Source organism: Solanum stenotomum, chromosome 12 (assembly GCF_019186545.1).
Source record: "Solanum stenotomum isolate F172 chromosome 12, ASM1918654v1, whole genome shotgun sequence".
NCBI classification, from domain to species: domain Eukaryota; kingdom Viridiplantae; phylum Streptophyta; class Magnoliopsida; order Solanales; family Solanaceae; genus Solanum; species Solanum stenotomum.
This window is the reverse complement of record NC_064293.1, coordinates 36,508,870-36,628,634: the sequence shown is the minus strand read 5'-3', so window position 1 is coordinate 36,628,634 and position 119,765 is coordinate 36,508,870. Positions and strand designations below refer to the sequence as shown.

The 119,765-nt window shown below is 33.2% G+C and overlaps 16 protein-coding genes and 1 non-coding gene across 20 annotated transcripts in view; 8 read left to right on the top strand and 9 right to left on the bottom strand.

Annotated features, from left to right (window-relative positions):
* Window positions 1-3,986: 3,986 nt before the first annotated feature.
* On the bottom strand, window positions 3,987-6,429 carry LOC125846267 (uncharacterized). Of its 2 annotated transcripts, none has more exons than XM_049525646.1 (5): window positions 6,124-6,429; window positions 5,639-5,879; window positions 5,138-5,258; window positions 4,852-4,982; window positions 3,987-4,330 (listed from the first exon to the last, which is right to left on the bottom strand). In XM_049525646.1, the coding sequence occupies exons 1-5, from the start codon at window positions 6,333-6,335 to the stop codon at window positions 4,118-4,120; spliced, it is 918 nt and encodes a 305-aa protein (XP_049381603.1). In that variant the 5' UTR covers window positions 6,336-6,429; the 3' UTR covers window positions 3,987-4,117. The 2 variants fall into 2 exon arrangements, 1 of the variants encoding a protein (XP_049381603.1); XR_007444348.1 differs by having other exon boundaries at window positions 4,090-4,330; window positions 4,736-4,982; window positions 6,124-6,427.
* A 1,225-nt stretch (window positions 6,430-7,654) lies between these two features.
* Window positions 7,655-21,312, bottom strand: LOC125846257 (splicing factor U2af large subunit B-like). 2 transcript variants are annotated; one of them, XM_049525635.1, is made up of 17 exons: window positions 20,880-21,312; window positions 19,662-19,778; window positions 18,616-18,677; window positions 17,883-17,962; window positions 17,714-17,767; window positions 17,575-17,634; window positions 16,627-16,687; window positions 16,432-16,544; window positions 15,380-15,495; window positions 12,377-12,475; window positions 12,215-12,290; window positions 10,896-10,984; window positions 9,992-10,058; window positions 9,559-9,657; window positions 9,377-9,458; window positions 8,649-8,716; window positions 7,655-8,047 (listed from the first exon to the last, which is right to left on the bottom strand). In XM_049525635.1, the coding sequence occupies exons 1-17, from the start codon at window positions 21,128-21,130 to the stop codon at window positions 7,910-7,912; spliced, it is 1,632 nt and encodes a 543-aa protein (XP_049381592.1). In that variant the 5' UTR covers window positions 21,131-21,312; the 3' UTR covers window positions 7,655-7,909. The 2 variants fall into 2 exon arrangements, with proteins under 2 accessions (XP_049381592.1, XP_049381593.1); XM_049525636.1 differs by having other exon boundaries at window positions 9,992-10,055.
* A 5,393-nt stretch (window positions 21,313-26,705) lies between these two features.
* Window positions 26,706-26,777, top strand: TRNAQ-UUG (transfer RNA glutamine (anticodon UUG)). The gene has a single exon. It is a non-coding gene; the product is annotated as a tRNA-Gln (tRNA).
* Window positions 26,778-33,320: 6,543 nt separating this feature from the next.
* LOC125846263 (CBS domain-containing protein CBSX5-like) lies at window positions 33,321-35,521 on the top strand. Its single transcript, XM_049525641.1, has 2 exons — window positions 33,321-33,807; window positions 34,582-35,521. Exons 1-2 carry the CDS (start codon window positions 33,458-33,460, stop codon window positions 35,441-35,443), a joined length of 1,212 nt encoding a protein of 403 aa, XP_049381598.1. The 5' UTR covers window positions 33,321-33,457; the 3' UTR covers window positions 35,444-35,521.
* A 1,359-nt stretch (window positions 35,522-36,880) lies between these two features.
* Window positions 36,881-40,275, bottom strand: LOC125846256 (uncharacterized). The gene is made up of 3 exons (XM_049525634.1): window positions 38,261-40,275; window positions 37,963-38,053; window positions 36,881-37,286 (listed from the first exon to the last, which is right to left on the bottom strand). Exons 1-3 carry the CDS (start codon window positions 40,199-40,201, stop codon window positions 37,096-37,098), a joined length of 2,223 nt encoding a protein of 740 aa, XP_049381591.1. The 5' UTR covers window positions 40,202-40,275; the 3' UTR covers window positions 36,881-37,095.
* Window positions 40,276-48,645: 8,370 nt separating this feature from the next.
* LOC125846269 (E3 ubiquitin-protein ligase AIRP2-like) lies at window positions 48,646-53,238 on the top strand. The gene is made up of 5 exons (XM_049525648.1): window positions 48,646-48,991; window positions 50,102-50,252; window positions 50,355-50,421; window positions 50,523-50,757; window positions 52,660-53,238. Exons 1-5 carry the CDS (start codon window positions 48,894-48,896, stop codon window positions 52,868-52,870), a joined length of 762 nt encoding a protein of 253 aa, XP_049381605.1. The 5' UTR covers window positions 48,646-48,893; the 3' UTR covers window positions 52,871-53,238.
* Window positions 53,239-54,469: 1,231 nt separating this feature from the next.
* LOC125846270 (tetraspanin-19-like) lies at window positions 54,470-56,298 on the bottom strand. Of its 2 annotated transcripts, none has more exons than XM_049525650.1 (6): window positions 56,064-56,298; window positions 55,860-55,959; window positions 55,663-55,743; window positions 55,117-55,221; window positions 54,802-55,016; window positions 54,470-54,723 (listed from the first exon to the last, which is right to left on the bottom strand). In XM_049525650.1, the coding sequence occupies exons 1-5, from the start codon at window positions 56,228-56,230 to the stop codon at window positions 54,819-54,821; spliced, it is 651 nt and encodes a 216-aa protein (XP_049381607.1). In that variant the 5' UTR covers window positions 56,231-56,298; the 3' UTR covers window positions 54,470-54,723; window positions 54,802-54,818. The 2 variants fall into 2 exon arrangements, with proteins under 2 accessions (XP_049381607.1, XP_049381606.1); XM_049525649.1 differs by having other exon boundaries at window positions 54,470-54,714.
* A 439-nt stretch (window positions 56,299-56,737) lies between these two features.
* On the bottom strand, window positions 56,738-64,191 carry LOC125846261 (general transcription and DNA repair factor IIH subunit TFB2). Its single transcript, XM_049525640.1, has 15 exons — window positions 63,954-64,191; window positions 63,308-63,475; window positions 62,544-62,612; window positions 61,596-61,689; window positions 61,327-61,427; window positions 61,146-61,194; window positions 61,011-61,070; window positions 60,262-60,330; window positions 59,876-59,959; window positions 59,696-59,779; window positions 59,372-59,457; window positions 58,307-58,401; window positions 57,525-57,601; window positions 57,204-57,278; window positions 56,738-57,104 (listed from the first exon to the last, which is right to left on the bottom strand). Exons 1-15 carry the CDS (start codon window positions 64,064-64,066, stop codon window positions 56,967-56,969), a joined length of 1,362 nt encoding a protein of 453 aa, XP_049381597.1. The 5' UTR covers window positions 64,067-64,191; the 3' UTR covers window positions 56,738-56,966.
* An 823-nt stretch (window positions 64,192-65,014) lies between these two features.
* Window positions 65,015-66,512, bottom strand: LOC125846273 (uncharacterized). The gene is made up of 5 exons (XM_049525652.1): window positions 66,362-66,512; window positions 65,868-65,921; window positions 65,588-65,691; window positions 65,454-65,492; window positions 65,015-65,136 (listed from the first exon to the last, which is right to left on the bottom strand). The coding sequence occupies exons 1-5, from the start codon at window positions 66,435-66,437 to the stop codon at window positions 65,035-65,037; spliced, it is 375 nt and encodes a 124-aa protein (XP_049381609.1). The 5' UTR covers window positions 66,438-66,512; the 3' UTR covers window positions 65,015-65,034.
* Window positions 66,513-70,558: 4,046 nt separating this feature from the next.
* On the top strand, window positions 70,559-71,618 carry LOC125846271 (1,4-dihydroxy-2-naphthoyl-CoA thioesterase 1). Its single transcript, XM_049525651.1, has one exon. The coding sequence runs from the start codon at window positions 71,002-71,004 to the stop codon at window positions 71,491-71,493; it is 492 nt and encodes a 163-aa protein (XP_049381608.1). The 5' UTR covers window positions 70,559-71,001; the 3' UTR covers window positions 71,494-71,618.
* Window positions 71,619-79,951: 8,333 nt separating this feature from the next.
* On the top strand, window positions 79,952-87,096 carry LOC125846258 (allantoinase). The gene is made up of 16 exons (XM_049525637.1): window positions 79,952-80,165; window positions 80,998-81,091; window positions 81,196-81,316; window positions 82,522-82,595; window positions 82,822-82,898; window positions 83,173-83,209; window positions 83,282-83,367; window positions 83,656-83,715; window positions 83,885-84,033; window positions 84,341-84,467; window positions 84,827-84,982; window positions 85,075-85,185; window positions 85,812-85,922; window positions 86,142-86,240; window positions 86,531-86,679; window positions 86,778-87,096. Exons 1-15 carry the CDS (start codon window positions 80,085-80,087, stop codon window positions 86,657-86,659), a joined length of 1,512 nt encoding a protein of 503 aa, XP_049381594.1. The 5' UTR covers window positions 79,952-80,084; the 3' UTR covers window positions 86,660-86,679; window positions 86,778-87,096.
* A 1,188-nt stretch (window positions 87,097-88,284) lies between these two features.
* Window positions 88,285-93,470, top strand: LOC125846255 (uncharacterized). The gene is made up of 5 exons (XM_049525632.1): window positions 88,285-88,894; window positions 89,690-90,623; window positions 90,788-91,312; window positions 91,995-92,444; window positions 93,119-93,470. Exons 1-5 carry the CDS (start codon window positions 88,407-88,409, stop codon window positions 93,437-93,439), a joined length of 2,718 nt encoding a protein of 905 aa, XP_049381589.1. The 5' UTR covers window positions 88,285-88,406; the 3' UTR covers window positions 93,440-93,470.
* Window positions 93,471-94,564: 1,094 nt separating this feature from the next.
* Window positions 94,565-95,984, top strand: LOC125846268 (stem-specific protein TSJT1). The gene is made up of 4 exons (XM_049525647.1): window positions 94,565-94,830; window positions 95,040-95,280; window positions 95,457-95,577; window positions 95,661-95,984. The coding sequence occupies exons 1-4, from the start codon at window positions 94,625-94,627 to the stop codon at window positions 95,852-95,854; spliced, it is 762 nt and encodes a 253-aa protein (XP_049381604.1). The 5' UTR covers window positions 94,565-94,624; the 3' UTR covers window positions 95,855-95,984.
* Window positions 95,985-96,634: 650 nt separating this feature from the next.
* On the bottom strand, window positions 96,635-99,522 carry LOC125847403 (anther-specific protein TA-29-like). Its single transcript, XM_049527027.1, has 2 exons — window positions 99,450-99,522; window positions 96,635-97,614 (listed from the first exon to the last, which is right to left on the bottom strand). The coding sequence occupies exons 1-2, from the start codon at window positions 99,520-99,522 to the stop codon at window positions 96,635-96,637; spliced, it is 1,053 nt and encodes a 350-aa protein (XP_049382984.1).
* A 1,698-nt stretch (window positions 99,523-101,220) lies between these two features.
* On the top strand, window positions 101,221-106,926 carry LOC125846260 (monothiol glutaredoxin-S17). Its single transcript, XM_049525639.1, has 3 exons — window positions 101,221-101,507; window positions 103,963-104,037; window positions 105,694-106,926. Exons 1-3 carry the CDS (start codon window positions 101,331-101,333, stop codon window positions 106,915-106,917), a joined length of 1,476 nt encoding a protein of 491 aa, XP_049381596.1. The 5' UTR covers window positions 101,221-101,330; the 3' UTR covers window positions 106,918-106,926.
* Window positions 106,927-108,584: 1,658 nt separating this feature from the next.
* On the bottom strand, window positions 108,585-110,904 carry LOC125846259 (pentatricopeptide repeat-containing protein At4g21705, mitochondrial). The gene is made up of 2 exons (XM_049525638.1): window positions 110,637-110,904; window positions 108,585-110,152 (listed from the first exon to the last, which is right to left on the bottom strand). Exons 1-2 carry the CDS (start codon window positions 110,874-110,876, stop codon window positions 108,899-108,901), a joined length of 1,494 nt encoding a protein of 497 aa, XP_049381595.1. The 5' UTR covers window positions 110,877-110,904; the 3' UTR covers window positions 108,585-108,898.
* An 8,232-nt stretch (window positions 110,905-119,136) lies between these two features.
* The window catches only part of LOC125848613 (heat stress transcription factor B-2a-like), a 2,112-nt gene continuing 1,483 nt past the window's right edge, over window positions 119,137-119,765 (bottom strand). Inside the window, exon 2 of the mRNA XM_049528504.1 lies at window positions 119,137-119,606. Coding sequence (XP_049384461.1) covers window positions 119,268-119,606 — 339 coding nt within the window. The 3' untranslated portion in view covers window positions 119,137-119,267. The remainder of the gene's footprint in view (window positions 119,607-119,765) is intronic.

Below are 119,765 nucleotides of genomic sequence, written 5' to 3'. Positions count from 1 at the left end.
CCCCCCCCCCCCCCCGCGTTATTTCTGGTGACTATGGTTGCTGCGGTAGTTGTTATTACATGGGCTTAATAAATGAGTGGGAAGGTTTGGGGGGTTGCCTTGGCTCGTTTTGCATTGAAAGTCCTATACAAGTGTTTTCACTGTCCTGCTGGTTATACTTGTGCCATATTGTAATGAGTTTCTACTCAGATATTGCAATAGTTTCTGGTTAAGTTTCTTAGACTGCGTCTTGTTTATGCTCGATTTCTTTGTGCGGTCTTCTCTTCAGTTTTTCTCGTTGATTTAAACCGATTCCATCTATCTATAAGTAAAATCTTAAGTGCCAGGGGGTGGAATTTATGCAAGCCAAAGGTGGGGAAGGGTTTTATTTATCTTTTTGAAATTTTATTGATGCATGAATTGTGAATAACCCAGATGGTATGAATGATGACTGAAATTGTAAATCATGTGCTTTGCTTCACTATCTTCAGTTACATAAACAAAGAAGCTTGGAAGGGAAAATAAAAAATTTGAACTATTTAAGATGGCTCTGGTTCAAATCGTAGTTTTCTGTCCCGTTTATTCAATCTTTTAACAGTACGTAGATATTTCTGTTTCCTTAATTAAAAACCATGATTTATAATGGGGAAGGATAAAGGGGTGTTACAGTTTAAGTTGACCCTCCTAAATAAAACAATAAATTTGTAGCATAAGCTACAGAACCAAAATTTAAAGATTGTTTGAACTCCTAGATAGACCCTCCCACTGTTGCTGACGCTACAACTAGTTATAAAAGATGTTCACAGAGGCAAGAACGACTAGTTCATAAGGAATAAGAAATAGGAGCATCTGGCGAGTAGCAGTCGGTGGAGTTCGAAGACAATGAATGGAATGGTCCGGAAGTCACTATAGAAGATCGAATGAGTTTTATCGAAGTTCTTACAGTAAATTGATAGCTTTTGGAAAACGAGGAAGACACTATTTCCATATGTAGAGGAACATCTAAATTGGGAATCATTGAATTAAAAAACAATGTAGTATTATTAGCCACAGCTGTGATATTTATATCACTAGTCAAAACAGTCTCAATGTCAACTTGGAATGAAATCATATATAAAACTTCCTGTTGGTACTTAAAGAATGAGAGGGAAGTGCATCAAATGATATAATCTAAACTATATATGAAGTCAACCTTCTTGTACAATTATTGATCCTATTAATTTAAACATGCTCATCTTGACCCGTTTAACAATTACTTTTACAACACGAGAGAATGCATAGATCATACAAGTCATGTAATATAATTATTAACCGTTACTATCTTCCTTCCACATTATATTGCAGGAATTTAAACCTTAAAGACTTACAAACTAGTACTTTCGAAGGACCAGACCTGTGCTCACAGAAATGGTGTTATCGACGATTATTTCACAAAAGATCATCAAGCCCTCCTCTCCCACCCCTGCTTCACGTATGCGTCACAATCTTCTCTCTCAGTGATCACATGGCACCTCCTGCATACGCTCCAATGGCCGTCTTATACTCCAAATCTGCAGCAAACAATGTAAAGCCAGATTCTTGAAAACTCCCTTTCAAAAGTATTAGCCTTTTATTATCCCTTTGCCGGAAGATTAATCATGGATGATAAATGCTCCTATGTTGATTGCAATGTCATTGGTGCGGAGTATTTAAATGTCTGAGTCAGTTGTCCAATGTCTGAACTTCTCAACCATGCTACAGATTTAGTACTCACAAGACTTGCCTTGGAGGACTCCTAGTTCATTCAACGACAGAAGGCTAGTCCAATTAAGCCATTTCGATTGTGGTAGAACAGCAGTCAGTGTATGCATATCACATAAGATTGTTGAGTATCTCTAAGTTCCTGAATGATTGGGCTGCTATAACTCGAGAGTCAGATTTCAAACCATCTCCTCAGTTTGATGCGGATTTTTTCTTCCTACTAATGGATGATCCTCCAGTATATGTTGTACCCGATGTTCTACGTGATCAACATCAACCATGTGTGTCAAGAATGTACCATTTCTCATCCTCTAGTTTGGGCAGACTCAAGGATACAATTTCAATGAATTCAGGAGTGCAAAATCCAACTCGATTTGAAGTTGCCATAACACTTGTTCATAAATGTGGAAGGCAGCATCAGAGGCAAATAATTCCGGCTTGTTCAAACAATCTCTATCGTGCCATCTAATGAATTTACACCCACCATTGCCTTTAAACACCATCGGAAATGGTGTTCATTTCTTTAACACAGTAGCAGCGACAGAAGATGAGATACAAGTGCCCCACTTCGTTGCTCAGCTACGCAAGGCTAATCAACATCTTCGAGATTAGCCAGCCTCACGTTCACTTATGGAAATCATATTAGAGCCAGCGGGTAAGAACACATTAGACATGGAATATGATTTTTATCGATCAGTTGCATATCTATATGAACGTTTACTTGGCGTTGTACTTTGCTTTTGCTTGAATGATGGAATTACATTTGACCTTCTAACTTAGAACATAGGGTAAATGAAATCATGTACCATGTAAAATACAACAATGACATTCTCCATAACATTGACAGATCTAGCAATACTAAAAGACTTAATTAACAGTTCAAAACAGAGTGCAATAAAAAGAAAACAGTATCAGAGTAAGTAGGAGCATCCAAGAGCAGTTTATACAAATGTGAAAAATGTTTAAAAGAAATATCTGAAACACCAGAGTTTTTGATGGAACAAGTGTGAGACTCACCAGTATGCTCTATTCAGACTAATTCTCCCTCAAGCTCGAAGCTCAGACCCAACCTCAGCTTCTGGATCTGTCACCAAAAGAGTTAGAAGAGCTTGCTGAGAAGTATTTAGATTGATGATATACCTACTTTGAAGCTTCTTGAGCTGTATGGATATGTGGATTATCAGCTAATGATTTTTAAAAAAGAGTTTACCAAGAACAACAGCAGTATATGGCAAATAATGGAATCATTGTACAGATTCACAAAACTCTGACATAATTAAAATACAAGAGTGGCTTGAAAATAGCCTATTTGGGAATGGACATAGGCCTATATTTGTTGAACCATTTTAAGTCTTACTTATTCAACATTCATTGATAACAAATGAGTTTCTATTTTGCAGCATGCACCCCCCACTCCTACACACATACAAATGGTGACATACTCAAAAAAAACATAGAACATGAATATTTGGTTGGTCTAGCTGTTGTGATTTCTTTTCTTCCTTTCTCGTTCACCTGAAACCACCATCTAAGTGATTGAAGAATACGAGGTTTCAAAATAGAACCAAGAATACTAAATCTGAAAGTTTGTTCAAGATTAGGATTATGAGAAATGAAATAAGATATGCAGCTTGAATCATGGTCCACAAAGCACTATTTAGATCCACATTGCAGATTCCATTACTAAATGTTATATAACAAATGAGAATAAACCCAAGTGTATATCTAGCACATGATTAATATTACACCATCTTGGTTCCTTATCCAGTAGTTATAGTTGAACCAGCAGTTCTTTAAGTCAAATGAGCGTGAGATTTTCATTAAACACTTGGGATGTAAAAGGTATCTTAGTTTAAGATAATGATACACATTTGAAAATGCAGAAGATAAAAATTATCTATTTCTGCTACATTCAGTTGCAAATACATATATGAAAGGTTTCTTTGCATTTTTATCTTGAACTGGGTCTTCCCAAAGACTACCAAGTAGCTATCATTGTGTCTAGGAATGAGAGGACTTGGTAACAGTTCAGTACTAGGAATGGAGAATTTCTAAGAGGGAGCACTTCACTCTCTTAGTAGGCCTACCATCACGAATCCAGATAAGTCAGGCTAGCAGGTTTCGGATACAGATTTCTATCAAAAGGTAACAAATCAAAAGAGATCTAGACATGATCACAGCTTAACTTTTTGGTGTAGAAAGTATATTGTTTATGATACTGAAATAGATCTCTTTAAGTCCTAGCAAGAATAGTTAAGGAGTATGAGTTTCTTGTAATGCTATATTGTACATATCCAGCACTATTTAGTGCTGTTCTGTATAGAATTTTATTTACTGATAAGAAAAAATGAATGAATTTTCCTAACATGCCAAGAAAATATAAAAGAACAGAAAAAGCTCAGATGTAGCCAAACAGGTGAAGGAAGACTGCTAAAATGGGCACAAAAAGTGCCAAGCTCATGCCAGGATTTGCCATGACAAAATCTTTGGTAATCTTGAGAACTTGTATTCCTGTTTGAATCCTTGCTGCCCATCTCACCATTCTTTCCAACTCATCTGGTGACATAGATGAGATGACCTGTTCAGCTTTCTGTGCATCCTCCTTTGTAAGCTTCAAATTCAAATTGTTCACTCATGTTAGTGAGTAGCCAACCATCTATCTCTGGATAATTTCATAGTGGTTGAAATAAATTATTTTAGGGATGAGGGATGGGGCTCAATATTTACAGAAACTTAAAGGGGTTTAGCACAAATTTTGTGAAGAAAACAACTACATGGTCATTGCATCTTACTTGTCATTACAAATAACTTATATAGATTGTTCTAATTGCTCATTACTTTTTCAACACTTAGGAACTAAACAAACAAACTAAAAGGGAAACTCAACAATCTTCTCATGTTGGAACCTCATGTGAAATTTACAAAGCTGAGGCCCTTATGGAAGATGCAGGAGGCTTATTGAAATACAACAGGGAAACAGAAAATAACAACAGGAATGAAGACAAAGATAAAGTACTTTTTTCTTTTCTTCTTTATATTGTAGTTAGTTAAAATGAGGTCCAAATGAACCTAAGCCTGCTGGCCCCAATTAGCCCAGTTGGCAGAACTTCCAACTCTTGGCATGCTATTCACCTTGGAGTAGACATCAACTTTGAAGCAAGCTCCACACATGGCTCCTTCACTATCCACTCTTGGCATTGCTTTCATCTTGTAACTTGGATGCTCAAAGCTCTTCAATCCACTTTCACTGTGGTACATGCACCCTGCCAAGATATCCATCTCATCAAAAATCAAACTTTTTTTCAATGCGTTTTTCTCATTAAAAGGAGAAGTTGTATCCCATCAACCTCCTGTCAAGTGTAACTGGAAAAGATAAAGACAATTTGCTTTAAGCATTGGTCCAATTTGAGCTACATACCACTTGGGAAGGGAGCAAATGATTTGAGACAGCTTCCTTTGATATGATCCACACTATCAGAGATCATGACAGATCCATCAGATGCTATTCCCCAGAACATCTTTGCAGTTTCATCAGCACCCTATACATAGACACCATTCATGACTTTCAATGAAAGAGAAAAAAAGTAAATTATGTCTTAATAGAATATAATAAATAATCTATTGTATATGTTTCCTTTCAAGATTGATATCACCATCATCCCATCTCCAATTAGAGTAAGAAAGTGTTGTTTATATACATTTGTAGAGAAAATGCACTTTCTTTTGGTGATTGTAACTGCAAGAAAGAGTTGAAATCTGCCAAAGTCATTTCTTTCTATCTGCCTAAACCGTAGTTTGGTAGGAGGTAACATGTACCTAATGAATAGTTGAGGTGCTCAGCACTAACGGGCTCGAAAACTACCATTATTAAAAATTGCATATTGATGGGGATAAACTTTAGAACTAGAAAAGAACTTACAAGGGCAACAAAGACATTACCAGCCTTATGATCATAGATCACAAAGCCAAAGCTACCCTCAAGTCCCTTGAGGACCTCATGAGCTGGGAATGGGCCTCTGTCACGGAGGGTGCGATATGCTTCACTCACAAGCATGGCCTCATTGGTACCCTTTGACAGACCATACTGCTTGTTTAGTGCCCATAAGTTGTTCAAGCTTCCCAAGAAAATGCAGTATATGTCATTCAACCCACAGAACAACCTGGAAAAGAGAAAAAAGTTCATACATTTGTCTCATTATTACCACACATAAGAAAAAAATAATAATGAAGAATTCAAGAAATAATCATTAACATTTAGCATCCCACTTTATCTTTTTGTTCATTTACTAGTGAAAAATTGAATCTTTATGATCATTTCATAAATAATATAGCCAAATCTCAAGATAGCAGAGGCATGGGTTCTTTCTCTCTTTCTTCTTTTGGTTGGGGGTTTAAAAGATTCACCTTTGTTGAGCATTTGATGAGGATGGAGGTTTGGAATAGGCCAAGAATGCCTTGTCCATGAATCCAATGGAAAACCCATTGTTGGAATTTGAAGCTAAGAAATTCTTCATAGTCTCTTCAGGGGAAACAGCCTTGTTTGATGATTGCAAAGAGGCTGGGCTCTGCAGCTCCTTTGGTGGATCAACCACACTTTTCTTGAAAATTGCCAACATTTTCTTTCTTCTCAAACAAAATCAATGAAAAAGTAAATTGGGGTAGTGAGAAAGCACAAACAAGGTGATAAACTTTGTTAAAAAATATAAGAGATGATATGTGATTTGATGAGTATTTATAGCTAAGAGGGTTGGAGGAGACAAAAAGTGTCAACATTATCCATTAATAATCTTGAGATGGAGAGAAAGTTAAGTTAATTTTATAAAAATGGGCAAGTGGGGCCATTGATTGTTTTTGAGAATATTAGTGGGGCCATAGAATAAAAAAAACAAGTCGTTTTCCCCCTCTTTTAACTTGAGGTGGATGACATGGAACCTAATCAAATGGACAGGTGAGGCCATTGGTTATTTTTCAGGATTTTTAGTGCATAAAGATTTTCATGGATAAAAAAATATTTTTTTGTTTTTCACTTTAAACTTGAGGTGGATAATATAAAGAATATGTTAATCTTATAATATGGTCAAGAGTTAGACCATTGGTTGTGTTTGAGGATTGTAGTTCCCAACAATTCTTGGATTAAATAAATATTTTCTTTTTCACTTTAAAACTTGAGATGGATAACAAAAAGAATATGGTAATCTTATGAAATGGCCAAGTTAGATTAGGGCATTGGTTGCTTGAGGATTTTAGCTCCCAACAAATCTTGGATTAAAATTGATTATTCATGACAAATGTAGTAAATTTAATTCTTGGTAATCGGGAAATTGGAGGATAGGTCAAAGTTTATCTATAACTATAAAACTATGAATTGACAGTGACACAAATCCTAATCAGCAAACCATACTTTTTGGATAAAACTTTACTATTTAGTATTTACTCCCTTTTGGCATTTCTTCACGTTCTTGAATCTCTACTTTAATTCTATATTTTTTTTCTTTTTGTAGTTTTAACTTTTATGTTGTCTTAAATAGAAAATGAGAAAGAGATCTGATTATTCATTCACTCTCTTGCTCTTCGTGTTATGTTAACATTAGTACTTAGATTGAAATGAATATTGACACATTTAAACCTCAACTAATTAATAAATGACTTATCATTGAAATGTGAATGTTTAGATAAATGTGTAATCGAATAAAATTGAAAAGTATTAGTACTAGAAGTGATTGTATCCAACATAAGGTATAAGTAACCCAAAAGAGAATAAAAATTAGATTAAAGTGTCTAAAAAGGCGATATGATTATGTCATATTAAACATCTACATGCACCAATCTATAGGTGAGTTATATGATAATTGAATAGGCAAAAATCAGATGGATTTAAATCACATGAAGAAATCTATAAGTTGGTATCAACTAGTAGTTGAACAAGGCTTATATGTTAGTAGTATTGAGAATTATATTGATATTAAATCTTGTACCATCTAAAATCTGGTCATTACAGTAGTTTGAAACATGGAAAACTTCTCCTAACAGAGAGACTATATCAAAGAGCCCAAACCACCCACCAGGGTAGGTTAGCGTTTCAATTGTGATAGAAGAAAAAATTATCAAACAGCCTTGACCGTAGCTAAATGGACGATTACAAGCACTAAAACTATACAAGACTATATAAACATGGAAGATATTCAGAAACCTAAGAGGCATAATCCTTCTTGTAGTATTTGTCTTCAGGATAAAAAATGGCAACAGCAGTATTCCCTCCAAATTTCCTGCCACCAAGTGCTGCCTTTGCTTTAGTGCAACCGATAGTGTCAGAGTACTCGAGAAATACCTGCAGTTTGAAACACAAAACCATCTGAAAGGAGAGGGATTCAAGATCGAAAAAGACTCCTATAATTGTTGCGTATTATCCTGACTATTGATTTATGGCAATATATAACACCCATGCAGGGGGAACTATCAAGATGTACATTACTGGCAAAATGATCATTTGATATTCATGCTACATTTTGTTTGCATTTTTAATGAGGATTAAATGATGAGTCATTTCAATTCTCTGTGCAGCAAAATGTTGAGGATTGAAACATATAAGAGACAGATGAGGAAAGAAAAACCTAAAAATGCTTATGCATCACTTCTTCATTCAAAAATTGCCTAAACTGGAAATTCTATGATGATCTCAAAATCTAGAATCAAACAGTAAAAAGGAAAATAAGCGATAACTTCTAGTAACAGAGCACTATATTTTTACCTATGTCAACCAACAAGTGACCATGGGCTTTCTATTGCAGCAAAGTTGTACAGGTTTCATTGCTCAATTGAACAACAAAAAGTATTTGCAGAACACACAGCACGGATACAACAAATGATCATCATAACAAAATTTAATTAATTCCTAAAGGTTAGACATGTAAAAATGACGACATTATTACCTTCCCAAAACCATCCACCATTTTTTGATCAGGTTCTGGCCGAGGAATAACAACATCAATCAAGTCACCTATAATTCAGCCAAAGGAAATCCGATACTGACTTATCAAATACTTAATTGTACAGATTGAGTAGCACACATAAAAGGAAAACCCAAAACAAAAAAGGATGCACAATATATTAGGAAATTTTAACAAATTGAAAGATAAGAATCCACATAAATGGGGGAACATGTCAAAGGCCCATGTTATGTAAGTAGCAGAGACTTATGAGGGAAAAAACAGTGGGCAGTCCTGTGAGTGAAATCGACTTTATAGAGCAGCTTGCAAGACAAAATTCATGGCTGAAAGTTCAAACACGAACAGTTGAAGCATATTGTTCTACAAAGGTACCCAATCTTTTATCATCTATTCAAAAATGTTTTGCCCATAGAACCAAAAACTATTATAAATCCAGTTACCTTTTTTCCCTTAATCTCTTCTTCATTTAAGTCTTAAATCATTGGTTCATCCAATTATGGAGGTGAGAAATCAACCATCATACTAGAACTTTTGGTCGTTTTTACGAGTTATCAAAGAGAAGATAACCCTCCCTGGTACTACTGCGGTTATTTAAAGCGGCCTCATAATAAATCAATTTAAAAGTGTCTCATGTTCAATCATCTTTTTTTGAATAGAAACAATTTCAATGTGAACACGGGAAACAGATTGAAATGAGAAGCTGCAGTTACCAAATTTTTGGCCTTCTTCTTTCATGTCTTCCAAAATTTCTCCATACTCTACATCGTCAAATAATTCTTGAGGGGTGATCACCTTCAAATATTCAGAGGAAGATAACTCATTAGCATTACTACAATATTTTACCATTGTCTTTAAATATAAGTTCTATAACCTTTCCCAGACTAGCAAATACCTCAGTTAAGCATAAGACCTTGGTTGGAATTTCAGCAGTCACAACAGGCCCTATCTCGGTACCAGGAATAGTCATACCACTAGCTTCAAAAGCCATTTTCTGCAAGCAAGCAACGTAATCTTCAGCATTCAAAATTAAGGGAAAATGCACACTGCGTCCCAGTCACCTTTAGCTTATTGAGGTCAATTTGACCAATTTTAGGAGTTAGATCAGATCAATTTTATTTATTATATTGAATTAAAATTAGACATTAGAAGTTTCACAAAAAGTACTACAAATTGCAATTCGCACATATCAAACTGCACATGAACATTATTCTAAAATGTTAGTCAAAGTTCACTTAGCTCAAAACTCAGGAAGTGAAAAATGTCGAAACTTTTGGGACAAAGGGAGTATTTAGAATAATAAGTTAATACAGTAGAAAGTATTCAACCTGCATAGCTATGTGCTGCCTTGCCTGAGCTAATATACACTCCTGTTCAGATTTCACCTGCCCACTACTGTAAACATGATCGGAAATAAGTCATAAAAGAGCACAGTAAATTACCATGGAGGGTTAAATACAGAATAGCCCTTTCCAAAATCCAAACAAGAAGTGTGGTTCCCAGAAACCAAACACCCCTTCATCAAAATAGCATATGGACGATATAGTCGGTATAGGGAAAGAAGTTAATCATCATTCAAAAGTTTACTTGGCTGCTGAACATTGTTAAGTTCAAAGCAGTTTACAAATTCTACTTTTTGAGATGGATGAAGAGAGCATGCAAGACATTTGTTTCTAAAAGCACAAGAATCTTTACTGAAAAAATAAACAAAATTTGATTCTGAATTATCAGTTGGTACGCTCTTCCCAAAGATTGACAAAATTGATATAACAACATCTCAGACTATCCAAATAGGTTGAAGACACACGTTTCTTTGGTAGCATAATGTACTTCCATATTTCATCTCACAGGAAGGTCAACACTTAAACATGAACCTCAAAAACATAATAATCTGGCAATGTACACAGTGTAGATCTGGATGATGTTTGAACACAAAAGTGAGCAATCAGACGAGTTCAGTTTAGAAAAATTGATTTGTTACTATAAATGATTGCTTCAGATGCTAAGCAGGAATAAATGTACGACAAAGAAGCCATTACAAATTCATTCAACTAAGACACAAACAAAGAGGTAATGCAAGACTTGCAGAAAATTTCAAAAGCAATATTTCATAGAAAAAAAAATTTAGGAGATGAAATCCGGATTACATTACTGCAGGCCAAAATTTTGCATAGCCTCACATATTGCCAGTCTTCAATCATTAGATTTCCTACAAGCTAGATGAGAACATACCTAGAGGTAGCGCGTCGAACCGTCAGTGTCTTGTCACCCATTTTTAAGCCATTTAAAGAAGCACAAGCCATGTCTGTATCCAATGGATTCTGAAGCAAGTAATAGTTGGTCAGCTACCCATTATAACGTAGAACCTTCTTCAGCATTATCAAGAAGCAATAGCATTTTATTTAAAGGAGGTGAAAAATCGAGATCTATAATAAACAGAGGACAATTCAGTGTTGACTCAGCGAAACCTCTGCAGATTTGAAAAACTTTTGAGCATTTTACTCAACTGGCATGAAGATGAGACCATATCCTATTAATCAATGTAGAAAGAGGCTGGACGGAGAAATGTGCTGGCAAGGAGAACAAAATTTTATCTATTCTCGGAAATCTAAAAAAATTGGAGGCCTCATTTGTAAATTTTAACTAAACAGATTGACATCTTCAGTGAACTTTTTCTTATCAGCGACATCTTCAGTAAACTATGACGGGAGGAATAATGAGAATATCAAGAATAGGAAGAATGGAGAGAGATAAAGCAAATTATCTGCAAATGGCTGATATGCTGCAGTAAGGAAGCAGAGTTGGGCTGTAGGATCAGCCCAGGTATCTATGAGATCCCATAATGTGGAACTGAAGTGGAGGCTGCAGAGGAAGTAGATGATTGAGAATCTGAGGTACCACATTAACTGATAAGTGGAGTAATACGGAAGAAGTGAAAAACCATAGAGAAACACAATGTTTGATGCATTTTAAAAAAAAGTTTAAGTATCAACAAAAACAAAAAGAAGCAATAAAAGAAAAATATTTGAGCCTGAAAGGCAAAATTATAAACCAGACATCTGAAGTACCAACAAAAAAGTGAAGTATATGACAATGCTTGATGCAGTATTAAAAAATAAATTTGAAGTATCAACGAAATAAAAGGAAGCAATACAACAAAAATATTTGAGCCTAAAAGGCAAAACTATAAACCCTAGACATCAATCAGCAAGCTCTCAATCTCAAACCATAGGATCAACTCAATCAAGTAATTGAGAGGAAGAGTATGTGATCTTGCTTTTACAAGAATATAAATGATGCACATACACTATAAAGCCAACACTTCCAAAAATAGCAGATTTTCAGTCTGAAAAGCATGGGATCAAATTAGTAATAACAAGTAAATAATCAAATTATGGAACAATATTTACGGATCAAAAATGAAGATCAAAAGAAGAAACACATCTAATTAATTAGCTTTCAAAAATCAATCTTGATATGGAAAGAGTTGGAACATTTTCTACATCTAAAAAGTCTAAGGCAAGAATAAACTTAGATATCAACTTAATCACCTGATATGTGCAGAAACCATAACCTTTAGAGTTTCCTGTGTCTCTATCCTTCACCACCTCAAATCTACGCAAAGGTCTGCACTAGGCAACATTCAGTACATTAGAGCTCCAGTAATATTCTGAAACTTAGTGATAATGGCCATCTAATAAAGATTTGTGTACCCGAAAGACTCCAGTAGTTCTTTTATCTGCACCTCAGTAAAAAGGTATGGCAATCCACCAATAAAAATACGATCTTGGTCCTCCGCATCCCCAGTTGCTCTGATGAGAAAAATATGCACATGAAGACAAAAACAAAAAAGGAAACAGCTTGGCAGGGTAAGAAAGAACTTAAGAGGAAAAGAATAACATTATTTGTTAGAACAATGACCATACACAAAATAGTCTCCCAAAATAGAAGACAACAAAGCGCTGCAATTGTAAGAATCATATTTTCTCTGTGTAAGGGTGCTTGGTGTGCATCTGTACTAAGTTGCTCGGACTCGGTGTGGGAGTCCAACACGGGTGTGGATCCGCATGTCGGATCCTTCATGATCTAATTTTTAAGATTCGGGATATGAATCTAGATACGAATATGGGTGCAGGGACTCGGCAAAAAAAAAAACTAAAAATCTAAGAATATACATAAATATGAGACACTATGGAAAACTTATAATGTACCGTCGAAGGGACCTGGTCTAATTATGATTAAATAATACTCTAATTTAAATCGAAAATTATTTTTCATTTAAACAATACTCTAATTTTGATTTTATTTTTGATAAGAAGACTCCAAGGGACCTGGTCTCACTCATGTTATGGACCATCATCCAGGTCCAAATATTCAGCCAAATTTAGCCCAATGTTCAAAACCAAATCTGGCCCAAACCATGACCGACCCGACCCACATCCTATTTCTCCAAACCCCCACGTTCCCCTCTTCTCCAATCATGCATAAAATGAAGCAGCCAGAGAAACAAAACAATGAAGAACCCTAGTTCAGTTCCAAAACGGGACACATCTCCTCTCTCACAAATTCATACACCAATGTGTGCTTAGCACGAGAGCTTTGGTACGGTACATCACTCTAATTTATCAAGAAAAAACCTTCGAAGGACACAAAGGACTAGTATAAATCACTATACAACAGAAAAAGTGAAGGTATTTATTTCCGATCTATCCAAATATTTGCTTTGAGATATCAAATTTTCAATTTTCTTCTCTGAATTGTTGGTCGACACACCCGATCTCATTTGACCGGATTCGACACAGATCCCACACCCTTACCCGTGTCAGTGTCGTGTCAACACGGGTGCGGCACCGATTTTGCTAAGTCCAAGTAACTTAGCATATGTATGCTCCCACCTTCGATCCACTTCCCCTCCCAAGAAAAATCCTGATGTGAGGCCAAAAATATATATTTTAATCATTATTTGTCTCACATTTAGTGTATTTTTATTTGTCTTTTTTTAGCATGAATTTTATGGATTGTGCTAAATAGTGCATTTTATTTGTAGGAGTAAATTGGTGTAAAGATGAAGAAGTTTGGAGCTAAAACGAATTAAAGATAGAAGATTATACAACGAAATCAAGCAGACAGCTTAATGGATTAAATTGAATATTATATTCATATTTATACAAATTGTACAGATAACCAAAGAAAGCAAATTGATATTGGCCTTACTGCCACGTGGCTTCATGTGAAGGCATTTCCAAATAGTTGAAGGCGGCGGAAGTGGCGGCTACATAATACACAACTAGGAAACTGAATCCTTTTTGGGTTTGGTTTCCCAATTTGTTTTGGACTCAGTGATTTTATTTAGGGTTTCTATCTCTATAAATAGTCCATGAGAATAATTATTATGGGGACATCAATTATAGGACATCAAGTATAAAGTTGTCAATACTTTTTAGGGTTCTTTTCTTCTTCTTCTTTTCTTAGACATTAGTAGCTAAAGACCCTTGTTCTGGGGTTGTGGCTACGGGTAATTGTTGAACATCGATTGTTTTGAATTAATGTTGGTTATCACTTTAAATTACTTTTGTATTCTTGTTTTAGTATTTCATGCTTGATCACCATAGAGATACAAAATGCTTGATCTTTCATTAAATTGATTAGATTTGTGTTTAGGAGAGACGCCCGGACGAACACCTAGCTTGGTTACAAAACATGATGAAATATAAATGCTCGCCAATTAGGATTGCTTATCCCTGCTCAACGATGTAGTTAGACAGCTTATTGGAGTAGGCGATTAGAGGTCGGGAGACCATGATCATAAAATCAACCATGTAAATCAGTAATTTGATAACCGTAGTTAATTCATACATGAGATGTGATACATGAAACCCTATGCATGCTGCAGCCCTGGAATTTTCCAATCACTGTAAGTAATTTTATTATTTCATTCATGCATTCTTTTCTTTACAAATAAAAATCAAACACTTTTGGCACTCTTAAATAAATAATTAGACTAGTATAATTTAGTAAATAGTTAATTGACAAGTCCTTTGGGTTCGATAATCCGGTTCTTTTAAGAGTCACTATATTACTTGCGCGACCACGTACACTTGCGTGTGCAATTGGGAGCAACAAATCCCAAAATAGGGCATAGTCCCAACTAAAAGGTATTGCCTAAATAAATCTTTTCCTTCCATAGTACTTTTTCTCTAGGTCTGCATGACATTGAAAGGAATGCTGACATTGTCGAGTATCAGAAGTGAGGGAGGTTATAGGAGTTCATTTTAAAAGGTTATAGGGATTTCAAGACAACTTCCGTTCATGTGATTTTAGGTCTATCTCGTCCCCTTTATAACAAATTCACTCGACATGGTTTTGCATCTATAGACCAGTGCATCTGAAGGTTGACGCAAGATACGACCAAACCATCTCAAGCAACTATCTCTAACTTTATTCTCGATGCATGCTACTTACTTGCACCCTCTGCCTAATGTGGTCGTTTCCAATCTTGTACGACGGCAAATTAGCATGTGCATCTCAGTGACACTCATTTTGTGGTTATATTGGACTTTAGCGGCCAATCATTCACTCCAATATAATTCTGGCCTTAAAATTAGCTATAGAACTTACCTTTCTAATACCAATCAAGCAAAAATTAGGCCACCATGAAACAGGGGCACGATTTCAGCAGCAACAACAATGAAGGAAAATAGACAACTTCCACTTACCCAGGCATGAGTCCAGCAGCAGCTAAGTTAAGGTGAGGGCTTGGATGGCCAGGACCAAGTGCAGCAGCCAAAGAAGGATTGTAATCAGTGGGCCTTCGAATCCTGACGGAAACACCCTGTTTACAGTAAACAATAGAGAATAACAAATAGTTAGACTAACAAATGCACATGGAGAAACAAAGAACTAGAGACACGAGCTCCCAGCTTAGCAAACAACAAAGAATACTCATTTATATATGTCATTGCCAATGGGGAAGAATATTTGAGGATTTTCATCTGTCTGCAGAAAACATCTTCATCGGAACAAGTACTACTATTATGGAGAATTAATGCTGACAAGAAATTATAAAATTCCTTTAAAGCCTAAAGGTGTCTTCCAAACTATTCCTCTTGAAACATCCATGCCGAACACATAAATTTCTTTTCAAGTCAAAAGCTATTTCCCAAACTCTTGCCCCTCAAACAAGTATACAGAAAAAGGTGTCAGGAAGTTCTCAGCATTAGTGCTTTCATTTGAATAAAAAAATAAAAAGGATTGGAAGTGCTTTCTATTACTCACAACATGATGAGAGTTGCATCATCTATCAAAACATATCAGCATCTTCAGTTAACCTCAATGAGATGATTCATGAAGATACCCGAATTATTGAGCACTATAGAACATAGATGGATCTCATTACCTGGAGCCACAGATACAGTTCTATTCATGAAGAATCAGGACTGTTTTTCCATCTCATGTATTATAACGGAAATTCTCACAAACAAAACAAAAGAATAAAGGGGAACATTAGAAGTGAATCATTTTTTTTCAATTAGTAAGTTGTTAAATATCATTCTAGCCATAGATATAAAAATTATCTTAAGTCCCTTGGGTTTCCCTTGCTCTTTCCTTCACACTCCCAAACCACCACCTTACCCCCTTCCACCCAAATTGAAAAAAGATAAGTGTTAGAACTTTAAGTCACTTCTCATTGAGCCAAAAGAGAGAAACTAGATGAATCCCAAAACCTAGAGAGAGAGAGAGAGAGAGAGAAGGCTGTAGTTTGACATGCCTCAAAAACAACTCCATCTAATGCCATTGCATTACTGGCTTCTTCGACCGTTCTCATCTCCACAAATGCAAACTTCTTTTCATGATTAATGTACACATTGACAACTGCATCACCTGAGATTCAGAAAAAGGTTAAACTCACAAGGGGTGTACAGTGGAAATATATGAAAGTATCACTTTGGAAACTTGAATGCACCTGGGCCAGCAGAATTTCCACCAACTGCAATCATAACATGACTAAAAAATGCGGAGATTGTCTGTTTCAGATGCAGCAAAAGAAGGAGAAATAAGGAATCCCAAGAGAGACAAAATTTGATATGACGAAGTCCTGCAATAAGATACTACCATACAGCATATTTTTCTTATATGGCATACGACGCTTGAGAATTGCGCACTCTCAATGTCGACTCACTCTTACGAGAATGCAAAAGGGACACATTTGTCCTTGATAGTCTTATAGTTGAGTTAAAATGTCAGCTTGTTTTAATGGGACAATTTCAGCACAAGGAGAGAATTTTTATGGACATACCCCTTTGTTTGGGAGGGGGCAAATTTTTCAATTTTCATAAAGCAAAAAGAGAACATCTTTCAAATTGATGCATTCATGCTCATAAATAAACCAACTACACCTCAATCCCAAATTAGAAAGAATGCAAGGCTATGGCCTAATTTATAAAAATAGATCAACATCGTAAGTTATATGCCTATGGCTAGGGAGCCGTTTCCAAAACATTTCCTCCTCAAGTTAAAATTTATACCTGTCTCCGACCCTACAATGAACCTCTGTTTTCACCATTTTCTCACCCTTTTACCATAAAACCATTTCTATGAGTCATCACCATTCTTTTTTCTAATATGCACAGTTCGAATCTCTCCATGGATAGCGGGCATGCCCCCTCACCCTTCTAAATAACAGATTTTTTGTCCGTGGCAAGGATCAAACTCATGACTTGAAGAACCATTACCAATCTTAGAATACATGTAATACAATTCAGCCTCTACAATGTGCAAGCTTAAAAAAAAGATAATAAAGTATAGCATGTGCCATTAACTCATGACAACCATTTCAGAGAGAAGTCAGGACCCCAGGTACAATGTGGATGAAAGATGATGGAAATGGACCATTATACCAATATCGCCATACCTGTTCATTAGCCAATGGTGGAAGGCCACCAACATAAACTCGTCGTGCATGCCTTGTAGCCTATGAGCAAAACAGAAAAAAATGTGAAATACTTGTTGTAAATACAGAAGAGAATTGAGCTTCAGAAGAATATAGTTACTTGCTGACTCATGGCTTGGACTGGCAAGAAAGGGAATGAACCTAATGGATTAACCTGTTGAAGACACCTTAATCAGAGAAATAATTAAATGGATCCATATGGAAAACTTACATTTGAGGATGCAAAAAATAACTATAAGAAACAATCATATGAATTAAAATAGTCGTACCTGAGTTGCATCAGTTGGAAAAACATTCTGTAATATTCCAGGAATCGATGGATGACCGTTGGAAGAACACAGAAATTGTTCTACATAATGAGGAATAAGTAAAGAGGGAATCGAAAGTGATGAAGCAAAATGTAAGAACTGAGAAATTAATGTGTTACAACTGACAAATGACAGATTTAAATGCTAAAATTGAACAGATTACCTCATAAAAAATTTTGAAAAATTTAGTCTTCGACACAAAGGGATTAAATTAGTAACTTTTTACCAGAAGAGAGAGCATAAAAGGGAAAAACTACTATTCCTTACCAAGATATTGTATACCATTCAGATAATAAAACAAGAATTATATTCCACCACTGCAGGTTCCTGGATAACAATTGTGAGTCTACCAAATTACAACAGTTGCTGTTGATGATGGAAAAGTTCCAGCTAACCGAAGCACTGATTCCTCGTTGAATTAAATCTACAGTCCTCACGCCCACGAGTAGCATGGTGGGACATAAAGTCCAATATTGCCTTCTTAGCCATATGTAACAAAATCACAAAAAAGGAACCAACACAACAGCAAACAACACAACAACGATCTCTCAGTTCAAGTAGAAATTATCAGCATGAAACCAAATTAAAGCTTATCATATTGAACATAACCATTAATCTCTAAATAAAGGACTGACATCATTTTAGGTAAGAGAGAGCAATAATTATATGTGCTGCTCAGGTTTTAAATGCTAACCTGCCCCACTAGAAAAAGATGCTGCAACTGGTGGAGCCATATCAAAGCCACTTGTCCGCTTGCTGTCGAAAAGAAAAACAGCCTATCACAATTCAATTTTGTGGATGCCTCGAAGAGTTAAATGAATCAAGAATTTTTTCTATGATTTGAGTAAAATAGATTCATGTATTACAAGAACGAAAACAAACGAATCCCTTGCAGGAAAATGAAATAGTGCATTGAGAAAAAGACATGAATCCTCTTAATATAATAAAAAAAATGCAAACATTTGGAGTGTGTTTGTATGGAGGAAAATGATTTCCATGGAAAATATTTTCCTAGAAAATGTTTTCTTGAAAAATAAGTGGGTTTCTTACTTATTTTCTAAGGTTTGGTAGGTAAGCATAAAAATATTATCTCAAGAGTATTTTATGTTATCTAGCAAACCACTATAGGAGTGGGATGTGGTGGGGAGTGGTGGTTTAGGGGTGGCAGGGGTGGGGATGGTCAAGAGGAGGGGATGGGGGATGTTGGGTGGGTGAGTAAGAGATAATGAACTTGCAATGTCACTTATGTGACTTATTTTTTCAACTTCAATTAAGGGAAGTCATTTTCCTCTTTTTAAGGAACTTCTTTTCCTAGAGAGTAATTTTATTTTTTTTTATAAAGGTAACATTTGTATATCAATCATCAGCTCAAAGCTGGTATCCAAAAATTTACATCATATCCTCCCCCCACACTTGTGTGTCGGGCATAAACAAAAGATAAAGAAAAGAAGAAAAAAGAAAACTATCCCTAGATCCTCCTTCATCTTTATAAGGACCTTAGAATGTCTACAATAGCCACAGGGTCATCTATATACTCTAGAGAGTAATTTGACTAACCAAACATGGGAAAACTGGATTTACCTACATACCAAACACACCCTTAAAATAAAACCACATGATAATGTGACTAATTGAGATCTTGCCATAATTTGTGAAAAGAAAACTTGTGAGTACAACGTATTAAGGAATAACGAGTTATCAACTTGGAAATTCATATTGTTAAAAAAATTATAAGGAAACCTCTTTGGTGGTAAAGGAGAACTTGATCTTGATCTAGCTTTGTCATGAGACCAATCCTTTGACCTAGAACGGGATCTACGTGTCTCACCCTTCTCTCTACCTCCACGATCCTGGCGCCTATAAAATCACAATAATAACCAAATGGCCAAAAAAATGATACTCATTTTAATGTTACCATTCTCAAAAAAAAATGATAATCATTTATCCAGTGTGTTACTTGTACTCGTAAAAATCATGTAAGCTATATATACAATCCATCATCAGACTAAAGGTTTATATGTATAATTTGGCTTTGTGTTTTTCTTTAATTCTTTAAAATATAATAAGCTGCCAAGAATCTGTTGCTGTGAGAAGTACAAAGAGAGATATGAAATGATAAGTATCTTCTTTGTTTCTTTCTATTCGCACTTTTCCCACCTACCCAGTTGTGTAACATTATTTTGAACATATTTTGGGGTTAAGATATGTGATGCCAAAGAATGTCGAGGAACTCCTTGGGTGCTGAGCAGATTATGGAGAACCATTCCTGCATCTGTCTGTTGGGTGGTGCAGAAAGAAAGGAATCGAAGATGTTTCAACAGAAGAACTGCGCTGTTTTCTTCAAACATAGGTGCTTAGTTAGTTAGCTTTTCGGTGAATTTACAATATGCATATGAAGATGACTCTATGATAGATTCCAGTTAGTTTGTTACAAAGTTGAACAAATTTTGTACTTGGGACATCCTACTGTAGTGTCCAGAACAGCCTTAGTGCTAGTGTTGCTCATTGATTTTACTTTAAAAGCTTTACTTAACAAAAAAAAAATTGTGTAAAAGTGAAGGAAACCCATCGAAGAAATATTCTTTTTATTGGTGAAACAACAAAGAATTGTCTTGTGTTGGCCAAAATTACAACTGTACAAAGACTTCCAGCTGAGAGCCCATTGGATTGCCTTGATTTTCCTCATCGAACCGTTTGTCTGATTCCAGAAGCACTATCAAGATTAATTATGTGTTTCCAAAAATAACAAATCCTATAAACTAACTAATCCTCTAATTATTTATTTCTTCCCATTGAATGTAGCTATAACTTTTGGAAATTGGACAAAACAAAATGAACCACGAGGGAAGTATGACCTATCAATTCAAAATGAACTCACCCCCTACCCCACAAAAGAACCATCATAACATATGGAAAGATCTAAAAGTTTATGCATACAAACACTTTTCCTAAAATGACCTGTCAAATTTATGGTTCCTGGAACGGCTGTAATCCTCATTGTCGTCATTTCTTCTGTAGCTCCTAGTGTTTTTATCCTTGTACTCCTCACGGTGACGGTGATGGTCTTGATCTCCAGAACCATTAGCCTTCACTCTGTAGTGCTGTGATCCATTAGACTGGCTCTGGAGAAGTCCAATTAGACAATATTCTGAAATTAGGCCAAAGCAGCAAGCAAAGAAATATGTGCTTACGAGTTCAGGAGATGACATACAAACTAAAATTGGCCTAACTGATCAACATTCCCAACCAAAAGCTTCTTCTATGGAGTTGACAATGTAAGGAAACAAAAAAGAGCCAGGTTATTTTAAATATGAGTGCTTGAAATTAAATCGAATTGCATGAATACAACATGCATATTTTAATTATTAAACATCAAATACTGAAGTTCCATAATATATCCAACACCATTCTACATGGTTCCAAGATATGTTTAGCAACATTAAATTGGCATACTAGATAACAAGTATGGAATTGCTACATCGGGGACATAATTTTTAAGTACTTCTTTTACCTTTTAATATGGTGATGTCCGGGTCAACTTACGCGTAGCTCAACTAATCCACCGAGTACCTTCTATTTCTCACCGGAACATATACTGGGCAGCTCTTTTTCCACCAAAGCTTAAGAAGTATTGCAATAAACCACCTACTTCTTTTTGTCAACATTATTCTCCCATGATAGACACCAAGGTCCATTACTACTCCAAGGTAACACCCTTAGCTAATACTTTCTACATTCTCTAGAAACAGGAAAAAGTAAAATTGACAGGGCTAATACATTTTAATTTTCATTCTTGAAGGTCTTAGAAATGAGAATTTCAATCAATTTGGGATTGCATTTTCTCTTCCGCCACAACCATGTGGCAATGTAACATAAAAGTTCCATTCGCACACAACCACTTCTCATCCTACAAATTCGGTAGCTCAATAACCTGATATCCATAAACCACCAACACTTATTCCATTCAGGTTATCAGTTTTGCCCGCGAGTTATGTACCCCTAATCTCTACACAACACAAATAATTGGCCTAGTGGAGCTTCAAGTCGTAATCTTTATGCAACTAACTGTTCCTTGAAATAAAACTTAGCACTCTTTCTCAGATTAAATTGCTTTAGATCACGTCGAAGATCACCAGTATTTTAGTAATTTGTTTATACACATAATATCACTTCCTTCATTAGGTCAAGTTTCTAGATTTTGTAATGATTATATTAAATTATTCAAGCAAATTATGAGCAATTTAAATCAACTTATCATATGGCCAGAAATTTTTCAGAGAAAAATTAACCTGGTGATGATGCGACTTCCGATCTTCGTAAGAATACGGAGAGGATCTTCTGCGATCGTCATTTTTACTTTCATATCGAGGCATATCAGTAGTTTTGAATCTCTGATCACCAAGTCCAAGACCTATCCCTAGTTCTCTGATTTTGATGGAACCAGAATTGGGGAAAAGATTTCGAATTCGATTTTGAATATCGGGTATCAACTTAGTGGGCTGAATATCTCTCACAAAATAGGTTTATGGGCTAAATGAGGCCCATATTTAAGTGATTTGGGCTGAATTTCTGTCACAATTCTTGTTGTTAGAATTCACAGTGTTTACAAAAAAAAAAATTAATGTATATATAACATTTTTAGTATTTAAATCTTAGTTAGTCAACCTTTATTCACATCTCAATTTATATATCCTTAATAACAATAAATAATTTGAAATTGAATATTTTGTTCTACGTCAAAATCACTTATGTTTTGCTCTCTCTTTCACTTTGTTATAGCTTGAGAAAGGCAAAGAGGGCAAAAAAGAAGATAGAAAGGAAGAGAACATTATATATGTCATATATACCTTGAAAATTATCTAATTCATACTTCATGTTTAGATAGTTTGGTTAAATTCCTTATGAATCATTTGTTAGTTGGTATAAACTCCAACGCACCGAATACAATAGATTCGGTATGTAATTTAAAAACATGTATAACATATATATATATATATATATATATTTGATAAAATTTATGTGTTATTTTATGCCGAATATATAATATAAAATAACTTAACCCTATTTAACTAATTCATATATCGTATATATATAAAATCCTACTAATAATATATGCATAACTCTAACCAGTTACTAAACATGGCCCTTACTGCTCAATCAGCCTCCTAACCCCACCCAAACAGGTCATTTTGTATTAAGTCTGTAACCCAATCTAAATTCTAAAGGGATAGGTTTTGGACTTGGCGATCAAAGATAATTATCTCCATGCGATTTATATATACATGCATTACATATTGGACAAATTACTTAACTACACTCATTTACTTACCTTAATATCCATTTATTTCTACTTATTTCAAAATTTTCAAAAATCCCTTATTTACCTATGTATCCCACATGTATCCCGTGCATAACGCTATGTATCCCGCTATGTGGAATGTATCAAACGTTATGTATCCCGTGCACAACGCTATGTATCCCGCATGTATATCGTGCACAACACTATGTATCCCGCTATGTGGAATGTATCAAACCTAATATATCCCGTGCACAACGCTATGTATCCCGCTATGTGGAATGTATCAAACCTAATGTATCCTGTGCACAACGCTATGTATCCCGCAAACATCATTTTTAAGGGATTTTTGGTAAATATAATACTAAAAGAGATAGGATGTTATTTAATACTTATAATATGTGATTCCTATAATTTATACTTACATATTTAAGCTATGAAATCTATCAATAATATATATATTTGTGTCAAAATACACTATTTACGTCATACTTCTTCGAATACAATTAATTTCAAACCCAAAGAAATATTTCATCACACCGAACAACTTTTTCTTTTTTATTTTCACAACCCAAGTTGGCGCCAACGAAGAAAATTCAAAATAGAAACAGAGAACTATCAAACCCCAAATATATATATAGTAGAGAAAGAAATGATATGTAATGAAACGTGGCTTCTGTTACAACAACCATGCTTAATAATATCGTACATTCAAATGTACTGATAAAGCATATTTTTTATATTTTAGTATAAAAAACAATCATAGCAAGTTGTAATTATTGTCAAAGTTTTCAACATATTTTTTTAGTCTTATCCGGCAACGCCTCCAAAGCAGCATGGCCCATAAAGCCACCTTTCAAGATTCCACAAATCCAGTACGTGTATATGCGTCAAACTCGATAAGACCAAAACGCGGAGTTCACACGGGGTCATGGCCTTATTTATATTTCAACTTTGAAATTTTTTTTTCTTATCGGCATGTGTTTGGAAGTATATTCTTTTCTATCTATTCTCACATTATAATTGTGCCATATTTTTCTTTTCATACAATATTGAAAATATCTTTAAATTGGGTTCAAATTATTAGTTTCATTCCTCAATTATTGATGATCTTAAAAATATTTTTTTATTTGATTAACTAAATTTAAATGCACTCTCAATCTTTGCAACATGACTGAGATACATCATTAAGTTCTCGTCAAGTTTAAGCATGTTTTTAACATTTTTTTCAATTTATTTTTTTACTGAGAGTCTCATGATCCTACAAGAGTTTGAAACCACTTGTTATGTCATGTGGCATATCATATGTGTATTAAGTTTAATTAGGCAAGTAGAGAGGTATTTATGAGACTATCAATACTTCGGAAAGTTAGGGGTGTTATTAATATTTCTCCTTTTTTAGTCCATTTTAATAATCAGAAAGATTTTAACTCTCAAATTTCTTTTCTACCCTTTAAATTGGTTTTTTTGAGAGTTCTATGAATTATTTTTTAAAAAAAAAAAAATCAATTTTTTAAATCTTGTGTCAATTTTTTTGTTTTAAAAAAAATAAGGGTGAAAAGGGAATTACAATATAAAAAGTCGAATCATCATCAAAAAAGTAAAAATTCAGATAATCAACTAACTAAATATCAAGTTAGATGATATCACATAAATTAGAGAAGAACGAATTCAATGCTACGGGGTCCTCACTTGCCCCTTTAATACGTCCCTTGGAGAAATTAAGGACCAGTTATTAGAAACCCCTACAACTTACAATCATACGCCACCCATTACGTACGTAGCATAATTTTAGTCCCTCCCTGTCATCGTGGCTATTATTCATCCAGACAAACTATTTTATCATAATGGAAATTTGAAAACAATAGATCGAACAAAACAATCTATTTTTATTCTTTTGAATTATTATTTGAATTTAAAAGTTATTGACTCGATTAATTAAAATATATATCATATAAAATATACATAATCAAAATTTTTTTTTTCATTTTTTAAATTCAAACTCAAACATTTATGATTATGAGCAAAAGAATTTCGTCATTCATTTCATCGATCACAATCTTAATAGACAAACAATTACCACTACACTTGGAAACATTTTTTTGTCTTTCTCTATCTTCATTTTAGTCAAATGAGCACGTTTTATCTCTCATTTTCTTTAATCAAATACATATTTTTCATGGAAGTGAAATATTATTAATTATACCTGCATGTTTATTTCAATAATTTATGATAATGGGCAAAATATAAAAGATTACGAACTAGAAAGTGATATAACATTACGAGATAGTACTTATTAAAGTGAAATATTATTAATTTTCTTATAAGATGTAATTTCTATGTCGTCTGAATTTTTTTTTATCTTGTTTACATAGTAAGGGTAGATCTATATATAGTATATATTGTGGGTTATAGATTCATGTGAGTTCGGGGACTCTCTCTGTCATAGTATTAATTTTAGGTTGATATAACCTGTAGAAATCATAAACTTTAAGTATTGAATTCGTATCTAGTATATAGAACTGAACATTAAAAAAATTTGAAGAGGTATAAATAAAAAATTGACGATCTGATAAAATAATTAATAGGACTATATTAACAATATCTTCTCATCCCTTACTCTGTTGCTCCTCAATAAAATATTCTCACCTAGGTGTCCATCAGTGATTATAAGAAAAATGATTAATCATTGATCACAATTCATAAACAATTTAGTGTACGGTCTTAATTATGTTTAATTATTCTGTGGCATATATATGTATTATTTTTTGTATGATTAAACATAAAAAAATTTATGTTATCATGTGTACCAACAAGTTTAAGAACATAGTTACATGACCAAATTCAACGTCCTATTTTAATTTATTTATTCTTTTGTCTTTTGTTAAACTGTCTTTTTAAAGTAGGCTAATAATAGATATTATTAAGCTCCGACCATAGATTTAGATAATGCTTGTGGCAACTAGTTGATTAGCATTCAGATACGTTTAACGTATTTCCAGTGTACCAACAAAATAAATAAATTAAGATATGTTTAAAAACCACTTGAATAATCACTTATTTAACAAGTTATCAATTCTTAATTAAAATTTCAAATATCAAGTAGTCCCACTAGCTAGTAGGCACCGTCTTATTTCGAAAAAATGCATATTAAACATTATAAAAAGTCTTTACTTGACTAACTAAACTTAGATATACCTCCGAGCTGTAACATAACATAGCAGATGGTCTCAAACTCTTATAGGAGCATGAGAGTCTTAATAAAAAGTTGAGAGAATTGTTGATCAAAACACTCCTAAACTTGGCAAAAATTTAGGGGTGTATTTTACTCATGTTGCAAATAAAGGGGTGTTTTTAAAACTCACACAAGTTCGGGGAGCAAAATTCACGCCAAGTTTAAAGATATTTTCGATACAAACAACTTCCATCATACACATTTCATTTACATATTTTCCAAATTAGGAAACAACAAAGTGTAATAGCTTAATGGTTCTATGGTGTAGTGGTTAGCACTCTGGACTTTGAATCCAGCGACCTGGGTTCGACTCCCGGTAGGACCTCTTTTTTTTTCAGTTTTATTTATTTCCCTTTTTAATAGAATGTATAATAAAAATCTAAAATTATAAAATCCATCACTAACAAAACAGTTGGCTATTGATGATTACATTATATATTAATAAAACTTTCTATTGTTTTCAATTCACATATATGTATGATACAACTAACAATAAAAATTATTAAGTCAGCAGGGTGGTGTATGCGCAACTTTATTCCTACCTTGTGAAGATAGAGATGTTGAGACCTTCGGTTCAAGTAATGCTTAAATGTATTACTCTAAAATTGTGATGACGTGAAATTTTGGGAAGAAATTGTTTTGTGATTGGTTAGTTCAAGTGTATGAAAGAATTTGTGTGTCAAATCTCAATCTCCATTTATTAGCTCATTTCTATTCATTTTGACACATGAATGACAAAACCACAACAAGAAGAAAAGAAATAAAAGGACACGGCAATAAATAAATTTTTTTCTATAGTTCCCAAAAATTAAAAAAATACAATTTGTTTAAAGAAGTAACATTGGGGTCAGTCTCTCCTTTTGTTTCTATAATTAGATATGTTTGGGAAATTAACAAAAATAATAAATAAAAAGAATGTCAGATCGTTTTCAAAAATTCGAAAGATACAATTTATGACTAATGAGGTTAACAAAAAAATACTCTGTAATTTTATACTCTTTTTTTTAATCTAATACTCAAAAGTAGTTTTTAACAAAAATTAACCATATACAAATTACTTTATTTAAAAGTAGTTATTGATCTGAGAATTTTTTTTAAAACAAAAATACTTTCTCATTTTTCTTTAATATATTTTTTTGGTCATACAGGCACTTAGCCTAAAGTTCAGGAGCTTTTAAGTATAAATATTATATATAGATGTGCGGCATATTCTAAAATATTCTTTAGTTCTGTTCTAAAGTCGTAATAATTAATTAAATCAATTTTGTCTTGTTCTTGAGATGATTCCACAAATTGAATATTTATCTTCATCCACTAAAAATGAGATCTAAGATTCTTACGGATGGTTTGGTTGAAAATAAGTTATTATTATGAAATTAATTATTTCGAAATAAGTTATTTCAATATATATAAAATAATTTATTCTATCATTATAATATAAATAGCAGAATAAACAGTCTCAAGACTATCTAATACCTCCAACCAAATACATGATAAAATAATCATACATTTTATCCTAAAATTATTATATTTTATATCTCACATCAAACGACTCCTAACAATAAAATTCTATCATTAAAAGGCCAACTTGCTATACCCTATAGAATTAAATGGACAAAGTTCCTACTCAATGGAAATTGTTACTTCTTCGTTTTTTTTTTTTGCTCCACACATTTGGAAGATCATAAAGTGCACTAGTCTCCTATCAATTTGTCCATTTAATTCTCTCTTCTTAGCTACGACAAAAGAATATAGACAAAGATTTTGTCTCATTGATAATTATTACGCGATTGAAATTGTGATGGAGTTAAGAAATTTTATGTTTGTTCTTTTAATAATTACATATAATTTAGTCAAATATTACTGTTTTAAACTTTTGGCACATAGAAGATTATTCAAAACTTTGATGTTTAATCAAATATTACTGTCTATGATGTTTATTGTTTAGTTATATTGTTCTATATTTAAATGCATCGTTGAATTTCATTTGCCAAGTTGAACAAAAAGTTGTATTAATGTGGATTAGCAAAAACAAAATTCATTTGTATAATAGGAAAATTCAATAAAAGGAGCAACTTAAAAGTTCAAAGACTTTAATTTTTGTGCCGTAGTTCAATTCTTTAAATATTTAAACTTATCATTCAGGATTTTAATTAAAATTTAAAGGTCACAATTCTAACTTAAACATGATTAGTGCTTTTCTTGTCTCCAATGTTTAGTTAGACCTTAATCTCCAATTTTCTATTAAATATATCTTCTTTTAAATAAGTACCTTGATTGGTAATCAATGGTAAATTATTTCCTATAGAAAATTTTAATAAATCGTTTATACTTTATTGTTAGTTTAAATTGAAATATCTATTAACTTCATTTCAATTCCCACATATTCAATCAAGTGATTGTGTTAAAATATAAATAAATATAGATAAATAAATTATAAGATCTTTTATTCTAAAATTACGAGATAATCATCGAAGTTCGAAAATTTTGTATAAATTTTCCTTTATCTTTTCTAAATGCATTATTGGGTATCTAGAGAGTTCTTCTGATTAATATATTTTGTATGTTATTACAAGGACGTGTGGGAGAGGAACTTTAGATACAAGTTGATGGCATTTTTAGTACTTGGCCGTATCATCATTTTGGCAATAATAATAATACAGCACATATACAGGCCCCATATATGACTAATTATTAATGACTTTATTTTGTTTCTGTTTGGTGAATGCACCATTTTGACAATAATAATAATAATAATACAGCACATATATAGGCCCCATATATGACTAATTATTAATGACTTTATTTTGTTTCTGTTTGGTGAAAGCACATGGCCTTTGTTACAAATAATATCTGCAAAAGGCTTTACATATATCATCATTAGTTGGACTGTTGGGATGTAACGATTCGTTTGGTTATTTTTAAAAAATTATATTATTTTAATTGTTTGAATAATTTATAATATATAATTAAATTAATTTTTTGAAATCATTTCGATCATATTGGATTTTTTTTATCGGTATGATTTGGTTAATTTTATTATTTTCTTTTAGAATATCACCTCAAAATATATCATTATTAAAATATTTCTTTCGCAAATATATTCTTGAAGAAGCACTTCAATTCTTTATCAAGAAGTCAAGAATGTAAAATCTTGTTGCTGCATTATTGGATCTTAAATATTTAGAGGAGTGTTTGCATAGGTTTTGATGTATTGTTTGATAGAGTATCTATTATAATATCTTTTAATTTTAAATCTAATCTAATTAAAGGTTAATTAAAGAGTAAATACCTAAAGTCATCCAGTCAACAAAGGCCCAGTTACTAGGTTATATTTATAGAAAAATGTTACTTATAAAATATACTATATACTAATTTTAACATATTGTTAATATATAAAAATATTACATACACGTGAGAATTTTTCAATTTTTCATAAATTAAAAAGACCATCCCAATTGTTCGGAGTGGTTCTACACTTAAAGAAAAGTCTGCGATTTTATTGAAAAATTGACATAAATTGATTGGATTCGGCTAGGTTCGATCAGTTTGATTAGTTTTTCATATTCTTTTAACACTCCTAATCATTACTCATATTATACATCACAATAATTCAGTTATTTCAATTTATTTGTCTTATTTTACTTTTTCATTTATTTAAAAAAGATTTATTTGAAAAAACATTTTATATAACACCTTTAAGATACAAAATTGAATAATATTTTCATATATTATACATATTTTTAAGTTAAAATTAATAATTAAAAAAGAAACTTCTTAAAAATTCGATTCTAAAATAAAAATCATGCAAACAAATTTAAACGTAAAAGACTATGAAACTGAACGAATTATCTGGTGCGAAATTGCGAGATACAAATTAAAGCTAATCTTTGCTTCTTTCTTTTCTTATTTCATGAGTACACTATTTCTTTTTTTATTTTTTTTATTTCATGAGTACACGAAAGTCATTTCCAAATATTTTTTATTAGTATTAAAAATATAATAACAAAAATCATAAAAATTACGTCTCAACCTGAACATGTTTTGGTCCATTTAGACCCATTTTTCTTCAATATTCAAAGAAAATACGAGCTATCCAGTCGAATTAATTAATTATGTTCATCTAATACGAACATTATAAATTTCCAGTTAATTAAACTTAACTTAGTATTTAATTAATAGCGTCGAATAACTTATCACATCTTTAACTCAACGATATCATAAATTTGTGGCGTAATTCTATTTAACTCTCCAATAATCCTAAGGGGTCGTTTGGTTGGAAACAAGTTATTTTGACATTAATTATCTCGGGATAAGTTGTCTCTAGATAAGTTTTTTTTTCCACTTGTTCAAAGTCCATATTGGAGCCCCGATAAAATCTGGATCACGCATTGCAGGGTCCATTCAGGGGTAGCGCTCCCAATAAGATTTTCTCCATACTCATGACTAAAATCCGAGATCTCTGGTTAAGGATAAAACAGTCTCAAACTACACTACAACCCATGTTGGTATCTCAAGATAAGTTATTTCACCCATGTATATGGCATTATGGCACTATGAAAAAAAATAATGGGATAAATAATCCAAGAATTANAGCGATTTTGTAAAAAAAAAAAAAAAAAAATTATTAAAAATCGCTGCCACAGCAGTGATTTTGTTAAATTTTGTTTTTATTATTATTATTAAAAATCGCTGCCATTGTAAAAAAAAAATAAAAAAATTGCTGTGGCAGCGATTTTAAGTCAGAATTTTTTTTTTCCTTACACATCGCTGCAGGGGCAGCGTTTTTCATGCCAAGTGCTATTATTTTCATGCCTATTATTACTTATTAATAATATAAAAATAATAAACAAGACGACAGTATACTCAATAAAATTGTTGAAGCATGAGGAAAATTGAATTATATATCATAAATAATAATAAAAGAATATTAATTTTTTTTTTAAAAAAAATTTAATTCTTAACCAATTCGCTGCTATACCAGCGATTTTGAAGAAAAAAAGTTATTTTTTTTTTGAGAAAATATGCAGCGATTTTTATTTTTGTTTTGTCAGAAGCCCTTTTGGTTAATTTTTTTTTTGATGTGCCGTTTTAGTTTTTTTAAAGAAAAAGCAACGATCTTTAATTAAAAAAAATTACAAAATCGCAGCAATTTTTAATTAGAATTTTTTTTTTTTTTTTTACAAAATCGCTGCTGTGGCAGCGATTTTTAATTAAAAAATTTTTTTAGACGAAATCGCTGCTATTTCGTCATTTTGTCAGAGGAAAATCGTTGCTGACGCAGCGATTTTGCCCTTTTGGCTAGAATAAAAAGTGATGTGCCCTTTTGGAATTTTTGACAATTTTTTTTGCCCTTTAGGCTCCGGACTCCCACAACCCATGTAGGTATCTCAAGATAAGTTATTTCACCCATGTATATGGCATTATGGCACTATGAAAAAAAATAATGGAATAAATAATCCAAGAATTACCTAATACCTCCAACTAAACGTGTGATAAATTAATCCTATAGTTTATCCTAAAATTATTATACCAACCACCAAACTACTCCTAATTACATTAACGAGCCATCACTTTCCCTACCATTAATACAGATTTAAATTTTTAATTGCACTGGTAGTTTGGGACAATAAATATCTGCAATTAATTTTAAAACTGTGTTTCGGTTTCTACCCTTTAATTGCTGTTTTAACCTACTATTTTCGGTTCATAATTTTCAGATTAGCTATATACACGCATCTTACGTTATGCTAAATATGCTAAAATTAAGATCTAACTTAATTAATGTGATTTCAGTTTGCCCATGAAAATAGTTAAACATCTTAATCAAAACCATTAATCACTTTAGATTCGCAGGGCCCACACTATCTTTGTTATAGAAAGTATATCTACCCCCAGGCCCCAACGATTAGTTGGTCACAATTTTGTAAATAACTTTTATAAATAAATTTATATATGAGATATTTACCAAATGAGAAACCTATATATGAGAATAAAACGTATAAAATATTATAAGCGGTCTGAGAACTTAAATTTGATAGGTTTTGAATATCGTCAAACTAACTAGTAATTTTAATTACTAAGCCTGAAATTTAATTTTTATATAGATAGAGTTCAAGTCAAAACTATTACGTAAATAAATTGAATTAATAATTAATATTATATAAGTTGTTGCCTGATTTGAATTGAAATAGATCCCAGTTCTAAAAAGGGACCATTTCTACTTAATAACTAGTCTACACATATCTCCAAAAGAAATATTCTACCTGTTTTAATTTGTTCGACTTAATTAAACTAATTAGGACTTCAAACACTATTCGTTTGATGCTTAAATAAATTATTTTGATTTAAAAAAAAAAATAAAGTTAACACCATATCAAAGTCAAATCAAACCACAATGTTACGGTAATTTTTAATTTAAAGTAAGTTTGATTTGACAAGATAAAACAAAACAAGATAAAATGTTACATTAAATTCGACATATCCATTTCAAAATTCAATCTCACTAGAACCTTCCTTCTCTTTCTCGTTATTTACGGACTTACAACATGCTAAAAGCAAAAAGTTATTTACTTAGTTTTAATTTATTTAATCTCTTTAAGTAAAATTGTGTATTTTTAAATATTCATTAATTTTATAAATATATTAAGTGAAAAAATGAAAGTGAAAGATTCACTATTTTATAATAAAACAAAATAAAAATGAAAGTATATCAAACAAATTGAAGCGGAGAGTATATCTATTTATTTTGAGAAAAAATGAAAGTATATCTATTTATTTTGAGGAAAAATAAATGAATGGAATGTCATCTCTCATAGGTTATAGCCAGTAGTCACCACCTATAAATACATCAATTTCTTCCTAATATTCAGCCTAGAATTCACATTTCTAACCCAGCACCAACTAAGTCTTCCGTCCTATTTTCCTGTAAAAGAATTCTCCGGCGGATCTCCTTCTCTTTTTTATTAGTACTCTTTTCAAATTCCGTCGAATATTCGCATTTGCATGGCAGTAAGTTTTCTGAATCGGGAGGTATCTGATCTGTGTCTTGGTAAGCCGGCTTTAAAGCCTATTCCAGCCAAAGCCACCGTATCGGAGGCGTTGACATTGTTGAAAAAATCTGGCGAGACTCATGTAAGCGTTTGGAGCTGTGACCATATAAGGAAGGTTGTAGAAGAAGGAGGTGGAGGAGATTCTGTGTGCCGCTGTATTGGTAAGATCTGTATGGTTGATGTGATTTGCTTCCTCTGTAAGGAAGAGAATTTGGCTGATCCTTCTAAGGCTCTTCAAACTCCCGTGGAACAGATTTTGCCTAAAGGGAATTCCATTGTCAGACATTTGGATCCAAATTCTAGGTAATTACGAAGATTTTTTTCTTCATTTTGAATCCAGATTCAATTAGATATGATTTTAATTCCTTTTCTTGCCTGGTAAATGGTGATTAGAAATTATATTGAGGTTGGTTGTTTTGCAATTACATTTTCTTCGAAGCTTCAATTCTTCTCTTAGCTCATTTCTATTTTGTTTTAGAATGAAGTAGTACTTTTAAGATAATGTGTGGGGATAACTGCTAAAGAATGTGCTGAAAAGAAAAAGAAGACTCAAAATCCCAACTTTTTTTTCATCAGTTAACTTTGTATATTCTGATTTCATTTATTCTAATTATAGATCTAAGGTTTGATGCTCCCTTTTTGCCCTTTCTTGATTAAACTTTCTCGTTTATGTACCACAACCTTTTGGCACATTGAGAAATGAGAACGAACCATTCTTTTGAGACTTGACATGTATGTGGAGTTCATTCAATAGATGCTTTGCTAGACATTTATTATGGTTAATTTTGTTCTTGATAATATTGGCTATTTGGCTACCCTCAATTGGTTTGAGATTGAGTCATAGTTTCGTGAAAATATTAAGAAATATGACGGAATCTCATTTATTTTGTGTTTGCTGGTACCTGTTATTGACTTATGGGTCAAAATGGTGAACACAACAAGTTATGATAGATGAGATCAAATTGAGATGTATTGATGTGATTTGAATAATCTTGGGTGTTAAAGCATTCTTCATATGATCTATTTGAAGATTGATTATTGACAGGCTTCTCATGTATCTTATCTTTTGTTGTTCAGCTTGTTGGAAGCAATAGATTACATTCTTGAAGGTGCACAGAATCTAGTTATACCAATTCAAAACTACAAGAGCACCCCTTCGAGGAAAAAACTTTTGAGTAAAGCATCATTTTTGACTCCCACAAATCATAACGGAGTTGAATACTGCTGGCTAACTCAGGAAGACATTGTCCGGTTCCTTCTGAACTCCATTGGAGTCTTCTCTCCTATGCCTACTTTTTCAATTGAATCACTCAATATCATAAATCACGATATGATGACTGTTAGTTATCATGATCCTGCAATTTCTTCTTTGGATGCCATAATTCGGGCGTATATTGAGCAGAGCTCAGTTGCTGTTGTTGATGAAGACAACCGATTGATTGGTGAAATCTCTCCCTTCACTCTAGCCTACTGTGATGAGACCGTTGCAGCAGCAATCGCGACACTTTCAGCTGGTGATCTCATGACTTACATTGACTATGGTGGTCCTCCAGAGGACTTGATCGAGTTGGTCAAGATGAGGTTACAAGAAAAGAAACTTGGGGCAATGGTGGAACTAATAGATGAAGAGTTTTCACTTTCTTCATCATCATCTTCTGCTTCGAGCTGTTCATCAGATGATGAATCAGGCTCAAACAAAGTTACTGTGCTAGGACGATATTCTTCAGCAAGAAGATCCGAGGCAATTACTTGTTATCCATGGAGTTCATTGGTGGCTGTGATGATCCAAGCTCTAGCACATCGTGCTAATTCCATTTGGGTGATGGATGAAGACCATAATTTGATCGGAGTTGTAACATTTAAAGGAATTCTGGAAGTTTTCAGGAGTATCGCTAATGCGAAGCGTAAACCAGAAAAGGAGAATACATCAAAGCAATAATACACAATTAAATGTCATATATATTGTGTTAAATTTTTTTAAAATGTCATATTTATTGTGTTTTTTTTTTTTTTTTTTGAAAAATGGGACTATGCTTGCATAAATTTTGCTTAAATGAACTGAAGACTTATTGGTAGTGATTGAAAAACATTTTGTTTGAACTACTTCATTGGTTCTTCTTTACTTGTCACTTGGCACATCCATTAAGAAAATAATTATTGATATAAGTATTTTGTCAAATTATTTCTATTAAATGATGTTAGTGTTAGGTTTTGAAAAATAATTTAGAAAATAAATATTTAATGATGAGGGTGAAAATATAATTGTATTTTTATATGTTAAAAGTGACAAGTAAAAATGAAAATCTATTTAAAGAATAAGTGACAAATATTTCTTATTCTTTTTTGGAAAAAATCACTCAGTATATTAATCAAATGACATTTTGCTCGATGCGAATGTACATTAAAGAGGAAAGAATCTGAATTTTGTGTGGACTATAATTTTTCAATCAATTATCCAGAAGCTCGCAATTTTTTTTCTGCAGATATTTTTATTATTACAAGAAATGAGAGACTAATGGATTGCTCTCTGAGGAGAAAAACAAGTTTTTTTTTCTTTTCTGGAAATACACAATCATTTTGATTTGTTCGCATTCAGCTAAGTCTTAGAGCCTGTTCGGATTGATTAATTTTAAGTATTTTAAGTCAAAATAGTTTTAAAACGCTTTTGTATCATTTGAATAAGATAAAAAAAAAGTGTTTTTAAACACTTTGTTTTAAGCTTACGTTAGGATTTTTAACTTATGACTTATAAGTCACAAGTCACAAGTCAAAAGTCGATCCAAATAGGCCTTTAGTATACGAGTTAACCGAGCCACTATAAAAAAAAAATTAAATGACAAAAGACAGACGGAAAAATCACCCCAACTTTAGCCTGTTATGAATGATGTCAAGTCACCAAATAATTCCAGTTTCAGTTACATTGTGTTCTGGAAAATAAGACATACAAGTGCTTAATGTCAGCTTGATGATGAAATGCCAGCTTTTATAACAAAAATCACCAAGTGACAAAACCAAAAAACATGTTTTCAGGAATGTCTGTCTGTCTGTGTCATGTTTATTGGTTTTACACAAGGAATTCCGTAACAAAATGTATATATATTTATAACGAAATGTATAAATATTAAACGTGACATTCTTAGAAACAATGAGTCTTGTGGTGCAAGTGGTTTACAAGTTCCTTGACGATACGTAAACATGAGTTAGTTTTGATATCTAATTTTGGTAAGTAGTTTCTTTTAGTCATCAACCTGTAGTGATACCGCGAGCTATGATAGTAAAGGAAACTGAAATTAAAGACAAGTGAAAACAATTATGCAGAATTCGGAAGAATTGCCACAAAACCGTGTAAATACAGCTGCTAATGGAACCAGTAAAATATGTTGTAGTAATCAAAGAAAATGTAGCTTGAGTTTATTCTTGATTTTTTCTATTATTTGACAGATGAATGAGAAATTTATATTCAGTAAGCTCCCTGCTTATTATCTCAACCACATGGTACTGATAAATCTGTAGGCTGTAAGCTTGGCTTATGCAAGGGCTTAATATTATCAAATGGTGAAAAAGAAGGATAGCCAAAATTTTATTGTATGACTATCTATACCAGTACTTGAGCTCAGATATACAGGATGACAAGGCCTTTTGTGCTTGAAGGTTATCGGAGTCCATATGAAGGGCATCTTTGTATAACCTTTGAGCCTGCTGCAATAACTTCACCTTCTCTCTACTTGTTCTAGGCCGTAGGCGAGATCTGTGCTGCAATGCTGTGGCCCATCTGAAAAGAGCTTCACGAAGAAAATTTGTCGTAAGCCCACATGTTAAGTAATCCATAGAATTCTTTTGTTTTCCTTCTTTGTGAAATAACTCCATATTAATTATGTTGATGCTACTCATCCATTAAAGCCTAGCTATACAATGACCAACTCAATACTATTATTATAAAAACAATGAGCGGCATATATGCAAGGAGAGGAGGGCTGATATTTGCTTTCCACGCGCTCTTACTAGTTCATTTGTTATTATCCAACTTTAAGTTTGCCAAAGATAACACATCAGTTTTACCAGTTCAACTTTTAGCACAGCAGAAAGAGACTGGAAGAGAATATCAAAAAGACCATCCATCAAATGGCATAATCAGCTGGCCATGAGGTGACACCAACTTTCTCCTTTCATCAGTTAATGATCAAAACATTAGGAACTTATGACGAAAGAAGTGGGAGGGTGAGCTCCTTTATTGTTGATAGATTTCTTGTAGCTCTACCGCAAAAGAGAGGAGGAGGAAGAGTTAAACAATGGTCATTGCTGGAATGGTTATAAGACCAGGATTCTCACAAGTTATGGTAAAATACTTCTTCCTACTTCTCTTGTTAAATATAAAGACAAAAAAAGAAAGACGACCATGGATTAGTACACATAAAAGACACTAAATTTACAGCATAGAAGAATAGTTATTTCTCATACCATCAGGTGCATATACATTTCCTCTGGAGATCATTGCATCGAACTTATCAATTGCAGCCAAGAAAACTTTGTCAGCATCACGTGCAGCACCCTGGAATTTGGCAGAACAACATTGACCATGAAAGGGGTAGAAAAAGGTTCCAAACAATCTGGTAGCTTTAGTGAGAGCAGAGAACTGATAAGCAATGCTATTTGAAATTAGTTCATAATATGAGATATTAATCTGATTTCACAATTTTCAGTTCAAACCATCAGAAAAAAGAAAATTAAACCAAGTAATCTTAAGAAAGATGCTTACAGGTCCAATGTCTGCAATCAACTGCGCACGCAACGAGAGAGCAATCCCCCAATTATACAAGGCTCTCATATCATTCCCATCTATTGACAAGGCAAACCTATACTGTCTTCCTGCCTTAATAAGTAGTTCTTCACACTCTTCACAGACATTTACAAGATAAGATGCAATTTTTTCTTCCCTTGGAACCATATCATCTAGCGCATCACGTATTTTAGTCCGTTTACTTACTGATACAGCATCAGTTAGTAAAGCTCTCAAATCACGGCTGATCCTTAACTTAAGTTCTCCATGAAGAAGGTAAGTATTTCCCAACTGCCCCACAGCCAATAAACTCATGGGCCGGATATCTATAGCTTTTGAGAGCAATACGGCAGACTCGTAAAACGCATTCTCAGCATGCTTGTCGCCGTCTTGCCTCCTTAAACAGTCCTTTGCTTCTTGTACTAGAAAATTAGCCTCAGTAAGGTACTTATTAAATTGCAAATCGATGGAACCTGTTGAAGATGGAGAGTGACCAAATTCAAATTCATTTGAGGCCTCATCTCTTGCCATGGAGGGTTCCTTTTCATGATTTCTCATTTCCTCTCCAAGAAAATGCCTGTAGGTGTCTTCATCATTTTCTTTTCCACCAAAATGGCTCCTTACTCCTTCAAAATTCCCGACCTCCTTTTCATGCAACGAAGATGCTTCAGTTTTACTTTGCTCCATACTGACGCTAAAATCAATAGAATCAGCTAAACCATCATCAGAACCCCAAGATTCAAATTTACTAGGATGACTCATTCTATGAGACACCTGTTGGTTCCTCATAAATTGTACTCTACTTGTCTGGTAACTATATTCTTCTCTGTTGAAAACTGATTTAACAGTGTTACTATCCATCTCGGAGAAATTGAAATTTCCATCAGAAACTACATTCATTCTGCTAGCCTTTCCAGATGTCTCACCCACTCTGTCTTGTCCAATGGCATCATCATCGAAACTGTGCCTTGAAGTGCCACTAATGCCGTCTAGATCCATATCAAAATTCAAATGTCTTTCTTTAGTAGCAGAACTCAAGATATTCCCTTGCTTAGAGCCATTCATCTTTCTGTCCATCAACTCAGTCTCGCCATGATCTTTCATTTTACTAGACTTCGAACCAGACTTTGTTTGAAACAAACCAGCAGCAATCTGAAAGAAGTCGAAGCCATATTTATCCGACTCCTTCTTCTTCTTACTTGATTTTTGACTGATTTTTCCCCCCATTTCTTGGCCTTCAATTGACAAACTTTCAATACAACCTTCTATAACCTTTCTAGCATTGAGAGCAGAAAAATTCATAGATTCCAGACTCTTTTCGAAACTTTGCAAATCATTCACAGTAATTTGATTACACTCAATACCTTTCCCAACACCCTTCTTCAAATTACCAATCTCCACATCTACCCCACTAAGAAAATCCACCAAAACCCTTAGTTTCTCAATAAAATCTTTAAAAATCTGATCTTGATGCAATCTCTTATTACCATCTAAGTTCATTTTACCACCATTAAAAACCCCAATTGAAAACCCAAGTGCAAAAACAATAACACAACCAGGAATTGCTATAATTGAGGAAACTTTCACCCTTGAAATAGCCAAAGCACAAACAAACCCCAAGAGGTACACAAAGACATACTTTTTATCATTAATTCCTAGTTTATTAAGAAAATTATGAAGCTGGTTGGACTCACCAGGGCTAATTGGAGCACCAATGAAACTTGGGTCATCCCAGCCACCACAAGATAATGAATCAGAAGCTGTAACAGAGCATAAAGTTAGAGTCTTGGCAGTACATGGAAATTTTCTTGGAAATGGATGAGTGTTATGTGGGGTTTTCTTGGAAAGTTGTGGAAAGTGAAAGAGAAAATTTTGAGGGAAAATTTGAAGATTGAATCTTTTTGTGATGAGGGTATTCATTTTAGCATTGATTCTATTGTAAGATTATTATGAAAAGAATCCAATCTCTCTGGTTTTTCTCAGCTCAAGGTTCTGAACTGAGAGTTTGGTGTCATTCCCCTGTTTCTGGGGCAGAATGGCATTTTCGTGAATATGATAGTGGATAGGGGTACTTGTGTCTATCAAATTATCAATTTTTACCAAATTTTATTTGTTATACGGAAAAAGATCAAAATTGCTCCTGAACTATGCGAAATAGACCACTTATACCCTCCATTACATTTTGGGATCAAAAATACTCCCACAGTTATCCCAGGAGACCACAAATACCCTCAAGAGTTAACACCCTAATTTTTTAGTGACGCGGCAAGCCACATGAGACTAATCTCTCTACCTAAACATTGCCAACTAAGATTCACAACAAAAGAACTTGACTTTTGTCGCCACAAAATCCCAAAATATTGCCACTAAAGGTTATGAGTGATTTTTAGTGACGACTAAGGCTCCAACAACTATTCGATAGTAAAACCTATTTTTTCAACGAAAAAATATGATAATTAATTTTCGATTGCGACCTAATTTTCTAAAATAAATAACTTGCAATATCCATATTAAAAACATCCAATATTATTACGAAAAATAATCAAAATTACTTCTCGATTCAAATCTCCTACTATATATATATATAATGCATCATTGTACATTTTATACATTTACATATGACATAAAAATAAAACATATAGTTTCTTCAAACTCCTACTTAAACGATATCATACTTGGTTTTTTAAAAACAATGAAGAAAAAAACACAAAATTAGAATTTAATGTTAAAAACTTTTAGTGACGATTTTCTGGGCTTTTGTGGCGACTGTTGTTGCCGCTAAAGGTCTAGTTCTTTTGTAGTGAATCCTAGTTGGCAACGCTTAGGTGGAAGGGTTAGTCCCACGTGGCTTGCCACGTCAACAAAAATTTGGGGTGTTAACTCTTGAGGGTATTTGTGGTCTCTCAGGATAACAGCAGGGGCATTTTTGATCCCAAAATGTAACGAAGGGTATAAATGGTCTATTTCATATAGTTCGGGGGCAATTTTGACCCTTTTCCGTTTGTTATATTAGTTTAATGTCTACCCAAAATACAACCTTTTTAATAAATAAAATTTCCTTTAGGTCCGTCCACCTTAAAAACCAAAACTTTATAAGGACTAATTTTTCCTATGATAAAATCTCTCCCATGTTGTTGTTGAATCATTAAGTAGTTGACAGGTAGGTAGCTGGTTAGAATTATGAGAGGTATTAGTATTTTTTTATTTTTTTTTGAATAAAATTATTCGATTTTCGAATTTTGAGAATGAAATCATTTTAATCAAGGAATATTTTATGTCAAAGTAATTTTTTTTGTGTGAATTTGAATGAAAGATTAAAACGAATAAAATGTCGTTGTTTCATTTCGTCTTGTGAATTCGTAATGAGTAACATTAACAAAATAATATGGCAAATTACAATCCAATATGTACTAGTACCCACTATATAATTTTTAAATAATGTATATTTTATACTAATTATGCATAAACTATATATATATATATATATATATACACACGCATACACAATTATACATATCAAATCCAAATGTATATGTAGTGTATACTTCGAGCCAACAGAAGAACCCAAAAGACACGGGGTTTGTATAAGTGGTGACAAAGCCCGTTTCTTTCCACAAAATAATTCTTTTCGAAAGGCCCAACTAGTCAAGGCCCTGTCCAATAGTTGTTGATAAAATATAAAGGCCCATAAATTAACAAAAATATGCAAAAACTCAATTAGATTCTGGTGAATTGTATCGAATTCATTTTCAATTAGAGAGCGAACAGTTACCTTATAAAACTTTTCCTTTTTCCTTTAGTTTAAGTTTAACTCATTAGGATTGATAAGGTAAGGCCTACCCCTTGCTTGTACTTATCCCAGAGAGTTTTTTCTATTTTTAATGAAAGACCACTAAAGACTTTGTCTGGTGGTAAACTTGCCAAAAAAATATATGAAGAGAGTTTAACTCATTAAATTCACATTATATGTTGAATGATTGAGAAGAAGAAATGGTAAGGCAGGGCCGTTAGAATACGAAATTGCTTAAAACATGAAACTATATCAACAAGACCAATCACAACTTGTTCATCGAGAAGTCACTCGTGACACACTGACTAAAAATTATCTAGGAGCAGATAATAAAACTCAAATAATGATTTTATTTATTTCATTTTTTTTAAAGTGAGACAATAATATATTCGAAAGTCATTTAGCCTTTTAGTTTTTTCAAAATAGTCGCTTTGTGGGTCGGTCACGTCAATCAAGATCAATATGTAAACCACAATCGCTATTTTATTTTAGTGTGCACTCAAAAAATATAATCCATACCAGATTAGTTCAATCTTCAATAATGCAACAAACTCGACTGAAAAGCACAATCAAAAGGAATCAGTCCTTAATACTCCCTCTGTCCCTAATTACTTGTCCACTTTTGAATTGACACACCTATTAAGAAAATAATTAGTGACATAGTGAATTTACCATTTTACCCCTATTAATTATGAAGTGGATGAAAAGTTCTACATTTTTAAAAATAATTAGTCATTTAATTGAGGGTATAATAGGTAAAAAGAATTTGTCCTTTCTTGATTTGTTAAAATAAACAAATAATTAGGGACAACTATAAAAAAAAAAGTGGACAAGTAATTAGGGACGAAGGAAGTATATCATAAGAATACATCTGTTATGCCAATTCAACCACTGTTCATACTAATCAAAATTTTACGAACATCAATGTACATGTAAAAAAGAATGTTGGTTTCTGCTCAATTTTACCATCTTAACTACTTTTTTTGTCTATTTTTAGTTGTTATGTTGCACTTTCAAAAGTTAATTTGACTAATTTTTAAAGTTAAATTAGATTACATTTATTTGATATTTTAAACAAAAAAATTTAGATAGTCTAAAACTATACGAAAAGTACTATTATAACAATTTTTTGTTTATCAATATGATGAAAAAATACATCGTAAAATGTTAGTTAAAATTCTTATAGTTTAACTTTAAAAAAAGAAATTATGACAATTAAAAGTGAACTGAGAGAGAATAGATACACCATGGATAATGGTACCATAATTTAAATTATTATTTTATGACCACTGAATTGGCCCATTGGAAACGTATATAATTGAAATCTTGAAGTGATCTTGTTACTTCTAGAATAATTTCGATTGTTCTTTTTGGACACTTTGTAACTTTTCTAAGGGGGGTTTTATCGTCAAAAGAGTCCAAAAATGTTTAAATCAATAGTCAATTTTTTGAACTAGCCGTATCCCATGCCTTTCGATTGTTTTGTATGATTACCTCTTTCAATTTTACTCCAATGTTCAAATCACAATATACTAATTTAGGTTCTTGTAACATCTTTTTTACCCTTAAAAATTATACTAATTTAGTACTATATATCTCTTTTAAATTCCTTCACAAAATTATAAAAGCAAAATAAGAAACCTATTTCACTTCTTCGCGTATAAATTCCTAACATCAAATAAACCCCTCACATATTTCGTTCCACCTTATCCCATTACTTGCACAAAATATTTATATCAAATTATAATAAAGTAAAAATTTATATTTATCACATTTCTTTTAATTTAGAATAACAGTTGGTTTCGATAAGTTTAGGGGACGTGTGGTAGTTGATTTGTAATTTTGAATTCCGCATAACTAAGACATATCATATATAAGTTATGAGAAAAATTATGTATAATTTATACATGATAAAAGGTGGAAAAAGTAATATTTATATAACTAATACCTACATAAAATAATACATACATAACTAATTTCTATATTACTAATATCGATATAACTCTAATTAGCTACCAAACGATCCTAAGTTTTACCCCATAAACATGATAAAATTTCAATACACTCAACTTTAAAAGGAATCAAATTAAAATATTGAGAGATTCTCAAACTAGAAATACCTTAATCAAATAGGACAATGAATATTGTAACATTGAGAACTAATTTTTTAAAAGGAATAAAGTCACAAAATAGTCAATTTATATTTAAATTCCAACTACTAATACCACTCTTGAATTGTTGTACCAAATTAAAATGCGCAAAACTAGAGGACAATAGTTTCCAATTGTTTTACAAACAACTAGCAAAGGAAAATTCCGGAAAAAAAAGAGTAAAGTTTTATTTAAAATAGATATTATTAAATTATCATAAAACAGTAGTTATGATATTATTTATATGTGAAGAAATAGACAATTGCATCTATGTCCTTATCCTTATTTGATTGCATGGTTTGAGGGATAGTGATATTGAATGATAAAAAAGATAATGTTTTTTTTATATTATATGTTTGCCTATTCATTTTGACATCAAACCCCACAATATATATTCCCCTATCATGAAGCTTCATTATCTCTATATATTGATTATGACCCACCATTTATAATATCTTTTTCCTAGCTTTCATCATCCAACTAATCAATTCTTTCACAATTTTCCTGTGCAATTGTGCATTCATTTATATTAACCAATAAAAAAAAAACCATAGGTAAAGTGATTTACTGCTCAATTGGGAATTTCTATTGCCCAAATATAAATATTAAATATCGAATGTAAAATCAAAAAATTGCACAAAAACAGATATTTAATTGTATGGTTTAATTTTTAAATAAATTATTTTTTAATTTTTATTCTTTTAACAATTGAATTTATGCTTAGCCGGATATACACTTTTTGAAGGGGGAATGATATAACTTATAAAATATTATAACATAAAAAAATATAAATTTATGCTTGATACTAATAATTTATTTTAAAGAAAAATATAGAGATCATCATAGATATTGTTTTGAAACTCAAGGGTTGTGGTGGAGTGGTAAATACTCCATTTTTAATCAAAAGGTCTCGGGTTTGAGTTTTCATTGTTAGGGAGTGCTTTACCCCAAATTTCTCGGCGCGAATTCGAATTAATCAAGCTCTAATATAGGTACAGAACACTGAATGGAAAACCAAAATAAACCCAAAAACTTCTTGATAATGAATTTGAGTTTTTTTACAAAATTAGATCCAACGGATTCTTTTCAAAAATGTATTTTTTTCAATTAGATTGTAGCTGATGATTCTAACCTTTGACAAGTTAACTTGGTGATTATTCCATTAATAGTATAATAGTATCTTTTGGCAAAAAAAATGTTAGAAAAAAGGCATACATATTTAATATTTAAATTATATATACACAAAAATGAAGTTTGGAAAAATGATATAAAATTTCCAAGAAAGTTAAAAAATATGAATATTCTAGTAGACTTTGGCACCACAATTAGTTAGATTTAATACAGATAAGTTAGTTTTAAATACTCTTTACCAACCATTGGCCCCATGTTATCTATTGACTTCTCAAATTTTCAAAAAAATGCTTAACATAATATATAAATGTATTTAATTTGATCTCAATTAATATATATTTTCTTTATTCAATAATATTTGTTTACTATACTAAAAATATATGTCCAAAAATACTTGTCAATTTTATAAAATCCATGAATAATTTTACACTAATTTATCCTTATCATTAATTATAGTAATTTCCCTAATAAATTTTTCAAAACATTATATTTATTATATTTAAAGGGTAATATAGTAAAATTACTCTTCTATTTATAATTTTTTCAGAAGTGTGCCAAATCAATAATGGATAACTATTATCGGACAGAGTATGTTTTTTAATTTTAGGTGTTACAAGTAACAGGATGGCTAGTTTTACGATGCTCCATCTTTTTGTGTCTCGTTTATTGGAGAAAAATATGTAGGTGCAAGTGCAATAAGCAATATTTTTGGATCCAATGGATCCCAACTTCTCAAAATGTGTTGAGGGGACCCGCATTATTTCTTGGGATACATGCAACAATATTATCCAATTCGTTTTAATTTACGTGATATAATTTGAGTTAATAGAATTTGTGTTGCTAAAAGGAAACTTTTAAAATTGGTGATTTTAAATATATTAACTTTTTGTGTGGTTATAAGGATTTTTATTAAGAGTAGGTGAAAGATTTAAGATTAATTATTTTTTAATTTAACAATCTATTAGTTCCTAATTTACCCTTATTATTAATTATAGTTATTTTCCTATTATATTTATTATATTCAAATGGTGATATTGTAAAATTATCTTTCTATTTATAGTTTCTTAAGAAGTGTGCAAAGTCAATAGTAGAGAGTAATTATTGTTGGACAAATAGAGTAATTAGCAGTACACCCATGAAAAACATAGAAGTGTTATTGTGGTGTTGGTACAAGTTAGAGGAGCCACCTTGAGACCTGAGTTTGAATCCAACTAGAGTATTTATTTTATTATTTTTATTTTAAATTTTTAAGTTTATCGTAGAGCTCATATTTGAGCTAAGGTAATATTGATGCTCCCAAAATCTTTAAATTATGAATTCGCCTCTGTTTGAGGGCAATCCTTTTTTTTTTTTTTTAAACAAGAGTAAAAAATAATGAAAGCATTCTGAGATTATTATTTTAAAAGCAATCAATATCACTGATACCTTTATCATCGAAAACTTGCCTTTTTATCATAAAAAAAAGTATTGCAATAATGGAATAATGTAATTCTGCGCTTTGAATGATGAAGAAATATTTTATAATGGTTAATTCATTAAGTTTGGTAAGGATTTGGTCATCATTAAATTAGAATTAAATGTTGATGCTTGACACTTGTAATTTTAGTTTAAACAATCATCACACTTGTAATAAATCTCCCATATATAAATTTTAATAATCTAATTGATTTACCTACTTTCAATCAAAAGTCAACACGGTTGAATCATTAAAAATAATTTGGTCATTTTGATCTTGGATTATATATCTCACCAAAATGCTTGAGATAAAAAATGGGTTAAATAATATTCCTTTCATTTCAAAATAAGTAAATTATTGATGCAATGAACCCTCGCTAAGAAAAAATGTTTAGGACATAATCATCACTTTTCATTTTTTTCCTTTTAGTTATTCTCAAACTATTCTTGAAAATATAAATAATTCAAAAGTAAAATCATAAATATGAGTAGTTAACTCTCTTGATATTATTACCTAAAAAATATAAATGAAAGACAAAAATGAAAAAAATAATTCCATCAACTTTCTTGAATTTTGAATAATTCACTTATTTTAAACTATGAAAAAAGCTCCAACAATTAACTTATTTTTGAAACGGAGAGTGTAATTAACTTGTTGTTTTTGGAGATGTCTTTTGGGTAATATTCGCTTTATTAACATGGACCACCGAAAAAATATGATATCGTGTCATTAATCAGAAATTTTGAGTTTAAATTTTCCTAAAATGAAATCCTATATATTATAAATTTAAATTAATCAAACTTTAATACAAATATTAAATATCAAATTGAAAAAAAAAAGATGGACTATGGTTCTTTTCGTGGTTCTAATATTCAAAATTGATGCTATTGAAAATATTGTATTTTATTTTTTAAGTTGCAATATTCATCATATTTTAAAAATAAAATGAAACTATTACGTGTTGTACAAAATTTAATTTCTTTTTATCATTTTTTTAATTTGGTATCGAACATTTATGTTGAATTATGACTAATTTGGATTTGTACCAAATTATAAATTTTTATGTTAGAATTAACTTTTTCCTTTTTACGTTGATTTTTTTCTTTTTCATTTTGAACAGTTGAAGCACTTGCATTGAAGTTTGCGCTGGAATCTCGTGATTATACTATATGATATGGAATGATTATAAATTAAGATAAGGTCAAATTAAGATAATTACTTTTCATTTAAAGAAAAAAGATAAATTAATACTACAAAAGGAAAATAATTAAATTATGAGGGCCGTACAAATTAGGTAAAAGGTCAAGAAAAGAGAAGGCGAGTGGCAAGAAGGTAAATAAGCGGAATCGAAAGGGCAAAATTAAAGAAGGATGTGGGGTAGCCGTCATCGGTGCGTGGAGGAAAAGCAACCGAAAGTAAAGGAAAAAAGTTGCAGACAAAACAAAACTAACCAAACAAAAACACAACAAATAAAATAAAAAAATTGAAAAAAAAAAACAGATAATAAAGAGAGAGAAATAGAAGAATTTGTCATCATGTATTAAAAACTGACTCAAAATCCTGTTTACACTTTACTTTCATGTCAGTTTGTACTATATTTACTATCTTCAATAATATAAAATAATAAGTCGATATCATATATCTAAATTAAAAATATCACTTATTTTGAAACGAAGATAGCAGATTCACGGAGCTCAAATTGATGTGCTTGTTTAGTGGTCCATTAATTTTGATACATTACAATTCCAAATTTACCCCTAGTATATGAGTATTATTACTTTTGAATCCTTTTGGGTTGTCATAAGTTCAAGTCCACGTGTCCAGTTTATAAGAACTCTTCCATTTTTTTCTCTTTCTTCATTCTGTACAGTAAAAGAAGCAGAGAAAAAGAAGAACAAACAGAGTCATCAAAATTTGGGGAAAATCTTACTAGAGAATCGAATAGATTTTGATTTTGAGGGAAAAAAGGGGTGGTGTATGAGTGGATTTGTGATGGTAAGGAGTGTTTGGTTGTGAGTAAAATTCGGTTTTGTTTGGGTTTTGGGTGGTTAGAGAAAAGAGCGAAAGAGAAGGAAGATTGGAGATATGAATAGAGGAGGAATTGGAATTGGAGGGCCAATGCGAAAGTCCTTTAAGGACTCTCTCAAAGTTCTTGAAGCTGATATTCAGCATGCTAATACTCTGTGAGTCAACTTCTTCTTCATCATCAACAGCCTTAAAAAAACAGAACTTTTTTGTTCATCCTTCGTTTTGTTGCTCTTGTTTATCTGTTATGCTTGGGGATGAATCTCTATTGTTGTTTTCTGGAGTTTTACTGTCATTCTGTAAGACCCTTTTGTTTTTTCTATTCCTTTTTTCACTTGAGAGAGATTTTATGGTTTCAGAGTCTAGACCATTTCAAATTTCAAGTCTGCTCTTGTTTCTGAAATTTTGGTTCAGAGGTGATTTTTTCTGGGTTTTTTTTTCTCATTGTTTGCTGGTCTATTTTGTTTTGAATGATTTTTATGATATGGGTTTTTGTTTCTTGCTAAAAAGTTTGAAACTTTTTCTCTGATTTTTCTGTTTCTTGATTTTCGTTTCTAACATTCTATGAGTTCTTTTTTTCTACTGTTCTTTATGCAAATTGAAAATTTTGTGGCTAGATTTGCTAAGATTTGGTGGCAGTGATGACACTCTTTTTGCCTTTCCCTTTTTGTTTTTTTCTGTGTTAAGAATTGTGGTGCTTTTGAATAAGGTTGTTATCAGTGTTTGTTTTGAGTTCACTTCTTTGATTGCTTCAAAAGGAGATAAAGTTATCATTTTTAAGGCTAATCTGATGCTTAGCTTCTAAAAGCGTCTAAACTCTAATATTATGATTAATAAATAGCCTTTGTTTATGATTCCAAGGCATACCTTCATCTTGACTATATCCATTTTAGGTACTTACTGTAAGGTAAGTCAGCTAGTTTTCCCACTTTTTTTTGTGGGTGGGTGTGGGGTAGAGGTGCTTATTTTTGTAAAATGGTGTGTAATTCCTTGAATTTCAATTTGTTGCAATGTGGTTACATAGCTGAACAATCATAAGAGGAAGTAAATTGTTGCATTGTCCATTCTGTATTCCTTGTTTCTGCCGTTCCGGTTTTTTTCCCCACTTTCCTCCTTTATTAGTGGCATTTGCAATTCAGTTAGGTTGGTTTGATGAACTTTTTTTGTTCTGTATGGTGAACATGTTTGTCTGGACCTGGTAATTCAGTGTTTAGTTCTTCCTTGATAGTCCTGTCATTTGGAATGTGATTGTTGGAATTTGGGTGCAGGGCATCTGACTTTCCCCGAGAGTACGATGGAGCTTGCCTACAGATGAGAATGTCCTACAGTCCAGCAGCTCACCTATTCCTTTTCTTAGTGCAGTGGACTGATTGCCACCTTGCTGGTGCCCTTGGATTGTTGAGAATTCTTATTTACAAGGTATGGATTGTTCATGTTCATGCATTGCTAATTCCTTCTATTTCAAGCTGTTTTTCATGCTGCAATAACGTGGCGTTGGACTGGATTTTCTTTGGGCTCTAGGTTTATGTTGATGGCACCACAACCATGTCAGTTCATGAAAGGAAAGCAAGCATTAGGGAGTTCTATGGTGAGTTTCTACAATTTCCTTCATATTTACATTCATGTGAACTGTTAAGATAAATCAGCTATACTGAATAATGGTTGCTAATCATCATTAATCTTGTGCAGCTGTTATTTATCCCTCCTTACTTCAACTTGAAAGAGGTGTTACTGATTCAGAAGACAAAAAACAAAAAGCAGTTTGCCAGGAGAGATACAGGAGAAGAGATGATGAGGATTACAGACAATCTTCTGACTCGGATATTGAAAGGGAAGACGAATGTGGAATCTGCATGGAAATGAACAGCAAAATTGTCCTTCCCAAATGCAATCACGCCCTGTGTTTGAAATGCTATCGTGAATGGTATGTTTAATGTTGCAGTTTGTGTGAGATAGAAGATGTGTGTTAAGTTTAACTACTATATTCAGTTTTCTATGATCGGTGGGCCTGGTAAATTTCGAGTCACTTCTGAAGACGTTAACTCTCTCATCCCACGCCAACTCCACATTTCCTTTGCACTCTTTCTAACCCCTTCATACACTTTAATGTGTTACATAACAGCTGCCGATTGCTACCTGGTGTGAGGTCCTGTGGGTGGTCCCTCTATCAGGTAGTCTGGGGTGAGGTCCTGTGGGTGGTCCCTCTATCAGGTAGTCTGGGGTGTTCTTTCTCTATTTATCAGGCTAGCTATTTCAAAGATGTCTAGGGCAGGAACAAGTTAATAGCTAGGTCTGGGTTGTTAAAGGGTTAGGTCAGTATTTAATTTCTTGTGTGCATGTTAGCCACATAACTTAATGATACAAAAGTCTTTTTAGTAAGCTGGTTCTTTTGTACCTTAGTTTTTGAAATTCATTATAGAGATGACATGCTTAGGAAAATGCCTGCATCTGTATCTCCCCTTCCTTTTGTATGGTTGGCAGTTTAATAAATTATAATAAATGCTTCAGATGGGTGTCAGTTTCCCCCTGTGTCACGGTATAGTTAAGCAGAGCATGGTAAAATGGAGCTACGTCAAGTGATATAGCTATATAGCTTAGGCTGGTCTGCTGTGTGTGCTTATACATTCTTCTTTATTGTTTTCCTGTCTTTATGATGCAGTGCCCATGTGCAGGGGAAGTGCACTATCCTAAATTGTAACTATTATTTCATTTTATTGAGCGAGTATTATCACTGTTAAATCTCTATATAAAACTAGCAGTCATCATCTTAACTATCTGTATTTAGGAAACATGTTACAGCCAGTATGATTTTTCCTGCTAATCAGTAACTCTGAATTGTCTGAGAAGCTGGAGTGCATCTCTGCTCTTTCCCATCACCATAATACTGGGTTTCAGTGTCATCTTTTGAACATACTGATCCGAGATGTTTTTTTCTGAGAATCTCCCCTGCACGCGGGTGGCATGGAGAACATCACTAATAATTAGTCAAATGAAAAATTGGTGAATTAAATGCGAAGAGGCAGACCTCCACCTCCTAACTGAGCCTCCAAGTTTTTTTGCTTGATGATGACAGATTTTTGTACAATATAGAGATCCTGCAGACACCTAGATGTGCTGCTATTCCGCAGATTGTGGGTGCTATTCATACAAACCTTGCAGCTAGGACTAGTTTCCTAGTCCATGTAAATATGCTTCATCCATTTAACCGCATTTGGAGTAGTCAATGATATTAGGTAAGGATATCTCTACAGTCATAGGTTGCTGCCGTTACATGGGGGATGTTTCTTAGGAGAAGTGAGATAACAGGTTTCCAATGAAAAGGCCGCACTTCCAAGGGGTGTTATGTTGACAGCCCATTATAATGGAAACATTAGTGGCTTGTTCGATGGCTCGAACCGTGATCTATAGATCACACGGAGACAACTTTACCATTGCGTCTTACAACCTAATGGGAAATTATTAAGAGGGAAGAAAGGGAAAAGCACAGTGGCGCATTTCTGCATTCTGAGTTTGTTAAATTGATTCGAAGCTGCAGCAATCTCCTAAATAGTGGAGTATTAGAAATTATTAATTTCCTGTGGCAAGTGATATATGGAACTTAGTAGTACCATTTTCTCGTTAAGGCCCTCTTTGGGGATAATAGCAGCTCTTGCTGGCGGTCAAGTACTTCCTTTTTTGGGTCACTATTGCACTCGTTTCTACTAGGGCGTCGGTACTTTATTACTCTGCAAAATATGTATATTCAGCATTTTATCTCCTTTCTGTACGGCTAATTTTGCTTGTACAACTACTCAAACTGAGAATTATCTAATACAATGCATTGCAGGCGTTCGAGGTCACAATCATGCCCTTTTTGCCGCGATAGCCTTAAAAGGGTAAACTCTGGTGATCTGTGGGTATACATGGACAACAAAGACATCGTGGACATGTCAACAATAACAAGGGAGAATCTGAGGAGGCTATTCATGTTTATAGATAAGCTACCCTTGATCGTTCCAGATAATGTTTTTGATCACTATGATACTCATATAAGGTAGATGAACAATGCTTTCATTGGGGGGGATTGAATCATACTAAAGATCAAGAAATTGGTCTCGCTAGATTTAGAAATGCAGGTGGATTACTTTATCACCTTCTGATTAGAAGAACCCGACCGAGTCATCGTGGTGCAGGGGTTGAAGCCAAGTTAGATTAGCCAAAAAAAATGGAGCTTTTTAATTGTACCTCCTAATTTGTACATACCTGTACAGTTCCAGTTTAACTTCTTGAAAACACAAGTGTACCCTTTTGTTGTTTGTTTTCTAATCTTCAAGTATGCCATAAATACCAGCATTTGAGCTATCTCAAGTGCAGAGTTTTATGGTTGCTATTTATAAGAGTGTATAATTTATGATGTATTTAGTTACCAATCTGTAATTTTCCCTTTTTTTTTGCAAGCATTTGAAGTAAGGTATTGCTGTTAATTTCTTACCCAAGGATATGAAATGGTTCAGAAAATGAAAAAGTTCGCATACGATTTTCACTAGGCATCTCAACCCTACACTCTATTTTACTCTCTAAATATGAAGTTCTCTATTTTTTCATATAATCAACTCCAACCTAATTCTCTATTTTACTCTCTAAAAAAGAATATTCTTTTTTCTCCTCAATATTATATTATTATTTCTATTTCATTTTTGTTTTCGTATTCCATAATATAAATCTTTCCTTTTTTTCTGAATAATCATCCTATATAATTTCATGTAATATAAAATTTTAATTTTTTGAATTTTTTTATTTAATATTAAATTATATTTTATAATTACGAATAATTAAAAAAAGAAATCAGCAAGCATAACTGCAATCACAACCACAACTTCTCTAAATCATACACTAATTTCTTTTTTGAATATCGTTAAATCTAGAAACGACCTACTGGGTTACTAAATTATTGTTGTGATTTTTAAAATTATTATGTTATGCATTGTATTGTATTGTTATCTTGTATTTAAATTATTATGTAATGTATTATATTTTTAAATTAAATTTTTTAGCTCATCATTTAAATTTTGTGCATTCTTCGTAGTGAAAATTAATAATAACATCAAATTGTATCACAAAGTGACGAAAATTAAAAAAATATTTAAAATATTATTAATTCGAGATGAAAGTAGTATATATAAAATAAAATATTTTTAAAAATGTTATATTACATTTAAAAAGAATTGTAAATATTAGAGATTTAATTAATAGCCTTATATGAAAAATAATATGTTAATTATAAAATAGTAGAAATAATAATATAATATTCAAAAAGTGAAATAGTAGTTCTCCAAATTTGAAGAAGTACTATTCAACTCTCTATAATTGGAGAGTAGAGGGTAAAATAGAGAGTGGTTGGAGAGGACATTCTCTATTTTACCCTCCAAATATAGAGAATGGAGAGTAAAATAGAGTAGGGTTGGAGATGGTCGGATTTAAAATACGAAGAAATCAAAAGGAGTTTAATATGTAATGGGATGGAACTGTAGGGCCTTTTAGCAGGGTTATGGTTAGCTCTTTCATTTCCCTTTGTTCCTTTCTTTTCTTTGTTCAATATTCAATAATTTACTTTGACAATAACATACATATCCAACATATATAATTCACTGTGATAATAAAACATAAAAGTTGCAAAACAATACTACTATTTTAAATATACAAATATGGTCTCATCTGTTTCTAATAAAAACTCATTCTTAAGCAATTGGAGATGCTACATAGCATAACCAATACTGCCTAAGCAGTATATCCTTAGTCCCAATCACCAAAATTCAAGTTCAATATTTCAGTTGTGCTTACTTAATACTGCCTCAACAACCTTTTTCTTTCCTTAAAGGAAAACTTCATTCACTTCAGCTTTCTGCAAAAACTGGAAAACTTTAGTAACATAAGAAGCCAAAAAAAAAAACAAGTTACAAGATTTTTCAATTCTAACAATTGAACAAACCTTTTGTCTTCCAAAACTCAAACATTCTTGTAGACAGAATGTGGTTCAATATGAACTGGTTCACCAATAACATATGGATACAGAGGATTTGGTGGCAGTTCCGGAGGGCGAAGAAGTGGAGCTGATGGTTCTGCATATTCACCTTCATACTCATGACTATTTTCCTTAACTTGCCCAAGAGTTCTTAGAATTGTAGCCAATAAGATACAACACCCCTGCTTATGATCATTTCTTATTTATTAAGAATCATGTAACTAATTTGAGCCAAGGAAAAACATACTAAAATTCTTGAAGGTGGTTGCTTTTATTTCTTACCTGTGTTACAACACAGAGCAGGGCAATCCATTGGCAGATATCGCTATTCGAGTCCACAAAATCTTTGAAATCATCAAACCTTCCTGATGGATCTTCTGGTAAATCCTGATTTAGGTAAAACATAGTGAGAGCATTGGAGAGAAGCAATTGTCCAAGCCTTGGCGGGACAGAGTTACCCGGTACATAGAAGTTTTAAGTTGTACAAACACATCTATTCGTGAAAAAACATGACTATTATGAAAATGAAAAGTCATTTCTATAAGAAAAATCTGCAGATATAAACATGATCTTTGTTGTATCCTGAAGGAAATTTCTTGTATTTTCCCCAATCTGTATACGAGTAATATCTCTTTTAAGGAAAGTCTATTCTTTCACGCCTCAAAGTCATTTCTTCTTCAATTATATTTTCCTACTTTTCTAATAAGCTACCCTATGGAATTAGTCGAGGTGTTGCAACAAGGTTGTTTTGTTGATGTCCTGATCAATAGAATACAGAAAGATAAATTTGAATATAACAATATGATATAGGATTTCTTAGATGCATACCTTCTCCCAATCAGAGTTCAAGAAAACATCAGCTGTAATTGCAATCTCTGCTAAAAGAAGAACAAATATGATGAACATATACTATAAGTATAGTTAAGGTCCATTCTTTTTTCTCTCTATGCAGTTTCTTTTTTTCCAACAACCAAAAATAAATTTCCTGAAAGAGTATATATGAGAAATATAAAGAAAAAGGATACAAATGAGAGGCAATAGGAGTTGGAAGAGTTTGCTGCAACATGACCAAGGAAAGTGATTGCACACAAAGCAGTGCCAACACCAAGAAATGCATGGATAAACCTGTCATTATTTCACCACTGTGAGTATTAGCGCAGAGAAAATTATACTGTATTGTAAAATAAAAAAGAAAGTTAAATACCCAAGTTTCTTAGTTGAGAACTCACCAAGGAAATTGAGCATAATCAGGGGATGAAGGTGAGTTGGCTGCATCGCGCTGCCAAACTCTAATCATCCATACACCATAAATAAGCATTGCAATGCCCATAAATCCTATTGTTATGTTTGTGAACTTGAGGGATAATCGCAGGCAACTCTTTACAAGTTTTACCATCTTGAACTTTAAACAGAAACTGTTTCATTCACTTATGAGGGGAAATAGAAGAGCACTTGCTAGGTAAATAGCTCTTTATGTTTGCAAGGATACTTTGAAGAATGCATAAAAAAGCATATTGATGTGATTTACAACTGTTTGGATTCTTGATTTTTAAGAAATAATAGTGATGGTGACATGCCTAGATATGCAAAAATTGCCCAGATAGGCCAAGAAAAAAAAAAGGAAATTTCCAAGAAAGAGCTTATTGTTATCTACCAAGTTGGAGGACCTACTGAATTATGAGTAGCTTGTTTAGCTTATATAAACCCAAAATGGATCTTTGTCCAAAGATGTGGTCAAGGATAAGAACTATCTAATTTCAAATGTTCATGATAACAACATCACAAGATTTTAAAGGAGAGCTAGGGATATATTATTGACAAAATTATTCAATGTAGATATTATGTTTATACCCACAACTAATAGGAAAAAATAAAAGATAATCATCATGGTAATATAATATTATGTTTGTGTAAGATTGACAAGGCTCTTTTAGGCTATCAATAGTTTTGACGATGATTTTTAATCCCATTATTAATACAGATCACAAGATGTCGAAAGAAGGAAGTCGAAGCACAATGAATACACACACCCACAACAAAATTCATGTACAAGTCAAACTGGGAATAAATATATAGACGGACGACAACTGATGAAATCCTTCATCTAAATGAAGGCCGTCTGAAAAGAAGAGTTATTGCTTTTGACGACGAAGAAATTCCTTCATCTCAGTCAAAATATCAGCTTTAACAACGAGACGCATTCGCTTAGAGTCCTCCCACAGTAATCCTCCATATTCTCTGGCAAAATCACAGGCAGCCTCAAAGACATCCTAAAAGTAAGCAATAACAATCATGTTAGGCAAACAAACATTAAAAAGTTAAATCAAAATTAAGGTTGCAATGCAAATATCATGGTGCTTGACACTCACTTTAGAAGGGAATTCATCGTAGAAGTGGGCTGGCTCCATCTCAACCCGATTCAGATCAGATTCCCACAATCTAATCTGGCATGAGAAAGTGGTAGTTGAATTAGATAATTGGACAAGAACTTATTTTCCAATAAATCTTTTCATTGGTCTATCTTTGTCGATGGATTGGTTGAATAGATTTTGGTCGGCCATAATTGTGGGAACGTGTGACTAGTCAAGTACAAATTCTATAAGAGTCAATTAAATGTGGTGCAATTAGAGTAATATTTGGTTTTTAAAGCTGTCTTTCAGTTTCAACACTATGAGAAATAGTGAAGGAACCTGATCAGTAACATTCTCCGGCACAGATGGTATCCTCTCTGCAACCCTAGGATGTGCATTCTGCTGAAGGAAAGAAACTATCTGCAATCCATGCATTAAATCACAACAGCAGTCAAAACTTAACTTCAAGCGAAAGAAATTGTAGAGTAGCTGCTCAATTTGTGTTGTATAACTACATCCATACAGAATACTTCATAATATATCACTTGAAACATTTTGACGAATCACCATGACAGATTGTTCCCCATCTAATTCAATGTATTTGATAACTAAGGATAGGATAATTAGAACTCGAATATAAACCACTCCAGATAACTCAAGCAATGGTTTCCATTATGTCATATTTAACTCTTTCTAATTCATACAGAATCCTAAATGTGGTAGTTCAGTAAGAACTTTAGCACCAGAAGCACAATAGGTTCCAGTAATTCCATTAATGCATTCAAGAGTGTGCTAATTTTGAAAGGTGTGTAACTACTATTAAACATGATAAGTGGACTAAAGGACCAGAAACAAAACTATAAAAGGACCTTTTCTGCTAATCAACATCTATCAACTAGCCCACGAGATTTCTTTCGTAAGTGTAGCTGACCAAGAATTACTAAAAACATCCAACAAAAATGTCCCACATCATCAATCTTAAGCATTCCACATCTTCATCAAAAAAAGAAAAAATCTTCAACAAATATAGCACTCCACATGCAGTTGCTTTCTTAGATAATTTTTTAATTAGTTCTCTGATATAAGACAATGTTGGTTAATAAATAAATAGCAGCTGAAACTTGCCTGCTCAGAAGTAATGCCGTTTTGAAAAGCTTTATACAAACTTTCTTTATTAATAGCACCAACAATGAGATTTGGAAGCTGGTATTCCACCCTGTATTTGCAGCTAAAATTTGTTACTTAGAAATCTAACCAGAGAAGTTGATGAAAGAAATCTACTACTAGAAAATAAACACTCAACAGCCAAACACAGAGTATTAGGCATAACACATTAATAATAGGAATCAAGTTCTTATCTCAGAAGGGGAAAGAAAGAGAGAAGCAAAAGCTCAAACAACCATCCCTAAAAGCATTCTACACTTTAAACATGTCATCCACTTTCCAATAGCTCTGCTGAAATTCTTCAGCTTATCAACTCCAAACAATATTTAGACCCTATTTAATCCAAACTCCAAGCATCAATGATTGTGTTTACCCTGGCCAATTCTGACACAGATTTGAAAGTGTCCCATTCTTTTTGGTGACATCTTCTGCATTGAGCCAGTAGGATGCACAATCTCATTCATCATTTTTAATCTACATAACTAGTTCTTTCCTTTTTTTCAGCAGGAGGGATGTGTGTGTAATTACATCCAGATTGGTAGCATTTATTGCATCTGATACTCCAAAATCTAGGGGAAGCCAACTCTCTAGTATACTCCAGACTCCAGAATCTAGATAAGCCTTGAAGTCTGCATCACAATTGTTTAATATATTGCACATGCATGAATACATCTCAGAAAGCTGCATAAATGGAAGTGAAAGCAAATGGAATACTTTAGATAATAATATTGCCAGAGAACAAGATCTGCCTGATATTTCTGTCCATATGAAGGTAAATGAAGATTCATAAATAGGACATCCTCTCCCAACTCGCAAATGATACAAGTAATACACTTCTTGGCAAGCACCAGTCTAGCGTCAGATAAAGTTTGTGATGGTACTAATTCCAACAAAAAGAAGCAACAGAGTCCAGGTAACGCTATCAAGAGAAGGAGAGCTAGCACCTGTTCTTTCCATATGATCTCTTTTCTCAACCAAACTACAGAAAGAAACACAAACAGCAGAAACAAATTGTTCGGTACCTTGCAAAAAGGCGTAGGATCTCACAGTGCAATTTTGACGTTGAATATGCATACAGTCTGAAGTTTGTTTCAATAACGATAAAACCCTGATGAATGTGGTGGGAAGGCAAAGATGCATTTGCAGTCAGTAAGGTATCATAGAACTCGTTCCAAACTAATTTGAGAATTTAAATCTGGATGACAGGAAGCACAAAATTCTAAATTTCTGTACACACTTGCTTCATAAGAAAACTGTAAGAATAAAGATAGAAAACAAATAAATAAACTGGATTTCTGTGTAGCTTGACCCAACTACTCTAGGGAACACTTGCGAGTGCAGCATACCTGTTTCCTTGATGTTGTATCCGCTAAGCTAATTGACAGGTTGGTCGCCAGTTTGGTGGGAATAAACCAACTCTCTTTCCTTCCCTAAACCGCATCAAATGGGTAATTAAGAACATAATAAAATAGACAAAATCTTTTCACTCTCGTGAGCTCATTGATGGGGCAACAAGGAGTATTCACCTGCTGCAGCTTAACCAATCCCAAATCTGAAAGGTCCTTAATTATACTTCGCTGGAGATCAGTTATTGTGTTTGTGTTGTATGCCTATATTAGAAGACAATTCAACAAACATACGAAACTTAAGCATGAAGTAATGAACATTACAACCGTTTGGTTGGGGAAATGATTGAAAGACTTTTTAACAGTATTTTTCAGTTTTTCAAATATTGTTTTTTTAAGACAAAGTACAAAACTTTCTGCAGAAACAACTTCACTACTTTTCAACCAAACACCAGAGCGCTCCAGAACTAACTAAAATTCAAGCATTTAGAGTTTAAAGATGGTATCATTTACTACAGCTCCATGACAAACTTAATTCGAGAAGCTCTAGCACTGTCTAGTAATACCTTGCCGGTAACATGAAAGCTTAGCTCCAAAAGAAATGCAATAAGATCTGCTGAATCCACTCCTCGCTCCTGCATTAATACGAAAAATACAGAGTAATCATTTAGTAAATTTCATTAAATTTTCCAAAAGTTAGACAAATGGAAGTCTATACTCATCTCAACCAAAATTTTGAATCAAAGAGAGAATATCTTCTTGATTCTTGCTTGTATTAACTAATAATTTAGAGAGATAAGGAAACAAGGAAAGGGTGCCTAAAATATGTGATCAACAACAATAAAATCTGAGGTGGAACTAATGAGCTCAACTCAACTAGGTTCCAGTCCCCAAACTAATTGGGGTTAGCTATATGTTCTAGTATGAATTGCCTGTATCCATTCTGCACATTTTTTCAGTATTCTAATGATTCAAAATAGTTTGACTATTTTTACATTGGCCACCGGTTTCCCTCAACTCTCTTCCTTTATTCAGGCTTGGAAATGCTTACGCTTTGACGACCTTAGAGAGACAGTGTAGGCGATATAATCAGCAAGCTCTACAAAAGCCGAAGCTGCATCTCTAAGATTTTCTCCCCACCTACCTCCTTATCTTCAAAGTGTATCAGAAGACTAGCCGCAAATGTCAAATGTAATTGAATCACAACACCACCCAATGAACCAATGGTGATTCTGATGCAAAACCATACCGGAAGAGAGAGAGAGAGAGAGAGACACACACACATGCAGAGAGAGAAGGAGGTGGTCAGCAATACCTCAGCATTTGTTATGTACTCCCTGATGATGTACCAAAGCTGTGCATTTGTGTCCATTAGCTGTAATACACCACAGTCAATACAATATCCAAAAAAAAAAACATTGATTGATCGAGATAATTCAGTAACTCGTACCAAGAACTGGAACCCACTTTCAGTCAACCTTGGAGGTTCTCTATCGTCTCTGTTTAAGAAGGTATGAACTCATGGAGATTATGTCGATTATTACAAAATCATCCATACACATGCGGACAAAGAACTATACATATGTTATGTGTGAGTAGATATATATCCATAATACTGAAGTGGCCGGTACCTCTGACTTAAAAGTCCACGCTGGAAGATTTTCATCATCGAAGAACTTATGTTTGTGGTCTTTCCACCTTCACTGGAGCTTATAAGGTTCAGCAGAAAGCACTGGTTGCGACAGTTGCAAGTCATAAAAAGAGTTGCCAAAATTATATTCAGGCTGCAGTTTGATCAAAACCGAAAGCAAAGCAGATTGTCTCACAACATATTATTACATATTCTGAACACTCCTGGAAAATCAATGGACAAGAACTACTAACAAAATGCAAGTCATACCTCCCATTGTTCAACAGCATATGCCTCTAACTCCTCCAAGCTAGGAAGCCTCACAGTGATATTAGAAGGCATTGGTTCCCTTGGTAAGATTCCACTACAGTAATTGAAATCACATATTATAATCCAAATTGTACAATTACGAGACCAAGGATATGACAGATATTTCAGCATCATGTAGAAGTATTACCACAACAAGTTACTGTATCAAGTATAGCATCTTACTGGCAACTGAGGGTCAATGTATCAGGATCAAATTCTGAACTTCATCCCAGTTGGAAATTTAGCAAGACAAATCAAAAAACCATAAAGGATGAATAAGATGGAACACATACACAAGTGTGAATATACTTATCCAACAACAACAATAATAATAACTATGCCTCAATCGATCAACCCCAAACTAGTTGCAGTCAACTTTATTCAAATATGCAAATGCGTGAAGAAATGGCTCTTGGGCTTAACTCAACCCCAAAAGTCAACTCATGAAGGGAGGGATTGTCAGCTCATGATTGGAGGATATCCCAAGACAACATTAAGGCACCACAATTCATTCCCTCAATCAAGGTGGGATTTCACACTCGCACAGGACAACACAACCAGAGTTGGATAACATAACACGGAGGCTCAACATTGAGAAACACAACAATAGGGATTGTTAGCTCGGGCTCTGATACCATATGATGAAACTAAACCTTGGCCCTAACTCAACCCTAAAAGTTAGCACATGAAGGGAGGAGAACCCAATACCATATAAGAAAACCACAACTCGTTCCCTTGAGACAGGGATTAATAGGCCAGGAATCTGGTGTCTACACGCCGAATGTCCTAGTACTTCTACTAATTGTACATGTACTTTTATTTTTAAATCACCCGTCTCAGAGAAGACCAGCCAATAGTGATCATTAACACTTATAGAGAAAATATAATAAATAAGATAATAAAGCTTACCCATGGACTAGATGCTTCTGAAGATTAAATTGAAATTTTGGGTTTAGTTGATAAGTGGCTTCCTTTTTCCTGTAAGAAATCAAAGAGAATGGCAACACTAAACAACCAAAAACTGACCAAAATAACATGCAAAGAAATTGTGAATCACCCTGACCAGGTTTCGTCATTCCAATAGTTGAGACATGATTTCAACTACCTAAAACTTCTATAATGCTTATAAAGAGCAAAAACTTAAAAAGGAAAAAACAAAAGAAAGATAAGCAAGTATTGACAATTCAAGATATTCCCTCTAATCATGCTTGTTTATTTTGACCAAAGTTCTAATTTTGCTCATGTGTCATTATTTAAAGTGCTAAGTGAAAAACATGACAACCAGATGAAGATCAAGCGGGAAAAGTAAATACAGTCAGACCTCTATATAGCATCCGCCTTCGGCTGAGGGGAAAATTTAAATCAACAGGCGGTGACTTTGTATTCCAATTTCCATTAGAGAAAAAAAATCCATCTTGTAAGGGTCAAAATTTATTAATGATGTATAAGCATTCTTTAATTCTGAATTGCTGAAATATGAATACTTCTGAGAATTTAAATTTAAATAAGTTTGTCATCTTTAATCACATTAAAAAATAGATTTTTTGCATCCTTTTTTTTTTTTTGTCTATAACAGCCAAATAAAAATTTAAGTGTCAAATGTTGTTATAGGCATTATTCAAGACAAAGATTTTATAGTAGCTATCAAGAAAGAGAAGAATCTGCTCAATAACCTGTCAAATGTTTCCGTCATTACTCTCAGCTGTATCAATCTATCAATGGCAACTTTATGCTTTGAGAATCCATCTGGAAGCACCCACTCCTCCATCGACTTGGCTGTAATTGGTATGTCTATATACAACATTTGCAGCACATACTTCTTCGCTAAGGGAGGTAACGATCTAGCAGAAGAAATGAACAAATTAAGCACATAATATAGCATGTTTCAAAATAGTATCACCAAAAGTGAATTTCCTTGATATAGCTCGAGGTGAATACAGTGAGTGCTAAGTACTAGTGAATTAATCAATCTCTTGTTGCAATTGATACAAAAAAGTACAAATACTTTCTATAAAAACATTCAAACATTAAAAATTTGTGCTTGTGTATGTTTATACTTGTGTCAGCACAGCACTTGCTGCTGATTTAATTCATCCTTTTATGACTAAGTTCATTTCTCCAGAATAATAAGCTTAAAGACAAAGCAAACTTCTTTTGTATCCAAATGTACACAGTACATATCACTATATGCTAAATTGGTGAAATTACATCCATTTTTACTTGCAGAAAGTAATCAAAACAAAGCTCTGCACAAATATAAATGGTTGTGCAACAAGAAAAACTCTTAAGATTCGATCAAATTGGGGATTTTTAGAATACCTAAGAATGGCTTCACAGATAAAGGAATTGTCGTAAAGCATGTCGAGTTTCATGACAGGCAATGAAGCCACCATGTCCATGAAATTCCTGGCGACGATCTTCACTTGCGGCATTGTTGTTATAGATCAAATAAAGGTTTTCAATACTTCAATTTCTCAATCTAGGGTTTTAGCTTTGCTGAATGATGATTCTCCACTACTACTGCTAATACATATACCGCCGGCTTCATAAACATTACAGAAACTGTAGATTTATGTATTAAACCCGACTCGGGAGATGAAAGGCTCTTCTCCTCTTGCTATTTGGGCCAGAAACTTTCAAGGCCCAACATGAATTGGACCACTTGGTATCATAGATACGGTATTTTTGTTATATAGTTTCAAATTTCTCGGATGAAACTCTATATAAAAATTAAATTCTCGAATGTTTATGAAAATTCCAAAAGTCGAAGCTTCTCAAACCTATTGTAAGCAAGTTGTCATGTATCTCCCATATTTTTCAGGTAACTATCTTCATTATGATTAACAATTTAAATTAAATGTTTTGCTGGTATAAATGATGTAAATAATTTTCACATTATTAGTGTAGTTTACCCTCCGCTAAATTATTAGTTACCAATCAATATTTTCATAAAATATTTATTCACATAATTACGTAGTAATTTATAAGTGCATAAAATTTTAACTTTGCTAGCAATTACGTATAGTTATCTTTTAAATAATTAATAGTATAACAATTCTATTACATTATTGTTGTATGACATTAAATTAAGAAAATGTTACAAAAAGAAAAGGTCAACACTTCTATTTGCATAATGAAGCTACAACAATAATATACCCATTTGAATTAGGATAGAATATACACAAATGACCTTGTACCTTTGGAGGGTAGAGAAATTGTTTCCGTCAGAGATATTCATAATGAAGCTATAAATATCAAAAATCAACTTTCACCCCATGTTATCTGCTGTAGAACAAATCTTTGAACTATAGTAGTAATCCTAGCTAGTAGAATAAATTATATATATGCTATTCTTGCCCATTACAATTAGTTCATGCATAAAGAAAATCTTCAAGTGGCTTTAGGGGGTGGACTTGTTTTTATCAGCTGGATCCTCTTCTGCTAGAGTCTTGGAAGACCTGTTTGATTGGATTTTATTTACTTCCTCAGGAGGGATATCAAACTGCACAAGCAAACAGTAAGATAAAAATGAAACATTTGACAGCATCCAATAAAGCAAGATGGTAATAGGCTAACGTAACATCTAGAGTTAGTTAGTGTTCAGAATGAACGTGATCTAATTATATTATATGTTTGGGTTCAGATGAACCTGCAATACTCATCCTAGATCCGCCTCTAAGTACCAATGGGCATGAATTGCATAGGCATTCTTACTCTTCCTAGTCCTCACAAACAGAGTGGCAGCAAGGATTGAGAAAAGTAACAATTAACAAAACTTACGACTATTTTGATCATCAACATATAATACAACAAACTGACCTTGAAACCACAACCAGCTACACAAGCGCGATGACAATCCTACATCCATAAAAGAACACGTACAGATGTTGAACAACAAGTGTTAAAAGACACCAAATTTCAGGGTAATAAAACGAAATGAAGAGATGGTAAACCTCAGAGTGGCTAGCAGAACCAGGGGCGCGATCAATACAAGCACTCCATTGTTGATCCTTCATAACAGGACCTTTATAGCACATCTCATCACATTGTTCCAAACCTGCACATACCTTAAATTGAATAGACAAACATCAAGGTTCCTAATTAACCATCAATTACTCTATTGAATAACAACGATAATATGCTTTCCTATATCATTTTACAAATTTGAATGTTCCTTGTTCACAACTAACTAAAAATCTGCAACATAGAAACCAATAAAGTTCAGCAACTTACATTCCTCCCATGTATCGCCATCAGCATCACACGCCTTTTTGCAAAAAACTCTCCCTACAAAAATTTACACATCATAAAATTTTGGTAGAATTTCCTCTTTAAAACAACAAATGAATGAAATGCATCATCTATGAGTCGAAGTATATAAAAAACAAAAGAAGATAAAATTGATCTACTTGTGCAGTAACATTTTCAAGCTTAAAAGTAAGTCATTATTCTAACTTACAATTTTTCAACATGGGTGAATTTTGAACAGTCAATTACGTCTCAATCTCAAACTAGTTAGGTCCAGCTATACGAAACTCTCTATGTCGGGCCATCTTATTCCATGATCCTACTAAATGGTTAATGATTAATCGAATTACTTGGTACTTACTAGCGATGATGTTACAAGTTCAAATATTTTTTGCTTTGGCATGCTCAATTGGAACTATTAACACAAATATGAGACCTTTAAATTACAAGAAAAAGGGGGAATTAAGAGAGTAAATTACAAGGAATTTGGGTGAGGGCTGAGAATTTATTTGTGCATTGCTTGTTACAAGGTGGTGCCCATTGCTGTGGAATCATTATTTCTCTCTAATCTTTAATTTTCTTATTTTGTTTTATCTATATCAAATTTTGCAGAAGTTTTTTTAATTTTTTTTGTTTAATTATGTGGAAGATGAAGTAGTGGATTTTAATCAAATAAAAAAGAATATGCAGGAAGTAGGGGGAATAATCGTTGATTCGGAAATTTAGGCGACTTTGTTGTTCTTGCTTTTGTTTTCCCGCATGTTATTAGTTTTGAGTACAAATTATTTCACTATAGTTTATATCAACTTTCACCTTCTAAATACCCCCTCTGTTTTAATTTATTTTTTTATCTACTTTTAAAAAATGTCATTTTTTTATTTGTTTTTTTAGCGCATCTTTGTAATTTCAACCTTTTCACCTTACATGTTTAAAATTACAATATTAAAGATCGTTTTAGTACATTCTATGCAAAGGCAGTTCACGTGTCCTGTTAAGGATGCATGTGTACTCATTAACTTCGGAAAATTATGTATGTATATATCTTGCGATATGACATATATTTTATTAGGCACCTTAAGACACTAATAGAATTTGACTGTGTTGATTTAAACGGTGCACACCTCTGAGGTGTGAGCCGTGAGGGGGTGGGTTCAAATCCTATTTACAATTTTCTTTAAAATATTGATTAAAAGAAGGGGTTGGCTAGTTTTGAACTTGAAACCTCACGTGCAAAGTAAAGTTCAAAGTCACCAAAGCCACAAAGCAAACTTTATCTAGTATAATCATTTAATTCATATTTATACGTTAGTACATTAGTATTATATTTTTATGTTTAGTAAAACTATCATATGAATTGGTATTTAGTGACATGCTTTAACTAACGTGCATTAGTCATTGATGGTGCACCATTCATCTTCAAATCTTGAATTCACCTCTAATTTCTATGTTTTATTAAAATCATAAGATCCAAAAGTTTCTTAGTTAATTTTTAAAATTTTGTGTCAAGTCAATACTTCCTCTATTTCATATTATATGAGCATCTTACTTAAAATAATTGTCTCATTTTACTTAATCACTTACTAAATCAAAAAATTATTAATTAAATTTTATCAATTTTACCCTCAATTATGACCTTTTGAACGTGAAGAGCAAAATTGAAACTGAGAACTGTTTCAAATTCTGAGTGTAATGGCCCGTAGTGCTCAGTAACTTCTGCATACGTTTCAAATCCAGCGAAGCAATCACGGAGGCCGCAACATGTCCTCATCAATAAAACAAGATAAACGATTCATTCATTATTATTATTTTTATTATGTGTTTGAAGTTCTAATTAAATTTGCATTTCGCATTGCAGGACTCATTTTGGGGGTGGAGCTCCCAATCAAATTTCCTCTATATCCAAGGCTCGAACTCTAAATTTTTGGTTAAAGATGAAACAATTTCACCTAGGGGTGTGCACTATATGGATTAAACCGAATAATCAAACCAAATCTAACCGAACTTTTATTTGGATTGATTTTTTGGTTTTTCGGATTGGTTTTGGATTAATAAATTACTTTGTTTGGTTTCCTGGTTTGGTTTTGGATTTTAAAAAATAAAAATCGAAAAAACCGAGTATATATATATATATATATATATATATATATATATATATATATATATAATGCTTAGGTTTAGAATTAAGTTGGAGTTAACCACTTTTGTCATTTTTTGGTTATTGCCTTTGATGATGAATACATTTATATTTTATGTTTGAACATCTATAATAGGTATACTTATAAGTATTGTGTTTTAAGTTTTGCTTATGATTTATATTAGAAAGTATATTTAAGAGATTCAATATTATTACTTTGGTTATGTTATTAATTATTGACATAACCGAATAACCAAACTGAAAAAAGCCGAATCGAATAGAGGAAAACCAAATCAAATCAAATTTATTTTGGATCGGATTGGGTTACACTTTTACAAAACCAAAAATCAAAAAATCCAAATCAAATAGTGCAAAATCAAACCGAAAAACCGAATGTATACCTCTAATTTCACCACAACTCACGTTGGTCACATGATGAATATTGTACGTTAAAATGACCCCTTGGGCCTTATCTTTGAAAAAAGAAGAAGCTTATAATGACTCCTTAAAGTGCCAAATACGTTCCTTCTTTGAAATAATCGAATTTTTAATCAAACATACTATCAAATTCTGCTCAAGCATAAATCGGATATACTGTAAATAATTTGTTTCACTTTTCTGCGTTTACTTTTATTTTACCAGTTACTAGTTTTACATAATAAAACAAAAGTAAAAAGGTTAAACGCTCCCCTCCCTCACTATTATCATTTTTCAAGTCATATTTGGATACTTGGTAGGACTATTTTATTATATTATTAATAATGTTTAGTATTAATTTTTTTAAAAAAACAATTTGAGAATAAATATAGAAAAAAAATATTGTTAAAAATAACAAATAAAAAAAAAATTTAAATAATGAACCAATATAAAGGAGTAGAGGGGTATAAAAAAGGTAAAATTTTATTATTTTTTTAACCTATTCACCCTAAAAAAAAAACTAAAGAACCGTGCAAATACAAATCTGTTGATTCGATAAGATCTCCAGTAGGAGTGGACATTCGGTATTTGGTTCGGAATTATCAAATTTTGAGTTTAATAATTCGATAATTGATAGTTAAAAGTAGATAGTTTAATATGAATTTACGATAATTCTGGGGGATTTAATGAAATTCATTAGTTTATATATAAATAATGCAAAATGGTACTCAAAATGGTACTCATTTGACACTCCCTTAACAAATACTAATAATTTTATTATATCAATTCTAATTAATTATAAGCAATTGAGAAATAATTTTATTTTTTAAAAATAGTACTTTATAAGAATAAAATAATTAGTCGTCATTTAATTTTCAAATTAAATAAAAAGTAATATTTTATTTTTAATATAAGAAACCAATAAAATAAACGAAACTAGTGGGAATCCAAAATATTTATTTCCCTATCTTATTCACACTAAAAAAAATGGAATCCAAAGAACCATGCAAATACAAATCTATCCTAAATTCGAGAAAATTTCCTGTGGTCCAAAAACTTTTTGGGAAGTGCATTTTTCACATTGTGAAATTTGGAAGAGGCAAACCAATATGCCTCTTTGGCCTATTTTTTAAAAGTATTTTTTATCAATAAATTTTAAAAATAGTATTTTTAAATAATAATTAGTGTTTGATTGAGTTTTTATTTTTTTTTAAAAGGGTAACTTACGAAAATCTCACTAGTTTAGGAGTTAATTACGTAGATATACATTAGTTTACAATATTACGAATTTTATCAGATTTTGGGGCGTCCGAATACGTCTAAATATATATATTTCGAAATAATAAACTCAAAATTAGGTGTATTTTTCTATAGATATACTATATAATGTATCTGGGATAAATAAACAAATCTCGCTCGTCTCCCTCCTGTATTGGTCACCACTCTCATATATATATATATATATATATATATATATATATATGGTATTAAATACAAATGAATCACACCAAATACGTATAGAAACATGTATATAGTGTGCTTTATAGGTATCTGAGATATATAAACAAATCTCGTTCGCGTCTATCCTATTCACGCTCGCCTCTCACCCTATTTCAGTATATTTAGTAATAAAAAACTTGTATTTTGGTGTATAAAATACTCCCTCCGTCTCAATTTAGTCATCAAATATTTCCTAATATGATTTCCTTTATAGGATAAGTGAAATTTTTTTAAATGACAAATTAAGGAGGGACAATTTTTTTTTTCTATTATAACCTCAATTTATTAACAGTGAGTTATATCTTTGAAAAATATAGTAAATAAATATATTAGGAACCCCATCAATTAATTGGATTAAAATGATAACCTAATTGTATCAATCATTATTTTCTTAATGGAATATGCCAACTGCCAAATCAAAATGTGAAGTAAAAATGGACGAAGGGAGTATGTATCTAATATGATATGAAATTATTAATTGGTGATATAAAATATAGTAATTATTTCAAATTATAGGAATGTTCTAATTAATTAGTTTCTCTTTTTTTAAAAAAAAAACTTTTTGCTACTTTTAAAAGTTTGGCCCAGCAATAAATGCATCATAATTTAAGATTAACCCTATATTAGGACCAAAAAACGGTGCCCTTTCATATTCCACCTACCACAAACTTTATCGTTTGACCTTCTTCCTCCTCACAGCAAACCAAACTCCAATCATTAAATCTTCATCGTCAATCTGCTTTTTACCTTCCACTTCAAATCAACATTCTTGATTTTCATAATCAGATTAGATCCAAAATTTCATAATATTTGACTCAAAGATTGAAACTTTATTGTATATTTATCTTCATCTTCAATCTGTTTCTAGTCTGGCACTTCAAATCAAGATTCTTGATTCCCACAAACATATCAGATTCACAATTTCATGATTTTGACTTAAAGACTCAAACTTTTTTGTGTATTTATCTTTTCATTGTTGAGAAATTGATGTCCTTATCCATAACTTTGAAGGAACCATAGTCTGTATGTTCTTTTCAAGATTTGAAGAGTGAAAAAGAGACAGAGAATATGGGACCACCATCAGCAGCAGCAGCATCATCAGGGATAAAGGCTAAAGTTTTAGATATTCCACTTCATGGGATTGGTTTTGAGTTTGTAGAAATCACACCCCACAAAATCACTGGTCGTCTTCCTGTGACAGAAAAGTGTTGTCAGCCATTTAAGGTGCTGCACGGTGGAGTTTCAGCTTTGATAGCTGAGGCTCTGGCAAGTATGGGAGCACATATGGCTTCTGGTTTCCAGAGAGTGGCTGGAGTTCATCTAAGCATCCATCATCTCAAGAGTGCTCATTTAGGGGACCTTGTGTTTGCTGAGGCTGTACCAATCAATATTGGCAAAAGTATTCATGTTTGGGAAGTTTGTCTTTGGAAGATTGATCCATCTAATGAGGAAAACAAGACTTTGTTAGCATCATCAAGAGTTACTCTTAAGGTCAACATGTCTGTACCTGAAAATGCTAAAGATGCTGCTGTGAATCTCAAGAAATATGCTAAGTTATGATCATGTTTAATTGAGTTTGTTTGTAAGCAAAATTGTAGAGAGTAACAAGACAATAATGCAGAGTTATGCAAAACATGTTGTAAACCCTTTTTGCTATTATCTGCCCTGACACGTTTTTATGAAAACAGTACCAAAAAAGAGTGGAATCTACATTATCTGATAGTACTAATTTCTTTGATTTGTGGCTCACATTGCATTTACCCCTAATAGAGTATGTTTCTTAAATTTTACTTGAACTAATCATACTACTTCAGGCTAAAAGAAGATGAGAAGCCTTATCTTGTGTGGCAACACTACTGAGCGAGTTGCTTTTCTGGATGGGCAGTTGTGTGACAACTCTACAGAGTAACCTGGTTTGATCCTCAACAAAAGCACATTAAAATGCTCCCCTCTATGATTTCTGGAATAATAGCAAACTTTTTAATCATTTCTCTGATAAGCAAGCAGGTTAATCCATCCATTAATCAACTAACTCTTAATGTTATTCATTCAGAACTACTAATTTTTATCTAAGCAAGCAGGTTAACAGATAGCTGGCCAAGTACCTCCCTGATGTCCAAGTCTGATGGAGGCAACTCTAGCATTACACTCAAGTGACATCTAGTAAAAAATAGCAACTCTAATACTACAGTCAGGTGACATGCAGTAGCAGTGATGACCGTTAAAAACCAACGCTTCATTAGCTTAGAAATGAGCATACCTTAAGGAATAGTTTGAGAGTGAGACTGTATCATGAAGATAGTATAACTTCCATCTTGTTCCTTGAAATCACATTCATCTGAAACCAGCTATGGAGGTTCATATCCTTCTCATTTAACACTACATATGGCAGTGATCCAAACCCCATATAACCTTCAATAGCTTAGTCACTTCTCTTTTTGATTCATCTCTAACTATAGTCCATGCACCAAACAATATTCTTGAACAAATCTCTAACTACCTCAATACCATGCTACAGTCTAGATCACTGAAGCTTAAGAGTGTATCTTTGACTCTCACATACACAATTTAGCTCATGAATGACTTTGGCAAGGCTGCATGGTAGTGGACCGATTCTTAACCCAATACACCATGCTTGGGTCATCACAGAGCACCTCTAGCATACATGGCAAATCCAAACATTGCTCTCTTTGCCAATAGTTACACATAAGTCTGAGGGGAACATGATAGTACTTGTTTAGATATCCACTTTTGTACCCCTAAGCCAGACAATGTCGCCTTGGGTATGATCCCAATATGAATACAAATGTCTAATTAGAGCAAGGTTTGCCTCGCCCTTAAGTCCTTGAGCAAAGGACACACAACCTCTTTTCTCAATCTCTACCATTATCTCTGGGGCAAGTTTTGTTTGTAGCATCAATATGAAGCTGCTTTTCAAGGAATGTCGAAATCAGCTTCCAGGCCTCCTCACTCACAAAATCATCCTCCCATTCAACTAGTTCAACTGGGGCACAAATGTTTAAGGATTAGATGAGTCGCAATCAGACTCCAACTCCACATGACAACATCTTTCTTGGATTTACCCTTCCCTTGCACAGCAGTTGTCTTAAGGGATGGCTTACATTTCCATTAGGTATTGGATTGCTACTCAGACTTGACAAAAATCATTCAGGCAATTCATTGAACACTTTAAGTGCACCGTTTTACTTAACAACTTTCAGCACAATCTATGTTTATTGTTTGGCCTCCCAAAATCTGTAATTGTAGTTTGCTGCTCACTATGACAACCACAATACACATTATGTCTTACACAACTTCTAAATGAGGCACAATCGTTAATGATATTATGTACTTGGGCTAAAACCTCAAACCAAATTTCACAATTTTGGCATCACACGGTCTAGTGGCAGAGCTAGGAATTCAAAAAGTTACTATAGCATCACACCTAGGATTTCAACTTTGAGATCTCACGATTTGAAGTTTAAAGCAATGGAAACTTGTCATTTTCTTCTAATTTTTTTTTGGAACCCACATAATCAACAACCATTACAACTTTGCTTCTACATTCTTTGTCTTTCCAGTGAGCGCTCTATATATCATGAATACTTTTCACATATAACCATTCAAAAATAACTTAATTATGCTCCATAGCTATAATTTGCTGATTATCATTCATAGCTACATGTTAGAGGGGATAGAGGACAAAGAGGGGAATTATATATGTATATTTGTCAAATAATTGTATATATGTTACTGGTATACATATGTATTTGTATATCTGGCGAGCGAGATCGGGAGAGAGGCGAGCGAGAAAAGACAGAGAATCAAATTGTATATGTATATCTTTCAGAGAATATTGTATATATAAAACTGGTATACATATGTATTTATATATTTGTCATATATATATAAAATTGTATTTGTATATGTATAAGTGACGTAATTACATCTAAATTTAAATTGTCAGCCGTAATTAATTCAAACTATAGCGATGTTAACTAATTAACTAATATATGTTTACTTATCCGCGTAATTTTCCATACTTTATATGCACGGAGTAAACTCCCATTGGCCACGAGTGTAAAAGCCTGCAAAACACACGGGGAAGACCTTGCGTGGCCCAATGCCCTGACATGTAGGGATGACAATAGAGCGGTGCGGGGTGGGGCAGGTTAAGCTTAACCCACAAAATTTTTAATCCGCCTCGCTCCGCCCCACATTAGTTTTAAAAATCACACATACTCACAACCCGCTTTGCCCCACATTAGTTTTAAAAATCACACATACTCACAACCCGCTTCGCTCCCGCATTAGTTTTTTTAAAAAAACACTTCAACTCATCCTGCATCTCACCTACCCCTCACAATCTTAAATTCACTCCGCCCCGCCCCATTGCCAATCCTACTGACGTGGAAGGAGACTTCAGCGTGGGCCTATTTCACCACAATTGGGCTGACAGACACGGGACTCCCATATCTCCCATATCCATAGAGGATTTTAAACACAATACATTCTTTATAATAATTTAATATTTTTTATAACTAGTTTCCAAAAAATTAAAACAAATTTACAAATCTATTAAATTATTGTATTGCGTATATTTATTTTTATAGCCTCAAAATATATCTCTTAATTAAGTAAACAATAGTAATTACTCGATTTTCTCGTTCATGTATTATAGTAACGTTAGCCGATTGTATTGAAGTTAATGCTAAATGGCTAGAAAATTTGATCAAAATTTGGCTAGAAAATTAAAAAGTCTACAATATTTTTTTATATTTTAAAATAAACTGATATTTTTTTCATTTTTTAGATAAAGGATATTAAAGTTAAAATGGTAAAAATATTTAAAAAGGTAACATAACATAGGTAAAATATCATTCTTGCCAAATTCTGACCAAATTTTCTGGCCAAAAGGATTTTTTCTAGTTTTTTAAGGTAAGCAATTATTATGTTTTTGATATACGTTTAATTCCGTTATCACCAGTATAAGAAATCTCCTTATTTTTAGCTATTTATTCCTAGCAGTAATCTCTTTATTTTTAGTGTTTAGTTGCACAAAATTAATTGTAATCTTATAGCTCTGGTATTTAAGTTTTTTTTTTTTTGTGTGTGTGGGTGTGTTTGTTTTGAGAAAAATATAAGTTGTGTTCTTTTGCAAAACACTAGGGTGTACTTGGTATATAAGATTTTCAATTTTTTATGTTTGATCGATTAAAATTTCTAGAAAATTTTTATAAATTTAAGAAAAATGACAAGTTCCTTGTATTTTATCCATCTTCAACTCTCTCAACCCCCCATCCCTTAGTCATCACATCATGGATTCCCACTCTTTAATTCATTACCCCATTTTACTCTGGTAATATCTTGTTATATTACGTATCAATACTTTTGAGATAATAATTTTTTTCATATTTATCAAATATTAAAAAATAAATAAATTCAAATATATTTTTCATTTAAAAAAGGGTAATGCTAAATGGTTAGAAAATTTGGCCAGAATTTTAAAAAGTCTATAATATCTTTTTTATTTTAAACTAAATTGATCTTTTTTTCATTTTTTAGTTAAAAGATATTAAAATTAAAAAAATAAAAATATTCAAACAGATAAAATATCATTCTGGCCAAAAGAATTTTTTCAAATAAGAAAGTAGAAATAAACGAGAAATAATTACAAACTCATTTTTTTACCTAGATAAATGACAGTATACATTAGCGGGGTATTGCTAACGTACCATCCCAATTCCCAACTCGTTGGAAGTTGCAACTACCATCTTTCATTGAAACCACTTTTTAATTTGTTACTTCCTATTGACATATACACACGGATTAAGAAAATAATGATTGATATAACGAGTTTATTATTTTATCTCTATTAATTATGAAGTAAATGAATTAAAAAATCAAGATTTTCAACAAGTTCTACATTTTTCAAAGTAATTAATTGAGGATATACTAGGTGATTTTTTTTTTATTTTTTCTTGTTTTGTTAAAATGAACAAGTAAAGAAGGAAAATTGGACAAGTAATTAATACTTGGCCCATATCAATTGATCATCATATTAAATCAATAAAGCATTAATTAATTTTTTTGAAAGTCTTCATATTTATTTGTAAAGTTTCCAAGAAATTTTTAAGAAGTGAATTACTAGTAAAATTTATTAATATGCGTGTAAAAAGGAAAATGATCAATTAATATATAACAAAGAGAGGAGTATAGTATCTTCTTGCCTAACTCTCACTTAAATACCCTTTTTTCATTTTGTCTCAACTTTTTTCTGTATTTTGAGGGTCAAATGAGTTTTTAAATATAAAAAAAAGTATTTCAAGAGAGTAACCGTTTGATAGAAATCATGTGTTAAGTGTTTTTGTTACTTTCTTTGTCTCTATTTATAATGATCATCTTTCGTATTTCGAAAGTCAATAAAATGAATCTAACTCTCAAAATTTGAGTTGTGCTTCATAAATTAGCACAAGCAAAATAATAATTTGTGTTTGATTAATTTTTTCTTAAAAAACTTTTTAAGTGTCAAATTATGAAAAAGAAAGTTATTACTTAATATTTAATTTGGTAAATAAATATTTGAGATTAATCTTGACCTAAAATGTTTTTTTTTTTAAAAAAAAACTTAATTTCCAGAGTCTGCTTTCTTCAGCTTTTGCTTAACAACTAAAACTTCTATCACTACTCAAATCACTATTTTCCCTTGTCAAATTTTGACTGAACATCTTTATTCTTTAAAATAAAAAAGAAAAAACAAGAAAGATTCCCCTTAGCAAGAAAGTAAATTAACTACTTGTTTTTGTTTTCTACCAATAAAATAATGGTACCTTTTTTTTCTATATAAAAATAAATAATCACCAATCTAGTGTATTCGTCAACAAAATAGGCTTTTTGAGGAGGACAAAACAACTTTCACATCATATGTTTGGAAATACATAAGCGATTTTAGCCTTTAGAGACCCAACAAACATCTTTCTATTTCTTTTATCTATTCATTGACAATGCTTTAGCTAGTTTCGTGTCCTATTTTGTTTTCTCATTATGTCAATTTTTCCACTAACATCAAAACTCTACCAAAAAATACTACTAATAATACAGTTTTTATTTCTTAAATGTTGTAGAAATTAATGTTTTGTAGGGCAAAAGTATTGGGAGTGTGGCGCTCATTTTGTTGTTTACAAAAATGTCATTTAGAGTCGTATTGGAGATGACAAATACAACAATCATAAAATTTCATAAGTGGTTTTAGAGGTAAATAAAGTATAAAAGTTTATTTCGTAGAGATAAAGAGATTGTTTCTAAGATGATCATAGTGAGTATTGAGAGAGTAATGCTCATTTTGTTGTTAAAAAAGTAATTTAGAGTCGTATTGAAATGTCAAGTACAATGAATCGCAACAACAATAATATACTTGCAAAATTTCATAAGTGACCTTCATGGTAAACATGCATCTTGAAATGAATTTTCCAAATTTTTTTTATGTGAATGTTGGTTTTCTTTAATATTAGACGGTTCCATTTTGAGCTTTGAAAAAAATAAAGTATTAATTTTTTTTTGCCCTTATTTCATAAAGATAGAGAGGTTACTATCAAGTCGATCACAGTGAGTTAGTAAATAAAATGTGCATAATGGAGTTTTCGAATGTGAATGTATAATTAATTAGTGGACCTTTCTTCATAATCTAATGAGGATTAAGAGGACACGTTTTGGATCTAATGAAATAATTAAATGTTCATTTGGACCCACTTATGGGAATCTCTCGCTAACTGTCACATTAATCACTGTTTTTAGTGAATACCTCCAAAATACATCTTGAAGAGATAAGGAAAATGAAATCTGACTAACAATCTTAAAATATTTGTCACTTGAAAAACATTTATTAAAATATAACAGTAATATTAATTATTTATTATTTTATTATAAATAAAAGATAACAATGATATTAATATTAAAACATCAGAAATATAGTGTTTTTTCTCTCCTCTAAATTAGTGCTAAGGTCAAAGAATACTTTGCACTAAGCATACTTTTTGTGTTTGGTTTAATAAATTAGTGAATCTTCAATGAATCTTCCAGAAGATAAGGAGAAAAAAGGGGCCACATATACTAGTATCTAATGCAATTAATTAATTAAGGAAAATAAAAAGAAAAAGGGCAGATATTAAAAAAAAATCACATGGACCCACTTGTAGGAATCTCTCGGTAACTTCACTATCAATTGGTCACTTGTTTATTGGAATTTATCACTCCAAAGTCTAAACAAAAAAAGAGGAAACTTAGAGTATGTTTGGATGGGCTTTTAAGCTGGTTAAACTGGTTTAAAAATTATTTTTGACTTATGAGAATGTTTGACAATTATCAAAGTGACTTATTTTAAGTAAAAAATGATTTATTTTAAGTCAAAAGCTAAAAGCTAGGTGAGGGGAGCTTTTTTTTTTTAACTTAAAAACTCTTTTATGTTGACCAAATATATTACCTTTTTGCCCTTAATTCTTATACAATTTCCAAATTGACCATATTGAATTATTATTATTATTATTATTATTATTATATTTTTTAAAATTATTATTATTATTATTATATTATTATTATTTTATTATTATTATTATTTTATTATTATCATTATTATTATTATTTTATTATTATTATTATTATTTTATTATTATTATTATTATTTTATTATTATCATTATTTTATTATTATTATTATATTATTATTATTATTTTATTATCATTATTATTATTATTTTATTATTATTATTATTATATTATTATTATAAATAATTTGTGGTGGTAAAGAAATATGTGAATGATAGGAAAATATTATTACTTATGGATGTAAAATATAAATTAATTTTGTTTTAATTTTTTTTAAAGTATAAAAACCTTAAATTAATCTACTTTTCATCATGTCAACAACTTAAATGGTATTTCAGACATTTTGATAAAAAAAGTGTTTACCAACACTTATTTGCCAAACACATCAACAACTTTTTTTTCAACTGCAACACTTTTATCTAAACACATAACTACTTATTTTAAAAATAAGTTTCAGCATTTTAAAAAGTTACTTTTTTTAAGTCAATCCAAACAGGCTCTTACTCTTAACTAATCATAACGATATATTCAATATAATTTTATAAAAATATTTTATCTTTATCTTAAAAATAGGTAATTTATTTTCGATAGCCGTTCAACTTAAGCCAGAGAAAACTTACTCATATTTGATAATATTTTTACAACAAATAAAAAGTACATAACATGTACCTTTTTTTTACTATATTTTATGACTCAAGTCGGAGTAATTAAAATAATAATTTGATGTAACCTAAAGTATTGCTATTAAGCATGTGTAATATTTTGCTTTTCTAGGCACAGTCACGTGATTCTTCACCGACGTTTTTTAATTAAATACATTTGACCTTCAGTCCCCTCTGTCATTGAATATTAAAAATCAATGTGTGATTTTTAGTAAATTGATCTTGAAATTCTATCAAATAATTAGGATAAAATGATAAATTTAGCTCTGTGTTCTTTAGACTCTTTAAAAATATAAATAGAACTTATGAGATCCTTAGTAATTTTTAAATAATTCGATTAGAATTTGTAACAATTTTAAAGGGTTCGAGCAATTTAGTTCTACACTATTCTATTGGTAGGCAGTGACAGGAGCATGGTGCATTATGGGATAATACTAAATGACCAGAAAATTTTGTCAGAAATTTTAAAAAATTATAATATTTTTTTTTAATTTTAAAATAAAGTGATATTTTTTCTATTTTTAGTTAAAATATATTAAAATTAAAATGATAAAAATATTTTAAAAAATAAAATAATATAGATAAAATGTCATTCTGACCAAAAAGATTTTTGCCGAGGCAGTATCTTAACAGATTCCTCTGAGCCGCCCATTGTTAATTGATTGTTTTTTGTATTTCTTGGTTAGTGGTTAATGTTACTACTACTTTCCATACAAGGTGGAATTGGAAATCTGTGCGTGCTATTGGTTGGTCATCTTTTACACGTCAACAAATATTACAACCAAAATTGAAAAAGAAAACAAACTTTTTGCAGTATAAAGTGGAAGCCATTAATACAGAAGAGTTCATACACAAAGTGATAAAGAAGGCTGAGGGTTAGCAGAGAAACATGGAATCTGGAAAGAGGAGTACTCTTGCTCTGCTACCACTCTTCCTTTCTTTCCTGTTTTACTTTGATTTCTCAAAAAAGGTTTGATCTTTATGCTTTTCTACCACTGTTGTAATGCCAGTTTTTTTTTTTTTCTGTGCAGAAAATCCCTTTTTGTGGGATGTGATGTGGGGTTGGGGGTGGTGAGGATGATAAAAAGAAAATTTATTGGTTACCCTTTTTCAAGAATGAGGAAAAGATTAATCTTGCTCAACACTCATAAAGACACACACACTCACTGAAATCTAGACTGTGTTACAATGAGATATGTTGTTGATTATGTATATATTGTACATTTGTGTGATTTTGTATTTGGATGGTCTGTTTGTGGACAGAGTTTTTTTTCCAATAAGGGGCTTTTAGGTTTCATTTGAAGATTAGCTTAAGAAGTTTAACAAATTCGAGAAAGCCTCTTCATGAAGCACTTGTCAAAAAAGTTTCTTCATGAAGTTCTTGCATGTGAAATGCTTAAGTACTGTAGATCTGGATATCCATTTTAGCATGTTATTTATATGATGGAGGGACTGATGGAAAAAGATTTGCCATAAGAACTAGGGAAGATCCCCCGAGATTTTACTGCTTAACATATAAGAAATTTTCTGAATAAACTAAAAAGTTGGTCAAATTTCAGCATGTCTACATGCAGTACATATAAGAGCCTTGAGGCAAGCTTATGTTTTTTAACCTTTGCTAATGATTTTTCATTTAGCTGTCTAGTTCTGATATCATTTTTAGAGATAAAATATTGCAAAAAAGCCATCTACATGTGCTTTTTCCAGTTTTTATGCTTCATACTATGTTGTACTCAGGTACTATTTTTTTGTTCTATAACTTCTGAATGATCCTCAAGAAAGTTTATGGTTTTATACCTCAGCTTCCCTCAAGCGACTGCAGCCTTCTGCCTCATAATCACTATTGGATATCCAGCAAACGTATTGTGACTCCAAATGGAACAATTTCTGGTGCAGGTTTGTTGAACTGAAGTTTTAAATTTCTTTGATTACGGGGAAATTATTAGCTACTTGTTCTCATTCCTGGTGACAAATTGTTTCTCCTGATGTGATGTAAACAGTTGAGATAAAGGAAGGAAGAATTATATCTGTTGTTGCTGAAGAGAATTGGCATGTAAATTCTTGGTTTACCACAGTGGTCAATTATGGGGAGTCTGTTGTCATGCCTGGATTTATTGATGTGTAAGATAAAATTCTATCCTCGTGTTGGTTATGATTTCCTATGTTGTTTCTTAAATTTATGTCAAATCATGGAGAACTTTTAAGAAGATTTAGAAAATGTAAAAAATTGTCAACGGCTATGCACTTAAAAGCAGCAGATTGGAATTGCTGTGTGGAGAGAAAATTCAGACCTTTTAAAGAGAAATTTGAGATATTATTTCACAAGTAAACAGGGTATCATAGCTCTTAACTATTGGAAATTCCTTACTGATAAAGGTGTCAAACCTGAATAAGAGTTAATTTTGATGTTCTCTTTATGTTGGGCATTTATAACTCTGGTTTAATTGATACAGTGTGTGCCACTTATATTTAAGCATAATTTGCATTCACTGGAAAGTAAGAGGGGGAAGTATTATCATCTTGGAGGAGTTCATGTCTTTGGATTGTCTACACCATGGGTTTTGATCCAGTGTGATGTCTATATACGAATTTGGATTCATTGAATTCCTTAGTATGGAGTTTTGTATTTGTTTTAAAAACATTTAACTTCACTGTAAGAGTAGGGTACTTATTTAACTGATGGAACCTTGAAAGGCTTTCAGATGTTGAACTAGGTTATTTAACTGATGGAACTAGGTTTAAAAGTTTGCAGTTATTAGACGATCACCCTTTTGGTTTTATGGTTCAAGGGTGTTGCTTTGTGTCAGCAACCAACCACTCATACTATCATACATACAATTGCACTAGCGCGAGTACCTGAAAACTTAAGGCCATTTCCAGTTACCCTGCCTTACTTATATCCAGAATACCTGCTCTAGTTCTCTGAAGTATTTTCTCTGTCATAGACTTCCTAGCTCCAACACTAATCCATAAAATAAATCACAATTCTTCCAGGATGTATGCTATTTCTTTATGAGACTTCATCTCACAAATAGTTGATGATTGAGACTCCAACTAGACCCCAACTAGTATGTTAGAAGTTCGAGTTGTGTGGAGGATTTAGCGTAAATACTATTAATCCTCCCAGCGAGTGTGGGAGGAAAAAATAAAGTAGAATCTTTAGCAGAATAGTGATGGGAGTCTAAAATCATATACCTGGCTTGTGTTAGTTCTGGCTCGATTTGGAAGACTTGAGCTTAGTTTGTGCTTCCTTGCCAATATCAAAACTAGATGATAAGGTTTAACTCATAAAGCCTTGTTTCTAATTATTATTTTGTCCATTCTAGGCATGCCCATCTTGATGATCCTGGAAGATCAGAATGGGAAGGGTTTCCTTCAGGAACAAAAGCAGCTGCTGCAGGTACGTGGATTCAAATTCAAGCTCGTCACATGTAACTTAAAACTATTTGCTATGAATGTGGATAATTATGACACTAATATGAGTTTGTTCTTTTAAACTTTTTTCTTAAATATTTGAAATTTAAAGTTGTAGACTGCCTTATTTTACTGGATTCAACATTCAGTGTTCATATGTGTGGGATACACAGAACGTAATATATTGTTTCATATTACTATGTTCTTTCCAGGTGGAGTAACCACATTAGTTGACATGCCTCTTAATAGTGCTCCATCAACAGTTTCTGAAGAAACTTTAAAACTTAAGGTAAGCATGTCATATAGATTTTTGATATATTTCACAGACCATTTTGACAGAGTAAATAATTCTAACTTATCAAAGCTATTGTTTCTCGTGTGAATATTAGTGCATGTGTTTTTGTTTTTGTTGAGGTCAGCTGGTTGTCTAATATGGTGCATCTGTAAGGAGTTTATGGCATTCAAACTAATGAACATATAAAAATGCTAACAGAAGTTCCTAGATTCATATAGGTGTAGTCATATTGAACAACATATAATCAGGGTTACTGTTCTTTTGGCAGGTCCAGGCTGCAGAAGGGAGGGTCTATGTGGATGTTGGTATGACTGTGAAGCTTTATTCTTGATTGATTGATGTTGTAGTAAGACGTTACTTACTTCTTGTATTAACAGGTTTCTGGGGAGGTTTGGTTCCAGAAAATGCAGAAAATGCAAGTTCTCTGGAAAGACTTCTAAATGCAGGGGTTCTGGGATTGAAGGTATACTGGCAAACATACATGCACTAGACCTCAGATTGAGCATTCTGTTCCTTTTCAGTTTTTGATATCATAGCTGTCTGGAAGTCAAGCAAAGATTGATGACATATCCAATATACTAAATACAAAACATTTTTGGATAAGTTAATTAATTTCCTAACTATTACCTTACGAAGAGACAATGTATCTTTAATGTTTGAGAGATAATTTTGGGCATTCTTTGTAGCACTCTACTATGTGACTTCAATTGGTTTGTCACATTTATAATTGGACATGTTTTCCTTTTTGCAGTCTTTTATGGTGCCATCAGGCATCAATGACTTTCCCATGACAACTGCATCCCACATAAAGGTACATAATCTTTCTTCCTTCTTTTTTTTTTTTTCAAAATATGTTTTCTTCTATTTGTTTTTGTCAATCATTCTGCAGTAATTATGTAGGTATGTCTTTGCAGATGGTCATTAAAACAAACTTTATTAGACTCTCTACTGTGCTTATGATTCAATGCTTAACTACACAGGAAGCACTCCCAACTCTGGCTCGATACAAAAGACCCCTACTTGTTCATGCCGAAGTGCTACTAGATCTTGATGGAAAAGTGGAGCTGGAGGATGGGGTCGAGGATGCTAGATCATACTCTACATATCTCAAGACCAGGCCTGCTTCAATGTAAATATATTACCTTTTATCATATGGTCGAATCTAGAGTAGATTTATGTTGAGGTAACATGTCATTCTTCTTGTGTTTCCTGTTGTGTCACATTCTTAACATGTCTCTATGTATTTCCAAGAGGTGTTACAAACATTTCTTTCTTTACTTTCAGCTGGTGCATGTTTTAACGTTTTTAATTTTGTCAAAACGTTCCTCTCTCACTATGATTTCTCTTTCTTATCCCTCTCTCTTTCTCTCTTACATCCTCTATTTTCTACTGTTTTTCACATCGTATTACCTTTTGAAATTTTTATTCTTTAACAGGGAAGAGGCTGCTATCAATCAGCTCATAACACTGTCAAAGGACACGAGGGCTGGTGGTTCTGCTGAAGGAGCTCATCTCCATATTGTTCATCTATCTGATGCTAGAACTTCACTAAACCTCATTAAGGTAACAAACGTTTCTCTCCCATTCTGGGTTCTTTTATTTGTTCATTTGTATTCTATCCATTTGTTGCCTTTGTACCCCTTATACCCTTTGTGGTGGACTATTTTTGTTAAGAGCGGGGAAGTCACCATTGTCAAGAAATTCTGTTACTCTTCGTCACTATAGTAAATGATGTAAGGGCTGACCATCACATGTTTATATCACAGTATGGTCACTTTCATGAATGATGAGTAAACAGTAATATTGATTCAGCTGAGAGTAGCATAGATGTTAAAATAATTGTTTCTAATTTTACACCTAAAATTGCTGTGGAATATCTTACATTATCATTCTGAAAATATCTTCTTCCTTTTTAATCATAGGAAGCCAAACAAAGGGGTGATAGCATCACCGTTGAAACTTGCCCCCATTATCTCGCTTTTGCAGCTGAAGATATTCCTGATGGAGATACTCGGTTTAAGTGTGCTCCACCCATCCGTGATGCAGCCAATAAAGAAAAACTATGGGATGCGTTACTGGTATAGTCAACTTCCAAACTCCGTTACTGCTATAATCACATCTCATTTCTTCTTTCAAAGAATTTACTTCATTTTATTTGTGTGCATTTCAGGATGGAGATATTGACATGTTAAGTTCTGACCACTCACCTTCTGTGCCAGAAATGAAACTCTTAGATGAGGGTGACTTCTTGAAAGCATGGGGTGGCATATCTTCTTTACAGGTCTTTACTTTTACTAGTTACATGTGATTACTATGTGGGCTCAGAAATAATGCAGATATAAGCCATTTGGAGATAATAGGATTATCTTGAAACTCATATATAATGGAAAAGCTTGCATGCATATAGATGCATGGGACTACGCAAACTATGTCTTCAATGTATCAGTCAAACATTTTCGTAAAAATCATGGTTGAAGCAAGATTTTTATTCTGAAACTTCTACTCTTTTAGTCTTCCAAAAATTCCTATTAGAACTACTACACCATCATAGTTACACTTTGTTTCTGAGGATTAGAGAAGTCATATAGGTCCTTTTTGTGTATCTAGAGTATAAAGATAACCTTTTAACCACTGAATATGAGAATACATATTTATCAACATAAACTTTCTTAGCCCTATCAGCGACTTTCCTGTTATACTTGCAAATTGACCTACAGTAGATAGTTGATAGTGTGTCATGACCACTGTTGCAGCTCTGCTACTATTCCTAGGCATGTCAATATTGGTGTGGTTTCTCAGACAGACTTAAAGAATGAATTAAAATTAACACAATGCTTGGCATAATTGTCAAAACATACTCATCATAATCTGTTTGAAATACTATAAGGTGTTGTTACTTTTATGCAGTTTGTTCTACCTGCGACATGGACACATGGGCGTAAGTATGGAATAACATTTGAGCAGTTGGCTTCTTGGTGGAGTGAGAAGCCTGCCAAACTTGCTGGTCTAACGACTAAGGTATCATGTTGAAGTATTTCAACATTACATCTACTGTTCGGCATTAAATATCATTTTGCTTTAATTTTTGAAAAATATTGATGTCAGTTAAGGCTGCTTTAATTTGTTCCATTTTATGATCCATACAAAGTTTTGGAACTGCTGCAGTTTTAGTTGCTGTAAAGTCTTATGATACTTTCATATCTTGGTTGCTGGTATTTGATTATAGTTCTTGTGCAGGGGGGAATTGCTGTAGGTAACCAAGCAGATATAGTTGTCTGGGAGCCAGACATGGAGTTCGACCTGGATAATGACTACCCTGTACATATTAAGCACCCTGTAAGTAAACTTGCCTGTTTTTTGCATGAAAACTAGTAACTGTTATAGTAGTTTCTTATACCTCATTTGTGTGTGCAGAAATTTTGATTTTTTATTTAAAAGGAATAACTACTAGGAAACATGTTTTAAGGTTCAAAAAGATGAAGTAATTTAGACAGAAGTAAATCACCTACAATTTGAAATTCAGCTGTCAGATTGTTCTCATGCTGCAGTTCTTACATTCCTTGCTTCTGGTTTTTAATTCTCAAATGTGTTTATTGTTGTTCTTATTCCTTTCTTTGTATTGGCAGAGTATTTCTGCATACATGGGATCAAGACTCACTGGGAAAGTTTTGGCAACCTTTGTGCGCGGAAATCTGGTATACAAGGAGGGAAATCATGCTTCTCAAGCATGTGCTCTCCCAATTCTTCATAGATAGTTAGTGCTACGAGCCTATTGGTAAATCTACCGCTCACCATATCATCCAAATTCATTCCCTTATGCAATGTTGATATTTCATTTCAAACTGCAGTCTTACTGTTCCATGTTTTGCATAGGTTGTCCCTTTGACATTCTTGGAGACGACCAGATGGCATGACATGTAGATGGAATTGATTACTTCGTCATTCAGATCAAAGCCAAACTTTGCATGGATCTAAGTTGTTCATCGTCTTCACTCTTCTTTTAGGCGTGCAACAGGGCTGGAGTGTATATAATCTGTTGCAGGCCCTTAGTTGATAATCATTGGATAATTAACTATGTAGAAAATAAATATTTCAATTGAAGCTGAAAGCTCTTGTTGTTGATGAAGTACACATTAAGAATTAAATTCATCTTCATAATTACAAATGCCATGAGAAACTAACATCAACTTAATTTCGTCTTTACAGAACTGCAAAACCACCAAAACACATACAAGCTGAGACTCCTGTATTTTTGTTTTCTGTGCAATCTTTTTTTACACACACCCATAATACAAATTAAGATTTAAAGAGAATATTGTGCGAGGCCAGGACTCAAATTTTATGTAAAAAACATGAGTAGTTATTTCTTTCTTGGACAAAGTTATCTTCTTTCATGTGCTAGTGTGAGTAGACTACATGCCCAAACTGATCCGAACACCACTTTTTTATTAGATTCTAATTGCTTCATATTTTAAAGTCAGCAAATTGTGATATCAAGTTAATGTAGTTTGACTTAAATAACTTGGTTTTTTTAATGAGACGCATTACACAGTGTAAAACATTAATAATTGATTTTACGGCTCAAGCCATAACCAAAAAGTTTGAGAATGTTGATGACATAATAGACAGCTTACTGTATTGCCGTGTAACCCACCCTTCCCTCCATTTTAGAGTAACTGGATAACGCACCCAAAGCTCAACAAAAAATCAAACTTTATCTTCAATGAATCTCTTCAACTGCAAATGCAAATTCAATAATTTCTTAACCATTCATCTTCCTCCGCCTCACAGCTCGCTCTGTAACCGTCGTACAACTAGGTTCTCCGTCCGCTTCTCATCCGAGTCAACTCACAGAGTCAAACTTGCCGAGTCACTGCAATCCGAAACCCTGAAGCTTCTAGAATGGCCCGCAGTGTGTCAACAGCTCTCCTCCTTCACTTCCACATCCATGGGATACGCCGCAGCACAATCTGCTCGGANTAATGTAGTTTGACTTAAATAACTTGGTTTTTTAATGAGACAGTATAAAACATTAATACTCCCTCCGTCCCTTTTTAGTTGTCCACTTTAGAAATGGCACACAGATTAAGGCAACAATGATTAGCACAGTGAAGTTACAATTTTACCCTTATGACAACTTTTCACTTCAAAATTACAACCACTTATTTGAATTAAAGTGAAATAAATTGGAGGGAAACAACATAGACTTTTACAATTTTCAAGAAGTGTAAATAAGGGTATAATAGGAAAAAATTTGTTGTCCTTTCTTGATTTGTCAAAATGGACAACTAAATAGGGACAACCAAAAAAGGAAATATGGACAAGTAAATAGGGACGGAGGGAGTAATTGATTTTACGGCTCGAACCATAACCAAAAAGTTTGAGAATGTTGATGACATAATGGACAGGTTACTGTATTGCCGTGTAACCCATCCTTCCCTCCATTTTAGAGTAACTGGATAACGCACCCAAAGCTCAACAAAAATTCAAACTTTATCTTCAATGAATCTCTTCAACTGCAAATGCAAATTCAATAATTTTTTAACCATTCATCTTCCTCCGCCTCACAGCTCGCTCTGTAACCGTCGTACAACTAGGTTTTCCGTCCGCTTCTCATCCGAGTCAACTCACAGAGTCAAACTTGCCGAGTCACTGCAATCCGAAACCCTGAAGCTTCTAGAATGGCCCGCAGTGTGTCAACAGCTCTCCTCCTTCACTTCCACATCCATGGGATACGCCGCAGCACAATCTGCTCGGATTCCGGTGGGTAGAACTCCTGATGAGAGCAGTAGACTCCTCTCTCAGACCTCGGCCGCCGTGGCTATTCCTCGGCCGTTGGATTTTACTGGAATTGAAGATATTTCCCCTATTGTTGATGCTTCCGTTGCAAGCGGTATACTCTCTATTCGTGAACTTTGCTCTGTGAAACGGACCTTGGCAGCGGCGAGATTTTTGCTCCAACAGTTGGAGGAGATTGATTTTTCTGAAAGGTAAATTGCTGTATTTAATACTCTACTTAAAGCATTGCATTATTTTGTTTGCTGTTCTACGTTGTAGTTACTTGGTGTTGGATTATTCTGGTATAAAGAACCTCTGATTTTAGACGATAGGGTGATCCCATGAGATTCAAACCAATTGCAATATAAAATCTGGGTTCAGCTATTCCATAGGCATATGATTCGAAAGCAAAACTTGTCGCTACAGTCGCCGCTTTAACATGTAAATTCATCTGTAAGAACTTTTTTTGCTTAGCTCAAAAGCCTTAAGATAACAGTTAGTAACATTTTGTTTTCTACTGATTGCAAAATCGTGGTAGAATTGACAATAGTTTTGGATTTTGGTCAAAAGAACTGCCGAATAGCTGAAGTTTCTATCCAAAAATGTATCAAAGAGGTTGGTGGGTGTCTATCTGGGAAGTAACTTAATGAAAAAGTAAGAGGTGAAATATAGTTCATCTGATGAATATTGGAGTGAGCACTCTTCCAAGATATTTGTAGGAAGTGGTAAATACAGTCTTATGGATATCTCTTCTCATTCCTTTCTTGAATTTACACAATGCTGTGGTGCTTTTTGGAAGATTATTAAGAATGCAGGCTTTAAAGATGAATTCACCTTGAGTGTGTTTTCCCTTTATTTGCTGTTCCTCTGAGAATGCCTTCCTACTCCCAATTGCAGTTAACTCAAAATGGAGAAGCATGTCTCATGTGGTAGTGATGGATTCTCATGAAGTGCCATTTAAATAGTATTGAGCAGTTTCATTAGAATGTCTGGTTATCTTCAAACAGGTACTCTCCTCTGAAGGAAATTCTTCACAGTTGTGATTTTCTTGTGGAATTGGAGCAAAAAATAGAATTCTGTATTGATTGCAGCTTTTCAGTAATCCTTGATAGAGCTAGTGAAGATTTGGAAATTATAAGATCTGAGAGAAAGAGGAACATGGATAATCTAGAATCATTGTTGAAGCAATTATCAACTCAAGTTTTTCAAGGTGGAGGCTTTGACAGGCCTTTAGTGACCAAGCGCCGTTCAAGATTGTGTGTTGCTGTGAGATCTTCGCATAGATCTTTGCTTCCTAATTCCGTAATCCTAGATACAAGCAGTAGTGGATCTACATACTTCATGGAACCTAAAGAGGCAGTTGAGCTGAACAACATGGAAGTTAAACTTTCTAGTTCTGAGAGAGTTGAGGAGCAAACTATTTTGAGTTTGCTTACATCTGAAATAGCAGAATCTAATATGAAAATAAAGCACTTATTAGATAAAATATTGGAAATCGATCTTGCATTTGCAAGGGCTGCTCATGCTCAGTGGATGGGTGCTGCCTGTCCAGCTTTAAGTCCAAGAAATTGTAACATATCCCAATCTGAACATTTATCTATAAATGTAGAAGGGATACAACATCCTTTGCTTCTTGAATCCTCCTTGAGAAACTTGTCGACTGATGTGTCCCCAAGATCATCTGATTTGGATCAAGGAAATGGTGTCATGAATTTTGAAACAAAATCTCATGCACATTTCCCTGTGCCCATTGATATTAAAATTGGTCATGGAACAAAGGTGGTTGTCATCTCGGGCCCTAATACTGGAGGCAAAACGGCTTCAATGAAAACTCTAGGACTGGCTTCTATGATGTTGAAGGCTGGCATGTATTTGCCTGCCCAAAATAAACCACGGCTTCCATGGTTTGATCTTATTCTGGCAGACATTGGAGACCAACAGGTACTTGGTTTTGTTATACTCCCTTCTTTCCCCGTCATCCGTCTCAGATGTATATCTTTTTTCAATCTAACCCAGTGGAAGTTTCCTGTGCTTCCTCATTTTCTTGTTTTTTTATTCGCACCATCTTTCTTATAAATTGAAATTTTATATTTTGCCTGCTGAAGTCTCTGGAGCAAAGTCTATCAACCTTTAGTGGGCACATTTCACGGCTTCGTGAGATTCTGGAAGTTGCTTCTAGAGAATCTCTAGTTCTTATTGATGAAATTGGAAGTGGGACCGATCCTTCAGAAGGTGTAGCACTTTCAGAAAGCGTACTGCAATATCTCAAGGACAGGGTTAATTTAGCTGTTGTAACTACCCACTATGCAGATTTAACTCGCTTAAAAGAAAAGGACAATCGGTTTGAAACAGCAGCCACAGAGTTTTCCTTGGAGACTCTACAGCCTACCTATCGGATTCTCTGGGGAAGCATGGGTGAATCAAATGCCTTGAATATTGCAAAATCAATGGGCTTTGATGAAAGAATAATTGAGCGAGCAGTATTATGGGTGAACAAATTGAGACCAGACAAGCAGCAGGAGCAGAAGGGTTTACTTTATCGGTCACTAATTGAAGAAAGAGATAGACTAGAATCTCAAGCAATAGAAGCTGCTTCTCTTCATTCAGATATTATGAATATTTATAATGAGGTATCTTTCTGGTACTTTTCTTGGGGATTTAGTTCATTATCCCATTCATATATCCGCGGTACAAATGAGAGAAAGAAGGTCCTAATTTCTTTGCTATTGTAGAATGTATATAGTTGAAACTTGTGGGTGATATGACCATTCAAAAAGTTAACTCCAGGAGGTTTCTTGATCTTTTATCCAAGTTGTGTCCTAAAGGCCACCGTATCTTAATTTGTGGCTGTGCATCTTTTCGCGATGATCCTCCGAATGAAAATTGTCGTCATTATCCACAGCAGAGTCAAGATGAAGTTGCATACTGTCATTCAGTTTCCGCATTTCTGCCATGTATTGCTCTCTTTTTCTATCCATTCTCTTTGCTTGAACCCAGCTATGAGAATTCTTTTCAACTGTTTTCGTTTTTTAACTTCTGAACTGTCATTGATTCAGTTTCTAGATGTGTTCTTAGATCTGTGTTATTGCGGATTCTATTTGGTTGTTGCCTGTTGGGGTATTACCATATTAGTAAACTCTAATCGACATAGTTTATAACTTCAGAGTAAATATTTCTGGTTTAACTCACTTGAAATATCATTAGATTTTTTTTGGGGAGATGCTGTCGAACGACCTCAGAAATATTGTTAACTGTTATTAGGATTTCCTATAATCTTCACTATTTTCATTTTTCTTTTTTCACGCAATGAAGATCAACAATGAAACACAAGATCTTGATGGACGTGAAGCTGCCCTCATAGCAAAGGAAACACATGAAATCCAACAGGAAGTGAGAACTGTGAAAAATGAGATCCAAACTATAGTACAGCGGTTTGAGAGCCAACTCGGAAATGTAAGTGCTGATGAGATTAATACACTTGTAAAAAAGGCGGAAGCTGCTATTGCATCGATAGTTGAAGCTCATCAGTCTAGTAAAGATTCTCTTGTCAGAGAAATAGGCCAGAGCCTTTACACACCACAGGTTGGAGAACAAGTATATGTGAAGGCATTTGGAAATAAGTTGGCCACTGTGGTTGAGGAACCTGGGAACGATGACACTATCCTTGTTCAATATGGAAAAATCAGAGTCCGCGTGGGCAGGAGCAGTATAAGACCCATTCCCCCTGATGCTTCTTCCAGTGCAGCTAACTTGAAAACCCAGGTTTGCAGACTCTTGAGTTCTTTCTTCTCTCTCCCTCTCTCTCTCTTGCTTGAAGCAAAATACACATACATATAATAGACACACACACACACACATGGGAACATAGGCACCTATGTGAGTGAGAACATGGTGATTGAAGGTGTTAAATGGAACGAGGTAGACCTAAGAAGGCTGTTTCCAAAGACCTACAATCTCTTGAAATCCATGAAAACATGTTGTGAAAGTTAGGGTACAATGGAAGAATACTCCCAATTGCTAGAGATTTAGGTTAGTCATGTTGGTATGTCAGCTCCAGTAGTAAGAGTCTTAGTCTTATAGAGATTTGTACACCAGAAGAAAATGTAGCTACCTTCTAATGCTGGAAAACTTATTTTCTTCTATATAAGATTGAGACAGATTGAAATAGAGTGACACGCATTGTTTTCAATCTTATGCATGTGAGGCTAGTTTTTAAGTGTATGTAACAGTTATGTAATTCATTGCTGAGCTTGGAACTTATAGGCCTAGCTTAGATAAATGAATGGAGTTGCATGCTTCAGTAAATATGAGTATCTTGAGATTTTTCGTGTGGACTGGGTTGCGTTTCACATGTATCTGATCTGCTAATGCTTAACTCTCACTTTCTTTAAAAACATAGGGAATGAAAAAGAGTTAATTTATGATCAATGATGTAGGTTCAGCGGATCAGGAGTCTCAGGGACCTTGGAAGTCTTTCTGAAGCAACCAAAAATCAGCAAGATTCTTATGGCCCTGTGCTGCAGACATCTAAAAACACAGTAGATTTGCGTGGCCTGAGAGTGGAGGATGCTTCTCACCAGCTCAACATAGCCATTGATTCAAGAGCGCCTAATTCTGTTATTTTTGTTATTCATGGGATGGGCTCTGGAGTCGTAAAAGAATCTGCACTTAAATTACTAAGAGATCATCCTCGTGTTGTTAAGTTTGAACAGGAAAGTCCTATGAACTATGGCTGTACAGTTGCTTATATTAAATGAAAACAGTTGAACCAAAGTAAAAAAGTAATATACACAAATTTTCCTAGAGTTCATCATCCTCATGAGTTTATTTGCTCCATTTTTTTCTGGACTGCACAAGTTGTTTCAATCAACACATGACATTAAAGAAAAAAGGGACAGCCTGATACACAAAATATCATCCCTAGTGTGTGGGTCCGAAAAGGATCGCAACCCAAGACCATTGTTTTCTACTAATGGTTTTGTGGGTTCTGCTGTGTCCCTCAGATTTATTAGTTTTTTTTTTTTTTAAAGTAATGTCTCAATCGTTAATTGCATTATCTTCCCTATTAGATAAACTACAAGAAAGTAACAATGCATAAAATATGCCTTCTCACGTCCACATCCATACAAGGAAAAAATAGCTCAAAATTATTATCAGAAATGAAAGTTTGAAAAAGACCCAAAGCATTATTATGTATAGCGTCTTATGTAAGACTTGTTCATTTGCATAGGCAAATCATATTGAGTTCTATTGGAGGAGTTATCCACAAGAGTCTAATTTTGCCTGCTTCTCGAAGTGCGTAAAGTCATTATACACTGCTTGTTTCAGCTTTTAGTATTTAGACAAAACTTTCTTTGCTTCTTTCTTCTCTCCAATATATTCCTAATTAAAAACTATTACTCCTATGTTATATTTTCTGGAGTTTCAAAACCATGTTCCAAGAAAGAGATATATTTATGGAAAAAAAAAATTTCGCCAGAATAATATTTTATTTATATTATTTTACTTTTTAAAATATTTTTATTTTTTTAATTTTAATATCTTTTAAATAAAAAATGGAAAAAAATATTAATTTATTTTAAAATAAAAAATAATATTATAATTTTTTAATTTTTTGACCATTTAGCACTTTCCTATATTTATTTAAACAAAATTTTCATAACATTTGAACAATGGAGAGCTGTGACAGATGTACTATCATCATTATTGATGCCACGTCAGTACTTTATTTTCGGTTACAACAGTCATTTGGATAAGCATGTCAGCTGCAGGTCTTGTATTGTCTTTATTACTCTGTCCGTTTAATAGCTTGATTTGATACGAAATTTTTGATATTTTATTTTTTTGAAATTTGTGATTTATATAAATAGACATATTATTGTTCTTGCTGCTGGGTATTTTATGGTTCTTGAAAAAAGTTTCTAGCTTTTATTTGAATAAACATGTTGGCTGTGTTTGAGCAATCCATTGGGAAGCCACCTTCAGAGCTGAGCCTTGCTCAGACAGGTACACAGAAAAAGGAGGCTAAAACAAAGGAAGAGATTGCAGAAAGTTTCAAATCATGGAAGCCAGACTCAACATTTTACCACCTTTCCAATGGGAATTTCATGGCTTTTTCCCATGAAAATGAAAACCCTTCACATCCAAGGTATTAAAGTTTATAAGTGAAACTAATTTGTTTCTTTTATAATGATAGTGTCTTAGATCAGTTTTTTCTTTGTTTGTGCTTGGATTTGTGTTGTTGTACATTGATGATGAGTATACTAAAAGGGGGAATTTTTGTTATATTTCAAGATTAGATCAATAAACAAGGTGACTAGCTAAAGGAGCTTGTTTTGTTTTGTTTAACATATATAGGTCTATTGTGGTGATGGATGATGTTTTCTGCATCTTTTCTGGTGGTTTAGACAACACTTTTGATTTGAGGAAACATTATGGTCTTTCAAGACAAGCTACAGAAGCTATGATAATGGTTGAGGCTTACAAAGTTTTAAGGGATCGGGCACCATACCCTCCTGATCAAGTCATCAAAGAACTTGAAGGCAAATTTGCTTTCATTCTCTTTGACTCTAAAGCTTCCACTCTTTTTCTTGCTAGGGTGAGTAATAGGTTTACTTATAAGACAATTATAGGAGAACCTTTATGATACTAACGTACTATTACACATTAAACTATATTGATAGTGGAAAAGAATCTTTATGTTATGATCAGTATATATATATAACATAACTCCTTTGTCAGAATAAACTTGATGTATCTCTAAACAATGTATAGGATCGCGATGGAAGTGTGTCATTACACTGGGGAACTGCTACAGATGGATCATTAGTATGTTCTGATGATTCAGAGTTCATTCAAGCTTCTTGTGGGAAATTGTATACCCCATTTCCTCCAGGTTTCTTAATCAAATCCTCTTAAGTTTAATTCGATGTTTTTGGATATCAAGTGGAACTTAATGTGTTAAAGCTGATTGTACAGGGTGTATCTTCATAAGTGACACAGGGCTAATAAGCTTTGATCATCCAATGCACAAAGTAAAAGGAATTGCACGCGAAGATGATGAAGGAAATGTCAATGCTGTGATTTTCCAGGTGGACTTGTATACCAAACTCCACAGCATTCCGCGCAGGGGAAGTGCTGCGAATTGGGCTGGTGCTACTACGGTTGAATGAGACAGAAGATTTTAAACTTTGACGATCTTCCCAAGTTGAGTCATGAATGTAATAATGTTAAATCACAAATGGTATGCTACTTTATGGCCATCTTATGAAATAATCTGAAATCATATGTTGCTGCAATAATTTTTCCATCATCAATCGACTGTTTCCCACTAAACATATGTGTTCAGTTACCTAATAAGCTTATGGCTCCATTCATGATTTTCGAAACAAACAATGTGCTTAGGTTTCTCCTTCTGTTATTGTTGATAGAATCAGTGAAGTAAAACATGATGAGAATCACATAATATTACTAAGGCTCATAGGTCTAGTTGGCTGGAGCCAATGAGTACAGTGGATTGCGACATGAAGTCTATGTGGAGGAGAAAATAACAAAATGTTGTCTTACATTTGTTTTGGGTTTTGGAGGTTGCATTAAGCAACTATAACAAGGATGTTCTCTTTTTTCAGTATAAGAACCCACCATGGCCAATATTAGCCTATCTTACCTGGGGATTGGTAGAAAACCCGAGCTTGATGAACAGAAGCCATTTTTAGATCTCTTTCGCACAACAATAACATGATTTGGTGGATTCCTTTGGATACAGGAAAATTATTTTGCTTGCTTATTCATTTCTCAATCGACATAGAGATTCCTTTAGTGTGATCAAATCAATTCAACTAAAACAAGTTTTATTAAGTTCCTTGTAAATAGTTAGCTTCTTAGACAGTGTATACTGTTTTTTGGCTGAAGGTACATAACATTATTACATATAAAGTTTCTTTTTCTTTGATTCAGGATTGGGGTGTGGGTGGGTCGGGGATATCGTTTGTGATTGCTTCCTCTTGCTGCTCTGACTGATGACTATGTTGGTTCTCATGTTTGTCTTGCTGGTCTGACTGATGACCATGTTGGTTCTCATGTTTGTCTTGCTTCTCTGACTGATGACCATGTTTGTTCTCGTGTTTGTTATGCATTGGAGAAACAAAGCGTAGAAGAAATTCACCACATTCTTCTGTGTCACACATATCTGGGCTACATCTGTAAGGTTCACTGAAATGTGATAATCCTGAGATATGGAATTCAGTGATTCCTCCACTAGGACTGTTGCCTGGACATACATAACCACAGCCCTCAATACTCCAACCAGGGTCCTCATTAACATACTGATCAGAGGTATCAGTACCATGACCAAATCCTAAACGTCTAGCTCCTCCTACTCGGAGGCCTACATCTCCACCGTGTCCTCCATAGCGTAGACGTTCATGTTTGTTCTCGTGTTTGTCCTGCATTGTAGAAACAAAGTTTAGAAGAAGTTCATGGTTAAAATCTTTGTCTCCGCGCATGTTTGGCCCTGGCCTGCATCTGTATGGTTTGGTGAAGTGTGATAATCCTGAGATTTTGAATTCAGTGATTTCTCCACTAGGATTATTAGCAAGACACACAAAACCACAATCAGGGGAATAGACTGGGAAATCAAAGCCAGGTATATAGATAGGTGAACCATAACCAGGGTCATTGTAGCCAGGGACACCTCCACCAATGCCAATGCCAAATCCACCCCCACCACCACCAACGCCAACACCAACACCAAATCCACCACCAATGCCAAATCCACCACGAACAATGCCTGATCCGCCATCACTGCCTCCTCCTCCAAAGCCTTGGACATCGATATTACTCAAAGTGTGAGCTTTGTGGTTGTGATGATGATCAACTTCCTTAGACTCAATTGTGTGAACATCAATAGGCTGGGCAGAGCATATTGCTAAGCCTAGCAAAACCATAAAAGAAATGAGAAAACATGTTGGAGCTGCCATTTTAGCTATAAGTTTATTTAAGAAAAAACTTTGATTTGATTATTGATGATGCTATACTATTACAACACAAGGGTATATATATAGGCAACAAGTTCCTAACACAATTGGAGCATTTCCAGAATAAAGGCAACATTTGAGGTTGCATGTATTAATTTGTTGGAAACATGAACTTGGTGTGAGGAAAACAAAAAACAAAATTTTGTCTCACCTCAATTACAGTTTATGGGAATTACATTATCTGGAACTTTGTTATAAAAAAAAAGAAAAAAGAGAATGGAATCTATTACTATGGAGATCAAGAAATGGAAAGGGAAAAACAATATTAATAATTGAACCTACACATATTGCACCAAATAACAGATTTTCAAGTCTCGTGTCAATGTGTGGAATGTTCACAGAGCTCTGGGCTTATATCGAATGGTTAAACAAAAAAATTACGCATAGTCTGGTTGAAGTTCACTATATCTGAAGTACTTAGGACATTTGGTTATTGAGATGGAATAGACAAAAATATCTCATAAATCGAAATGTTCTATAAAATTATGTTATTCTACTTTCTATAAGAAATAACTAGTCTCATAATTTTAGTACCCAATGATTTCTTAGCCTAAATGCTAAATAAAATACTAAAAAAATTCTAGAGAATCTAATCATTTGAAAAGAACTGAAGCTACAAACATCAATACATATGATTTACACTAACAAGTTTTTAAACATGAAGTTCATATATATTTGACAATTGACATAATATGTCTTGAGGGACTGAAAAAATCAGTTAGATTAGTCAAGTTGTATAAAATGAAATGGATTGAAGAAACTTTTAGTAGGGAGTTTTCTTAAATTGATAACGCTGAACATAAATTTGAATTAATTAAATAAGTGAATTATGAATATCATATGATTAAAAAAAATGTTGAACTAACTAATCCAGGTCACAATTAGACAAGTACTCCTCCGGTTTTTACTAAATGGAGAAGCTAACTAGTTGAGTTCACAAGATGATTATTTATTTCATTACTCTAGATGAACGTCCTTAATTATTATAAGTGAAATATCCAGTATTTTATATTTTTATTTATAGCATTAAAATTGTAACGCCGTTCGATTAATTGGATCTTAGAATTTTTTAAAATTAATCATATTAATTGATTTTTATTTTTTTCAATGACAAACTTAAAACACCTTTTTCATTATTCAGTAAGCTACTCAAATAAGTTGTTTATTTTACTTTTTTGAAATCTACCATTCCCTTTTTGAAAGGCCCATTTGGACGTGATTTCAAATTATTATATTAAATTAATAATTTAAAATTATGATATGAAAAAGGAATTTAAAATTATGTTAATCTAAAGTTGAAATTTTGTTAGATATTTAATTTTTTGAATTATATATTTTTCTTTGTAAATATAAAAGTCTCATAATTTGTAAAATTATCAAAACTTGCTCAATTCTTAGACAATTTTATCAAATGAATAAAATTATAGCTTATAATTAAAGTATGAGAAAATGGTCAAATGAACCCATAACCTATTATCAAATTCTCAACTACACTTATATTTCTCAAGAATCCTATTACCCCCTTATACTAATTTAAAGTGGAATTATTTGCTCCCTAATGCTGAGGTGGCAAAGAGTGTATAGTTCAATCTTATTGAGAGAGTGAATGTTAATGACAAAAAAAAACTAATTAAAACTTTAGTAATATTTCTTTTATTTTAGAGTAGCTTTTTGTTTTCTTTAAAAAAAATAATAATTTATGTTTCCTTTTATTTTATTTTGTACTTTTTACGCTCTTTCTCTTCTTTCTTTGGCAGAGAAACAACACCGGCGGCGGCGAGCAACAATACCGGTGACAACGGCATTTTGATCCATCATACGAGCTTTGCTCCTCCACCTCCAGGAGCCCGCCTCATCGACCTTCTATCACTAAGCCTCTCACCTTCGAATTCACACTCCTCATAGGAGCTCCACTAAAAATCCATAAGAAATAACCTTTGTTACTCCACCATGTGAATACATATCCATCAACCGTCAGTTCCGCTGGGAACCACCATGTGAACCACCATCACCACTTTCTCTATTTTTCTCCATAGCTTCAAGATATTCAAAGTTGGAGATGCAGATTCAACCTCAAGCACAAAATTTAAAAAGTCAGATGTTCACTTTTTTCACATTTGAAAAGACTCTGACTACCAAATCTACAATGAACTTTTAATTGTACAAAAAACAAATAATATCTGTATATTTCAAGATTCCTACCCAAACAAACTAAATTAAAAAAATAAAACTTTTGGGCATTCAATTATTATTGATTTTCAGTGAAAATTTCATCAATATGAGAGAGGAAAAATAGATCGTGTAAAAATGAAGAATTTGACGATTAATTAAGTGATTATTGAAAGAAAGAGATTTTTGAAGATGGAATTGAGAGGAATATAGAAGAAAATTGAGCAGGCCGGTGGAAAAAAACCCTATATTGAAAGAATTTGAGGCAAAGTGGTGCAACTCTGACGAAAAAGCTCTGGCAGATGGCTGCTTCTATGACGACGGAATAAAAAAATGAATTAATTTATTTTGATTTATAAAAAGGGTAATATTATGTGGCAGGCGTGTGCCCCGACCACTCCATGATACAAATTTGGGTATGAGTTTTTAAGGGGTATATATTTTATTTTTAAAATGTTCAGGGGGTTAATAGAATTCACGTGAAGTATAAGTGTGTAGTTGAGAATTCGGTAATAGATTGGGGGTTATTTGGTCATTTTCTCATTAAAGAATTGATATATTTTAACACGCCATATTAATAACTCACATATTTCCTTTTTTTTTTGTTTTTATAAATAAATACTTACAATTACATATTATTACAAACTAATATATACACATATTTTTACAAATATCAACTAGCCAACAATAATACTTCTTCCGTTCCATATTAGTTAATCATTGTACTAAAAATAGTTGTCTCATATTGGTTATCCACCTTACTAAATAAAAAAAATATGGACTAATTTTTTTCTATATTGCCCTTGCAATTAATTCTTTGTTAAAAGTATTCACATTTATTTGTAAAATTTTCAAAAAGTTTTTAAGGAGTGAATTATAAAATCATCTTCTTATTTATGATTTCTTAAGTACCGTACAAAATGAAAAGCGATCAACTAATATGGAATGAAGGGAGTAGTAACTAACTATTCGTTAATATAATTCTTTACATTGGTACGAAGTACGAACAATCTCTTTGCATTGAATATTAATATGTTTTACAAAATTTGAAGTGATGAGTTTTTACTTATTCAAAACATAAACTTATGAGTGAAGTTTTACATTTTAAAAAAGAGACTAAAATCACAATTTAAAATTCAAAGAATTTAAGATTTAAAATGATGATTTAGAATTGAGACTGATTTAAAGAGACAAATCAATGTTTTAAAATTGCGATCTCAAATTCTATAATCAAAAGTGTAATATCTTAAAAGTTGAAAATTAGGTTATATTATGCACTTTATGTTTTTTTTTTAAAAAAAAAATATGAAAGAAAAGGGAAAAAGAACTAGGCTTTTATAAAACAGCAGAAAAGAGGAGAAATTTCGTCTTCTTGGATGTATTGTTCTTTGAGGGTATTTACTTCACTTCTCATAGAGAAATAGAGAATCTGAAAGAATCGAGAATGGGCGGAGGAGGATCAGTGAAGGAAGTTCAATCAAAGACGGAGCTTGATAAGATTGTCGCCGATGGATCACCGGCGATTTTGCACTTTTGGGCATCATGGTGTGAAGCTTCTAAGCACATGGACCAAGTCTTTTCTCATCTTTCTACTGATTTCCCACATGCCCATTTTCTAAGAGTAAGCAAATCTTCTCAATTTGTGCATATATGAAAGAGAAGCCCAAAAAGATTGTATCTTTTTTAATTTATTGATCGATTTCTGGTATTAGTTTCGGATATAAGACTGCCGCTGTTTTGAATTAACAAAATTAATGAAATATATTGATGGGTTATTGATAGATTTTCTGTTTGATATGTTCTTGTTGGGGGTTGTTTGGAATTTTTCTTTTTTTAACTATGGTGTGAAAGGTTAAGAGTTTTTGTACACTTTTGATGTGAAACTTTATAGGAGATGGACCAAGTTTATATCTTTTTAATTTATTGGTTGAGTTCTGGTATTTTTATTGAATGGTTTTTGATGTGGCTTGTGGAATTTTGAATGAATTGCTGGATTGCTATTTTCTGTTTGATATGCTCTTTTTGTTTGGAGGGGGTTCTCTGGGTTTGTTTTTTATTGCTGTGCTTTGAGGGTTTAGGGTTTTGTTGTTCATTCTTTAGTGAACTGTAGATTCTACATATTTGGGTCTCATAATGTGAAAAATTTCCAACTACATACAGCGTAAACTCTTCAGTTTTCATATGTAAGAAAACTCAGAAAGTATATATATATATATTAATACGGTCCAGTGGTTTAGGCATAGGAGTGACAACTTGGAGATTATTGGTTTGAATCTGGGTTGTAACTCCATGGTGTTTAGCCTTGGTGAGCAGGTTTACCATTGGTAGATTAGTCAATTGCGTGCAAGCCGGTACCGGGTCCCACATTCATTAGTAAAAAGGACAGTTCATAAGATTTTGGCCGAACTATGAAGCTTTGTGATGTGCTATTGAAAGATATTTTGATTGACATATTGTTTCTGTTTGGAGTGTTTTTTTTAAAGGTTTGTTTTGGGAAGATATGCTTTGAAGGGTTTATGATTTTGTAGTAAATGTAGCTCATTCTTGTAGTGAGAATGAGATTTTTCCTTTTGCGCAGTAAGTCTTGGTTTGTAGTAAGCAATTGTTTTGATAAGATATATAATTTTATTAATTCGGGAAAGCTCTCATGTACAAAAAGTATGCCAAGATGTATATAATCTATACAAAAATATGATTATCTACTTATGACACCCAATCTTCTATACAATAGTCTTAACTTTGGTGAAATTTTAGGGTGCTACTGGTAAAAGTTTTTGGGTCAAACTTGGTACTAATAGAGATAAGCTTTGCAGAGGCGGAGCCAGAATTAGGTGTTTGGGGTTTCTAAATTTCAGGACAGAAGATTGATGGTAGAGTTTGAACCCATAACACTAGTGTGAAAGGCATTTCCACCACCCCTTCCTTACCATTGAGTTGTCAATCAATTTTGTTAGGTTTCACAAGTTAATATACATATATATTTATTTAATTTTCTAATACAAATACGGGGTATACAAAAAAGTAAGTGAGTTCGTCCGGACCCACGAACCCCCCACCTAGCTCCGCCTCCGAAGCTTTGCTCTATTAGGCAGCTATTATTACCTCTTAGCTCATTGTCACATTCTCCAGAAGATGCTGAAGAAATAAAAGCAGTTTGAGGAAATGAACATACATTATTTACTCAAATAAACACACAAAGGTAGGGAAAAACAAGTACTCCCTCTGCTCCAATTTATGTGGTACCATTTGACTTGCACAAAGTTTAAAATAAGAAAGGAAGACTCTTAAAATTTGTGGTCTAAAACAAACCTTAGTCTTTTGCGTGGCTATAAATCAATTCGTTAAGGGTAAAAGAGGGAATTTTATTGATTGTTCTTGATTATAGAAAGGTGACATTCTTTTTGGACAAACTGAAATGGAAAGCGTGTCACATAAATTGGGACAGAGGGAATAACTATGAATTTATCTCCCTGAATGGATGCACACAGAAATATGAGTTCTTGCGGTTACCCAGCTATGTTATATAAATTGAAGACTTTGTAATACGAGTTTTTTTTGGGAGGGTGGGGATAGGTATTGCTCTATTGATTTGCTTCAGTCTTACCTCAATTTGGTAAGTTCAAATTTTTAAGCAAGTTGAGAAAATGAACACCCGCGATAACTCAAATAGACACAGAAAAGATAAGGAAAAAGCTATTAACTAAGAACTTGTCTCCCTGAATGGGTGCATACGGATAGATATGTTCTTGTGGTTGGCTGGTTGCTTAGCTATATTATTTCTCTCTTGATTTTCTGCAGTCTTACATTGATTTGGTTCTTCAAATTTTACTGCTTGGATAGAATCTTCAAATTTTACTTCCTGCAAGCAGAGAAGTGGAGAACACAGGACACTCGAATAGTTGTTTGTTCTAGCATAGTGAATTGGGAATGAACTTTTCTTCTATAGTAGTTGATGCCATTGTAAACTGATTCCTTAATGAATTATGTCCCGGTGCTACTGGAATTTGCTCATTACTCATTCTGATGTTTCAGCTCATTTCTGACAGTGTTCTTTTGCTTCTGTCTTTGTATTTCAGGTTGAAGCTGAAGAACAGCCTGAGATATCTGAGCTGCACTCTGTTTCTGCTGTTCCTTACTTTGTCTTCTTCAAGGTATCTCACATGGGAATTTGCTTTCGTTGTCCATGTACTGTTTCTGTTTGTAAACCTTTATTTGCTTCTGAATAGATGGGGAATGAATGTCTCACCCTCTTCTTGTGCAACTTCTACCTGCATTTTGCTCAGCTTGCTTCTGACTCCCTAGAAGCCATTCTGTGACCTTACTGTTTTGGAGGGTCAGTAGCAGAAGTAATCTTCAGCTCATGCACCAGTTATCCTAAAGAACTTCTGCTACCCCCCGGCTTAGTTCAGGACTCACCACTTGTGATGTTTGGTTTTGTATAGCTACTGGACATGGCATTGAGAATCATTATGATATTACTGCTAGTTATCTGCTCACTTCCATAGTTTTATAAGCGATGAACTCAATGAATATATTTGTGTTTTGCCAACAAATGAAGTATTGAAATGAGGATTGTGTTTCAACCTTTTTATTACATTATTAACCTAATGATTTCCATAATTTATTTATAAAGAAAAGTGTACCTACTTAAAGGAGGCCTTTTACATAGAAAATGTATGTCTTCGGAATAACAAATATAATCAGAAGATCCTCAATAATCTAATCACTTAAAAAAATAAAATTTTAACAATTTTTCAGAGTTTCTTTTTGTTCTCCAGATAGTACTTGAATATGAAACTCTGTCTCTCATTTCTTCATTTATTTCTATAAAGACCATGCTTGACTGTGCTCTGCCAACGACATGTCATTCTTTGTGCTCGTAATCTTTGAAAACCATATGCATCTTTAGGTGTGCATGAGCAGAGTATAAGAGCCATCTGGACCTTCATGTGATGTCGTCATGTTGCTACTATTTGGTGGCAACTAAGTGAAGGACACTGGGAAATATGCGACCTCTCTTACTGTATAAGCTTTACAAATTGTCAACACCGGCTATCTTTCTCGTTAAACTTCACGTACTTTCTACTGAAAGCATCCTTAAATTGGTAACTCTTCAGTGAACTCTACGAGTGCAGTCGGATATAGAAGTCCTAAAACAATCTTATTCTCACTTCTTGATTTCCGTAATTCTTCTATGCCAAACCAGTGCTTGGCATTTGCAAATCTTACTGTCTTCTGTTAGCCTGATTTTCATGAACATCACATCATCACGGGGTAATTACGTTGATTGCTAGATGGTTTTTCTCTATTACACTTGTCTTCTGAAGATTCCACTGTTTGTCTTTTTGCCATTTTCTTTAGGTGGCTCTGTGCAAGTCTCAGAGTAAGGCTTATGCAGTAGATAAATCATCAATGTGGCATTTCAAATTTTTGAGTCACTAACTTCTCTGAAAATGGGACAGAAATATTTGTAGCTAATTATTTTGAAAAGGTGAACATCTGTTAGCAAGATCAAGAAACATTAAATTCATTTGTATTAGCCAAACAAATATGACGGGTTTTCCTGAAAGAATTGCCTAAATTTGCCTCACACAAGTCCAAGATAACATTCTTCAAAAATTAAGTGAAGGTGTTCACTAATTGTGTGAATTTGATTTGAAAATTTGTTAGGTTCCATCCCTTAAGTGGTAATTAGTAATCACTTCCATCTGTGATTGTTTGTGACATTTGAACAATTACCTTTGATTTGAACCTACGTTTTTGCTTGCTATGCCATCTATAATGTGCTATTGCTTTGCTTATTATAGGAAGGTAAGGCTGTTGATACATTGGAAGGGGCCGATCCTTCTAGTTTGGCTAACAAGGTTGCAAAAATTGCTGGGTCAATCACTCCTGGGGATCCTGCCGCTCCTGCTAGCCTAGGAATGGCTGCAGGTCCCTCTGTTCTTGAAGCAATTCAGGAATTGTCTAGAGAAAACGGTGCCCCTCAAGTGTCAAGTTCTGGTCTTGATGATCGGCTAACAAAGCGACTTCAGCAGCTGGTTTCTTCTCATCCAGTTCTGCTTTTCATGAAAGGGACCCCAGAAGAACCCAAGTGTGGTTTTAGTCAGAAAGTCGTTGACATCTTGAAGAAAGAGAAGGTTAAATTTGGAAGTTTTGATATTCTGACGGACAATGAGGTCCGTGAGGGGTTGAAGAAATTTTCCAATTGGCCAACATATCCTCAACTGTACTGCAAGGGTGAACTTCTTGGTGGTTGTGATATTGTTATAACTATGCATGAGAGTGGTGAACTTACAGATGTTTTCAAGGATCATGGGGTTGGGGTCTCTGATTCTCTTGAAACTAAACCAAATAAAACTGCGGGTGGGAAGGGTGGCATCTCTGAACAATCTGGCTTGAGTACTGCCTTGACTACTCGTCTTACAGGTCTGATAAACTCTTGCCCAGTTATGCTGTTTATGAAAGGAACAGTTGATGAACCCCGGTGTGGATTCAGCAGAAAGGTGGTGGATATTCTTAAACAGGAGAAAGTGGAGTTTGAGACTTTTGACATTCTTTCTGATGATGAAGTCCGTCAAGGACTGAAGGTTTATTCCAACTGGTCTAGTTATCCACAGCTGTACATAAAGGGTGAACTTATTGGTGGATCAGACATTGTACTGGAGATGCAAAAGAGCGGTGAGTTTAGGAAGGTTCTAACTGAGAAGGGGATACACCAGAAAGTAAGTCTTGAAGACCGTTTAAAGAATCTACTGAACTCCTCACCTGTAATGCTCTTTATGAAGGGTACACCAGATTCTCCAAGGTGTGGTTTCAGCTCGAAGGTGGTTAATGCCTTGAAGGAGGAAGGGGTTGATTTTGGATCCTTTGATATTCTATCCGATGAAGAAGTGAGGCAGGGATTAAAGACCTTCTCCAACTGGCCAACTTATCCGCAGCTGTATTACAAAGGCGAACTGGTAGGAGGATGTGATATCATCCTGGAATTACATAGCGGGGGTGAACTCAAGTCAACATTATCTGAATAGAAGAATCCCCACCAGACCAGGTTGCGCGTATCAGACATAACATGTTAGCTGAGGTCTTACATGTTGTGTTTTTTATTGTCTTTGAACAAGAATTTCATGTTACGAGAGCAGCATTTTAGAGATGGTTACTGTTACTCTATATTTGTGAGAGTCTTGAGTTTGATCTTCATTCACAGTGTGTTAGCCAGTCATGAATTATGTATGCTTCTGTAGAGACCTTATCTTTCTTTTCTTTTCTTAGTTTGCCTGTGGTTGATTCTGCTTCCACAACTTCTCTTTTGAGTCAATGGTTTATCGAAAACTATTTTTTAAAAGATTACACTTGTTTTAGACCAAAGTAAAGCTAGAAAATCACGGGAACAAAGAGAATAACAAACTAACAAAGCATCATATGATGTATACGCCAGACGTGTTTGAATATTATATATACGTACTACTAACCAGTAGATCATTAATTTGTTTATGTCCCTTCCCTTACGATGATGTGGTGTATAGAATTTAGTTTATACACAAACAAAATTAAATATTATTTCGAATAAAGTTTTCATAATTTAAGATATAAGTCGTACACACTGTTGGTATGATAATAGTACAAACATTTTATCCTGATTATTATGAAAATGTTCTAATTCAAACATTTTATGCTATTAAATTATGAATGTATTGAACGAGACCAAACAATATCTTGATTTATATTTTATTTTACTTATACACGATTTTTTGTGTAATTATTATAAATAGCAAGTACTCCATGATTTATTAGGATAAGGGCAGTTCAACATAAACGGATTATTTACCTAATGAAAAGATTCATTAATTGATATGCGATCCCTATTATTATGGGTAACTTACTAAATTAAATTGAGACTATGAGAATATGTTAAAAGGAAAACCTAATTATTTTGGTAAAGTTTTTACAACATGGGCTATATAAAGGGCTGTTTACGTTCCTGCAATTTTTCTTAAGCCTCTCACAAGTTCGTTTTTGCATAGCAGAAAGTGAGAAAACACCAATGGCCAGTTATCAAATTGCAGGAGGATATCTTCAACCAGAAGAAGAAGATTCAAGGCCACCATACTTCAATGGAAAACATTATCGCCATTGGAAAGCTAGAATGAAAGCGTATGTGCAATCAGTTGACCATCAAGCATGGCTAATCATACAGAACGGACCACTACCAATTCCTGGTGATGAGGAGGGAAAGGAACATGACGATAAGGCATCCTATACCAGAGAACAAATTGATGCCCTGCAAATCAATGCTAGAGCTAAACACATAAGATTGTGCTTTAAGCATGGAAGAGTTTGAAAACACCTATACATGTAAGACTGCGAAGGAAATGTGGGACAAGTTGGATATAATCCATGAAGGTACAGAGAAACTAAAGGAAGCTCGGATGTATCAACGGATTCATGAGTACGAGACTTTCTTGATGGAAGAAGATGAAACCATTAAAGATATGTTCGGGAGAGTTAATAAAATTCTTGGAGATCTCAAGGCTTTAGGAAGATCATACTCTAATGATGAACAAGTCGGAAAAATTCTGAGGATTTTGTGGCAACCTTTTGTTGATACAATGGAATATGAAAGTCAGGCTCAAATGTCATATGATGAACTTCGAATCAAGCTCATCTTCAAAAGCATGGAAGGGAAGAAAGAGATTAAATGTTGTCTTCAACACCTTCTTTGAGGAAATAGAAAATGAATTAGATGATGATGAAGAAAATCAGAAAGACTTCGCATTGATTTTCAAGGGAATGGACAACATCATGAGAAGACGAAAACACAGCAAGAGGTCCCAGATTGATCAGAACTCTATATGGAACAATGGAAGGAGGAACAACGAAGGACCGGCATAAACTGTTGTGAACATGCCAAGCCTGGACACACAAATGTGTTTTTCACACACAAACACATGTCCATCACTAGACTAAACAATTATCTAGAATTGACAATTGAGGAAATTCCTACAGAACCATTTAACTGTTAGAACCTCCTCGTTGGTTTATTCCTAGTATCACTTTTGTTTCTTCATTTTCATCAATGTTATCATCTCTCATACTGTTTAAAAGGCTTTCAACTTCTTTACCACCTGCTATATATGATTTTAGTAAGGCATGATACATCTCTCTGTTTACAGCGACAATGGGCCTCAGTGAATGAAAAAATGATTCAGCGTCATTCACATTGCCATTCTCCGCAAACAAACTGAGTATTCTCATGATGACCTTAGGGTCAGGCTTCCATCCTTTTCTATCCTTCTTCAAGGAAAGAGCAACTTTCATGCATTTCACAGCCCTCTCAAACTTATCTTTATCTAGGTAGCCTGCTGCCAGTCTTCCCCAAACATTTGGTGTTAGTATCTTCCCTTTTGTTGATAAATCATCAAGCATGGTCTCTGCCTTTTCATATAGCTGTTTATCCGTATACCCTATAATGACTATGTATGGTACCCTGATATCATAACAGTTATCAGATGTCTCCCACTCCTTGAGCAACTGCTCCGCTTCTTCAAGTGAATCAAGTCTCACTAGAGCTTCTAACATATTTATATAATCCCGATTTATGCACCTCTTTAGAGCACTCTTCTCAAGAAACCATAATCTTATGACTTCATCTTTGTTTCCTAGTTTAGAATGTACTGAGATGAGGTAATTATAACCGATCCCTTCTTTATTATCTATCTTCTCCTCCGCTTTCTTGAGGAAACTGTTTGCTTTATCATTTAGGCCTTCTTTAACATATGTATTTGCCACAGCAGCATAGGTGTTCCAGTCCATGACAATAAAGGATTGGTTCTCCATTTCATTTAAGACCCTCTCCATCCCCTCAATATCTGATCTTGCTCCATACGAATTGATACAGATTCTATAACTTAAATTGTCAGGACAGACCCCAATTTCCTTCATATGGCGTAGCATTTCAGGGATCCTTTCATACTCACCAGTTCTCGTGTACAGTGACATTATATCGTTGAAGGCCACAGAAGATAGAGAAACACCCTCCTCCTCCATCTTCCGCAGATGGGTCAATGCCTTTTCCATTTGGCACTGGCGAACATAACAATGTAGAAGAGCACCATATGTCTTATCATTCTTATCTTCTTTGCTCAAGTTATTGAAGTAGCTTTCTGCATCAGGAAACCCATGAACCTTACCAATCAGATCCAGTTGTACTGCATGCTCAGTTGATGAAAAAGTGAAAATACCAGAACTCTTCAACCACTCGGAAGCCTGCTCAACAATTAACATCCATTCAGTCAGGACAAAGAACACATATACATGCAGAAACAGAAGAATCTGATAAATGAACAGCATTTCCATAACAAAGAGGCATATCTTCCATGAAAAATATTTTCGATGGGAAACCCCTTAATAATCATTTATTTTTAAATAATCAGAAATGTTATTGTAATCCAAAGAGAACCATGAGGTCTTAGGTTCATATAATTCATATACGAGTGGAGGTAGCAGGTAGCCATGGAATAGTCCAAGTACACGCAAACTGGTCCGTTCCGGGCATCACCAATCATAAAACAAGTCCTAAATTATTACTAACATTTGAGCAGCTTCACCAATTCCACAACACCAATAACAGAAAAGTAGACTATCATATTTCTAATATTCCAATTAGCTGCAAAATAAAAACAGCAAAAAGAAAATAAACCCAAAAAGCAATCTTTTTTACTTTCAAAAAGAAGTATGAACTGATAGGTACCTCCAGGGCCTGACTGAAGCGTTTGCGTTTGCGAAGATCAAGAATGATGCGTTGAATCTCCGCGAATCGGATTTTATTTCCCTTGCAAACCCATTCATCCAGCTCATTGGTTACGCTACAGCTAGGGTTTCCCAGTGGACTTATTTTAGAGTAGAGTGACACTTTCTTCGGCTTGTCGGAATGGTAAAATCGATTTGTAATTCCGGTTAGGGCTTGGAAAATCCGGCGATTCACTTGCATTTTCCGGTGAAATTTGGGCAAAATGTGAAGCACTTAGGGCTTTTGGGAGGTTTTACGCGGGTTTTAGAAGTTTCAGCTGATTGGGAAAAGAACGAAAGGAAGCTCCATTAATTGCATTTTCACCCTTCAATTTCTGGAAATATACAACTCCAGCAACTTTTTGAATTTAAATTAGGGAAAAAAGGGTTAAAAATGCCCTTAACGTATCCCAAATGGTTCAAAAATACCCTCCATCCACCTTTTGGTTTAAAAATACCTTCAACGTTTTTTTAAGGTTTAAAATTACCCTTTTTTAACAGTCTGCTGACATGGCAAATGTGACATACATTTTCTTTACACATTTCAAAATGGCATAATACATATATTAGACCCTAAACTGGGCTTCAAATTTTAAGTTTGACCTCCAACTTTCACAGTGTACAAATAGACACTTTAACTATCCAGACTTTTAATAAATAAATCCGTAATTTTTGGACCAAAGTGCGTGAAATGCAAACGCTTCCACGTGTATTAGTGAGCCAATCAATGACTGCCAACTAATTAAACATTTTACAAGTCAAATTTAGAACTAAAAAATAAATTAATTAATTTCAATTAATAAAGAAGGGTTAAAACATTTCATCTGTTCATTTCACCTACACAATTCAAAATCATCTCAAAGTGAAAGTGAAAACCCTAGGTCAGCAAGTGAATCAAAATTTGGGAATCAAACGGGGAATATTGTTCAAGATTTTTGGGGAAGTTGATGTTCATCTGTTCAGGTATGCCTAAATTTGGCCTTTTGAAAGTTTATCTTTGATACAAAGTTGAATCTTTTTGTCACCATTAATGTAAAATAGTTATTTTCTTACAGCTTTATACATATGGGTCATATTATAACTATTTTTCACCATGGAGGTCGCATTTATAAAGGTCAATATGTGTCGAAATTGAGAAACATCGTATTTAGCATAGATAAGGACCACTTCTCTTTGACCGAACTGAAATCGTATGCAAAAGACCTTGGATATGATGAAGTTGATGCTTTTTTTACTGAAGACCCTATTACCCATAATTTTGTCAAGATAGAAAGCGACAACCAACTATATAACTTTGTTAAAGATTTGTGGAGTGGGTCATTTTTTAAGTTGTTTTTTAAGTATGTGACTGTTAAAAGGGGGGTCCACTGCTACACCTACTTTGGGACCATTTTCTGTTGAAAATAATAATCAAGAAATGGGAAATTGCTCTAGGGTTTCACACACTGAACATGGTATAAATGGGGAAGGTGAAGTTGAACAACCATTAAATGAAGAAAATGATGATTCTCTTAACTTTGAAGAGGATAACTTAGATGATGTTCCAGATCAGGATGATAGTGAAGTTGATGAAGAATTGAGAGCTTTTAGAGAAAAACTTAGGGAAGACAAAAAAAATGAAGCTGCAAAGCAAAAAAGGAGAACTAAAAAACTCTCAAAGGATCAAGGTGTTGAGCTTGGAGAAGTTTGCATAGATAAGGGATTTGAGAATATCTTCACCAATAAGGCAGCCAAATTTAATGGGAAATTGGGAGGTGATGAAGTGTTTATTGATTCATCAGATGAACCAAGTGAAGATAGTGATGAGGAGCTAGATGTTCTAGCACAACCAAGTGTTGATTTACCTTCAAGAAGAAAAAGCAACAAATTGAGGTATGATTCTTCTTCATCCGTTTCTTTCTTTGAGTTGGGTATGATATTTGAGAGTGCAACTCAATTTAGAAAGGCTGTTGCTGATTATGTTGTTCAACATAAGGTTCAGTTAAGGCTTAAGCCCAATGAACCTCATAGAGTTAGGGTAAAATGTGAAGGAAAGTGTAAATGGGAAATCTTTGTAAGCTTGGACAAAGATTCTGGAAATTTTTTTGTGAAGAAATACTATCCTGCTCATAGATGTATTTCAAAGAATAAGAACAGGTTGTGCACAGCCAAATATGTGGAAATGAAGATGAGGGATAAAATAATATCTCAACCTGACATGAGAGTTCATAAGCTTCAAGAAACACTAAAAAAAGAATGGGGTTTAAAAGTGGGAAGATCAATATGTTTCAGGGCAAAAATGAATGTTATTGCCAAGTTCTTGGGTGATTGGAAGCTTGAGTTTTCAAGGTTGTTAGACTATGCTGACATGATTAAGAGTACAAATCCTGGGAGTTCTTGTTGGGTTAGAACTGATAATGAAACAGTCCATGGCTTACACTTGTTCAAATATTTCTATGTTTGCTTTGCTACATTGAAAAATGGATGGCTGGAAGGTTGTAGGAAGATTATAGGATTGGATGGATGCTTTCTGAAGGGTGCTTGTAGAGGAGAATTATTAGTGGCTGTTGGAAAAAATGGAAACAATCAAATGTATCCAATAGCTTAGGCAGTAGTTGATCAAGAAACTAAACACTCTTGGAGTTGGTTCTTAAGCTATCTCATTGAAGACTTGCAACTTGGTGATGGAAATGGCATAACAGTCATGTCTGACATGCAAAAGGTATTTATTCTGCCTTTGTTTATTTATTGCAGCTTACTGTCTTGTGTTACTGCCCTGTGTTACTATCCTGTATTACTGCCCTGTGTTACTGTTTTGTGTTACTGCCCTGTGTTATTGTCCTGTATTACTGCCCTGTGTTACTGTTTTGTGTTACTGCCCTGTGTTACTGCAAAAGATTTAACATCATGAAGACATGATTAATTTTGTCAACTGTTTTTGCAATCAGTCATTTGCGCAGGATTGACATTCTATTTTTGGTGCAATTGGTCTGTATGGGAATAATGTTGCAAACTCACAATTTTATCATGTAGAATGACTTTATGTCACTGTAAAGGGATAATTAAGTATGATGAGCTGATTCACAAGCTCTTTGAATTGCAAATCACAAGTTTAGAACCTAGTAAGATCAAAATGGCTAAAATCTAGAAGTCATAAATTTCAAATCTTAAATCGATCCTTACTATCAAATACATAAATGTATCATTCTTTTATCATATAAAATGAGATTGAATAAACAATATATTCTAAGATATGATATTTCACCTAAGCTTGCCTATGAAATTGATTAGAATTGTGTTTGTTTGACATTGAAAAAAATTACATGCATGCTTTGGATTAAATCATGTTTTATTTCATTATATTTTTTGCATCTTGATCTTGTGCTATTTGTTTGTGGGTAGTTTGTTGAATCACTTTGTAATAAAAAGTTGCAAAATATTCTGTCTAAAAGGTTGCAAAACATGCAGCTATTCACTTAGTGTGTGAAGTAAGTGAAGTGTGCCTTAAGTTATTGATTTAATATTTCTTAGGGTCTTGAGGTAGCAGTTGAAGTCTTACTTCCTAATGCTGAAAGAAGAATGTGTGCAAGACATATTTGGGCAAACTGGCAAAAAAGATGGAGAGGTGAGGAAAGGAGAAAAGCATTTTGGAGGTGTGCCAAAGCTAGCTTTGAGGTTAAATTGAGAGATGAATTTGAATATTTGGGAAAATTGGGTGATAGAATATGTGAGGCATTGCTTGGATATAACAAAGAATATTGGTGTAAAGCTTTATTTAGTGAAAGATCAAAGTGTGATGTGGTGGAAAATAATATGTGTGAAACATTTAATTCATGGATTGTTGGTCCTAGACATAAATCTGTGATTAGTATGCTTGAAGATATTAGACATAAAATGATGGATAGGCATGGAGATATGATTAAGTTTGCAGATACTTGGATCGGTGACATTTCACCTATGGCAAGATTGATTTTAGAAGAAAACAAAGAGATTGGTAAGACACTAAGGGTGAATTGGAATCATGACATTGGATTTGAAATTCAAGAAGGAGAGTATAGACACATAATTGACATGACTAGAAAGACATGTAGTTGTAGGTTGTGGCTGTTGAGGGGCATACCTTGCCAACATGTAGTTTGTGCCTTCTATCACATTGGGCAAGAACCAGAAGATTATGTGGAACATTGGTACAAAAAAAATACATTCCTAAGAGCTTATAAGTACTTCTTACAACCCATTTCCAATATGATAATGTGGCCTGACACCAATAACCCACCAGTTGAGTCTCCTGAAGTGAAGCCGATGCATGGAAGACCAGGTAGATGTAGAAGAAAAGATAAAGATGAACCGAGAAAAAAGAAGTAGGGGAAAGCATCAAAGAATGGAGTGAAGATGTCATGTTCCAAATGCCATCAAGTTGGGCATAACAAAAGAACTTGTAAATCAGTGGTAAGAATTTATGTATTTCTTGTAAGTTTTAATTAGTTTTATACTTCTAATTTTGTGTCTTTATAGCCCTCTCAACAGCCCACACAACAGCCTGCAAGGCCTTTTCAACAACCACCAGTGAGGCAGCCTTCACAACCACCATTGAGGCAGCCTAGCACTAGAAATGCCTCTTCTTTATGTGCAGATACTTCAAAGGTTAAAGGAAGGAAAAAAAAGGAGCCAACTGCAAGGGCAACATCTTCTTCAGTTGGAATGCCACCACCGTCTTCAGTTGGAATGCCACCAGCTCCTTCCATTGGAAGAAAAAGAATAAAAGATGTGGGATTTGGTGTTTACACAGACATACAAACTGGAAGACAAGTGATTAACGTATGTATATTGCCTTCTTTAATTTATTTTCTTACATCTTTATTTAGGTATACTAAATAATGCCCTATGAATTATGTAGCCAGGAAGATCAAGTGAAAGGGTTATCTCAAGTGGAACAGGTATAGCATTTAAAGATGCATCACAAACAAATATTGATCTTGGATTCAAGCCACCTGGTTTGAAATGGAAAGGAAAAGATGCAATGACTAGAAATCAACTGCAACAATTGTCAAAGAAAAAGGTGCAAAGCAAATCCAAGGGCAAGTGGGTTCCATAAGAGTTTAAAGTGTTAATGATGTGTATAAATGTTGATCTAGGAGGTCTTTGTTTTTGTTTATTTTGATAAATTTTTGTAAAAGCATACTCCAATTACTAATCATTTTGATGTATTTTGGGTTATTTTGATGTATGTTTGCATAGACAAATCTTTGGAGGGTATTTAGTTGTCCTAGTTTAATGGATATTAAGTTATGTTTTGTAAAGTCTTTTGGTGTTTGTTATGATTGATGTTAGGCTGCCTTGATGTTAGGTGTTTACTATGTATGAAAGTGTGTGAATCATGCTAGTATGAAAGTGTATGAATCATGCTAAGTAATGTCCTTGTAAGTTGTAAAAGTGATGAATATTAAAACTAATGTTGAGAGACAAACTGCTGCCAACTCTAAAATAGTGCATTTCACATCCATTATTTTGATTGCTTACAATAGATAGTGGTAGCCACTAACCCATAAAGAAAACTACTTTACGAACAAAACGATTCTGGCATAACTTTTTCAACCAATCTACATAACATTTACTACATAAAGAACTCTCTATAAATCCAAGATAGTATCACAATGATCAACAAAACTCGATATTTCCTCCTAATCTTTTCCTTTTCTTCATCATGTTTTTTTATCCTCTTTTGTAATCCCGAAATAGCAATTCTAGCGTGTTCAGTATAATCAAGTTCACACCACCTAAAAAATTTGCATCCAACCTGTTTAAGAAGAACAAATTCACTATCAAAATTGAATCTTGAGAACTAAAATTTAAACCAAAAAAGATGTTTTAAATGAAACCATACCCGACCATCTTCACATCCAAGAAACCAACGACCTGGATTGTTTGCAGACCAAGAAATCTTCATTATAGCTCTTTTTCCACAATGACAAAAAAAATTAGAATCCATTTGCACTAAATATGAGCACAAATCGTTTTAAAGAGAGGAAAAAACTTGGTTTGAAAGAGGAGGAAAAGAGAAATGAGATTTTGATTTGGAAATATAAAGAAATATATATAAAAGGGATTCATTAAGGGTAGGATTGTCATTTCAGCATTTTTTTACCGTTGTGGGCCTCGAAAATAACTCCCAACTCGCGCAGAATTCGTGCATATCACGCATTTTGCCAGGTAGGACTCGCGTGTTTATCTATTAAAAGGTTGGATAGTTAAAGTGCCTATTTGTGCACTATGAAAGTTGAAGGTCAAAGTTAAAATTTGAAGCCAAATTTAGGGTCTAATATATGTATTATGCCATTCAAAATATATGACCCACTTAGTCTAAAAACCAATTTCGAAAAATCTGACCCGATAGGCTGATCGTTTTTGGGTCTTTTATTTCCATTAGCTCTAGTTCTCTTCTTTCTTCTCCTTCAATTCATCTGTTCTCCATTCTCTAGTTAATTGCAAGAAGAAAAAGATCGAAGAACTACAATGTTTGGAACAATCAATTTCTTCTCTATGTTTTTGCACATAGTTGCACTACAAACTTGATTTTGATAAATATCGGATGGAGATTCTGTAGTTTTTCTAATTCTATTTGTAAGCAAGTTCTTGAATTCAATTTGTTTGGCATATATTGAAGAAGCTATCTTGAAACTTTAGTCGTTTAGAATTCAAATTCCTCATTAGAAACTTGAATGGAGGGCATCATGGTAAGTCAGAGCTACAACTAGCAGAGGATTTCAAGCATATAGCCTTTGAAATGTTTGTATCGGATATCAGCAAAGAGTAAAGACATTGCTTATTTCTATAATAAGATAGTTGAAGTTGTTAACAATGCAAGAAGTTGTTATGTTTGATGACTCTACAGACAAGTACAATAATCATGAATTTGCCTTAATGATGCTTATCGAGCTCAGCACAACGGATAGGTATAACAAAATCAAAACCACCAGGCACCATCTTGGAAAAGGTTGGCGTTATCCATCCTCGGCGGCTGCTACAAAAAAAGACTGAGAATCTTGCTAAAATGGAGTTCAAGGATATGTTAGGTTAATATGTAAACGGGTTTGTGGGTGGGTTTGAGTTTTTATAGCATAGATGGGTCGGATCGTTGGGCTGAATTTTAAAAAATTAGGTGGACCAATAAGATGAAGCCATTTGTCCAATTAAATGACTCATCATTTGCCATTACAGCAGGTTGTTAAAAAGGCCAATTTTAAACCTTAAAAAAACGTTGAGGGCATTTTTGAACCATTTGAGATACGTTAAGGACATTTTTAACCCTTTTTCCTTTAAATTAATTGTGATATTTGAAAAAATTAGTACTCCTTGTTTGGTGAAAAACTTGGTTAAATACCTTAATTTTTAAAAATAAGTATCTTGACCTCTCAAAAGTTTGATCAAATAGTTGAATTTTCAATAACTAATGTAGTCAACTTAGTTATTACTAGTCGTTGGAGAAACACCTATAATTTTTTGGGAAAATGGTCTGAAAAATACTTCAACTTTGGCCAAAATTGTTGTTACGATACCAAACTTTATGGAGGATCTTTTACCCCCTGCACTATTTAATAGTGTATTTTAAAGGTATATATGTGCTCACGTGAACACGTTACAATTTATAATTATGCAATATTTATGATGTCCACGTGGGCAAATATATACCTTTAAAATACACTATTAAATAGTGTAGGGGTAAAAGGTCTTTTTCAAAGTTCGATATCATAACAACAATTTCGGCCAAAGTTCAGATATATTTCAGACCTTTTTCCCTATTTTTTTCTATCTACGCTCTTATTTCCCCTATCTAAAAAAAAGTTGGATTTTCTTTCTTGAAGTCTGTTGTTTCTACTCCCAATTAATTATCAAAAGAAGTTGATAAATTTTAAGAAATACGTCTTATAATATTTTTCATTATTTAGACAAAATATTCTTAAAAATAATATTTTTAACACGCTTTAAACAAAATTATATTTTCCGAACTTTTTTACAATAATATTAGTACTAGTATATGTCATTTCAAGTTGCGTATGATATAATCATAGTTCTACAAATGATTTACTTCTCACCTACATTCTTGTATTTCTTCCACTCAACTAATTAAAGTTACAAGTAGTCAATTTAGTTTGTGGCCAAGAAAAACAATGAACTTGACAATTACCTAATTAATGTAGAAATTAAAATTGATATTAATAAAAGTCAAATCTCTTAATTCTAGTCAGAAAAAATGCAAGAATTTTCAAAGGAATAAATTGGCTTTAAATTAACGTTAGATGTTAAGTTCATCTTTTGAAAATTTTAGTTCTAGAATTAATCAATGTGTTGAAACGAATATTAACTTACGACTAGAACAACTAATTAATTTTAGGCAAGACTTGAAAGATTCAACTCCCAATTTTGTTATTAACAATATACTATTAGGAGATTTAGGGGTGCATGAGAGGGGGTTTAATTATTTTCTCCCTTATTCCCCTTTCTGAAAAAAAAATAAAAATAGTCTGATATGTAGCTAGGGTATATCTATTTAATTATACATGTATGATTAAGAAAAGATAAAAAATAGCTCGATGTACAAAGCACTCACGCTTGTCTAAAACAACCTTCTAGTTTTATTATGTGGATTTTCCACACATTGAGAAAGGCATTGCAACAACTTCATTTCCAATGTTTTGAAATGTGCAATTTGCAATTGCAATTCCATTTTTTCCTTTTTCAAGTTTTGGTTCTCTTCCATGAGAAGTTGCCTTGTTGTATTCTCTTGATTATTTCTAGCTAATAATAATGTGCTCTTTTTAGAAGGATTTAAGTATGTAGGAAATACACTTGGCTCACATTTCTTTCTTGTTATTTCTGCTAGCAAATGCCTGCACCCTTTCTGGAACTTTTCATGATGAAATTCCCAACGTTTTGATGCTACTTTCTTGAATCCCTATATACATTTAAAATAATTACTAACATTAATTTAATCAAATAAATACATAAATAAAAGTTATTTAATTTTCTATCAAGATCGTAGAAGTCTAATATCAAGATAAAAGGGTGAATTTCACTTCCAAACTCTACTTTAAAAATCAACCCTCCCCCCCCC

Bases quoted from the DNA above. Each gene is read 5' to 3' on its own strand.
- LOC125846267 (XM_049525646.1), bottom strand. From the start codon at position 6,335: ATGTTGGCAATTTTCAAGAAAAGTGTGGTTGATCCACCAAAGGAGCTG. The intron at 5,259-5,638 runs GTAAGTTCTTTT...GTCTATGTATAG, and splicing joins GTAATGTCTTTGTTGCCCTT to GGTGCTGATGAAACTGCAAA. The intron at 4,983-5,137 runs GTATGTAGCTCA...ATATCTTGGCAG, and splicing joins ATTTGCTCCCTTCCCAAGTG to GGTGCATGTACCACAGTGAA.
- LOC125846257 (XM_049525635.1), bottom strand. From the start codon at position 21,130: ATGTCATCTCCTGAACTCGTAAGCACATATTTCTTTGCTTGCTGCTTT. The intron at 19,779-20,879 runs GTCATTTTAGGA...GTGATTTTATAG, and splicing joins AGGAACCATAAATTTGACAG to GCGCCAGGATCGTGGAGGTA. The intron at 12,476-15,379 runs GTAAGTGGAAGT...TTTTCTCATCAG, and splicing joins GCTGCTGGACTCATGCCTGG to AGCAACTGGGGATGCGGAGG.
- LOC125846263 (XM_049525641.1), top strand. From the start codon at position 33,458: ATGGCAGTAAGTTTTCTGAATCGGGAGGTATCTGATCTGTGTCTTGGT. The intron at 33,808-34,581 runs GTAATTACGAAG...TTTGTTGTTCAG, and splicing joins CATTTGGATCCAAATTCTAG to CTTGTTGGAAGCAATAGATT.
- LOC125846256 (XM_049525634.1), bottom strand. From the start codon at position 40,201: ATGAATACCCTCATCACAAAAAGATTCAATCTTCAAATTTTCCCTCAA. The intron at 38,054-38,260 runs GTAAGCATCTTT...GCCAAATTCCAG, and splicing joins TGATTGCAGACATTGGACCT to GGTGCTGCACGTGATGCTGA. The intron at 37,287-37,962 runs GTATGAGAAATA...TTCTTCGTGAAG, and splicing joins AAATGTATATGCACCTGATG to CTCTTTTCAGATGGGCCACA.
- LOC125846269 (XM_049525648.1), top strand. From the start codon at position 48,894: ATGAATAGAGGAGGAATTGGAATTGGAGGGCCAATGCGAAAGTCCTTT. The intron at 48,992-50,101 runs GTGAGTCAACTT...ATTTGGGTGCAG, and splicing joins ATTCAGCATGCTAATACTCT to GGCATCTGACTTTCCCCGAG. The intron at 50,422-50,522 runs GTGAGTTTCTAC...AATCTTGTGCAG, and splicing joins AAGCATTAGGGAGTTCTATG to CTGTTATTTATCCCTCCTTA.
- LOC125846270 (XM_049525650.1), bottom strand. From the start codon at position 56,230: ATGGTAAAACTTGTAAAGAGTTGCCTGCGATTATCCCTCAAGTTCACA. The intron at 55,744-55,859 runs GTATCCTTTTTC...CTATACTTATAG, and splicing joins ACTCCTATTGCCTCTCATTT to TATATGTTCATCATATTTGT. The intron at 55,017-55,116 runs GTAAGAAATAAA...GATCATAAGCAG, and splicing joins TGCTCTGTGTTGTAACACAG to GGGTGTTGTATCTTATTGGC.
- LOC125846261 (XM_049525640.1), bottom strand. From the start codon at position 64,066: ATGCCGCAAGTGAAGATCGTCGCCAGGAATTTCATGGACATGGTGGCT. The intron at 59,960-60,261 runs GTATTACTAGAC...CTTCTAATATAG, and splicing joins GCTTTCATGTTACCGGCAAG to GCATACAACACAAACACAAT. The intron at 57,105-57,203 runs GTGAGTGTCAAG...GCTTACTTTTAG, and splicing joins ACGATGAATTCCCTTCTAAA to GATGTCTTTGAGGCTGCCTG.
- LOC125846273 (XM_049525652.1), bottom strand. From the start codon at position 66,437: ATGATTCCACAGCAATGGGCACCACCTTGTAACAAGCAATGCACAAAT. The intron at 65,922-66,361 runs GTAATTTACTCT...AAATTTTTGTAG, and splicing joins AGCCCTCACCCAAATTCCTT to GGAGAGTTTTTTGCAAAAAG. The intron at 65,137-65,453 runs GTCAGTTTGTTG...TTGCTTGTGCAG, and splicing joins TAGCTGGTTGTGGTTTCAAG to TTTGATATCCCTCCTGAGGA.
- LOC125846271 (XM_049525651.1), top strand. From the start codon at position 71,002: ATGGGACCACCATCAGCAGCAGCAGCATCATCAGGGATAAAGGCTAAA.
- LOC125846258 (XM_049525637.1), top strand. From the start codon at position 80,085: ATGGAATCTGGAAAGAGGAGTACTCTTGCTCTGCTACCACTCTTCCTT. The intron at 81,092-81,195 runs GTTTGTTGAACT...TGATGTAAACAG, and splicing joins TGGAACAATTTCTGGTGCAG to TTGAGATAAAGGAAGGAAGA. The intron at 86,241-86,530 runs GTAAGTAAACTT...TTGTATTGGCAG, and splicing joins CTGTACATATTAAGCACCCT to AGTATTTCTGCATACATGGG.
- LOC125846255 (XM_049525632.1), top strand. From the start codon at position 88,407: ATGAATCTCTTCAACTGCAAATGCAAATTCAATAATTTTTTAACCATT. The intron at 91,313-91,994 runs GTATCTTTCTGG...CACGCAATGAAG, and splicing joins TTATGAATATTTATAATGAG to ATCAACAATGAAACACAAGA. The intron at 92,445-93,118 runs GTTTGCAGACTC...TCAATGATGTAG, and splicing joins CAGCTAACTTGAAAACCCAG to GTTCAGCGGATCAGGAGTCT.
- LOC125846268 (XM_049525647.1), top strand. From the start codon at position 94,625: ATGTTGGCTGTGTTTGAGCAATCCATTGGGAAGCCACCTTCAGAGCTG. The intron at 94,831-95,039 runs GTATTAAAGTTT...TAACATATATAG, and splicing joins GAAAACCCTTCACATCCAAG to GTCTATTGTGGTGATGGATG. The intron at 95,281-95,456 runs GTGAGTAATAGG...AACAATGTATAG, and splicing joins CCACTCTTTTTCTTGCTAGG to GATCGCGATGGAAGTGTGTC.
- LOC125847403 (XM_049527027.1), bottom strand. From the start codon at position 99,522: ATGCCGTTGTCACCGGTATTGTTGCTCGCCGCCGCCGGTGTTGTTTCT. The intron at 97,615-99,449 runs GTAAAAAGTACA...TGGTTTTGCTAG, and splicing joins AAAGAAAGAAGAGAAAGAGC to GCTTAGCAATATGCTCTGCC.
- LOC125846260 (XM_049525639.1), top strand. From the start codon at position 101,331: ATGGGCGGAGGAGGATCAGTGAAGGAAGTTCAATCAAAGACGGAGCTT. The intron at 101,508-103,962 runs GTAAGCAAATCT...TTTGTATTTCAG, and splicing joins CACATGCCCATTTTCTAAGA to GTTGAAGCTGAAGAACAGCC. The intron at 104,038-105,693 runs GTATCTCACATG...TGCTTATTATAG, and splicing joins CTTACTTTGTCTTCTTCAAG to GAAGGTAAGGCTGTTGATAC.
- LOC125846259 (XM_049525638.1), bottom strand. From the start codon at position 110,876: ATGCAAGTGAATCGCCGGATTTTCCAAGCCCTAACCGGAATTACAAAT. The intron at 110,153-110,636 runs GTACCTATCAGT...ATTGTTGAGCAG, and splicing joins GCTTCAGTCAGGCCCTGGAG to GCTTCCGAGTGGTTGAAGAG.